Raw genomic sequence first — 144179 nt, 5'->3', positions numbered from 1 at the left:
TGCATTTTTAGACTTCTCATATTCCCAAGCACACTAGTTTGACCGTCGCAACACCTATTCTCTTCATATAACTCCTGCCAAAAAAAGTGGAGTATAACTCCCAACAGTGGCTTACCCTATTAGCTGCAATGGGCTCGATGTGAGTGATATTTTATCTGTGCAGCTGGTCTCCCTTCCGTGCAAGTACCTTGGGTTTACCCGAGAGTGGCGTTGCAGAGGCCATTTCCCCCCTCTAGGTGCCGGCGGCGGCGTCGTCCGTGTGAGGGGGCACACCCCGGAGACGCGTGCCGCCTCCTCGGACATGCCAGCACACCACCCTGCATGTATGAGGGCCCGATGCGACGCTCGGGTGGCATTGCTACCCCCCCCCCGCAGGGTCCCCCGTCCCGCCTAACCCTATAGCGTTTGACCACGGGATCTAGCCCTTTGACTTTGCACGAACGGGTTTTGACCAGTGGAACTATCCACCCGGTCGATTTAGGTCAGCCCATACGAACACTTTAGAGCAACATCCAGCCCAAACCCACAGTAAGATCCCCTCCCTGTAGACCCGACGCGTCCGTTTCCCCCCTTCAGGTGCCGACGGCGGCGCCGTCCGTGTGAGGGGGCACACCCCGGAGACGCGTGCCGCTTCTTCGGACATGCCAGCACACCACCCCGCATGTATGAGGGCATGATGCGATGGTCGGGTGGCATTGCTACCCCCCCCAGGGCCCCCGTCCCGCCTAACCCTGTAGCGTTTGACCACGGGATCTAGCCCTTTGACTTTGCACGGACGGGTTTTGACCAGTGGAACTATCCACCCGGTCGCGTTAGGTCAGCCCATACGAACACTTTAGAGCAACATCCGGGCCAAACCCACAGTAAGATCCCCTCCGTGTAGACCCGACGCGTCCGTTTCATCCTTCAGGTGCCGGCGGCTGCGCCGTCCGTGTGCGGGGGCACACCCCGGAGACGCGTGCCGCCTCTTCGGACATGCCAGCACACCACCCCGCATGTATGAGGGCCCGGTGCGATGCTCGGGTGGCATTGCTACCCCCCCACGGCCCCCGTCCCGCCTAACCCTGTAGCGTTTGACCACGGGATCTAGCCCTTTGACTTTGCACGGACGGGTTTTGACCAGTGGAACTATCCACCTGGTCGTGTTAGGTCAGCCCATACGAACACTTTAGAGCAACATCTGGGCCAAAACCACAGTAAGATCCCCTCCGTGTAGACCCGACGCGTCCGTTTCCCCCTTCAGGTGCCGGCGGCTGCGTCGTCCGTGTGAGGGGGCACACCCTGGAGACGCGTGCCGCCTCTTCGGACATGCCAGCACACCACCCCGCATGTATGAGGGCCGGGTGCGACGCTCGGGTGGCATTGCTACCCCCCCACGGCCCCCGTCCCGCCTAACCCTGTAGCGTTTGACCACGGGATCTAGCCCTTTGACTTTGCACGGACGCGTTTTGACCAGTGGAACTATCCACCCGGTCGTGTTAGGTCAGCCCATACGAACACTTTAGAGCAACATCCGGGCCAAACCCACAGTAAGATCCCCTCCCTGTAGACCCGACGCGTCCGTTTCCCCCCTTCAGGTACCGGCGGCGGCACCGTCCGTGTGAGGGGGCACACCCCGGAGACGCGTGCCGCCTCTTCGAATATGCCAGCACACCACCCCGCATGTATGAGGGCCCGGTGCGACGCTCGGGTGGCATTGCTACCCCCCCCCCCACGGCCCCCGTTCTGCCTAACCCTGTAGCGTTTGACCACGGGATCTAGCCCTTTGACTTTGCACGGACGGGTTTTGACCAGTGGAACTATCGACCCGGTCGTGTTAGGTCGGCCCATACGAACACTTTAGAGCAACATCCGGGCCAAACCCACAGTAAGATCCCCTCCGTGTAGACCCGACGCGTCCGTTTCCCCCCTCCAGGTGCCGGCGGCGGCGCCGTCCGTGTGAGGGGGCACACCCCGGAGACGCGTGCCGCCTCTTCGGACATGCCAGCACACCACCCCGCATGTATGAGGGCCCGGTGCGACGCTCGGGTGGCATTGCTACCCCCCCCCCCCCACGGCCCCCGTCCCGCCTAACCCTGTAGCGTTTGACCACGGGATCTAGCCCTTTGACTTTGCACGGACGGGTTTTGACCAGTGGAACTATCCACCCGGTCGTGGTAGGTCAGCCCATACGAACACTTTAGAGCAACATCTAGGCCAAACCCACAGTAAGATCCCCTCCGTGTAGACCCGACGCGTCCGTTTCCCCCCTTCAGGTGCTGGCGGCGGCGCCGTCCGTGTGCGGGGGCACAACCCGGAGACGCGAGCCGCCTCTAATTTGGACATGGCCCCACACCACCCCGCATGTATGAGGGGCCGGTGCGACGCTCCGGTGGTATTGCTATCCCCCAGGGCCCCCGTCTCGCCTCTTCAGACATGGCACCACACCGCCCCGCATGTATGAGGGCCCGGTTAGACGGGAGGGTGTACCTGGGGGGTAGCAATGCCGCTAGGTGTTGCTTTGGGCCCTCCTACGGTTGTGAAAGCATGGTGGCTAGCGCAGGCACCCGGCACGCAGCTCCGGGTGTGCCCCCCATCTCCGGCGTCGCTGTGGGGCACGGCGCGGTGGCAGCAACGTCCGTGAGGGGGGCAATCGATATACCATCTGGGTATGTTTTTTTTGTGTTAGACAAGGCACATTTATGTTGTGAAAAAAACAGGGAAAAGTAAATAAAAATAAGTAAAAAAATAAAAATAAATAAAAAAATAGAGATATGCCGACGGCCCTGCGCACATGGCCACGGAACGATGACGTGCCTAAGGGCGCGGATCGATGATGTGGCAACATCCATGGGCCAGACCTATGCCGACGGCCAGGCCGTCGGCATAGATTTGCCACCCCACGGACAGGCGAGCGACGCGGATCGATGACATGGCGGGTGACGCGGATCGATGACGTGGCGTCTATGCCGACGGCCGCCGTTAGCCCGTCGGCGTAGATTGACACCGTCAAAAGGCCGTCTCCGTCCGGGTAGCCGGGCCCACGAGCAATGCCGATGGCCTTCTCTATGCCGACGGCCACCGTAGGCATATTTCTATCGACGCCGACGGGTGAGCTTTGCCGACGGGGGCCGTCGGCATAGATTGATATACGCTGACGGCTTTTCTATACCGACGGCCTGGGCTGGGCCTTCGGGATAGGCCAATCTATGCCGATGGGGCCCGTCGGCATAGGTTCGGCCGTCGGCATCGCCAGTTATTCTGGTAGTGTTATATGTCACCCCATATTAGCTGATGCATGATGAGTTTGGTTGATGTTTCCTTTGTGGATGACGTAGATGTTGCATATTGTTTCTTCTAAATACACACTAAATCTTCAGTTATCTGCATGGTATGTATTCTTAGTCTACCTTGCATTGGCCAAAGAGAGTGGTTTTTTGGCGCTAGGTATGATGCCGAGACATTGAATATTTTCTGCATGCGAAGATACTTTTAGTGGTCGAGCAGCATGCAGGTTGTATGTGAATGAAGATCTCCAGAGATAAATTTGTTTTTTGATAGGTTCGGTGTGCTTGAGATTTCTTTTGGTTCCCTGTCAACTACTATGGCTGCCGCAACAAGCCATGATGGCCAGGTCCTGCCTATTTCTCAATTCTCATACTGCTGCCTCGCCTTTCTCCTCTCCACCTTCACCCGGTGGAGAATCAGTTGGGCAGATCAAACCTCCTGTCTCCTATTCCTGTTGCTGGAGACAAGAACTATTAGTCCATCGCTCCTGGCCAGCTGCTGGACGTGATGCTATCTGGCCGGAAGTAGTAGCAGACTCTCAAAGCCAATTCCATCGCATGCATGCATCAATTGAATCCACCGTTGATCATCAGGGCACTGTCCCATGCATATATAAGTTGATTCGGCAGGAAACATACCAATCTTATATCTGTAAAAAAAAAATTCTAGGAGACCACAATTCAGAGTATAATATCTGCCGGCAAACTTCTGCATGGAACTTATATTTTTATGCTAATAACGAATTATATGTGTAAGCTTTAACCTTGATTTTTTATAAGCTTTAACCTCGAATTGATTCATCACACTGTGGTTATCTGGGGCGTTTAGTTATCTCTGTGTTGCCACAAAACCAAGGTATTCTAGAAAATATAAGTACAATCGATTGTGCTCAAGGACAAGGGAGAATTAAAGTGTCACATTTAGAGCTGTATTATCAGATTGAGCCGGTGCATGATTTCTATATACAAATTTGTTTGTTCTTATATGTCCTTGGGACTTACTATTTCTATATTTTCTCTTAGGAATTTGTGAGCTCGAGTTCCAAAATTTGGAGTTCTCCTGACTTTGAACATTGCATTGGCCACAAAGTGTAGAACACAGAGGGTACTCCTCATAAGAACACCTACATGAACTTATTTCCTTTGGTAACCTGCTCTGTATGTCTTAGAAAATATATCTAGGTGCAATGATATTCACAACTTAGCAACGTTTGCAAAAGTAAAGATTCAAAAGGTAGCACACTCATGATAATGGCACATATAATCTTGCATCCATTCAAACGAAACTATAATTGCATACGAGTTTACCATTTTTCCTACAATGCATGACATCTTATAATCCATTCGAATATATTGTATCATTTCATATTTTTTTATTATTCTCAAAGTTTAATTTCTAGCCCGTGCAGCAACACGGGTTGATGACTAGTATCTAGAATTATGTTATGTTAAAGGGGCATCTAGATGCATACTGTTGTGGCTGCCATTAAATGCATGTCTTCTCAAACTATTTAAAAGGAAGTGTTGTTGCCGTGCCATTTAGGTAGTTTCAACAGATATGATGTGCTTGGCTGTTAATGTTTTAGTGTGCGCTTCTCACCTGCTGGAAAAGGCCAATTCGGGCATTGTAGCTGCTTCAGTATTTGATTTTCATATATTTTTCTTTTGCAATATCCTGTTCTAACATCTGAAGATGGAATACTTTAACAATATAATCTTCCTGACTTTCTGCAACTGATTTTTGCTGTACTCCAAAATTATATGTTTGTGTTTATTGCCTTTTTTAGTGTGTTGATATTTGAAAGGGGAACAGGGCAACGTGTTGCACTCTTGCTTTTGTTAGAGCACTATATTTTATTGTTAACCATGCTATGGTCCAAACTCCTTTTTATTCTGCTCATATGATATTGCTCATCTTTTGTTTTCTGTCCGATGCCTCCTGTATTTAGAGTAGAAATATTCTTAATTTAGTGTTTCTTGAACATGGCCAGGGCAATGGATAAAATCTACTCTGGATAGTTGACAGAGGGAGTACATGCTAAGTTGACTTTTTTCCTGCGGATTTGCTTATCGTGAAGATGCTTGCAAGGATGCAGAGGGAGCGAATCATTTGGAGAGATGGATTTGCTTATCGTGAAGATGCTTGCAAGGATGCAGAGGGAGCGAATCATTTGGAGAGATAGGATGCCACTATTTGGTGTTTTTATGCATTTTGGTTTGCTTGTAACTGTGTTTGCACTAGCTGGGGGTAAGTGACTTCAAGAAGTGTAGGTGTTTTAATTGAAGGCATGTAAAGCCATGACAATATGTATGCTCTTACAGGATGTGCTCTAATGCCGCTGGTTTATTATAAATCTTGGATTAGTAATGATGTGTAATGTTGTTGGTTTATTGCAACTATGTGTTTGTTTTAGTTGGAATTGTATGCATAGAATGGAATTTGTGGATTTTTTTTAATTCCTAATTAGTTAATAGTAGCGTGGGAAAACACCAGACGCGCTACTACTACTTCGTTAGTAGTGGCGTGGGTTTGCGTCCAGGCTACTACTAACTTTTTAGTAGTAACGTGGGAAAAAACCTGAGGCGCTAATACTATTTGATTACTAGTAGCGTGGGTTGCACCCGCGCTACTACTAAAATGTTAGTAGTAGCGTGGGTTTCACCCGCGCTACTACTAACTATTAGCTGTAGCGCGATACTAGTAGAGTGGGTATCCGCGCTGCTAGTAGCCATTTTACCCGCGCTGCTAGTAGGCTTTTTCCTAGTAGTGGATACTGATTGCAACCGACAATGCCTTCGACAAGGAGACGACGCCCAAGATCCCACCATCGTCTGTCACGATCCATGTCAACATGATTTTCGCCGACATTTGCGTCATTCCGAGCCCGTAACTGGTTGGTTTCGAGCTGATCTGCACCGAGACGACGCGCGTGCCGTCTGAATGCCTGCAGGGAACCAGCTTCCCATGGAAACCCCTCAACGCGTCGCCAGCCAGCCACGAGAAAAACCAAGAACGGATCTGGGGTGGACCAGATCCATGGCTGCCGCCGCACCCTCCATCACAAGAGAACATGCAGGTTCCCTCGGCCATGGAGGCGAGCGCTGCCATCGCATGACCAGGGGATGCCGCCCAGGCCGCTGCGCTCAGTCTCCCCTCTAGCCACGCCCTAGCTGCACCAGGTGTTCGCAGCCGCGCCCAGACGCCTAGGCTCCTTCGCTGCCAGACCCGCTGCAACCGCAACCTACGCCGGTGGTAGCGGCGGAGAGGGAGGCATTAGTGGAAATGAGCCATTGAAGGCGTTAGGGTTAGCTCCGTGGCGTTGTGTGGTGACGCAATGCGAGTGGGTACGTGACACTGGCGGAACTATGTTGAGGCCGTAGGGGGCTGCCCACCCCCCCCCCCCCAGCCTTTGACCAAACTCCGAAGAATTTTTTGGGAGGGCTTAGATGAGATTTTTTTAGCAATTTGCACCCCTAAATGCTCATGTTTTTAGCCTTGGCCCCCAGTAGTTTCTATCAAGCTCCGCCACTGGTACGTGAGGGGGTCTCCGAACCACTCCTGGTGTCCTAAAGAGATGCGAGTGACATGGTTCGACATAAGTAGATGCAACACTTCTTTAGAGATCAACTAAAAAACACTTCTTTGAAATTCATCTCATCTTGTTGGCGAAGAGGCGTTCATATTCTGGTGTTTCCCTTTGCTAATTGCAGCGACAAGGGTGCGGAGGTTAGGCCGTGAGCTTGTGACACACACTCAATCAACGATTGTTTTTCTGGTCATCCTACCTGATTATGTACAATCCCGTGGAGAAGGACGCAGACGACATCGGTGATGGACCGCAACACTGTCGGATAATCACAACGTGTTGGCATGCATGACCTCATTGCATGTGCCATAGTCTAGGTCGGTTTGTATCGCACCTACTGTGATCAATCCTGCGTTGCACAGGTGTGTTCTCGGCGAGATCGGAGAAGCGAGTTGGTGTGTGTTTCGCTTCTATCTCTGGTCGGCGGAATTGAGGCTAGCTTCCACATATGTGATCGATAGTTCTCAATCGAGTTTATGTAGGTGCATATCTCGCGGGAAAGCACCGGGTAAGATGCATCCTCGAGTTCGGGACCTGCGTCTTCAGACACGCGCGCCTCCTGCGGACAACGCAGAACTGACATTGGAGAGCACTAATCAATGCAATCTATCACTGTTGAAAAATGTGGTTCGAGATCTACCGATGCCTCCTACTCTTACACATGGCCTAGCAACTTTTTTGCAATTGGTGGATCAAAAAGTTTGAGAACTGATCTGGATTTCAAGAGCATTGCCTTACGAGATGTGGATTCCTGAGACAGTGCATGTTAGTGAGATGAGTAGGCACCGGAGAAGTGGATTTTGAGAGCGGAGGCCCTGCTTTTATAGACACTACGAGGAAGTACTAGAAGCAATCTATTTACATGTACGGGTTCTTGAGCAGCTTGCGGTCTCAATGACCCGGCACTACCTGTAGTGCTGGACCCATGTGCCACTCCAGTTATAAGGGCGGTCTCTGCGCCAAATGACAGAAGCGGTAGATGTAAAATCTCACCTACAATCATCCCATTCTTTTTTTTTCTAAAGGGATAATGGAACCTATGGCCTCTGCATCAAGTAAGGCATATTGGAACCTTTATCCTCTGCATCAATTAAAGCATACACTTCAACAAGCGAAGAACATGACAAAAGCAACTACGTCAGTAGCATTACAAAATATGAGTCCTACATCCAGAACTATGTCGACTTTTTCCACAACAACGCATGGTGCAGGGAATAAAGAGCACCACCGTAGTTGCTTTATTGCTAGTGAAACTAGGCGCCGCCACAATCACTATGCTTAGCTGCACCTGGAAGACGCGAACAAAACCACCAAATAGCCTGTTTGTGTAACTTTGGTCTGCTAGCAGCGTCTGGTAAAGAGGCACAAACATCGGCTCATTGATTTCCGTAAATACGGGCATATGCATGATTCATTCCTTTGCATAGCTCGATTGCCATCTCAGCCAAATCTTTCTAACTTCCCGGTGCCTCCAACTCATATGCATGGAAGGCAGGAAAGAATCTCATGCATCCCAATATTCAAGGAACTGGACCTTTTTTTCGTAGACCAGAAACATTAGAAGCGGGGTCAGAGATTATAAACTCATTGTGGATACTCCCTCCATTCACTATTGTAAGATGTTTTGAATATTTCAATATAGACTACATACAGACTGAAACTAGTGAACAAACACACTAAAATGTGTCTTTATACATCCGATTCACAAAATAGTTAGAACATCTTATAATAGTTCACGGAGGGAGTATGAAAGTAGGAGGTAGTGATTTTTGTGTTGTGTTCATGAGGGTGTGCGATATGCCACTTCAGTGAGTCATTCAGCTTCAAAACGCTGCAGAAGTCCACTTTGTCACCTCACATCACTCCTCCTCTTATCCACCTCCGTATTGTTTTCGTGCATTAATGATTGACCATCAGAACCAAGCGATCCGCTCCTACACCTGCATCTCCTGATTCACCGCACAAACTACGGCGATGAGCTTAAGAAGAGGTCGGCGGCTACAGGGCAGAGTGCATCGACGAGCTCCACGAGACACGCATCGGATGTCCCCGCCTACTTGATGTTGAGGCCATTGGAGATGGGTGGACCTCGAAGACGATTGTGACGAACATCGGCCTTCCTAGGCCACAACGCAACAACAGAGGTGAACACAATGCGGATCAGAAGTGATGATTAGGTAGACGAGCCGGTGCTCCCTATGCATGTGAGTTTGAGAATGAAGATGCAGGAGGGAGAGAGAGGATAACAACAGCACCAGCCTAACGCAGAGGCAATGAATCAGTAATGGTGTCGAGGCACGTTAGCGGTCGGTGCTCCTGTACGAGCAAGAGAAAGGGGATCGAACATGAGAAGGACGAGGAAGAAGACTGTCGTACGACCTATGGAACCGACAATAAATTTATATATATTTTCTGACACAAATGCCACGTCAATGTTGACTAGTTTACCAGGATTGCCACGTCGCACAAAACTACCTTTCATTCGTCCGAGGGGACTGATTTACCTGGTATTGAAAGTTGGAGGGTGTTATCTGACAGGTTTCATAGTTGAGCAATGTAAATTAAAGTAACCATAAAGTTCAATGTTGAAATATGAAATTATCTCTTTATTTTTACGGTATAATTATTTGGTTTGTGGTGGCCCCATAGAAATAGGAAAGGGGAAATTCTTCCCCGTGCAAACCCCAATTATTTCCTTGGGGTCAAGGTAAACCTGTCAGAAACATTTTTATTGGGTGCTTCAGGCTCGGAGGTAAATAAGTCCCATCAGGAGAAGTTGGTTTTTTTAACTGGAACACCTTGCATTCCATTTACGATGGACCGACCAAATCAGCAGTCCCAACTCGAGCTACATCATTTTGGAGATCCATGTGCCAGACAGTTTGGTCATTCGGAGCACACCAGCAACCATGAGAGGCCAGCACATGCGCTACCTCGCTAGTGAGTTTGGGAGAAAAGAGAACTTTGTGGTGTATAAACCCAAGACTCAACTAGAATTTTGCTTCAGGAAACAACATGCCTAGTGGTCCCCGATTGGCAGAAGGAGATTAAATTGCTTGCTGGAGAGACAGGCAATCTGTTTCGAATATGGCATGCCTCATACCTTGTTGCTCCGCCACTTTAATGGCCTGGAGAATGGCCTCAGGTTCAGGTTGCAACTCGAGGCCTGGTTACCTAACCCGCCCGCCGCCACCAGAATGACATTGCCATCAGCATCGCGAGCAATAACACCCCCATCCTCCCTTGCCAGTGGTGCGTGGTAAGAAGCATCAAGATTTAGTTTAATGAAATCTATGGGCGGAGGAGACCGCCATTGCACTATGGCAGGTCAGAGAAGTCGGGCTTCTAGTAGTGTGGATTCATTGCAGCCCACATACCCGCGTCTTGTGTGTTTGCCATTGCCACGTCGTCGATGCATAATTACATAGCATGCATCATAGTGTGCTAGCAAATATTGTAGACCTAGGTCGCCACGAGGTTGGCAAATCTTGCCACCACTTAAACAGGAGCATGATTGCAACACATGATGCGAGCAAGAAAGATTACTTCATAACCGGTGGGCAGAAATCGCTGCTGATATTTGCCCCTACCAAAGTTTCCGGATCAATCACATATATGCATGAGCCTCAAATCATTAAATTTAGATACAAACCCTACGAAACAATGCACTGGGCAAATAGAAAACATGAATGTTGGATGAGCTATGTAATCTTGTTTCTGACCGAGATGGTCTTGTCCTGCGAACATTTTGGTAGTCATGACTTACATGTACTTTACATTTAATAAAATGGTTGTGTTCATCGTATGATGCAGAGGTCGTGTTATTCATTTTGAAAAAGATGCCCACCTAAATAAAGATATCATAGGAAAATTGTGCCATCAACCCTTGACATCAAGGATGTCCTCCTGGCCATGAATCCTCAAGACTAGTTGGCTGTTTGCAACGCTAAAATCCTTGTCCGATGAGATAAAAAAATGGAGCGCAAGTTATTCATTTCCCTTCCATTTCACAAAATAGTTATTTAACTCGGGAAAATACCCCGGTGAACCTGGTGGTAGATGAACCCTATAAAAAATATCAGCGATTTTTTTAGCAACTCAGAAAAAAGTCAAAAATCATTGAAATTATTTTCGAACAAAGTTGACATATTGTTCCGCTCATGAAATAATTGACGACAAAAATCTGAGCCAACAAACAAAATTTCCCTGACAATATAGAGTGAATAGTAAACCTAGTATGTTGCTGATTTCGATTTGTCCTGGACAATACCTCGAAAGTCATTTCGCCCCCAATTTTTTGCGAGTAGGACAAGTTTGTTGCCGATAAATTTCATGATTTTTCGACCATTTTTTAAATTACCTTTTTTATAAAAAAAAATGGGTTCATATGCCCACTCGTTCCAAACGTTCCCCTCCGTTCATATGCCCACTAGTAGTATCTTATTTTATCATACAGTAATCCCCCTTTTCAATATGGTGTTCTATTTCATTGGTTGCATATGATTAACTCCTTTGTGATCATGCTGCTGTCATGGAACACTTAAAACTTGTTGATTGTAAATTTTGTAAGATGGCAAACATTTTGAACACTTGATGATGTGTACCGGGAAAACTGTATGGAGTCAAATTATGTGCATGGTGAAACATCAGAAACTTGTACCTGATTGTTGTCATGTGCAACTTGTTCTTCCAAGAATTGCATGGAATCTGTTTTGCACCAGCTTGGCAGCGTATAGAAGTTACAGTCTTAACTCTGTTTCAATGTTACTTTGTCTTCCAACATCTGTTGGCTAGTGAAGTTGAGATTCTACCTTTTCGGTAAAAGTAGGTTATTATGTGTAATGTCTTACTGATTGTACACCACCGTACAATATGGTTTTAGATCTCCTTTTCTGATGCCATTGTGGTTACAACCAATATTTAGTCACATTAGCACCACTTATGCAATAACATAGATAATAAAAGATGTCGAAGTTTTTTAGGTTACATCACAACACCACCGGAATCGCACCGCCGTCGGCATAGCCTTGATTGGCCGTCGGGACAGGCCTATGCCGATGGCCCCCGTTGGCATAGAGCCGTCGGCAAAATATCCGTCGGCATAGCCCGGGAGGCCGTCGGCATAGGCCCTATCCCGACGGTGTCCGTACATGGTGGAGGCAGTGAGAGAGGTCGCATCCGCCCTGAGCCATCTTCAATGCGGAGCGGCGTGCTCTACAGTGGCATGAATGCGGGCAGCTGGCGCAGGGCGGGAGCACGCGCGGAAGTGGAAGTGGTTTTGGTGGGCTAGGGCGGTCAGAAAGGGGCTTGGGATCGGCCCGGACTCCCGCAAACCTCCCCCACTTTTTTCTCCATTTTGTGGGAGAAATCGCGTCCGGACCGCCCCGCAGACCGATACAGACCCGCGCCGGATGGCTTCCGCGGTACCTACAGCGCGGTTCGGACGGTTCCGAGAGGTTTACTGGTCAGCCTTGAAGATGCCCTAAGATGGCAACAGCCCCTCAAGTCGATGAAATGTCTGACATTCCTGTTTTGAGTTTCCATGTATTTAACAGGTAGCCATACAAAAAAACTAAGTTTTCACTTATTATGGATAGGGAAAAAATTAAGCAACAAGCACTGCTTAATTCCGCTGAGATGCAGTACAGTGTTTGCACTCGCATCCACGAGCATCTCAATCGCCAACTGCACCAGTGCCAACGTTGGTTTGGCAATTGCGGAGACAAGCCTTGGGGTTACACGGCCTAGGGATGACAGGGTTCTGGCCAGGAATGACAGGGGTCTGCTGGCATGATGCGAGGAAGACCGATCATGCAGGACATTGCCATGATGCGAAAAGAGCATGAGGACAGCCACCATTATTTTCACGACAGCAGTCCCCCAACGCCGCCCCGATCGAGTCCGCCGCCGCCTGCCAGCCAACATTCATGACTTGTAGCCTGCCGACTAGAGTCCCATGCTGCATCAGCCGCCCCGATCGAGTCCGGCGCCGCCTGCCAGCCAACATTCATGACTTGTAGCCTGCCGACTAGAGTCCCATGCCGCATCAGCTGACGAGGCACGTGGCTGACCACAGCTTTGGGTCGAGTTCCACCAACCAACCCAGATCAGATCTGAGGGATCGACAGCTGAAGCTATTGCTGCAAGCCGGGGCACACCACTAGGCGGAGCACCCCACCACACCCGACACCGAGCAGCGCCGCGGCCGCCAAATCGGAGACTCGGCACCACTAGATCGGAGACACGCCACCGCTAGGGAGGGAGAGGAGTCGCGCCCATGGAAGGCCCCGCCGCCAGCACTACCCGGGCTTCACCCGATGGAGACCCTTGGCGGCAGCGAGGCAGAGGTGCTGGAGGAGAGGGCCAAGGGCTGGCGGTGCTAGGGTTCCCCCGAGCTGCCACTATGAGCGACGTGGGGATCTACTCTTGTCGGCTAAACTACATGTGTAAAGAAACTAGCATCACTCATAGTAAGACGGGATTGCAGAAGTTGACGGCGGCAGATCCTAGAGCGTGCACAGACTGGCCGGGCTTTAGGCCATCGGATTAGATAGTGTCTGTTATGCGTACAAAGCACATCTATATACCTGTAGGTGTGGTGACTTTGTTGGCCTAGAAGGTGGCTTGGGTTGATCCTTGTATTCATTTTGCCAGGCGATGGTGAATAATTAATAAAGATGGTTGTATGCATCATGACTGACCCTAATTTTTTTTATTTTCATTTTTATTTCCTTCATTTATCCTCTCTATGTACATATTTTACCTAACACTTAACGGAATTGTACAGATGGATATTTCTGATCCAAACCCCAAGAATCCATGCACGAGCCCTGGTGATGTCACGCCATGGCCCAGTGTGGTCCGCGCCTGCCAGAGTCTCACGCCCCCATGGGTTCCTTTTAGTCTGAGTAGCAAGCCCCACTGATTCCTGCAGAACGGCTGGGTTGGTGTCGAGCACAGTACTTGCCCAAGAACTGGCGTGCCTCGGTGGCAAAACTAGATGAGAAACACAATGTTTCATGGATCGCAAATCCGGAAAGCATCCTGCCCAGCCTTCTTGAAATTCCGAGCAGGGCCAGCTTATCTTCATAACTTTCTGATCCCTCCTACTCCTATTGCGCTGTGGACGACATTGACTACCAATTTTTGTTGAACATTTAGAGCAGATAAAGATTTGAGTGCATCGCGGTATGAGTTTTGGGTTTTGGGATAGTGCGTGTGTGAGTTTCCGAGAGACGAGTGGAGAACAAGCGGGGAAAGGGATGCTCTTTAAAGATTGAAGATGTGTGAATTCATTATAGCGGGAAGGACAAAACCCACTTGCATACGTTTGATCAATGACGACGCCGTTCTTGCTGCCTACTGTGCATGAAAATGGCTTCAATTTCTTCATTACTAACGTGAATACTAAACGAATTGTCTGCTCGAAAGGACAAACGCTACCTATATATGTGCATTATAACTTGCACACCGTTCACGATTTCATGAGCTCCATCAATTTACTACCCTAGCAAAGGAAGATAAATCAAGCAGACTACACCTCTAGCAAAGGGAGGGGGGAGGCTAGAGGACCACACCTTTATTTTTAGATGTGGTGATCACAAGCAAACATGCTAATAAGGCAACTGCCCCTCGAATCGATCAAATTTCTGACATTCCTGATTTGAGTTTCCAAGTAGGAGTATTTGACAGGTAGCCAGACAGAAAAAAAACTAAGATTTCGCATACTATCGGAGAGCAATTAAGCAACAATCACTGCTTAATTCCACTGAGATGGAGTACAGTATGTGCACCGGCATCCACCGGCATCACAATCGCCAACGGCACCGGGGCCGACGTTGGTTTGACAGTTGTGTTGACAAGCCTTGGGGTTACACGGCCCACGGATGACAGGGGTCTGCCGGCAGTCTTCAGGGATTAGCGAGCCGCCACCATTAGCCGTCGCCTGGATCATCAGATCTATATGTTCGTACCAGCATATAAAGATTGCAGAGATTTATTATGAGAAAACGACAGTGGAAAGGTCGCCATACAAAATTGATCACAAAACATGCTCCAAACGTACATACCTGAGGATAGCAGCGCAACAAGGGCAAGCGAAAATAGTAGCATCTTGTACAACGACCTCATCCTGGCTTGATGGTGGAGAGAGAGAGAGAGAGAGAGAGAGAGATAGCGTGTTTACTGGGATGTCAAGCCAATCTTTTCAGATATGCCTGGGTTCCTGCTCTGTGATTAGGGTCTTAGATGGCTTTTTATAATGGACACATAGGTGCATGCTACAAGTTTTCGACTTATTTACATAATATTAACGTTTAAACACATTAATTTAATCATGGATCTGTATCCTATAAATGTGTATGTTGATATACACCCAAAACATACAGCTCATATATATAGTAAAAAATATTTATAGTATATTTTTTGCGAGGAATATTTATATAGTATATTTACACCCAAAACCTATAGCTCATCTACTGATGGCATTATTAATTGTGCATTTATTCGTGAATTGATTGCCTTGAAGGAAAAACCAAGGATCTATTTATGGCATATTGACTGGCCGCTAAAAAAGAATATATGCACAGTTAATATAAATCTTTCCAAAGATGTGCAAATTACTTTATTCTGGAAAAATATATAAGGAGGTTGTTTTTTTGGCAAGGTAGTGAGAATCATGATTTTATTGTGATTCTACGATGTTATGATCTAAATCGATTAGATATCCATATTTTCGCGAGGTCACGATCCTACTAGTGAGCCAACGCTTTGCAATTTTACCATAGAGGATCAATCTGATCCCAACTCAAGATCCTGAATATCTTCTTGTAAGCTTCTATACTACCCTCTTGATAAATACATGATTTCTTACGAATATCTTTTATAACTCTGGATACTAATTGGCAAAAATAAATATTATACATATCAAATTTGCCATGACAATATTTGCACACTAAGAAATTCAGTTTAAAAAACATCATTGGTTGCTCATTCACGCCTCGCTTACCTCCGGCCACTGAAATGTGGGCCACCACCATGCGGACAGAGCATACGCCGGCAGAACGTACTATATTTGCACAACCGGGGCAAGTTCACTGATCGGAAAATCAGTATTTTGCAAGTGTTCGTACCAACTACATCGCTGGTGTATTTACTTATTGAGGCAATATCACCGGCAATCATACAACTTGCGCAAGATGTTCAGTTTAGTACTAAAACTTTAAAAATATAGATTTATAGTCATCTAACTTGTTGTTTGGTGCAAATACGGTGCTTTTTACATCCACCCAGCTTGCGTGGCATGCCAACATTGCGTGGCCCACATATTAGTGGGTGAGAGAAAAAAATCAAGAAAGATTTGGTGAAGTTTGGCCATTCGAGGAGCTCAAATGCGTGATGTTCGTGCAAGATTTGGTGAAGTTTGGCCATCCGAGAAGGTCGTGGCGAAAAAGAAAAAAAAATCAAATTTCGGGTATGTGAGAAACATTTGTTCATGCCGATTTTTTTTCTTGTCGCACGCTCCTTGATCGTCCAAACAATTTACACAAACATCACCCACGCACCAACACGTAGCTTTGTTTGGTTGTTTGACAGTACTCCGTCGAGCAAGAGCATCACGATTGGGGGCCGTGGAGTGGTGAAGAGGAGGTCGTGCAAAGGGCAGCCTCTTGTATTCTACCTGTAGGCGCCTAGGCCAGCGGTCCCGGACGGTGTCGTCGACCGCAGCACTCCCCAAGGTTGCTCCCGCACCAACCTCTTGTCTATTCGATGTTCGAAGTTTACTGCTAGCTTTCCTGTACATGTGATCTGGTGGTTTCCAATGGATAGAAGCCAATGTGTTCGACGAAATGCCTAAGCCCATCCGTACATTGTACAATGGCAGATTTGGATACTGTGACTCGTTGAGGTAGCTGTGGCATACTCTGCGAGAGAAACAAGGGTTGGATTTTGATGGCGGAGTGAATAGCAATTTTTGAACGAAATAGCGTTGTGCTCGCATTGGGAGGAGTATGTCAGAGGAAAATAGGGGAAATTTAGGAATTACCTGGCTCGTTTGTTGTTGTTTTGATTAAAATATTCATTATTCTTGGCTGCTTACTTCCTTCCTTGTCGTTAAGCTGTTAGTGGATGATCGGTTGATCTTTCTCCCGAAGTTCTTAGCATGGTTTTCGAGTCGCGACTCATGCGAGTCTCTCTGGGGCAGTGACTCGGAAGAAGTCGAGCCTGCGTTGTGACTAGTCGCGAGTCGACACTAAGCTGAGTCGACCATATTTTTGCGACTCATAGACTAGTCGAGCGACTCGAAATCCATGGTTCTTAGTATATGTTTGAACCCCTAATGCTTATGAGTGCTTTTTCTTCACGCATAGTGTAGCCTTTCATAAGCTTCACGCATATTTACATGTAGCCTTTCATAAGCTTGTCTGGTCCGACGTATGGACTTTGACCACCACGTATGTTTTTTCTTCCTGTGTTTCCATCTAGTTCTACAATGTATTTTTGCCATGTGATGGATGTAGGTATTTTCTTCTTAATTTCCATGCCTAGTGTAGATGTACTTTTCCATGGCTTCCCTGTGGGTTACAGGGTTAGATGATTAACGTTCTCATAATTCGAACTCCCCATTGTGGGCTTCATGTGTTCTTGTGTGTATTTTTCAGATGCAGATTTCTACATTGAGTAATCAGTGATTATCCAAAGTTTTGTCATGGATGTAATCTTATTGTTACATTTAGGGGGCCATGGTTGTTATGCTGACTCCTGATGACAAGTGGGATGGCATGGATGTAGTTTTTAACTGAAATTATAGATGTAGTTCAACCTGTTGAAGGGCATGTATTTTGCTGAATCATAACCATAATGGGCTGTGTTTTCATCTCTAGTCAATGGAGTTTATCATGATTTTCCTTCATGTCCACCATGCAGTTTCAGTGTGTGCCAAAATGTTGTTTTGCAACTTCTAGCATATCTATTTCACATCCTACAAAATTTATAAAACACAGGGATATTTTTAACCATTCCATCAAATAGAACTCACCAAGAAAGCAGAACTGTACAAGTAAGTAACCATTCTGTTTGTGGTCTTGTCAACTGTATCCATCTGTTTACTGGTAGTATCTTATCTCTGCCGTTCGTCAATGTTGGGTAATACTAGGATCGTAACATACAGATCGCCGCTGCAATGCTAACAGTACTAGAGCTTAATTAATCTTAAGAAAATTGTATGGCAAAGAACATTCAGGTGCATGATACCACTACCATGGAATAGAGAAAGCTAATTCATTGACAGTGCAGGTTTGTGAGGTGTCTGGTGCCCGGCCAAGAACTAGCAAACTTTTTTTTTTGTCCAAACAGTGTGTTTGCAGTTTTCTCCATATGCATGCATGTACTAGTGATCTCGATCGGTGAAGCGAGAAAATTAAAGGAGTTTTTATTTTTCATGACAGCAAGAATAATTTTAAGGAAGTGGAATGCCTTGTGTTTGTCTTGTTAAGCTTCGAGCAACAACTATCAACTAGTGGATGTAGTTGAGAGTTCAGAGTTTTAACCTGAACATCATTGATCTTTCTGACTTGAGTTGGATCAAAAATATGCCATAGTTCTCTTCGCCGCAAAAATATCAACAAACCCGCTGTTGCTTAAGCGTATTGCTACTGTTCTCTTTTTTTTTCAGACTCTGTTCATATTTTTCGCTCATTAACAGGTACGGGCAACAAGCTGAAAGGCAATCCTGTTTCTTCCTACTCTGGTGGCAAAGCCAATGTTTCTTTTCCATGAAAGTGTTCAAGGCAGCAGACAGTTCGATGTAAGCCCCCCACTCTCTTCAAATCTACGGACCGTTTTCCTGTTCTTTCTCCTTTAACCAGGATGTGTTTTCTTCGTCTAACTACCGATATTGTTTCGGGTGTGCTCATGGGCTGTTAATTAGGACACATAAACAGATTAACCAGGATATCACTCATCATAAGTATGCGTATTTCACTTTCTTTGAGTTCACATGTGTATACTGATCTTTCTCTACAGTAGTGTCATGGAGGCAACATATTTTCTTTCATCTTTGATCTATTTGTTGTTGCTGGATGTATAGCTAGCTCCGTTGTTAGGTATAAAAAGTAGGAAAACTTTGGTTTTCAATCGGATGAACTTTCTCATCGGCGTCGATGTTGTGATGCAGCACTCAGGTGCTGCGCTGTTGTGCGGTCCATCGGTGTCTAACGGCGCTGCAATGCATCGTTCAATTGTTCGACGCTCTGAAGCAGCGGTCGTCGTCAACTGTTGGTGCTACAACGCATCCTCGTCGGTGCTGCTATGCAACCCAGCGGTAGTTGCCAGTGCTGCGATGCAGCGTCGACGGTCGTCAGCGGTTGTCTGTGCTGCAACTCAGCCTTCCATGGTGCTGCCATGCAACACTCGATAGACTGTCAGCGGCCCGCAGTCAACAATGTTCTACATGCAATCAGTGCTGCAGAGGGGCGACGTGGTTCTTCTAGTACGGAGTCTGGGGCGTGGTGCTTCTCGCATGGGGCTGCGTTGATGCGGCGCCCAGTTTTGCGTTGACTGGATCGAACGGCTACGCTGGAAAGGATCCCACAAGTCTGGGGTGGGCTCGTGGGGTTGCTTGTTTGGCAAGTCACGGTAGGTTTTGTTCGATTTTGAGTCCAAACAAGCGCATAGTCGTCTCTTCTTCTTTGTACATATAAATAAACCGACGAGAACACGAAATCGCTGCTAGGTCAAGAAAGTCTCCGCTCTGTTTTTCCCCAACTACGGGAGAGAGTTTTGCACCGCGCGCCATGACGGACGACGGCATGGATCCCACCCAGTACTACCACAACAGGCTCGGCGCGCTCGCCGCGCAGAAGGCCGCCGGCGTCAACCCCTACCCGCACGCCTTCCAGCCCACCGTCTCCGTCGCCGACTACGTCCACAGGTACAGGGGCCTGGCCGACGGGGAGAAGCTGGTCGACGTCACCGAGTCCCTGGCCGGGAGGATCATGAGCAAGAGGACGTCGTCCTCCAGCCTCCTCTTCTACGACCTCCACCGCGGCGGCGCCAAGGTCCAGGTCATGGCAGACTCCGGGACCTCGGAGCTGGAGACTCCCGAGGAATTCTCCGCTTTCCACTCTGGCGTGAAGCTTGGCGACGTGGTCGACGTGCGTGGGTTCCCTGGTAAAAGCAACCGAGGCGAGCTCAGCATATTCCCTGCACAGTTCGTCGTGCTCTCGCCCTGCCTGCACATGCTGCCGCGGCAGCCGAATAGGCACCGGCGCGCGCCGCCGCTGCCGTGGGCGCCCGGCATGCCCAGGAACATGGAGAGCTACGCCCTCAAGGACCAGGAGACACGGTACCGCCGGCGGTACCTCGATCTCATGGTGAACCCTGAGGTGAGGTCCGTCTTCACGGCGCGAGCCAGAGTCGTCTCCTTCATCCGCAGCTTCCTTGACAAGCGTGGGTTTCTGGAGGTGGACACCCCGATGATGAACGTGGTTGCCGGTGGCGCCGCCGCGAGGCCGTTCGTCACGCACCACAACGACCTGAACATGAAGTTGTACATGCGCATCGCGCCGGAGCTCTACCTGAAGCAGCTCGTCGTCGGCGGACTGGACCGCGTGTACGAGATCAGGAGGCCTTCAGGAACGAAGGCATCGACACGACGCACAACCCCGAGTTCACGACATGCGAGTTCTACATGGCCTATGCGGATTACAACGACCTGATGGAGCTCACGGAGGAGATGCTGGGCGGCATGGTGAAGGAGCTCACGGGCGGCTACAAGGTGCAGTACCACGCCAACGGCGCCGACAAGCCGCCTATCGAGATCGATTTCACGCCTCCGTTCGCGCGAATCGACGTGATCAAGGGACTTGAGGACATGGCCGGTCTCAACATACCGGAGGAGGATCTGTCGACCCACGATGCCAACGACAACGAGTACTTGATGGAGGCTTGTGCCAGGTACGACATTACGTGCCCGCTTCCACACACGACGGCACGGCTGCTGGACAAGCTTGTCTGGCACTTCCTGGAGGAGACATGCGTGAACCCGACGTTCATCATCAACCATCCGGTGATCATGAGCCCACTCGCGAAGTCACACAGGGACGAAGCCCGGTCTGGACTGACTGAAAGGTTTGAGCTGTTCATCAACAAGCATGAGGTGTGCAACGCCTACAGGGAGCTGAATGACCCCGTCGTGCAGAGGGAGCGGTTTGAGGAGCAGCTCAGGGATCGTTAGGACGGTGACGATGAAGCGATGGCCATGGACGAAACCTTCTGCACTGCCCTTGAGTATGGCCTGCCGCCGACCGGAGGCTGGGGTCTGGGGATTGATCGCCTCACCATGTTGCTGACGGATTCCCAGAACATAAAGGAGGTCCTCCTGTTCCCGGCCATGAAGCCTCAAGACAGCTAGCTATTTGAAAAGATGGAATTCTTGTCCTATGAAAGAAACAAAAATGGAATTTAAGTTATGGACAGTAATTGCCCATTGTAAATATGGTTTCCTAGTTCTGTGCTTTACAAATAGTTAATTTCTGTACTTCGAGAAATAACAAGCAATGTTAACTAGTTCTACGTTATTTTAATGGACAGTAACTCCCATTGCCAATATGATTTTCTATTTCATTGAGTTGCTATAACTAACCTCATGTTCATGTATTATGTTTTGGTGTTTTTTCTTCTGAAAAAGAGGACAACTCCCGTCCCAGAATCCCACATACAACAAGAAGTTTCTGCTCCAAACAGTAGAGCAGAAACATTTACTGATCGCCTCACCATGTTGCTGACGGACTCCCAAAACATCAAGGAGGTCCTCCTGTTCCTGGCCATGAAGCCTCAGGATCAGTAGTAGTGTCGAAAGCTGAAATCCTTTTCCGATAATGAAAGAAGAAAAATGGAGCGCTATTTATTAAATTCTCTTCCTTTTGACAAATAGTTAATTTATGTACGTACTTTTTGAGAAATAACAAGGAAATATTTCATAGTTCTCTTGTTTTAATGTACAGTAAATCCCCATTGTCAATATGGTTTTCTGACTTATTGAGTTCCGTATAATTAACTCCTCTCTGATCATGCTGCCGCCATGGAACACTTAAAACTTCTTGATTGCTGTCATGTGCAGCTTGTTCATCCAAGAATTGTATGGAATCTTTTTTGCACCACGTTGGCATCATATAGAGTTACAGTCTAGACTGATCTGTTTCATGTTTCTTGCAACATCTGTTGGCTAGTGAAGTTCAGATTCTTCCTTTCAGTAAAAGAAGGTTCTCACGGGTATTAATGCCTTGCTGAATGTACACCACTGGTTTTAGCTCTGTTTTTTTGATTTCATTGTGCTTACAACCAATATTTAGTCACATTAGCACCATTTATGCAATAACATAGCTAATAAAAGATGTTGAAGTTTTTCAGGTTACACCACAAGCGAAAGGAGCACGCATATTTGATGGTAGGGGAATTTCTCCTTAGAACCTGACAATTCTAAAATATAAATCATATTTGAAATATGGAGCAGTTATTGCTTTTATCCTGCAATGAAATTTATTTCTATTTCTGATTTTAACTCAAATCACACAACCCCTTTCAGATATTGTAGCTATCTATATGTGAAAAAGGGTATTTTGCTGCTTCCTACATGTGCTTGGTGTGTATCCTGTCTATGCCAAGCTGTATATTATTGCAGAGATACGTTGTGTTTACATATAAATAAGACGATCACTCCACCGAGATGGAACACCACAGAACCTGCACCGTGACAATAATTAAGTACATCACAATATATTCATCATCATCATCTAACAATCATCGAATCATAAAAATCAGCATCCTATATCATCTCTTCCGCAAAAAAAATCATTATCTATCATCAACATCATCATCTATCATGTAACAATCATCATACATTTGCAACTATCATCAAAAAATCCATCATCTAACGTCATGCCCCTTGTTAAAAAAATTGCTTTTCTTGCATTTCTCACATTTGTAACTATCATCAAATCATCAATCAACTAACTATGCATCCATCCATCTAGTTACATAACTATGAACAACAACAAAATTATCAAAAAAATCTACAGAGAGGGAGGGAGGGAGCTCACCGTGGGGGAGGGCCGGCTCGGGGGGAGGGGCAGGCACGGATGACGGGCCAGAGCAGGCGGCGGAGGGGCAGGCACGAATGAAGTGGCCGCCGGGGCGGGGTCGATGGAGGTCGGGGCGGGGACGGAGGTCGGGGGAGGGAGGGCCGGATGCGCGGGTGGGTGGGGGAGACGGGGGAGGCGCGGGCGATGGCGGGTTCGGGGCGGGGCGGGGCGGCCCGGGGTTGGTGCGGCGCGGGGCGGCGGGCTCGGGGCCGGCGGTGGCGTGCTCAGGGCGGGCGGCGGAGGTGGTGGGTGGCGGCGCGGGTGTGGTTCGGGGAGGAAGGGGGAGATGGATGGCGAATGGGTGGTGGGGGCGAACCGCAAGGGGATAAGGTCGGCCCTATGCCGATGGCCTGGCCGTCGGCATAGGCCCGCCCCTTTGCCACGTCATCGATCCGTGGACATGTGCGCTGCTATGCCGACGGCTAAGCCGTCGGCATATATACTTTGCATTTTTTTTATTTTTTTGTTACGGCATTTTTTTTATTTTTTATTTTTTTGTTACGGCATGTGCTGCACCCCCCCAAAACCATTCCGGCCCAAACCACCCAAAGATACCCTCCGTGTCGGCCCGACGTGGCCGTTTCCCCCCTCCAGGACACGGCGGCAGCCACGCCCGTGAGGTCTACACGGCAGGACGGTGTCACGACCGGGTTTTTCGGGTATAAATTTCCAGAAAAAGACCGCGTGCTCATCAGCCCCAGGATTACTGTTAGCTGATGAGGCTCCAACTTGATTCAGAAATTCCAAGCAAAAATACAAAATATGTAGTACAAGACCATTCTGGCCTGTGAGTACAACAATTGGGTTTCTAGTGGTCGATGGCGGAAGCGGTTTGTGAGACATCAGTGTCTATGGGACTCCATTTCCCACAGGAACAGCTGACCCGGTTAACTCCTATCTTCGCGAAGCTGCTATCACCGTTGCTTAGGTCCCGAGGCTGTCATCGCCACGCTCCTCTCCAAGCAGAAATCTGGCCAAGACAATAGCCAGGGACAAGCCAGTGAGTACTTTGAATGTACTCGCAAACATTAAGAACACAGGTATAATATAATTGATAAACATGCACTGAAAAATTCCATGATCACATCGTCAGTCATATATAAAACATCTTTTATGCATGCAAGCAGGTTATTTTCATGCAACGTGAATAAGCAGTAATAGAGTGGGAATTAAAATGCCGCAGTCGGGCGTCTGAGCGACACCACATAAAGGGCTTTAAAAGATATGCCACAGTCGGGCGTCTGAGCGACACCACATAAAGGGCTTTAAAAGAAATGCCACAGTTGGGCGTCTGAGCGACACCACATAAAGGGCTTTAAAAGAAATGCCACAATCGGGCGTTTGAGCGACACCACATAAAGGGCTTTAAAAGAAATGCCACAGTCGGGCGTCTGAGCGACACCACATAAAGGGCTTTAAAAGAAATGCCACAGTCGGGCGTCTGAGCGACACCACATAAAGGGCTTTAAAAGAAATGCCACAGTCGGGCGTCTGAGCGACACCATATAAAGGGCTTTAAAAGAAATGCCACAGTCGGGCGTCTGAGCGACACCACATAAAGGGCTTATAAGATAAAATAATCACAATGAATATCCAGGAGGTAGAACCGTCCAGGGATACTCGATAATATAAATAATGCAACGGGTTAGTCCATCACAAAATAATAATCATGGTCCTCACAAGTAACCAGTTGGTATCCAAGTTTGTTTTAACAATATTTCACCTCCGAAGACTGACACTAAGACCAACACTTGACCCATCCCAGACTGTAATCCTTAACCATGGACACGGCTATTCGATTAGGTTTTTAATCTCTGCAGAGGGTGTACTCTTTACCCACGAGTAACGGATTCCTTTAGTCCATCGGGACTAATTCCGTCTACGGCCTTTTAGTTGAAAACACGCCTAACTTGCACACACCAGCTTAACTCATCGGTGTCTGGAATCACCCACGACACTTGTTAAGCAAAACTCTAAGTGGGGAGGCTACAACCTCGCGTAGCATGGGGTCAAATTTATATCGCGCGCTCTAAGGGGTGGCCTCCCCTCTCGGTCCTAACTAGAAACACCCATGCCCCCTGACCAGGTGGCATGCCTACCGGCTACAACCGATATCTTCCACCATGGCCTCTCTGTACGGTGTGTGCTGGAAAGGGGTTGACGACTTACTGAACCGTACCCTACCTGCGGCAGGGACAAGTGGTAGTACGAGGCAAGTATGGGGGTTACTGGAACAAGACTCTGTCTACGGTCGACTCAGGAGGTTCATAAATTCCCTACATGACATGTATTACAAAAATAATTCAACCAACATAATCACCACTCAATATACCTTACCATGCAATACCGGACATAACCGCCCCGACGGGGACCGGCGACAAGCTCACTCCTACCCAAGGCAGAGGCTTTCCCGGATTCCTTTCTGGCATGCATGCAAGGCACATGAGGATGATTACCATCACAAGTATATTCATTTCCAACAGCAAGGAAATCACTAATATGCATTCATGCAAATGATCATATTACATGAAATAACAAGTTCTCCGATATAAGGTGGTGTTATAAACGTGTCAACTAACACACCAAAAATATTATTCCGGGGTTCAGAATGCTTGCCTTTAATGGTGTGGAGAGGTGGGGGTGCTCTCCAAAATTTTTGAAAGCTTCCTTCTCTCCCAAAAATCCTATTTCCAAAAATATGCAAATAACACATATTTCAAAAACAGTACAAAAACGTTGTTTGGAAAATTTTCAAATAAATCTTAAAATAAACTAGACAATATTTGAGAGATGTAGGAAAAAGAATTAATTCATTTGGAGTTATAATTAAAAAGTTATAGCCAGTCAAAGATTTGGTCAAAATCTGTTTTTAATAAAAACAGAAAAGAAAACGTTTCGAATAAACACGTACACGTCGAAAGCGTATTTTGGAAATGCGCTTCCACTTAACCCACGTGGACCGGCGCTGGGTCACTGATGGTGGGCCCGCCTGGCCCACTGGTCAGGTTTGACCAGTCGCCCGCGTCTTCTCCCTCCTCTGCCCGAGCGGGGCGGGGCTCCGGCGAGGCTCACCGGCGAATGACGGCACCGTTTGGGGAACGGAGGCCATCGACGTGCTCAGGGGATCAAGACAGTCACTCCGGTGGTCGATATGGTCTCGGGGATGAACGGAGCTGCCGGCGGCGAGCTTCGCGGCGGATGGAGACCGTCGGGCAAGGTGATTTTTCTCCCGCGGTGTGTCCCGATCAAAATTGAGTAGTGGGAATGGTTCACGGGAGGATGAGGAAGCTCTTGGTGAAGAGAACGGAGAGGGGGAGGTACTAGAGGTGCCGGATTGGCCGGGGCGGTGGCGGCGGCAGGAGTTGCCGGAGATGAGGAAGGAGGCCTCCCCGGGTCGAATGCGAGCTAGGGGAGTGCCATTGGGGTGGCCTGAGGTTGCCTGCGTGCTCGGGGAAGCTCGGGGGCCTCCTTTTATAGCTCGTCGAGGTCGGTTCCGCGGCGGTAGATGAGGATGCCGGCGAACCGCCTCTCTGTAGCTTGTAGGGCGACGTGGAGGCGACGGGAGCTAGCCGACGAGCGAGGAGATAAGCTCCTGCGGCTCCCAGGGGCAGGTGGCGAGCCGGGGTGGCTTGGGCGGCGCTTCCCATGGCGGTGCCGGATGCGGCCGCGGGCATGCCGCCAAGTGGCTCTGACGGCGGTGCTGCAGGGCACCGGGGCCTGCTTGGCGTGTTGCCGTGAGAGGGGGAGTGCGTGGCGCGGCTCTCTGGTGCAGGAAAAAACTAGGGGCACGACGTGGCGACTCGGGCGCGGCACGTGCAATACGCGCGCCAAACGCACGCTCTGCTCGCGCTCTGGGCACGCACGGGATGTGCTCGACACAATGCCAGAGCACGCTAGAGGTCGCGGGAGAGGCTGGCGAGAAACATGGCTAGGTTAGGGATAGTGGGGCGATCAAGGGACAAGGTGGTTAGGTCAGGAGACCAAGTCCACAATGCAAATTCAAGATCATGTCAAATCTGGCCATGCTCTCCAGGTGTTTGACAAAATGCCACAGGCACCTAGGCTTTTCTTGGAGTGGCCAAATTCTCCAGATCAGGGTATCCTTAGATGCAAGAGAGAGTGGTGAGGTTATTTGGACAAAAGGAGAAACTTGCTAGTGCAAATTTTTGCAAAACTTCAATTCTGGACAGGAAATAAATGACATTATTTCATGAACCAAAAATATTCCAATGGGTGCATGCTCCTCGATTTAGGGGTTTGGTAGGGCTGTCTACAAGTAGGAGAAAGTACAAGATCATTGGAGCAAAATTAAATAGGGTTGTAGTAGAAATCACAAGGCTGGACCAGAATGGAAAAGAGGTTGATTTACTCAAAATTTTCAAATAACATCACATGGTTTTTGCATAAAGTTGAATCATATGCTACTACCAATATCCCATAATTTTGGTGGAGGCTAGAAAGAATTATTTAAATGGGTTGTAGTGCAAATTGCACTCTGGACCAGAGAAGAAAAATTGAGTGTAGAGCTCAAAAAATTTCATGAATAAAAGATATTCTTGTATAAAAGTGATTTAAAAACATCACATGACATCTCCAAATTTTGGTTGAAATTTTAAGTGAATTTATCAAATGGTTGTAGTTCAAATATGGCCATATAACCATGGAAAACCATTTTTCAAGAAAATAAAGATCAAGCAATTTAATTAAGTAATTAGTTATACTGATAAAAGAAAAGTTTTTTCTTGAGAGGTTAAACAAGTCCAATAACATATTTGAAAGGTTTTCACTTTGGGGAAAAACTCCATAATAACAAGGGGGAAAATGGTTCAAAAATCAAAAGGGAGCCCAGAAAATAAAAGTTTAATTTCCTGGCAAAATTTTAATGCAATAAAACAAGGCCAAAAGTTTGGGGTGTCACAGACGGGGGCCGTGGGGGGGTAGTAATGCCACCGGAGCGTCGCACCGGGCCCTCATACATGCGGGGTGGTGTGGTGGCATGTCCGAAGAGGCGGCACGCGTCTCCGGGGTGTGCCCCCCCTCACGGACGGCGCCGCCGCCGGCACCTGGAGGGGGGAAACGGACGCGTCGGGTCTACACGGAGGGGATCTTGCTGTGGGTCTGGCCCGGATGTTGCTCCAGAGTGTTCCTATGGGCTGACCTAACACAACCGGGTGGGGAGGTCCACTGGTCAAAGCCCGTCCGTGCAAAGTCAAAGGGCTAGATCGCATGGTCAAACGCTACAGGGTTAGGCAGGACGGGGGCACTTGGGGGGTAGCAATGCCACCGGAGCGTCGCACCGGGCCCTCATACATGCGGGGTGGTGTGGTGGCATGTCCGAAGAGGCAGGACGCGTCTCCGGTTGGCAGAGGGAGTAGGAAGGAGAGCATGACCACGATGAGCTATGTGCAAACCTGATCCATTGGCAGTGTGGATGCGGTCCCTTCCAGGGTACTTCTCCCTCACGGTGAGCAACTAGGTAGAAGAAGCTCACCGCGGTGCTGGAGGTTGCTGCGCTGTAGACGAACGTACAAGGGAATGCTCGTCCGGTGGTCTTACTTATGAAGAAGAGAAAGCGTCCAGGGACTGGAAGGGCACACACGGGCCAAAAGTTATGAAGGCAGCTGTCATTTAAGCCTGGGTTGCATTTTTAGACTTCTCATATTCCCAAGCACACTAGTTTGACCGTCGCAACACCTATTCTCTTCATATAACTCCTGCCAAAAAAAGTGGAGAGTATAACTCCCAACAGTGGCTTACCCTATTAGCTGCAATGGGCTCGATGTGAGTGATATTTTATCTGTGCAGCTGGTCTCCCTTCCGTGCAAGTACCTTGGGTTTACCCGAGAGTGGCGTTGCAGAGGCCACTTCCCCCCTCTAGGTGCCGGCGGCGGCGTCGTCCGTGTGAGGGGGCACACCCCGGAGACGCGTGCCGCCTCCTCGGACATGCCAGCACACCACCCTGCATGTATGAGGGCCCGATGCGACGCTCGGGTGGCATTGCTACCCCCCCCCCCCCCCCGCAGGGCCCCCGTCCCGCCTAACCCTGTAGCGTTTGACCACGGGATCTAGCCCTTTGACTTTGCACGAACGGGTTTTGACCAGTGGAACTATCCACCCGGTCGTGTTAGGTCAGCCCATACGAACACTTTAGAGCAACATCCAGCCAAAACCCACAGTAAGATCCCCTCCCTGTAGACCCGACGCGTCCGTTTCCCCCCTTCAGGTGCCGACGGCGGCGCCGTCCGTGTGAGGGGGCACACCCCGGAGACGCGTGCCGCTTCTTCGGACATTCCAGCACACCACCCCGCATGTATGAGGGCCCGATGCGACGGTCGGGTGGCATTGCTACCCCCCCAGGGCCCCCGTCCCGCCTAACCCTGTAGCGTTTGACCACGGGATCTAGCCCTTTGACTTTGCACGGACGGGTTTTGACCAGTGGAACTATCCACCCGGTCGCGTTAGGTCAGCCCATACGAACACTTTAGAGCAACATCCGGGCCAAACCCACAGTAAGATCCCCTCCGTGTAGACCCGACGCGTCCGTTTCATCCTTCAGGTGCCGGCGGCTGCGCCGTCCGTGTGCGGGGGCACACCCCGGAGACGCGTGCCGCCTCTTCGGACATGCCAGCACACCACCCCGCATGTATGAGGGCCCGGTGCGATGCTCGGGTGGCATTGCTACCCCCCCACGGCCCCCGTCCCGCCTAACCCTGTAGCGTTTGACCACGGGCTCTAGCCCTTTGACTTTGCACGGACGGGTTTTGACCAGTGGAACTATCCACCTGGTCGTGTTAGGTCAGCCCATACGAACACTTTAGAGCAACATCTGGGCCAAAACCACAGTAAGATCCCCTCCGTGTAGACCCGACGCGTCCGTTTCCCCCTTCAGGTGCCGGCGGTTGCGTCGTCCGTGTGAGGGGGCACACCCTGGAGACGCGTGCCGCCTCTTCGGACATGCCAGCACACCACCCCGCATGTATGAGGGCCGGGTGCGACGCTCGGGTGGCATTGCTACCCCCCACGGCCCCGTCCCGCCTAACCCTGTAGCGTTTGACCACGGGATCTAGCCCTTTGACTTTGCACGGACGCGTTTTGACCAGTGGAACTATCCACCCGGTCGTGTTAGGTCAGCCCATACGAACACTTTAGAGCAACATCCGGGCCAAACCCACAGTAAGATCCCCTCCCTGTAGACCCGACGCGTCCGTTTCCCCCCTTCAGGTGCCGGCGGCGGCACCGTCCGTGTGAGGGGGCACACCCCGGAGACGCGTGCCGCCTCTTCGAATATGCCAGCACACCACCCCGCATGTATGAGGGCCCGGTGCGACGCTCGGGTGGCATTGCTACCCCCCCCCCCCCCCACGGCCCCCGTTCTGCCTAACCCTGTAGCGTTTGACCACGGGATCTAGCCCTTTGACTTTGCACGGACGGGTTTTGACCAGTGGAACTATCCACCCGGTCGTGTTAGGTCGGCCCATACGAACACTTTAGAGCAACATCCGGGCCAAACCCACAGTAAGATCCCCTCCGTGTAGACCCGACGCGTCCGTTTCCCCCCTCCAGGTGCCGGCGGCGGCGCCGTCCGTGTGAGGGGGCACACCCCGGAGACGCGTGCCGCCTCTTCGGACATGCCAGCACACCACCCCGCATGTATGAGGGCCCGGTGCGACGCTCGGGTGGCATTGCTACCCTCCCCCCCCACGGCCCCCGTCCCGCCTAACCCTGTAGCGTTTGACCACGGGATCTAGCCCTTTGACTTTGCACGGACGGGTTTTGACCAGTGGAACTATCCACCCGGTCGTGTTAGGTCAGCCCATACGAACACTTTAGAGCAACATCTAGGCCAAACCCACAGTAAGATCCCCTCCGTGTAGACCCGACGCGTCCGTTTCCCCCCTTCAGGTGCCGACGGCGGCGCCGTCCGTGTGCGGGGGCACAACCCGGAGACGCGAGCCGCCTCTAATTTGGACATGGCCCCACACCACCCCGCATGTATGAGGGGCCGGTGCGACGCTCCGGTGGTATTGCTATCCCCCAGGGCCCCCGTCTCGCCTCTTCAGACATGGCACCACACCGCCCCGCATGTATGAGGGCCCGGTTAGACGGGAGGGTGTACCTGGGGGGTAGCAATGCCGCTAGGTGTTGCTTTGGGCCCTCCTACGGTTGTGAAAGCGTGGTGGCTAGCGCAGGCACCCGGCACGCAGCTCCGGGGTGTGCCCCCCATCTCCGGCGTCGCTGTGGGGCACGGCGCGGGGGCAGCAACGTCCGTGAGGGGGGCAATCGATATACCATCTGGGTATGTTTTTTTTGTGTTAGACAAGGCACATTTATGTTGTGAAAAAACAGGGAAAAGTAAATAAAAATAAGTAAAAAAATAAAAATAAATAAAAAAATAGAGATATGCCGACGGCCCTGCGCACATGGCCACGGATCGATGACGTGCCTAAGGGCGCGGATCGATGATGTGGCAACATCCATGGGCCAGACCTATGCCGACGGCTAGGCCGTCGGCATAGATTTGCCACCCCACGGACAGGCGAGCGACGCGGATCGATGACGTGGCGGGTGACGCGGATCGATGACGTGGCGTCTATGCCGACGGCCGCCGTTAGCCCGTCGGCGTAGATTGACACCGTCAAAAGGCCGTCTCCGTCCGGGTAGCCGGGCCCACGAGCAATGCCGACGGCCTTCTCTATGCCGACGGCCACCGTAGGCATATTTCTATCGACGCCGACGGGTGAGCTTTGCCGACGGGGGCCGTCGGCATAGATTGATATACGCTGACGGCTTTTCTATACCGACGGCCTGGGCTGGGCCTTCGGGATAGGCCAATCTATGCCGATGGGGCCCGTCGGCATAGGTTCGGCCGTCGGCATCGCCAGTTATTCTGGTAGTGTTATATGTCACCCCATATTAGCTGATGCATGATGAGTTTGGTTGATGTTTCCTTTGTGGATGACGTAGATGTTGCATATTGTTTCTTCTAAATACACACTAAATCTTCAGTTATCTGCATGGTATGTATTCTTAGTCTACCTTGCATTGGCCAAAGAGAGTGGTTTTTTGGCGCTAGGTATGATGCCGAGACATTGAATATTTTCTGCATGCGAAGATACTTTTAGTGGTCGAGCAGCATGCAGGTTGTATGTGAATGAAGATCTCCAGAGATAAATTTGTTTTTTGATAGGTTCGGTGTGCTTGAGATTTCTTTTGGTTCCCTGTCAACTACTATGGCTGCCGCAACAAGCCATGATGGCCAGGTCCTGCCTATTTCTCAATTCTCATACTGCTGCCTCGCCTTTCTCCTCTCCACCTTCACCCGGTGGAGAATCAGTTGGGCAGATCAAACCTCCTGTCTCCTATTCCTGTTGCTGGAGACAAGAACTATTAGTCCATCGCTCCTGGCCAGCTTCTGGACGTGATGCTATCTGGCCGGAAGTAGGAGCAGACTCTCAAAGCCAATTCCATCGCATGCATGCATCAATTGAATCCACCGTTGATCATCAGGGCACTGTCCCATGCATATATAAGTTGATTCGGCAGGAAACATACCAATCTTATATCTGTAAAAAAAAATTTCTAGGAGACCACAATTCAGAGTATAATATCTGCCGGCAAACTTCTGCATTGAACTTATATTTTTATGCTAATAATGAATTATATGTGTAAGCTTTAACCTTGATTTTTTATAAGCTTTAACCTCGAATTGATTCATCACACTGTGGTTATCTGGGGCGTTTAGTTATCTCTGTGTTGCCACAAAACCAAGGTATTCTAGAAAATATAAGTACAATCGATTGTGCTCAAGGACAAGGGAGAATTAAAGTGTCACATTTAGAGCTGTATTATCAGATTGAGCCGGTGCATGATTTCTATATACAAATTTGTTTGTTCTTATATGTCCTTGGGACTTACTATTTCTATATTTTCTCTTAGGAATTTGTGAGCTCGAGTTCCAAAATTTGGAGTTCTCCTGACTTTGAACATTGCATTGGCCACAAAGTGTAGAACACAGAGGGTACTCCTCATAAGAACACCTACATGAACTTATTTCCTTTGGTAACCTGCTCTGTATGTCTTAGAAAATATATCTAGGTGCAATGATATTCACAACTTAGCAACGTTTGCAAAAGTAAAGATTCAAAAGGTAGCACACTCATGATAATGACACATATAATCTTGCATCCATTCAAACGAAACTATAATTGCATACGAGTTTACCATTTTTCCTACAACGCATGACATCTTATAATCCATTCGAATATATTGTATCATTTCATATTTTTTATTATTCTCAAAGTTTAATTTCTAGCCCGTGCAGCAACACGGGTTGATGACTAGTATCTAGAATTATGTTATGTTAAAGGGGCATCTAGATGCATACTGTTGTGGCTGCCATTAAATGCATGTCTTCTCAAACTATTTAAAAGGAAGTGTTGTTGCCGTGCCATTTAGGTAGTTTCAACAGATATGATGTGCTTGGCTGTTAATGTTTTAGTGTGCGCTTCTCACCTGCTGGAAAAGGCCAATTCGGGCATTGTAGCTGCTTCAGTATTTGATTTTCATATATTTTTCTTTTGCAATATCCTGTTCTAACATCTGAAGATGGAATACTTTAACAATATAATCTTCCTGACTTTCTGCAACTGATTTTTGCTGTACTCCAAAATTATATGTTTGTGTTTATTGCCTTTTTTAGTGTGTTGATATTTGAAAGGGGAACAGGGCAACGTGTTGCACTCTTGCTTTTGTTAGAGCACTATATTTTATTGTTAACCATGCTATGGTCCAAACTCCTTTTTATTCTGCTCATATGATATTGCTCATCTTTTGTTTTCTGTCCGATGCCTCCTGTATTTAGAGTAGAAATATTCTTAATTTAGTGTTTCTTGAACATGGCCAGGGCAATGGATAAAATCTACTCTGGATAGTTGACAGAGGGAGTACATGCTAAGTTGACTTTTTTCCTGCGGATTTGCTTATCGTGAAGATGCTTGCAAGGATGCAGAGGGAGCGAATCATTTGGAGAGATGGATTTGCTTATCGTGAAGATGCTTGCAAGGATGCAGAGGGAGCGAATCATTTGGAGAGATAGGATGCCACTGTTTGGTGTTTTTATGCATTTTGGTTTGCTTGTAACTGTGTTTGCACTAGCTGGGAGTAAGTGACTTCAAGAAGTGTAGGTGTTTTAATTGAAGGCATGTAAAGCCATGACAATATGTATGCTCTTACAGGATGTGCTCTAATGCCGCTGGTTTATTATAAATCTTGGATTAGAAATGATGTGTAATGTTGTTGGTTTATTGCAACTATGTGTTTGTTTTAGTTGGAATTGTATGCATAGAATGGAATTGGTGGATTTTTTTTAATTCCTAATTAGTTAATAGTAGCGTGGGAAAACACCAGACGCGCTACTACTACTTCGTTAGTAGTGGCGTGGGTTTGCGTCCAGGCTACTACTAACTTTTTAGTAGTAACGTGGGAAAAAACCTGAGGCGCTAATACTATTTGATTACTAGTAGCGTGGGTTGCACCCGCGCTACTACTAAAATGTTAGTAGTAGCGTGGGTTTCACCCGCGCTACTACTAACTATTAGCTGTAGCGCGATACTAGTAGAGTGGGTATCCGCGCTGCTAGTAGCCATTTTACCCGCGCTGCTAGTAGGCTTTTTCCTAGTAGTGGATACTGATTGCAACCGACAATGCCTTCGACAAGGAGACGACGCCCAAGATCCCACCATCGTCTGTCACGATCCATGTCAACATGATTTTTGCCGACATTTGCGTCATTCCGAGCCCGTAACTGGTTGGTTTCGAGCTGATCTGCACCGAGACGACGCGCGTGCCGTCTGAATGCCTGCAGGGAACCAGCTTCCCATGGAAACCCCTCAACGCGTCGCCAGCCGGCCACGAGAAAAACCAAGAACGGATCTGGGGTGGACCAGATCCATGGCTGCCGCCGCACCCTCCATCACAAGAGAACATGCAGGTTCCCTCGGCCATGGAGGCGAGCGCTGCCATCGCATGACCAGGGGATGCCGCCCAGGCCGCTGCGCTCAGTCTCCCCTCTAGCCACGCCCTAGCTGCACCAGGTGTTCGCAGCCGCGCCCAGACGCCTAGGCTCCTTCGCTGCCAGACCCGCTGCAACCGCAACCTACGCCGGTGGTAGCGGCGGAGAGGGAGGCATTAGTGGAAATGAGCCATTGAAGGCGTTAGGGTTAGCTCCGTGGCGTTGTGTGGTGACGCAATGCGAGTGGGTACGTGACACTGGCGGAACTATGTTGAGGCCGTAGGGGGCTGCCCACCCCCCCCCCCCCCCCCAGCCTTTGACCAAACTCCGAAGAATTTTTTGGGAGGGCTTAGATGAGATTTTTTTAGCAATTTGCACCCCTAAATGCTCATGTTTTTAGCCTTGGCCCCCCAGTAGTTTCTATCAAGCTCCGCCACTGGTACGTGAGGGGGTCTCCGAACCACTCCTGGTGTCCTAAAGAGATGCGAGTGACATGGTTCGACATAAGTAGATGCAACACTTCTTTAGAGATCAACTAAAAAACACTTCTTTGAAATTCATCTCATCTTGTTGGCGAAGAGGCGTTCATATTCTGGTGTTTCCCTTTGCTAATTGCAGCGACAAGGGTGCGGAGGTTAGGCCGTGAGCTTGTGACACACACTCAATCAACGATTGTTTTTCTGGTCATCCTACCTGATTATGTACAATCCCGTGGAGAAGGACGCAGACGACATCGGTGATGGACTGCAACACTGTCGGATAATCACGACGTGTTGGCATGCATGACCTCATTGCATGTGCCACAGTCTAGGTCGGTTTGTATCGCACCTACTGTGATCAATCCTGCGTTGCACAGGTGTGTTCTCGGCGAGATCGGAGAAGCGAGTTGGTGTGTGTTTCGCTTCTATCTCTGGTCGGCGGAATTGAGGCTAGCTTCCACATATGTGATCGATAGTTCTCAATCGAGTTTATGTAGGTGCATATCTCGCGGGAAAGCACCGGGTAAGATGCATCCTCGAGTTCGGGACCTGCGTCTTCAGACACGCGCGCCTCCTGCGGACAACGCAGAACTGACATTGGAGAGCACTAATCAATGCAATCTATCACTGTTGAAAAATGTGGTTCGAGATCTACCGATGCCTCCTACTCTTACACATGGCCTAGCAACTTTTTTGCAATTGGTGGATCAAAAAGTTTGAGAACTGATCTGGATTTCAAGAGCATTGCCTTACGAGATGTGGATTCCTGAGACAGTGCATGTTAGTGAGATGAGTAGGCACCGGAGAAGTGGATTTTGAGAGCGGAGGCCCTGCTTTTATAGACACTACGAGGAAGTACTAGAAGCAATCTATTTACATGTACGGGTTCTTGAGCAGCTTGCGGTCTCAATGACCCGGCACTACCTGTAGTGCTGGACCCATGTGCCACTCCAGTTATAAGGGCGGTCTCTGCGCCAAATGACAGAAGCGGTAGATGTAAAATCTCACCTACAATCATCCCATTCTTTTTTTTTCTAAAGGGATAATGGAACCTATGGCCTCTGCATCAAGTAAGGCATATTGGAACCTTTATCCTCTGCATCAATTAAAGCATACACTTCAACAAGCGAAGAACATGACAAAAGCAACTACGTCAGTAGCATTACAAAATATGAGTCCTACATCCAGAACTATGTCGACTTTTTCCACAACAACGCATGGTGCAGGGAATAAAGAGCACCACCGTAGTTGCTTTATTGCTAGTGAAACTAGGCGCCGCCACAATCACTATGCTTAGCTGCACCTGGAAGACGCGAACAAAACCACCAAATAGCCTGTTTGTGTAACTTTGGTCTGCTAGCAGCGTCTGGTAAAGAGGCACAAACATCGGCTCATTGATTTCCGTAAATACGGGCATATGCATGATTCATTCCTTTGCATAGCTCGATTGCCATCTCAGCCAAATCTTTCTAACTTCCCGGTGCCTCCAACTCATATGCATGGAAGGCAGGAAAGAATCTCATGCATCCCAATATTCAAGGAACTGGACCTTTTTTTCGTAGACCAGAAACATTAGAAGCGGGGTCAGAGATTATAAACTCATTGTGGATACTCCCTCCATTCACTATTGTAAGATGTTTTGAATATTTCAATATAGACTACATACAGACTGAAACTAGTGAACAAACACACTAAAATGTGTCTTTATACATCCGATTCACAAAATAGTTAGAACATCTTATAATAGTTCACGGAGGGAGTATGAAAGTAGGAGGTAGTGATTTTTGTGTTGTGTTCATGAGGGTGTGCGATATGCCACTTCAGTGAGTCATTCAGCTTCAAAACGCTGCAGAAGTCCACTTTGTCACCTCACATCACTCCTCCTCTTATCCACCTCCGTATTGTTTTCGTGCATTAATGATTGACCATCAGAACCAAGCGATCCGCTCCTACACCTGCATCTCCTGATTCACCGCACAAACTACGGCGATGAGCTTAAGAAGAGGTCGGCGGCTACAGGGCAGAGTGCATCGACGAGCTCCACGAGACACGCATCGGATGTCCCCGCCTACTTGATGTTGAGGCCATTGGAGATGGGTGGACCTCGAAGACGATTGTGACGAACATCGGCCTTCCTAGGCCACAACGCAACAACAGAGGTGAACACAATGCGGATCAGAAGTGATGATTAGGTAGACGAGCCGGTGCTCCCTATGCATGTGAGTTTGAGAATGAAGATGCAGGAGGGAGAGAGAGGATAACAACAGCACCAGCCTAACGCAGAGGCAATGAATCAGTAATGGTGTCGAGGCACGTTAGCGGTCGGTGCTCCTGTACGAGCAAGAGAAAGGGGATCGAACATGAGAAGGACGAGGAAGAAGACTGTCGTACGACCTATGGAACCGACAATAAATTTATATATATTTTCTGACACAAATGCCACGTCAATGTTGACTAGTTTACCAGGATTGCCACGTCGCACAAAACTACCTTTCATTCGTCCGAGGGGACTGATTTACCTGGTATTGAAAGTTGGAGGGTGTTATCTGACAGGTTTCATAGTTGAGCAATGTAAATTAAAGTAACCATAAAGTTCAATGTTGAAATATGAAATTATCTCTTTATTTTTACGGTATAATTATTTGGTTTGTGGTGGCCCCATAGAAATAGGAAAGGGGAAATTCTTCCCCGTGCAAACCCCAATTATTTCCTTGGGGTCAAGGTAAACCTGTCAGAAACATTTTTATTGGGTGCTTCAGGCTCGGAGGTAAATAAGTCCCATCAGGAGAAGTTGGTTTTTTTAACTGGAACACCTTGCATTCCATTTACGATGGACCGACCAAATCAGCAGTCCCAACTCGAGCTACATCATTTTGGAGATCCATGTGCCAGACAGTTTGGTCATTCGGAGCACACCAGCAACCATGAGAGGCCAGCACATGCGCTACCTCGCTAGTGAGTTTGGGAGAAAAGAGAACTTTGTGGTGTATAAACCCAAGACTCAACTAGAATTTTGCTTCAGGAAACAACATGCCTAGTGGTCCCCGATTGGCAGAAGGAGATTAAATTGCTTGCTGGAGAGACAGGCAATCTGTTTCGAATATGGCATGCCTCATACCTTGTTGCTCCGCCACTTTAATGGCCTGGAGAATGGCCTCAGGTTCAGGTTGCAACTCGAGGCCTGGTTACCTAACCCGCCCGCCGCCACCAGAATGACATTGCCATCAGCATCGCGAGCAATAACACCCCCATCCTCCCTTGCCAGTGGTGCGTGGTAAGAAGCATCAAGATTTAGTTTAATGAAATCTATGGGCGGAGGAGACCGCCATTGCACTATGGCAGGTCAGAGAAGTCGGGCTTCTAGTAGTGTGGATTCATTGCAGCCCACATACCCGCGTCTTGTGTGTTTGCCATTGCCACGTCGTCGATGCATAATTACATAGCATGCATCATAGTGTGCTAGCAAATATTGTAGACCTAGGTCGCCACGAGGTTGGCAAATTTTGCCACCACTTAAACAGGAGCATGATTGCAACACATGATGCGAGCAAGAAAGATTACTTCATAACCGGTGGGCAGAAATCGCTGCTGATATTTGCCCCTACCAAAGTTTCCGGATCAATCACATATATGCATGAGCCTCAAATCATTAAATTTAGATACAAACCCTACGAAACAATGCACTGGGCAAATAGAAAACATGAATGTTGGATGAGCTATGTAATCTTGTTTCTGACCGAGATGGTCTTGTCCTGCGAACATTTTGGTAGTCATGACTTACATGTACTTTACATTTAATAAAATGGTTGTGTTCATCGTATGATGCAGAGGTCGTGTTATTCATTTTGAAAAAGACGCCCACCTAAATAAAGATATCATAGGAAAATTGTGCCATCAACCCTTGACATCAAGGATGTCCTCCTGGCCATGAATCCTCAAGACTAGTTGGCTGTTTGCAACGCTAAAATCCTTGTCCGATGAGATAAAAAAATGGAGCGCAAGTTATTCATTTCCCTTCCATTTCACAAAATAGTTATTTAACTCGGGAAAATACCCCGGTGAACCTGGTGGTAGATGAACCCTATAAAAAATATCAGCGATTTTTTTAGCAACTCAGAAAAAAGTCAAAAATCATTGAAATTATTTTCGAACAAACTTGACATATTGTTCCGCTCATGAAATAATTGACGACAAAAATCTGAGCCAACAAACAAAATTTCCCTGACAATATAGAGTGAATAGTAAACCTAGTATGTTGCTGATTTCGATTTGTCCTGGACAATACCTCGAAAGTCATTTCGCCCCCAATTTTTTGCGAGTAGGACAAGTTTGTTGCCGATAAATTTCATGATTTTTCGACCATTTTTTAAATTACCTTTTTTATAAAAAAAAAATGGGTTCATATGCCCACTCGTTCCAAACGTTCCCCTCCGTTCATATGCCCACTAGTAGTATCTTATTTTATCATACAGTAATCCCCCTTTTCAATATGGTGTTCTATTTCATTGGTTGCATATGATTAACTCCTTTGTGATCATGCTGCTGTCATGGAACACTTAAAACTTGTTGATTGTAAATTTTGTAAGATGGCAAACATTTTGAACACTTGATGATGTGTACCGGGAAAACTGTATGGAGTCAAATTATGTGCATGGTGAAACATCAGAAACTTGTACCTGATTGTTGTCATGTGCAACTTGTTCTTCCAAGAATTGCATGGAATCTGTTTTGCACCAGCTTGGCAGCGTATAGAAGTTACAGTCTTAACTCTGTTTCAATGTTACTTTGTCTTCCAACATCTGTTGGCTAGTGAAGTTGAGATTCTACCTTTTCGGTAAAAGTAGGTTATTATGTGTAATGTCTTACTGATTGTACACCACCGTACAATATGGTTTTAGATCTCCTTTTCTGATGCCATTGTGGTTACAACCAATATTTAGTCACATTAGCACCACTTATGCAATAACATAGATAATAAAAGATGTCGAAGTTTTTTAGGTTACATCACAACACCACCGGAATCGCACCGCCGTCGGCATAGCCTTGATTGGCCGTCGGGACAGGCCTATGCCGATGGCCCCCGTTGGCATAGAGCCGTCGGCAAAATATCCGTCGGCATAGCCCGGGAGGCCGTCGGCATAGGCCCTATCCCGACGGTGTCCGTACATGGTGGAGGCAGTGAGAGAGGTCGCATCCGCCCTGAGCCATCTTCAATGCGGAGCGGCGTGCTCTACAGTGGCATGAATGCGGGCAGCTGGCGCAGGGCGGGAGCACGCGCGGAAGTGGAAGTGGTTTTGGTGGGCTAGGGCGGTCAGAAAGGGGCTTGGGATCGGCCCGGACTCCCGCAAACCTCCCCCACTTTTTTCTCCATTTTGTGGGAGAAATCGCGTCCGGACCGCCCCGCAGACCGATACAGACCCGCGCCGGATGGCTTCCGCGGTACCTACAGCGCGGTTCGGACGGTTCCGAGAGGTTTACTGGTCAGCCTTGAAGATGCCCTAAGATGGCAACAGCCCCTCAAGTCGATGAAATGTCTGACATTCCTGTTTTGAGTTTCCATGTATTTAACAGGTAGCCATACAAAAAAACTAAGTTTTCACTTATTATGGATAGGGAAAAAATTAAGCAACAAGCACTGCTTAATTCCGCTGAGATGCAGTACAGTGTTTGCACTCGCATCCACGAGCATCTCAATCGCCAACTGCACCAGTGCCAACGTTGGTTTGGCAATTGCGGAGACAAGCCTTGGGGTTACACGGCCTAGGGATGACAGGGTTCTGGCCAGGAATGACAGGGGTCTGCTGGCATGATGCGAGGAAGACCGATCATGCAGGACATTGCCATGATGCGAAAAGAGCATGAGGACAGCCACCATTATTTTCACGACAGCAGTCCCCCAACGCCGCCCCGATCGAGTCCGCCGCCGCCTGCCAGCCAACATTCATGACTTGTAGCCTGCCGACTAGAGTCCCATGCTGCATCAGCCGCCCCGATCGAGTCCGGCGCCGCCTGCCAGCCAACATTCATGACTTGTAGCCTGCCGACTAGAGTCCCATGCCGCATCAGCTGACGAGGCACGTGGCTGACCACAGCTTTGGGTCGAGTTCCACCAACCAACCCAGATCAGATCTGAGGGATCGACAGCTGAAGCTATTGCTGCAAGCCGGGGCACACCACTAGGCGGAGCACCCCACCACACCCGACACCGAGCAGCGCCGCGGCCGCCAAATCGGAGACTCGGCACCACTAGATCGGAGACACGCCACCGCTAGGGAGGGAGAGGAGTCGCGCCCATGGAAGGCCCCGCCGCCAGCACTACCCGGGCTTCACCCGATGGAGACCCTTGGCGGCAGCGAGGCAGAGGTGCTGGAGGAGAGGGCCAAGGGCTGGCGGTGCTAGGGTTCCCCCGAGCTGCCACTATGAGCGACGTGGGGATCTACTCTTGTCGGCTAAACTACATGTGTAAAGAAACTAGCATCACTCATAGTAAGACGGGATTGCAGAAGTTGACGGCGGCAGATCCTAGAGCGTGCACAGACTGGCCGGGCTTTAGGCCATCGGATTAGATAGTGTCTGTTATGCGTACAAAGCACATCTATATACCTGTAGGTGTGGTGACTTTGTTGGCCTAGAAGGTGGCTTGGGTTGATCCTTGTATTCATTTTGCCAGGCGATGGTGAATAATTAATAAAGATGGTTGTATGCATCATGACTGACCCTAATTTTTTTCATTTTCATTTTTATTTCCTTCATTTATCCTCTCTATGTACATATTTTACCTAACACTTAACGGAATTGTACAGATGGATATTTCTGATCCAAACCCCAAGAATCCATGCACGAGCCCTGGTGATGTCACGCCATGGCCCAGTGTGGTCCGCGCCTGCCAGAGTCTCACGCCCCCATGGGTTCCTTTTAGTCTGAGTAGCAAGCCCCACTGATTCCTGCAGAACGGCTGGGTTGGTGTCGAGCACAGTACTTGCCCAAGAACTGGCGTGCCTCGGTGGCAAAACTAGATGAGAAACACAATGTTTCATGGATCGCAAATCCGGAAAGCATCCTGCCCAGCCTTCTTGAAATTCCGAGCAGGGCCAGCTTATCTTCATAACTTTCTGATCCCTCCTACTCCTATTGCGCTGTGGACGACATTGACTACCAATTTTTGTTGAACATTTAGAGCAGATAAAGATTTGAGTGCATCGCGGTATGAGTTTTGGGTTTTGGGATAGTGCGTGTGTGAGTTTCCGAGAGACGAGTGGAGAACAAGCGGGGAAAGGGATGCTCTTTAAAGATTGAAGATGTGTGAATTCATTATAGCGGGAAGGACAAAACCCACTTGCATACGTTTGATCAATGACGACGCCGTTCTTGCTGCCTACTGTGCATGAAAATGGCTTCAATTTCTTCATTACTAACGTGAATACTAAACGAATTGTCTGCTCAAAAGGACAAACGCTACCTATATATGTGCATTATAACTTGCACACCGTTCACGATTTCATGAGCTCCATCAATTTACTACGCTAGCAAAGGAAGATAAATCAAGCAGACTACACCTCTAGCAAAGGGAGGGGGGAGGCTAGAGGACCACACCTTTATTTTTAGATGTGGTGATCACAAGCAAACATGCTAATAAGGCAACTGCCCCTCGAATCGATCAAATTTCTGACATTCCTGATTTGAGTTTCCAAGTAGGAGTATTTGACAGGTAGCCAGACAGAAAAAAAACTAAGATTTCGCATACTATCGGAGAGCAATTAAGCAACAATCACTGCTTAATTCCACTGAGATGGAGTACAGTATGTGCACCGGCATCCACCGGCATCACAATCGCCAACGGCACCGGGGCCGACGTTGGTTTGACAGTTGTGTTGACAAGCCTTGGGGTTACACGGCCCACGGATGACAGGGGTCTGCCGGCAGCCTTCAGGGATTAGCGAGCCGCCACCATTAGCCGTCGCCTGGATCATCAGATCTATATGTTCGTACCAGCATATAAAGATTGCAGAGATTTATTATGAGAAAACGACAGTGGAAAGGTCGCCATACAAAATTGATCACAAAACATGCTCCAAACGTACATACCTGAGGATAGCAGCGCAACAAGGGCAAGCGAAAATAGTAGCATCTTGTACAACGACCTCATCCTGGCTTGATGGTGGAGAGAGAGAGAGAGAGAGAGAGAGAGATAGCGTGTTTACTGGGATGTCAAGCCAATCTTTTCAGATATGCCTGGGTTCCTGCTCTGTGATTAGGGTCTTAGATGGCTTTTTATAATGGACACATAGGTGCATGCTACAAGTTTTCGACTTATTTACATAATATTAACGTTTAAACACATTAATTTAATCATGGATCTGTATCCTATAAATGTGTATGTTGATATACACCCAAAACATACAGCTCATATATATAGTAAAAAATATTTATAGTATATTTTTTGCGAGGAATATTTATATAGTATATTTACACCCAAAACCTATAGCTCATCTACTGATGGCATTATTAATTGTGCATTTATTCGTGAATTGATTGCCTTGAAGGAAAAACCAAGGATCTATTTATGGCATATTGACTGGCCGCTAAAAAAGAATATATGCACAGTTAATATAAATCTTTCCAAAGATGTGCAAATTACTTTATTCTGGAAAAATATATAAGGAGGTTGTTTTTTTGGCAAGGTAGTGAGAATCATGATTTTATTGTGATTCTACGATGTTATGATCTAAATCGATTAGATATCCATATTTTCGCGAGGTCACGATCCTACTAGTGAGCCAACGCTTTGCAATTTTACCATAGAGGATCAATCTGATCCCAACTCAAGATCCTGAATATCTTCTTGTAAGCTTCTATACTACCCTCTTGATAAATACATGATTTCTTACGAATATCTTTTATAACTCTGGATACTAATTGGCAAAAATAAATATTATACATATCAAATTTGCCATGACAATATTTGCACACTAAGAAATTCAGTTTAAAAAACATCATTGGTTGCTCATTCACGCCTCGCTTACCTCCGGCCACTGAAATGTGGGCCACCACCATGCGGACAGAGCATACGCCGGCAGAACGTACTATATTTGCACAACCGGGGCAAGTTCACTGATCGGAAAATCAGTATTTTGCAAGTGTTCGTACCAACTACATCGCTGGTGTATTTACTTATTGAGGCAATATCACCGGCAATCATACAACTTGCGCAAGATGTTCAGTTTAGTACTAAAACTTTAAAAATATAGATTTATAGTCATCTAACTTGTTGTTTGGTGCAAATACGGTGCTTTTTACATCCACCCAGCTTGCGTGGCATGCCAACATTGCGTGGCCCACATATTAGTGGGTGAGAGAAAAAAATCAAGAAAGATTTGGTGAAGTTTGGCCATTCGAGGAGCTCAAATGCGTGATGTTCGTGCAAGATTTGGTGAAGTTTGGCCATCCGAGAAGGTCGTGGCAAAAAAGAAAAAAAAATCAAATTTCGGGTATGTGAGAAACATTTGTTCATGCCGATTTTTTTTCTTGTCGCACGCTCCTTGATCGTCCAAACAATTTACACAAACATCACCCACGCACCAACACGTAGCTTTGTTTGGTTGTTTGACAGTACTCCGTCGAGCAAGAGCATCACGATTGGGGGCCGTGGAGTGGTGAAGAGGAGGTCGTGCAAAGGGCAGCCTCTTGTATTCTACCTGTAGGCGCCTAGGCCAGCGGTCCCGGACGGTGTCGTCGACCGCAGCACTCCCCAAGGTTGCTCCCGCACCAACCTCTTGTCTATTCGATGTTCGAAGTTTACTGCTAGCTTTCCTGTACATGTGATCTGGTGGTTTCCAATGGATAGAAGCCAATGTGTTCGACGAAATGCCTAAGCCCATCCGTACATTGTACAATGGCAGATTTGGATACTGTGACTCGTTGAGGTAGCTGTGGCATACTCTGCGAGAGAAACAAGGGTTGGATTTTGATGGCGGAGTGAATAGCAATTTTTGAACGAAATAGCGTTGTGCTCGCATTGGGAGGAGTATGTCAGAGGAAAATAGGGGAAATTTAGGAATTACCTGGCTCGTTTGTTGTTGTTTTGATTAAAATATTCATTATTCTTGGCTGCTTACTTCCTTCCTTGTCGTTAGGCTGTTAGTGGATGATCGGTTGATCTTTCTCCCGAAGTTCTTAGCATGGTTTTCGAGTCGCGACTCATGCGAGTCTCTCTGGGGCAGTGACTCGGAAGAAGTCGAGCCTGCGTTGTGACTAGTCGCGAGTCGACACTAAGCTGAGTGGACCATATTTTTGCGACTCATAGACTAGTCGAGCGACTCGAAATCCATGGTTCTTAGTATATGTTTGAACCCCTAATGCTTATGAGTGCTTTTTCTTCACGCATAGTGTAGCCTTTCATAAGCTTCACGCATATTTACATGTAGCCTTTCATAAGCTTGTCTGGTCCGACGTATGGACTTTGACCACCACGTATGTTTTTTCTTCCTGTGTTTCCATCTAGTTCTACAATGTATTTTTGCCATGTGATGGATGTAGGTATTTTCTTCTTAATTTCCATGCCTAGTGTAGATGTACTTTTCCATGGCTTCCCTGTGGGTTACAGGGTTAGATGATTAACGTTCTCATAATTCGAACTCCCCATTGTGGGCTTCATGTGTTCTTGTGTGTATTTTTCAGATGCAGATTTCTACATTGAGTAATCAGTGATTATCCAAAGTTTTGTCATGGATGTAATCTTATTGTTACATTTAGGGGGCCATGGTTGTTATGCTGACTCCTGATGACAAGTGGGATGGCATGGATGTAGTTTTTAACTGAAATTATAGATGTAGTTCAACCTGTTGAAGGGCATGTATTTTGCTGAATCATAACCATAATGGGCTGTGTTTTCATCTCTAGTCAATGGAGTTTATCATGATTTTCCTTCATGTCCACCATGCAGTTTCAGTGTGTGCCAAAATGTTGTTTTGCAACTTCTAGCATATCTATTTCACATCCTACAAAATTTATAAAACACAGGGATATTTTTAACCATTCCATCAAATAGAACTCACCAAGAAAGCAGAACTGTACAAGTAAGTAACCATTCTGTTTGTGGTCTTGTCAATTGTATCCATCTGTTTACTGGTAGTATCTTATCTCTGCCGTTCGTCAATGTTGGGTAATACTAGGATCGTAACATACAGATCGCCGCTGCAATGCTAACAGTACTAGAGCTTAATTAATCTTAAGAAAATTGTATGGCAAAGAACATTCAGGTGCATGATACCACTACCATGGAATAGAGAAAGCTAATTCATTGACAGTGCAGGTTTGTGAGGTGTCTGGTGCCCGGCCAAGAACTAGCAAACTTTTTTTTTTGTCCAAACAGTGTGTTTGCAGTTTTCTCCATATGCATGCATGTACTAGTGATCTCGATCGGTGAAGCGAGAAAATTAAAGGAGTTTTTATTTTTCATGACAGCAAGAATAATTTTAAGGAAGTGGAATGCCTTGTGTTTGTCTTGTTAAGCTTCGAGCAACAACTATCAACTAGTGGATGTAGTTGAGAGTTCAGAGTTTTAACCTGAACATCATTGATCTTTCTGACTTGAGTTGGATCAAAAATATGCCATAGTTCTCTTCGCCGCAAAAATATCAACAAACCCGCTGTTGCTTAAGCGTATTGCTACTGTTCTCATTTTTTTTCAGACTCTGTTCATATTTTTCGCTCATTAACAGGTACGGGCAACAAGCTGAAAGGCAATCCTGTTTCTTCCTACTCTGGTGGCAAAGCCAATGTTTCTTTTCCATGAAAGTGTTCAAGGCAGCAGACAGTTCGATGTAAGCCCCCCACTCTCTTCAAATCTACGGACCTTTTTCCTGTTCTTTCTCCTTTAACCAGGATGTGTTTTCTTCGTCTAACTACCGATATTGTTTCGGGTGTGCTCATGGGCTGTTAATTAGGACACATAAACAGATTAACCAGGATATCACTCATCATAAGTATGCGTATTTCACTTTCTTTGAGTTCACATGTGTATACTGATCTTTCTCTACAGTAGTGTCATGGAGGCAACATATTTTCTTTCATCTTTGATCTATTTGTTGTTGCTGGATGTATAGCTAGCTCCGTTGTTAGGTATAAAAAGTAGGAAAACTTTGGTTTTCAATCGGATGAACTTTCTCATCGGCGTCGATGTTGTGATGCAGCACTCAGGTGCTGCGCTGTTGTGCGGTCCATCGGTGTCTAACGGCGCTGCAATGCATCGTTCAATTGTTCGACGCTCTGAAGCAGCGGTCGTCGTCAACTGTTGGTGCTACAACGCATCCTCGTCGGTGCTGCTATGCAACCCAGCGGTAGTTGCCAGTGCTGCGATGCAGCGTCGACGGTCGTCAGCGGTTGTCTGTGCTGCAACTCAGCCTTCCACGGTGCTGCCATGCAACACTCGATAGACTGTCAGCGGCCGGCAGTCAACAATGTTCTACATGCAATCAGTGCTGCAGAGGGGCGACGTGGTTCTTCTAGTACGGAGTCTGGGGCGTGGTGCTTCTCGCATGGGGCTGCGTTGATGCGGCGCCCAGTTTTGCGTTGACTGGATCGAACCGCTACGCTGGAAAGGATCCCACAAGTCTGGGGTGGGCTCGTGGGGTTGCTTGTTTGGCAAGTCACGGTAGGTTTTGTTCGATTTTGAGTCCAAACAAGCGCATAGTCGTCTCTTCTTCTTTGTACATATAAATAAACCGACGAGAACACGAAATCGCTGCTAGGTCAAGAAAGTCTCCGCTCTGTTTTTCCCCAACTACGGGAGAGAGTTTTGCACCGCGCGCCATGACGGACGACGGCATGGATCCCACCCAGTACTACCACAACAGGCTCGGCGCGCTCGCCGCGCAGAAGGCCGCCGGCGTCAACCCCTACCCGCACGCCTTCCAGCCCACCGTCTCCGTCGCCGACTACGTCCACAGGTACAGGGGTCTGGCCGACGGGGAGAAGCTGGTTGACGTCACCGAGTCCCTGGCCGGGAGGATCATGAGCAAGAGGACGTCGTCCTCCAGCCTCCTCTTCTACGACCTCCACCGCGGCGGCGCCAAGGTCCAGGTCATGGCAGACTCCGGGACCTCGGAGCTGGAGACTCCCGAGGAATTCTCCGCTTTCCACTCTGGCGTGAAGCTTGGCGACGTGGTCGACGTGCGTGGGTTCCCTGGTAAAAGCAACCGAGGCGAGCTCAGCATATTCCCTGCACAGTTCGTCGTGCTCTCGCCCTGCCTACACATGCTGCCGCGGCAGCCGAATAGGCACCGGCGCGCGCCGCCGCTGCCGTGGGCGCCCGGCATGCCCAGGAACATGGAGAGCTACGCCCTCAAGGACCAGGAGACACGGTACCGCCGGCGGTACCTCGATCTCATGGTGAACCCTGAGGTGAGGTCCGTCTTCACGGCGCGAGCCAGAGTCGTCTCCTTCATCCGCAGCTTCCTTGACAAGCGTGGGTTTCTGGAGGTGGACACCCCGATGATGAACGTGGTTGCCGGTGGCGCCGCCGCGAGGCTGTTCGTCACGCACCACAACGACCTGAACATGAAGTTGTACATGCGCATCGCGCCGGAGCTCTACCTGAAGCAGCTCGTCGTCGGCGGACTGGACGGCGTGTACGAGATCGGGAGGCCTTCAGGAACGAAGGCATCGACACGACGCACAACCCCGAGTTCACGACATGCGAGTTCTACATGGCCTATGCGGATTACAACGACCTGATGGAGCTCACGGAGGAGATGCTGGGCGGCATGGTGAAGGAGCTCACGGGCGGCTACAAGGTGCAGTACCACGCCAACGGCGCCGACAAGCCGCCTATCGAGATCGATTTCACGCCTCCGTTCGCGCGAATCGACGTGATCAAGGGACTTGAGGACATGGCCGGTCTCAACATACCGGAGGAGGATCTGTCGACCCACGATGCCAACGACAACGAGTACTTGATGGAGGCTTGTGCCAGGTACGACATTACCTGCCCGCTTCCACACACGACGGCACGGCTGCTGGACAAGCTTGTCTGGCACTTCCTGGAGGAGACATGCGTGAACCCGACGTTCATCATCAACCATCCGGTGATCATGAGCCCACTCGCGAAGTCACACAGGGACGAAGCCCGGTCTGGACTGACTGAAAGGTTTGAGCTGTTCATCAACAAGCATGAGGTGTGCAACGCCTACAGGGAGCTGAATGACCCCGACCAAATCAGCAGTCCCAACTCGAGCTACATCATTTTGGAGATCCATGTGCCAGACAGTTTGCTCATTCGGAGCACACCAGCAACCATGAGAGGCCAGCACATGCGCTACCTCGCTAGTGAGTTTGGGAGAAAAGAGAACTTTGTGGTGTATAAACCCAAGACTCAACTAGAATTTTGCTTCAGGAAACAACATGCCTAGTGGTCCCCGATTGGCAGAAGGAGATTAAATTGCTTGCTGGAGAGACAGGCAATCTGTTTCGAATATGGCATGCCTCATACCTTGTTGCTCCGCCACTTTAATGGCCTGGAGAATGGCCTCAGGTTCAGGTTGCAACTCGAGGCCTGGTTACCTAACCCGCCCGCCGCCACCAGAATGACATTGCCATCAGCATCGCGAGCAATAACACCCCCATCCTCCCTTGCCAGTGGTGCGTGGTAAGAAGCATCAAGATTTAGTTTAATGAAATCTATGGGCGGAGGAGACCGCCATTGCACTATGGCAGGTCAGAGAAGTCGGGCTTCTAGTAGTGTGGATTCGTTGCAGCCCACATACCCGCGTCTTGTGTGTTTGCCATTGCCACGTCGTCGATGCATAATTACATAGCATGCATCATAGTGTGCTAGCAAATATTGTAGACCTAGGTCGCCACGAGGTTGGCAAATTTTGCCACCACTTAAACAGGAGCATGATTGCAACACATGATGCGAGCAAGAAAGATTACTTCATAACCGGTGGGCAGAAATCGCTGCTGATATTTGCCCCTACCAAAGTTTCCGGATCAATCACATATATGCATGAGCCTCAAATCATTAAATTTAGATACAAACCCTACGAAACAATGCACTGGGCAAATAGAAAACATGAATGTTGGATGAGCTATGTAATCTTGTTTCTGACCGAGATGGTCTTGTCCTGCGAACATTTTGGTAGTCATGACTTACATGTACTTTACATTTAATAAAATGGTTGTGTTCATCGTATGATGCAGAGGTCGTGTTATTCATTTTGAAAAAGATGCCCACCTAAATAAAGATATCATAGGAAAATTGTGCCATCAACCCTTGACATCAAGGATGTCCTCCTGGCCATGAATCCTCAAGACTAGTTGGCTGTTTGCAACGCTAAAATCCTTGTCCGATGAGATAAAAAAATGGAGCGCAAGTTATTCATTTCCCTTCCATTTCACAAAATAGTTATTTAACTCGGGAAAATACCCCGGTGAACCTGGTGGTAGATGAACCCTATAAAAAATATCAGCGATTTTTTTAGCAACTCAGAAAAAAGTCAAAAATCATTGAAATTATTTTCGAACAAAGTTGACATATTGTTCCGCTCATGAAATAATTGACGACAAAAATCTGAGCCAACAAACAAAATTTCCCTGACAATATAGAGTGAATAGTAAACCTAGTATGTTGCTGATTTCGATTTGTCCTGGACAATACCTCGAAAGTCATTTCGCCCCCAATTTTTTGCGAGTAGGACAAGTTTGTTGCCGATAAATTTCATGATTTTTCGACCATTTTTTAAATTACCTTTTTTATAAAAAAAAATGGGTTCATATGCCCACTCGTTCCAAACGTTCCCCTCCGTTCATATGCCCACTAGTAGTATCTTATTTTATCATACAGTAATCCCCCTTTTCAATATGGTGTTCTATTTCATTGGTTGCATATGATTAACTCCTTTGTGATCATGCTGCTGTCATGGAACACTTAAAACTTGTTGATTGTAAATTTTGTAAGATGGCAAACATTTTGAACACTTGATGATGTGTACCGGGAAAACTGTATGGAGTCAAATTATGTGCATGGTGAAACATCAGAAACTTGTACCTGATTGTTGTCATGTGCAACTTGTTCTTCCAAGAATTGCATGGAATCTGTTTTGCACCAGCTTGGCAGCGTATAGAAGTTACAGTCTTAACTCTGTTTCAATGTTACTTTGTCTTCCAACATCTGTTGGCTAGTGAAGTTGAGATTCTACCTTTTCGGTAAAAGTAGGTTATTATGTGTAATGTCTTACTGATTGTACACCACCGTACAATATGGTTTTAGATCTCCTTTTCTGATGCCATTGTGGTTACAACCAATATTTAGTCACATTAGCACCACTTATGCAATAACATAGATAATAAAAGATGTCGAAGTTTTTTAGGTTACATCACAACACCACCGGAATCGCACCGCCGTCGGCATAGCCTTGATTGGCCGTCGGGACAGGCCTATGCCGATGGCCCCCGTTGGCATAGAGCCGTCGGCAAAATATCCGTCGGCATAGCCCGGGAGGCCGTCGGCATAGGCCCTATCCCGACGGTGTCCGTACATGGTGGAGGCAGTGAGAGAGGTCGCATCCGCCCTGAGCCATCTTCAATGCGGAGCGGCGTGCTCTACAGTGGCATGAATGCGGGCAGCTGGCGCAGGGCGGGAGCACGCGCGGAAGTGGAAGTGGTTTTGGTGGGCTAGGGCGGTCAGAAAGGGGCTTGGGATCGGCCCGGACTCCCGCAAACCTCCCCCACTTTTTTCTCCATTTTGTGGGAGAAATCGCGTCCGGACCGCCCCGCAGACCGATACAGACCCGCGCCGGATGGCTTCCGCGGTACCTACAGCGCGGTTCGGACGGTTCCGAGAGGTTTACTGGTCAGCCTTGAAGATGCCCTAAGATGGCAACAGCCCCTCAAGTCGATGAAATGTCTGACATTCCTGTTTTGAGTTTCCATGTATTTAACAGGTAGCCATACAAAAAAACTAAGTTTTCACTTATTATGGATAGGGAAAAAATTAAGCAACAAGCACTGCTTAATTCCGCTGAGATGCAGTACAGTGTTTGCACTCGCATCCACGAGCATCTCAATCGCCAACTGCACCAGTGCCAACGTTGGTTTGGCAATTGCGGAGACAAGCCTTGGGGTTACACGGCCTAGGGATGACAGGGTTCTGGCCAGGAATGACAGGGGTCTGCTGGCATGATGCGAGGAAGACCGATCATGCAGGACATTGCCATGATGCGAAAAGAGCATGAGGACAGCCACCATTATTTTCACGACAGCAGTCCCCCAACGCCGCCCCGATCGAGTCCGCCGCCGCCTGCCAGCCAACATTCATGACTTGTAGCCTGCCGACTAGAGTCCCATGCTGCATCAGCCGCCCCGATCGAGTCCGGCGCCGCCTGCCAGCCAACATTCATGACTTGTAGCCTGCCGACTAGAGTCCCATGCCGCATCAGCTGACGAGGCACGTGGCTGACCACAGCTTTGGGTCGAGTTCCACCAACCAACCCAGATCAGATCTGAGGGATCGACAGCTGAAGCTATTGCTGCAAGCCGGGGCACACCACTAGGCGGAGCACCCCACCACACCCGACACCGAGCAGCGCCGCGGCCGCCAAATCGGAGACTCGGCACCACTAGATCGGAGACACGCCACCGCTAGGGAGGGAGAGGAGTCGCGCCCATGGAAGGCCCCGCCGCCAGCACTACCCGGGCTTCACCCGATGGAGACCCTTGGCGGCAGCGAGGCAGAGGTGCTGGAGGAGAGGGCCAAGGGCTGGCGGTGCTAGGGTTCCCCCGAGCTGCCACTATGAGCGACGTGGGGATCTACTCTTGTCGGCTAAACTACATGTGTAAAGAAACTAGCATCACTCATAGTAAGACGGGATTGCAGAAGTTGACGGCGGCAGATCCTAGAGCGTGCACAGACTGGCCGGGCTTTAGGCCATCGGATTAGATAGTGTCTGTTATGCGTACAAAGCACATCTATATACCTGTAGGTGTGGTGACTTTGTTGGCCTAGAAGGTGGCTTGGGTTGATCCTTGTATTCATTTTGCCAGGCGATGGTGAATAATTAATAAAGATGGTTGTATGCATCATGACTGACCCTAATTTTTTTTATTTTCATTTTTATTTCCTTCATTTATCCTCTCTATGTACATATTTTACCTAACACTTAACGGAATTGTACAGATGGATATTTCTGATCCAAACCCCAAGAATCCATGCACGAGCCCTGGTGATGTCACGCCATGGCCCAGTGTGGTCCGCGCCTGCCAGAGTCTCACGCCCCCATGGGTTCCTTTTAGTCTGAGTAGCAAGCCCCACTGATTCCTGCAGAACGGCTGGGTTGGTGTCGAGCACAGTACTTGCCCAAGAACTGGCGTGCCTCGGTGGCAAAACTAGATGAGAAACACAATGTTTCATGGATCGCAAATCCGGAAAGCATCCTGCCCAGCCTTCTTGAAATTCCGAGCAGGGCCAGCTTATCTTCATAACTTTCTGATCCCTCCTACTCCTATTGCGCTGTGGACGACATTGACTACCAATTTTTGTTGAACATTTAGAGCAGATAAAGATTTGAGTGCATCGCGGTATGAGTTTTGGGTTTTGGGATAGTGCGTGTGTGAGTTTCCGAGAGACGAGTGGAGAACAAGCGGGGAAAGGGATGCTCTTTAAAGATTGAAGATGTGTGAATTCATTATAGCGGGAAGGACAAAACCCACTTGCATACGTTTGATCAATGACGACGCCGTTCTTGCTGCCTACTGTGCATGAAAATGGCTTCAATTTCTTCATTACTAACGTGAATACTAAACGAATTGTCTGCTCGAAAGGACAAACGCTACCTATATATGTGCATTATAACTTGCACACCGTTCACGATTTCATGAGCTCCATCAATTTACTACGCTAGCAAAGGAAGATAAATCAAGCAGACTACACCTCTAGCAAAGGGAGGGGGGAGGCTAGAGGACCACACCTTTATTTTTAGATGTGGTGATCACAAGCAAACATGCTAATAAGGCAACTGCCCCTCGAATCGATCAAATTTCTGACATTCCTGATTTGAGTTTCCAAGTAGGAGTATTTGACAGGTAGCCAGACAGAAAAAAAACTAAGATTTCGCATACTATCGGAGAGCAATTAAGCAACAATCACTGCTTAATTCCACTGAGATGGAGTACAGTATGTGCACCGGCATCCACCGGCATCACAATCGCCAACGGCACCGGGGCCGACGTTGGTTTGATAGTTGTGTTGACAAGCCTTGGGGTTACACGGCCCACGGATGACAGGGGTCTGCCGGCAGCCTTCAGGGATTAGCGAGCCGCCACCATTAGCCGTCGCCTGGATCATCAGATCTATATGTTCGTACCAGCATATAAAGATTGCAGAGATTTATTATGAGAAAACGACAGTGGAAAGGTCGCCATACAAAATTGATCACAAAACATGCTCCAAACGTACATACCTGAGGATAGCAGCGCAACAAGGGCAAGCGAAAATAGTAGCATCTTGTACAACGACCTCATCCTGGCTTGATGGTGGAGAGAGAGAGAGAGAGAGAGAGAGAGAGAGAGATAGCGTGTTTACTGGGATGTCAAGCCAATCTTTTCAGATATGCCTGGGTTCCTGCTCTGTGATTAGGGTCTTAGATGGCTTTTTATAATGGACACATAGGTGCATGCTACAAGTTTTCGACTTATTTACATAATATTAACGTTTAAACACATTAATTTAATCATGGATCTGTATCCTATAAATGTGTATGTTGATATACACCCAAAACATACAGCTCATATATATAGTAAAAAATATTTATAGTATATTTTTTGCGAGGAATATTTATATAGTATATTTACACCCAAAACCTATAGCTCATCTACTGATGGCATTATTAATTGTGCATTTATTCGTGAATTGATTGCCTTGAAGGAAAAACCAAGGATCTATTTATGGCATATTGACTGGCCGCTAAAAAAGAATATATGCACAGTTAATATAAATCTTTCCAAAGATGTGCAAATTACTTTATTCTGGAAAAATATATAAGGAGGTTGTTTTTTTGGCAAGGTAGTGAGAATCATGATTTTATTGTGATTCTACGATGTTATGATCTAAATCGATTAGATATCCATATTTTCGCGAGGTCACGATCCTACTAGTGAGCCAACGCTTTGCAATTTTACCATAGAGGATCAATCTGATCCCAACTCAAGATCCTGAATATCTTCTTGTAAGCTTCTATACTACCCTCTTGATAAATACATGATTTCTTACGAATATCTTTTATAACTCTGGATACTAATTGGCAAAAATAAATATTATACATATCAAATTTGCCATGACAATATTTGCACACTAAGAAATTCAGTTTAAAAAACATCATTGGTTGCTCATTCACGCCTCGCTTACCTCCGGCCACTGAAATGTGGGCCACCACCATGCGGACAGAGCATACGCCGGCAGAACGTACTATATTTGCACAACCGGGGCAAGTTCACTGATCGGAAAATCAGTATTTTGCAAGTGTTCGTACCAACTACATCGCTGGTGTATTTACTTATTGAGGCAATATCACCGGCAATCATACAACTTGCGCAAGATGTTCAGTTTAGTACTAAAACTTTAAAAATATAGATTTATAGTCATCTAACTTGTTGTTTGGTGCAAATACGGTGCTTTTTACATCCACCCAGCTTGCGTGGCATGCCAACATTGCGTGGCCCACATATTAGTGGGTGAGAGAAAAAAATCAAGAAAGATTTGGTGAAGTTTGGCCATTCGAGGAGCTCAAATGCGTGATGTTCGTGCAAGATTTGGTGAAGTTTGGCCATCCGAGAAGGTCGTGGCAAAAAAGAAAAAAAAATCAAATTTCGGGTATGTGAGAAACATTTGTTCATGCCGATTTTTTTTCTTGTCGCACGCTCCTTGATCGTCCAAACAATTTACACAAACATCACCCACGCACCAACACGTAGCTTTGTTTGGTTGTTTGACAGTACTCCGTCGAGCAAGAGCATCACGATTGGGGGCCGTGGAGTGGTGAAGAGGAGGTCGTGCAAAGGGCAGCCTCTTGTATTCTACCTGTAGGCGCCTAGGCCAGCGGTCCCGGACGGTGTCGTCGACCGCAGCACTCCCCAAGGTTGCTCCCGCACCAACCTCTTGTCTATTCGATGTTCGAAGTTTACTGCTAGCTTTCCTGTACATGTGATCTGGTGGTTTCCAATGGATAGAAGCCAATGTGTTCGACGAAATGCCTAAGCCCATCCGTACATTGTACAATGGCAGATTTGGATACTGTGACTCGTTGAGGTAGCTGTGGCATACTCTGCGAGAGAAACAAGGGTTGGATTTTGATGGCGGAGTGAATAGCAATTTTTGAACGAAATAGCGTTGTGCTCGCATTGGGAGGAGTATGTCAGAGGAAAATAGGGGAAATTTAGGAATTACCTGGCTCGTTTGTTGTTGTTTTGATTAAAATATTCATTATTCTTGGCTGCTTACTTCCTTCCTTGTCGTTAGGCTGTTAGTGGATGATCGGTTGATCTTTCTCCCGAAGTTCTTAGCATGGTTTTCGAGTCGCGACTCATGCGAGTCTCTCTGGGGCAGTGACTCGGAAGAAGTCGAGCCTGCGTTGTGACTAGTCGCGAGTCGACACTAAGCTGAGTCGACCATATTTTTGCGACTCATAGACTAGTCGAGCGACTCGAAATCCATGGTTCTTAGTATATGTTTGAACCCCTAATGCTTATGAGTGCTTTTTCTTCACGCATAGTGTAGCCTTTCATAAGCTTCACGCATATTTACATGTAGCCTTTCATAAGCTTGTCTGGTCCGACGTATGGACTTTGACCACCACGTATGTTTTTTCTTCCTGTGTTTCCATCTAGTTCTACAATGTATTTTTGCCATGTGATGGATGTAGGTATTTTCTTCTTAATTTCCATGCCTAGTGTAGATGTACTTTTCCATGGCTTCCCTGTGGGTTACAGGGTTAGATGATTAACGTTCTCATAATTCGAACTCCCCATTGTGGGCTTCATGTGTTCTTGTGTGTATTTTTCAGATGCAGATTTCTACATTGAGTAATCAGTGATTATCCAAAGTTTTGTCATGGATGTATTCCTATTGTTACATTTAGGGGGCCATGGTTGTTATGCTGACTCCTGATGACAAGTGGGATGGCATGGATGTAGTTTTTAACTGAAATTATAGATGTAGTTCAACCTGTTGAAGGGCATGTATTTTGCTGAATCATAACCATAATGGGCTGTGTTTTCATCTCTAGTCAATGGAGTTTATCATGATTTTCCTTCATGTCCACCATGCAGTTTCAGTGTGTGCCAAAATGTTGTTTTGCAACTTCTAGCATATCTATTTCACATCCTACAAAATTTATAAAACACAGGGATATTTTTAACCATTCCATCAAATAGAACTCACCAAGAAAGCAGAACTGTACAAGTAAGTAACCATTCTGTTTGTGGTCTTGTCAATTGTATCCATCTGTTTACTGGTAGTATCTTATCTCTGCCGTTCGTCAATGTTGGGTAATACTAGGATCGTAACATACAGATCGCCGCTGCAATGCTAACAGTACTAGAGCTTAATTAATCTTAAGAAAATTGTATGGCAAAGAACATTCAGGTGCATGATACCACTACCATGGAATAGAGAAAGCTAATTCATTGACAGTGCAGGTTTGTGAGGTGTCTGGTGCCCGGCCAAGAACTAGCAAACTTTTTTTTTGTCCAAACAGTGTGTTTGCAGTTTTCTCCATATGCATGCATGTACTAGTGATCTCGATCGGTGAAGCGAGAAAATTAAAGGAGTTTTTATTTTTCATGACAGCAAGAATAATTTTAAGGAAGTGGAATGCCTTGTGTTTGTCTTGTTAAGCTTCGAGCAACAACTATCAACTAGTGGATGTAGTTGAGAGTTCAGAGTTTTAACCTGAACATCATTGATCTTTCTGACTTGAGTTGGATAAAAAATATGCCATAGTTCTCTTCGCCGCAAAAATATCAACAAACCCGCTGTTGCTTAAGCGTATTGCTACTGTTCTCATTTTTTTTCAGACTCTGTTCATATTTTTCGCTCATTAACAGGTACGGGCAACAAGCTGAAAGGCAATCCTGTTTCTTCCTACTCTGGTGGCAAAGCCAATGTTTCTTTTCCATGGAAGTGTTCAAGGCAGCAGACAGTTCGATGTAAGCCCCCCACTCTCTTCAAATCTACGGACCTTTTTCCTGTTCTTTCTCCTTTAACCAGGATGTGTTTTCTTCGTCTAACTACCGATATTGTTTCGGGTGTGCTCATGGGCTGTTAATTAGGACACATAAACAGATTAACCAGGATATCACTCATCATAAGTATGCGTATTTCACTTTCTTTGAGTTCACATGTGTATACTGATCTTTCTCTACAGTAGTGTCATGGAGGCAACATATTTTCTTTCATCTTTGATCTATTTGTTGTTGCTGGATGTATAGCTAGCTCCGTTGTTAGGTATAAAAAGTAGGAAAACTTTGGTTTTCAATCGGATGAACTTTCTCATCGGCGTCGATGTTGTGATGCAGCACTCAGGTGCTGCGCTGTTGTGCGGTCCATCGGTGTCTAACGGCGCTGCAATGCATCGTTCAATTGTTCGACGCTCTGAAGCAGCGGTCGTCGTCAACTGTTGGTGCTACAACGCATCCTCGTCGGTGCTGCTATGCAACCCAGCGGTAGTTGCCAGTGCTGCGATGCAGCGTCGACGGTCGTCAGCGGTTGTCTGTGCTGCAACTCAGCCTTCCACGGTGCTGCCATGCAACACTCGATAGACTGTCAGCGGCCGGCAGTCAACAATGTTCTACATGCAATCAGTGCTGCAGAGGGGCGACGTGGTTCTTCTAGTACGGAGTCTGGGGCGTGGTGCTTCTCGCATGGGGCTGCGTTGATGCGGCGCCCAGTTTTGCGTTGACTGGATCGAACCGCTACGCTGGAAAGGATCCCACAAGTCTGGGGTGGGCTCGTGGGGTTGCTTGTTTGGCAAGTCACGGTAGGTTTTGTTCGATTTTGAGTCCAAACAAGCGCATAGTCGTCTCTTCTTCTTTGTACATATAAATAAACCGACGAGAACACGAAATCGCTGCTAGGTCAAGAAAGTCTCCGCTCTGTTTTTCCCCAACTACGGGAGAGAGTTTTGCACCGCGCGCCATGACGGACGACGGCATGGATCCCACCCAGTACTACCACAACAGGCTCGGCGCGCTCGCCGCGCAGAAGGCCGCCGGCGTCAACCCCTACCCGCACGCCTTCCAGCCCACCGTCTCCGTCGCCGACTACGTCCACAGGTACAGGGGTCTGGCCGACGGGGAGAAGCTGGTTGACGTCACCGAGTCCCTGGCCGGGAGGATCATGAGCAAGAGGACGTCGTCCTCCAGCCTCCTCTTCTACGACCTCCACCGCGGCGGCGCCAAGGTCCAGGTCATGGCAGACTCCGGGACCTCGGAGCTGGAGACTCCCGAGGAATTCTCCGCTTTCCACTCTGGCGTGAAGCTTGGCGACGTGGTCGACGTGCGTGGGTTCCCTGGTAAAAGCAACCGAGGCGAGCTCAGCATATTCCCTGCACAGTTCGTCGTGCTCTCGCCCTGCCTACACATGCTGCCGCGGCAGCCGAATAGGCACCGGCGCGCGCCGCCGCTGCCGTGGGCGCCCGGCATGCCCAGGAACATGGAGAGCTACGCCCTCAAGGACCAGGAGACACGGTACCGCCGGCGGTACCTCGATCTCATGGTGAACCCTGAGGTGAGGTCCGTCTTCACGGCGCGAGCCAGAGTCGTCTCCTTCATCCGCAGCTTCCTTGACAAGCGTGGGTTTCTGGAGGTGGACACCCCGATGATGAACGTGGTTGCCGGTGGCGCCGCCGCGAGGCTGTTCGTCACGCACCACAACGACCTGAACATGAAGTTGTACATGCGCATCGCGCCGGAGCTCTACCTGAAGCAGCTCGTCGTCGGCGGACTGGACGGCGTGTACGAGATCGGGAGGCCTTCAGGAACGAAGGCATCGACACGACGCACAACCCCGAGTTCACGACATGCGAGTTCTACATGGCCTATGCGGATTACAACGACCTGATGGAGCTCACGGAGGAGATGCTGGGCGGCATGGTGAAGGAGCTCACGGGCGGCTACAAGGTGCAGTACCACGCCAACGGCGCCGACAAGCCGCCTATCGAGATCGATTTCACGCCTCCGTTCGCGCGAATCGACGTGATCAAGGGACTTGAGGACATGGCCGGTCTCAACATACCGGAGGAGGATCTGTCGACCCACGATGCCAACGACAACGAGTACTTGATGGAGGCTTGTGCCAGGTACGACATTACCTGCCCGCTTCCACACACGACGGCACGGCTGCTGGACAAGCTTGTCTGGCACTTCCTGGAGGAGACATGCGTGAACCCGACGTTCATCATCAACCATCCGGTGATCATGAGCCCACTCGCGAAGTCACACAGGGACGAAGCCCGGTCTGGACTGACTGAAAGGTTTGAGCTGTTCATCAACAAGCATGAGGTGTGCAACGCCTACAGGGAGCTGAATGACCCCGACCAAATCAGCAGTCCCAACTCGAGCTACATCATTTTGGAGATCCATGTGCCAGACAGTTTGGTCATTCGGAGCACACCAGCAACCATGAGAGGCCAGCACATGCGCTACCTCGCTAGTGAGTTTGGGAGAAAAGAGAACTTTGTGGTGTATAAACCCAAGACTCAACTAGAATTTTGCTTCAGGAAACAACATGCCTAGTGGTCCCCGATTGGCAGAAGGAGATTAAATTGCTTGCTGGAGAGACAGGCAATCTGTTTCGAATATGGCATGCCTCATACCTTGTTGCTCCGCCACTTTAATGGCCTGGAGAATGGCCTCAGGTTCAGGTTGCAACTCGAGGCCTGGTTACCTAACCCGCCCGCCGCCACCAGAATGACATTGCCATCAGCATCGCGAGCAATAACACCCCCATCCTCCCTTGCCAGTGGTGCGTGGTAAGAAGCATCAAGATTTAGTTTAATGAAATCTATGGGCGGAGGAGACCGCCATTGCACTATGGCAGGTCAGAGAAGTCGGGCTTCTAGTAGTGTGGATTCGTTGCAGCCCACATACCCGCGTCTTGTGTGTTTGCCATTGCCACGTCGTCGATGCATAATTACATAGCATGCATCATAGTGTGCTAGCAAATATTGTAGACCTAGGTCGCCACGAGGTTGGCAAATTTTTCCACCACTTAAACAGGAGCATGATTGCAACACATGATGCGAGCAAGAAAGATTACTTCATAACCGGTGGGCAGAAATCGCTGCTGGTATTTGCCCCTACCAAAGTTTCCGGATCAATCACATATATGCATGAGCCTCAAATCATTAAATTTAGATACAAACCCTACAAAACAATGCACTGGGCAAATAGAAAACATGAATGTTGGATGAGCTATGTAATCTTGTTTCTGACCGAGATGGTCTTGTCCTGCGAACATTTTGGTAGTCATGACTTACATGTACTTTACATTTAATAAAATGGTTGTGTTCATCGTATGATGCAGAGGTCGTGTTATTCATTTTGAAAAAGATGCCCACCTAAATAAAGATATCATAGGAAAATTGTGCCATCAACCCTTGACATCAAGGATGTCCTCCTGGCCATGAATCCTCAAGACTAGTTGGCTGTTTGCAACGCTAAAATCCTTGTCCGATGAGATAAAAAAATGGAGCGCAAGTTATTCATTTCCCTTCCATTTCACAAAATAGTTATTTAACTCGGGAAAATACCCCGGTGAACCTGGTGGTAGATGAACCCTATAAAAAATATCAGCGATTTTTTTAGCAACTCAGAAAAAAGTCAAAAATCATTGAAATTATTTTCGAACAAAGTTGACATATTGTTCCGCTCATGAAATAATTGACGACAAAAATCTGAGCCAACAAACAAAATTTCCCTGACAATATAGAGTGAATAGTAAACCTAGTATGTTGCTGATTTCGATTTGTCCTGGACAATACCTCGAAAGTCATTTCGCCCCCAATTTTTTGCGAGTAGGACAAGTTTGTTGCCGATAAATTTCATGATTTTTCGACCATTTTTTAAATTACCTTTTTTATAAAAAAAAATGGGTTCATATGCCCACTCGTTCCAAACGTTCCCCTCCGTTCATATGCCCACTAGTAGTATCTTATTTTATCATACAGTAATCCCCCTTTTCAATATGGTGTTCTATTTCATTGGTTGCATATGATTAACTCCTTTGTGATCATGCTGCTGTCATGGAACACTTAAAACTTGTTGATTGTAAATTTTGTAAGATGGCAAACATTTTGAACACTTGATGATGTGTACCGGGAAAACTGTATGGAGTCAAATTATGTGCATGGTGAAACATCAGAAACTTGTACCTGATTGTTGTCATGTGCAACTTGTTCTTCCAAGAATTGCATGGAATCTGTTTTGCACCAGCTTGGCAGCGTATAGAAGTTACAGTCTTAACTCTGTTTCAATGTTACTTTGTCTTCCAACATCTGTTGGCTAGTGAAGTTGAGATTCTACCTTTTCGGTAAAAGTAGGTTATTATGTGTAATGTCTTACTGATTGTACACCACCGTACAATATGGTTTTAGATCTCCTTTTCTGATGCCATTGTGGTTACAACCAATATTTAGTCACATTAGCACCACTTATGCAATAACATAGATAATAAAAGATGTCGAAGTTTTTTAGGTTACATCACAACACCACCGGAATCGCACCGCCGTCGGCATAGCCTTGATTGGCCGTCGGGACAGGCCTATGCCGATGGCCCCCGTTGGCATAGAGCCGTCGGCAAAATATCCGTCGGCATAGCCCGGGAGGCCGTCGGCATAGGCCCTATCCCGACGGTGTCCGTACATGGTGGAGGCAGTGAGAGAGGTCGCATCCGCCCTGAGCCATCTTCAATGCGGAGCGGCGTGCTCTACAGTGGCATGAATGCGGGCAGCTGGCGCAGGGCGGGAGCACGCGCGGAAGTGGAAGTGGTTTTGGTGGGCTAGGGCGGTCAGAAAGGGGCTTGGGATCGGCCCGGACTCCCGCAAACCTCCCCCACTTTTTTCTCCATTTTGTGGGAGAAATCGCGTCCGGACCGCCCCGCAGACCGATACAGACCCGCGCCGGATGGCTTCCGCGGTACCTACAGCGCGGTTCGGACGGTTCCGAGAGGTTTACTGGTCAGCCTTGAAGATGCCCTAAGATGGCAACAGCCCCTCAAGTCGATGAAATGTCTGACATTCCTGTTTTGAGTTTCCATGTATTTAACAGGTAGCCATACAAAAAAACTAAGTTTTCACTTATTATGGATAGGGAAAAAATTAAGCAACAAGCACTGCTTAATTCCGCTGAGATGCAGTACAGTGTTTGCACTCGCATCCACGAGCATCTCAATCGCCAACTGCACCAGTGCCAACGTTGGTTTGGCAATTGCGGAGACAAGCCTTGGGGTTACACGGCCTAGGGATGACAGGGTTCTGGCCAGGAATGACAGGGGTCTGCTGGCATGATGCGAGGAAGACCGATCATGCAGGACATTGCCATGATGCGAAAAGAGCATGAGGACAGCCACCATTATTTTCACGACAGCAGTCCCCGAACGCCGCCCCGATCGAGTCCGCCGCCGCCTGCCAGCCAACATTCATGACTTGTAGCCTGCCGACTAGAGTCCCATGCTGCATCAGCCGCCCCGATCGAGTCCGGCGCCGCCTGCCAGCCAACATTCATGACTTGTAGCCTGCCGACTAGAGTCCCATGCCGCATCAGCTGACGAGGCACGTGGCTGACCACAGCTTTGGGTCGAGTTCCACCAACCAACCCAGATCAGATCTGAGGGATCGACAGCTGAAGCTATTTCTGCAAGCCGGGGCACACCACTAGGCGGAGCACCCCACCACACCCGACACCGAGCAGCGCCGCGGCCGCCAAATCGGAGACTCGGCGCCACTAGATCGGAGACACGCCACCGCTAGGGAGGGAGAGGAGTCGCGCCCATGGAAGGCCCCGCCGCCAGCACTACCCGGGCTTCACCCGATGGAGACCCTTGGCGGCAGCGAGGCAGAGGTGCTGGAGGAGAGGGCCAAGGGCTGGCGGTGCTAGGGTTCCCCCGAGCTGCCACTATGAGCGACGTGGGGATCTACTCTTGTCGGCTAAACTACATGTGTAAAGAAACTAGCATCACTCATAGTAAGACGGGATTGCAGAAGTTGACGGCGGCAGATCCTAGAGCGTGCACAGACTGGCCGGGCTTTAGGCCATCGGATTAGATAGTGTCTGTTATGCGTACAAAGCACATCTATATACCTGTAGGTGTGGTGACTTTGTTGGCCTAGAAGGTGGCTTGGGTTGATCCTTGTATTCATTTTGCCAGGCGATGGTGAATAATTAATAAAGATGGTTGTATGCATCATGACTGACCCTAATTTTTTTTATTTTCATTTTTATTTCCTTCATTTATCCTCTCTATGTACATATTTTACCTAACACTTAACGGAATTGTACAGATGGATATTTCTGATCCAAACCCCAAGAATCCATGCACGAGCCCTGGTGATGTCACGCCATGGCCCAGTGTGGTCCGCGCCTGCCAGAGTCTCACGCCCCCATGGGTTCCTTTTAGTCTGAGTAGCAAGCCCCACTGATTCCTGCAGAACGGCTGGGTTGGTGTCGAGCACAGTACTTGCCCAAGAACTGGCGTGCCTCGGTGGCAAAACTAGATGAGAAACACAATGTTTCATGGATCGCAAATCCGGAAAGCATCCTGCCCAGCCTTCTTGAAATTCCGAGCAGGGCCAGCTTATCTTCATAACTTTCTGATCCCTCCTACTCCTATTGCGCTGTGGACGACATTGACTACCAATTTTTGTTGAACATTTAGAGCAGATAAAGATTTGAGTGCATCGCGGTATGAGTTTTGGGTTTTGGGATAGTGCGTGTGTGAGTTTCCGAGAGACGAGTGGAGAACAAGCGGGGAAAGGGATGCTCTTTAAAGATTGAAGATGTGTGAATTCATTATAGCGGGAAGGACAAAACCCACTTGCATACGTTTGATCAATGACGACGCCGTTCTTGCTGCCTAATGTGCATGAAAATGGCTTCAATTTCTTCATTACTAACGTGAATACTAAACGAATTGTCTGCTCGAAAGGACAAACGCTACCTATATATGTGCATTATAACTTGCACACCGTTCACGATTTCATGAGCTCCATCAATTTACTACGCTAGCAAAGGAAGATAAATCAAGCAGACTACACCTCTAGCAAAGGGAGGGGGGAGGCTAGAGGACCACACCTTTATTTTTAGATGTGGTGATCACAAGCAAACATGCTAATAAGGCAACTGCCCCTCGAATCGATCAAATTTCTGACATTCCTGATTTGAGTTTCCAAGTAGGAGTATTTGACAGGTAGCCAGACAGAAAAAAAACTAAGATTTCGCATACTATCGGAGAGCAATTAAGCAACAATCACTGCTTAATTCCACTGAGATGGAGTACAGTATGTGCACCGGCATCCACCGGCATCACAATCGCCAACGGCACCGGGGCCGACGTTGGTTTGACAGTTGTGTTGACAAGCCTTGGGGTTACACGGCCCACGGATGACAGGGGTCTGCCGGCAGTCTTCAGGGATTAGCGAGCCGCCACCATTAGCCGTCGCCTGGATCATCAGATCTATATGTTCGTACCAGCATATAAAGATTGCAGAGATTTATTATGAGAAAACGACAGTGGAAAGGTCGCCATACAAAATTGATCACAAAACATGCTCCAAACGTACATACCTGAGGATAGCAGCGCAACAAGGGCAAGCGAAAATAGTAGCATCTTGTACAACGACCTCATCCTGGCTTGATGGTGGAGAGAGAGAGAGAGAGAGAGAGAGAGAGAGAGAGAGAGAGAGATAGCGTGTTTACTGGGATGTCAAGCCAATCTTTTCAGATATGCCTGGGTTCCTGCTCTGTGATTAGGGTCTTAGATGGCTTTTTATAATGGACACATAGGTGCATGCTACAAGTTTTCGACTTATTTACATAATATTAACGTTTAAACACATTAATTTAATCATGGATCTGTATCCTATAAATGTGTATGTTGATATACACCCAAAACATACAGCTCATATATATAGTAAAAAATATTTATAGTATATTTTTTGCGAGGAATATTTATATAGTATATTTACACCCAAAACCTATAGCTCATCTACTGATGGCATTATTAATTGTGCATTTATTCGTGAATTGATTGCCTTGAAGGAAAAACCAAGGATCTATTTATGGCATATTGACTGGCCGCTAAAAAAGAATATATGCACAGTTAATATAAATCTTTCCAAAGATGTGCAAATTACTTTATTCTGGAAAAATATATAAGGAGGTTGTTTTTTTGGCAAGGTAGTGAGAATCATGATTTTATTGTGATTCTACGATGTTATGATCTAAATCGATTAGATATCCATATTTTCGCGAGGTCACGATCCTACTAGTGAGCCAACGCTTTGCAATTTTACCATAGAGGATCAATCTGATCCCAACTCAAGATCCTGAATATCTTCTTGTAAGCTTCTATACTACCCTCTTGATAAATACATGATTTCTTACGAATATCTTTTATAACTCTGGATACTAATTGGCAAAAATAAATATTATACATATCAAATTTGCCATGACAATATTTGCACACTAAGAAATTCAGTTTAAAAAACATCATTGGTTGCTCATTCACGCCTCGCTTACCTCCGGCCACTGAAATGTGGGCCACCACCATGCGGACAGAGCATACGCCGGCAGAACGTACTATATTTGCACAACCGGGGCAAGTTCACTGATCGGAAAATCAGTATTTTGCAAGTGTTCGTACCAACTACATCGCTGGTGTATTTACTTATTGAGGCAATATCACCGGCAATCATACAACTTGCGCAAGATGTTCAGTTTAGTACTAAAACTTTAAAAATATAGATTTATAGTCATCTAACTTGTTGTTTGGTGCAAATACGGTGCTTTTTACATCCACCCAGCTTGCGTGGCATGCCAACATTGCGTGGCCCACATATTAGTGGGTGAGAGAAAAAAATCAAGAAAGATTTGGTGAAGTTTGGCCATTCGAGGAGCTCAAATGCGTGATGTTCGTGCAAGATTTGGTGAAGTTTGGCCATCCGAGAAGGTCGTGGCGAAAAAGAAAAAAAAATCAAATTTCGGGTATGTGAGAAACATTTGTTCATGCCGATTTTTTTTCTTGTCGCACGCTCCTTGATCGTCCAAACAATTTACACAAACATCACCCACGCACCAACACGTAGCTTTGTTTGGTTGTTTGACAGTACTCCGTCGAGCAAGAGCATCACGATTGGGGGCCGTGGAGTGGTGAAGAGGAGGTCGTGCAAAGGGCAGCCTCTTGTATTCTACCTGTAGGCGCCTAGGCCAGCGGTCCCGGACGGTGTCGTCGACCGCAGCACTCCCCAAGGTTGCTCCCGCACCAACCTCTTGTCTATTCGATGTTCGAAGTTTACTGCTAGCTTTCCTGTACATGTGATCTGGTGGTTTCCAATGGATAGAAGCCAATGTGTTCGACGAAATGCCTAAGCCCATCCGTACATTGTACAATGGCAGATTTGGATACTGTGACTCGTTGAGGTAGCTGTGGCATACTCTGCGAGAGAAACAAGGGTTGGATTTTGATGGCGGAGTGAATAGCAATTTTTGAACGAAATAGCGTTGTGCTCGCATTGGGAGGAGTATGTCAGAGGAAAATAGGGGAAATTTAGGAATTACCTGGCTCGTTTGTTGTTGTTTTGATTAAAATATTCATTATTCTTGGCTGCTTACTTCCTTCCTTGTCGTTAGGCTGTTAGTGGATGATCGGTTGATCTTTCTCCCGAAGTTCTTAGCATGGTTTTCGAGTCGCGACTCATGCGAGTCTCTCTGGGGCAGTGACTCGGAAGAAGTCGAGCCTGCGTTGTGACTAGTCGCGAGTCGACACTAAGCTGAGTCGACCATATTTTTGCGACTCATAGACTAGTCGAGCGACTCGAAATCCATGGTTCTTAGTATATGTTTGAACCCCTAATGCTTATGAGTGCTTTTTCTTCACGCATAGTGTAGCCTTTCATAAGCTTCACGCATATTTACATGTAGCCTTTCATAAGCTTGTCTGGTCCGACGTATGGACTTTGACCACCACGTATGTTTTTTCTTCCTGTGTTTCCATCTAGTTCTACAATGTATTTTTGCCATGTGATGGATGTAGGTATTTTCTTCTTAATTTCCATGCCTAGTGTAGATGTACTTTTCCATGGCTTCCCTGTGGGTTACAGGGTTAGATGATTAACGTTCTCATAATTCGAACTCCCCATTGTGGGCTTCATGTGTTCTTGTGTGTATTTTTCAGATGCAGATTTCTACATTGAGTAATCAGTGATTATCCAAAGTTTTGTCATGGATGTAATCTTATTGTTACATTTAGGGGGCCATGGTTGTTATGCTGACTCCTGATGACAAGTGGGATGGCATGGATGTAGTTTTTAACTGAAATTATAGATGTAGTTCAACCTGTTGAAGGGCATGTATTTTGCTGAATCATAACCATAATGGGCTGTGTTTTCATCTCTAGTCAATGGAGTTTATCATGATTTTCCTTCATGTCCACCATGCAGTTTCAGTGTGTGCCAAAATGTTGTTTTGCAACTTCTAGCATATCTATTTCACATCCTACAAAATTTATAAAACACAGGGATATTTTTAACCATTCCATCAAATAGAACTCACCAAGAAAGCAGAACTGTACAAGTAAGTAACCATTCTGTTTGTGGTCTTGTCAACTGTATCCATCTGTTTACTGGTAGTATCTTATCTCTGCCGTTCGTCAATGTTGGGTAATACTAGGATCGTAACATACAGATCGCCGCTGCAATGCTAACAGTACTAGAGCTTAATTAATCTTAAGAAAATTGTATGGCAAAGAACATTCAGGTGCATGATACCACTACCATGGAATAGAGAAAGCTAATTCATTGACAGTGCAGGTTTGTGAGGTGTCTGGTGCCCGGCCAAGAACTAGCAAACTTTTTTTTTGTCCAAACAGTGTGTTTGCAGTTTTCTCCATATGCATGCATGTACTAGTGATCTCGATCGGTGAAGCGAGAAAATTAAAGCAGTTTTTATTTTTCATGACAGCAAGAATAATTTTAAGGAAGTGGAATGCCTTGTGTTTGTCTTGTTAAGCTTCGAGCAACAACTATCAACTAGTGGATGTAGTTGAGAGTTCAGAGTTTTAACCTGAACATCATTGATCTTTCTGACTTGAGTTGGATCAAAAATATGCCATAGTTCTCTTCGCCGCAAAAATATCAACAAACCCGCTGTTGCTTAAGCGTATTGCTACTGTTCTCATTTTTTTTCAGACTCTGTTCATATTTTTCGCTCATTAACAGGTACGGGCAACAAGCTGAAAGGCAATCCTGTTTCTTCCTACTCTGGTGGCAAAGCCAATGTTTCTTTTCCATGAAAGTGTTCAAGGCAGCAGACAGTTCGATGTAAGCCCCCCACTCTCTTCAAATCTACGGACCGTTTTCCTGTTCTTTCTCCTTTAACCAGGATGTGTTTTCTTCGTCTAACTACCGATATTGTTTCGGGTGTGCTCATGGGCTGTTAATTAGGACACATAAACAGATTAACCAGGATATCACTCATCATAAGTATGCGTATTTCACTTTCTTTGAGTTCACATGTGTATACTGATCTTTCTCTACAGTAGTGTCATGGAGGCAACATATTTTCTTTCATCTTTGATCTATTTGTTGTTGCTGGATGTATAGCTAGCTCCGTTGTTAGGTATAAAAAGTAGGAAAACTTTGGTTTTCAATCGGATGAACTTTCTCATCGGCGTCGATGTTGTGATGCAGCACTCAGGTGCTGCGCTGTTGTGCGGTCCATCGGTGTCTAACGGCGCTGCAATGCATCGTTCAATTGTTCGACGCTCTGAAGCAGCGGTCGTCGTCAACTGTTGGTGCTACAACGCATCCTCGTCGGTGCTGCTATGCAACCCAGCGGTAGTTGCCAGTGCTGCGATGCAGCGTCGACGGTCGTCAGCGGTTGTCTGTGCTGCAACTCAGCCTTCCACGGTGCTGCCATGCAACACTCGATAGACTGTCAGCGGCCGGCAGTCAACAATGTTCTACATGCAATCAGTGCTGCAGAGGGGCGACGTGGTTCTTCTAGTACGGAGTCTGGGGCGTGGTGCTTCTCGCATGGGGCTGCGTTGATGCGGCGCCCAGTTTTGCGTTGACTGGATCGAACCGCTACGCTGGAAAGGATCCCACAAGTCTGGGGTGGGCTCGTGGGGTTGCTTGTTTGGCAAGTCACGGTAGGTTTTGTTCGATTTTGAGTCCAAACAAGCGCATAGTCGTCTCTTCTTCTTTGTACATATAAATAAACCGACGAGAACACGAAATCGCTGCTAGGTCAAGAAAGTCTCCGCTCTGTTTTTCCCCAACTACGGGAGAGAGTTTTGCACCGCGCGCCATGACGGACGACGGCATGGATCCCACCCAGTACTACCACAACAGGCTCGGCGCGCTCGCCGCGCAGAAGGCCGCCGGCGTCAACCCCTACCCGCACGCCTTCCAGCCCACCGTCTCCGTCGCCGACTACGTCCACAGGTACAGGGGCCTGGCCGACGGGGAGAAGCTGGTCGACGTCACCGAGTCCCTGGCCGGGAGGATCATGAGCAAGAGGACGTCGTCCTCCAGCCTCCTCTTCTACGACCTCCACCGCGGCGGCGCCAAGGTCCAGGTCATGGCAGACTCCGGGACCTCGGAGCTGGAGACTCCCGAGGAATTCTCCGCTTTCCACTCTGGCGTGAAGCTTGGCGACGTGGTCGACGTGCGTGGGTTCCCTGGTAAAAGCAACCGAGGCGAGCTCAGCATATTCCCTGCACAGTTCGTCGTGCTCTCGCCCTGCCTGCACATGCTGCCGCGGCAGCCGAATAGGCACCGGCGCGCGCCGCCGCTGCCGTGGGCGCCCGGCATGCCCAGGAACATGGAGAGCTACGCCCTCAAGGACCAGGAGACACGGTACCGCCGGCGGTACCTCGATCTCATGGTGAACCCTGAGGTGAGGTCCGTCTTCACGGCGCGAGCCAGAGTCGTCTCCTTCATCCGCAGCTTCCTTGACAAGCGTGGGTTTCTGGAGGTGGACACCCCGATGATGAACGTGGTTGCCGGTGGCGCCGCCGCGAGGCCGTTCGTCACGCACCACAACGACCTGAACATGAAGTTGTACATGCGCATCGCGCCGGAGCTCTACCTGAAGCAGCTCGTCGTCGGCGGACTGGACCGCGTGTACGAGATCAGGAGGCCTTCAGGAACGAAGGCATCGACACGACGCACAACCCCGAGTTCACGACATGCGAGTTCTACATGGCCTATGCGGATTACAACGACCTGATGGAGCTCACGGAGGAGATGCTGGGCGGCATGGTGAAGGAGCTCACGGGCGGCTACAAGGTGCAGTACCACGCCAACGGCGCCGACAAGCCGCCTATCGAGATCGATTTCACGCCTCCGTTCGCGCGAATCGACGTGATCAAGGGACTTGAGGACATGGCCGGTCTCAACATACCGGAGGAGGATCTGTCGACCCACGATGCCAACGACAACGAGTACTTGATGGAGGCTTGTGCCAGGTACGACATTACGTGCCCGCTTCCACACACGATGGCACGGCTGCTGGACAAGCTTGTCTGGCACTTCCTGGAGGAGACATGCGTGAACCCGACGTTCATCATCAACCATCCGGTGATCATGAGCCCACTCGCGAAGTCACACAGGGACGAAGCCCGGTCTGGACTGACTGAAAGGTTTGAGCTGTTCATCAACAAGCATGAGGTGTGCAACGCCTACAGGGAGCTGAATGACCCCGTCGTGCAGAGGGAGCGGTTTGAGGAGCAGCTCAGGGATCGTTAGGACGGTGACGATGAAGCGATGGCCATGGACGAAACCTTCTGCACTGCCCTTGAGTATGGCCTGCCGCCGACCGGAGGCTGGGGTCTGGGGATTGATCGCCTCACCATGTTGCTGACGGATTCCCAGAACATAAAGGAGGTCCTCCTGTTCCCGGCCATGAAGCCTCAAGACAGCTAGCTATTTGAAAAGATGAAATTCTTGTCCTATGAAAGAAACAAAAATGGAATTTAAGTTATGGACAGTAATTGCCCATTGTAAATATGGTTTCCTAGTTCTGTGCTTTACAAATAGTTAATTTCTGTACTTCGAGAAATAACAAGCAATGTTAACTAGTTCTACGTTATTTTAATGGACAGTAACTCCCATTGCCAATATGATTTTCTATTTCATTGAGTTGCTATAACTAACCTCATGTTCATGTATTATGTTTTGGTGTTTTTTCTTCTGAAAAAGAGGACAACTCCCGTCCCAGAATCCCACATACAACAAGAAGTTTCTGCTCCAAACAGTAGAGCAGAAACATTTACTGATCGCCTCACCATGTTGCTGACGGACTCCCAAAACATCAAGGAGGTCCTCCTGTTCCTGGCCATGAAGCCTCAGGATCAGTAGTAGTGTCGAAAGCTGAAATCCTTTTCCGATAATGAAAGAAGAAAAATGGAGCGCTATTTATTAAATTCTCTTCCTTTTGACAAATAGTTAATTTATGTACGTACTTTTTGAGAAATAACAAGGAAATATTTCATAGTTCTCTTGTTTTAATGTACAGTAAATCCCCATTGTCAATATGGTTTTCTGACTTATTGAGTTCCGTATAATTAACTCCTCTCTGATCATGCTGCCGCCATGGAACACTTAAAACTTCTTGATTGCTGTCATGTGCAGCTTGTTCATCCAAGAATTGTATGGAATCTTTTTTGCACCACGTTGGCATCATATAGAGTTACAGTCTAGACTGATCTGTTTCATGTTTCTTGCAACATCTGTTGGCTAGTGAAGTTCAGATTCTTCCTTTCAGTAAAAGAAGGTTCTCACGGGTATTAATGCCTTGCTGAATGTACACCACTGGTTTTAGCTCTGTTTTTTTGATTTCATTGTGCTTACAACCAATATTTAGTCACATTAGCACCATTTATGCAATAACATAGCTAATAAAAGATGTTGAAGTTTTTCAGGTTACACCACAAGCGAAAGGAGCACGCATATTTGATGGTAGGGGAATTTCTCCTTAGAACCTGACAATTCTAAAATATAAATCATATTTGAAATATGGAGCAGTTATTGCTTTTATCCTGCAATGAAATTTATTTCTATTTCTGATTTTAACTCAAATCACACAACCCCTTTCAGATATTGTAGCTATCTATATGTGAAAAAGGGTATTTTGCTGCTTCCTACATGTGCTTGGTGTGTATCCTGTCTATGCCAAGCTGTATATTATTGCAGAGATACGTTGTGTTTACATATAAATAAGACGATCACTCCACCGAGATGGAACACCACAGAACCTGCACCGTGACAATAATTAAGTACATCACAATATATTCATCATCATCATCTAACAATCATCGAATCATAAAAATCAGCATCCTATATCATCTCTTCCGCAAAAAAAATCATTATCTATCATCAACATCATCATCTATCATGTAACAATCATCATACATTTGCAACTATCATCAAAAAATCCATCATCTAACGTCATGCCCCTTGTTAAAAAAATTGCTTTTCTTGCATTTCTCACATTTGTAACTATCATCAAATCATCTATCAACTAACTATGCATCCATCCATCTAGTTACATAACTATGAACAACAACAAAATTATCAAAAAAATCTACAGAGAGGGAGGGAGGGAGCTCACCGTGGGGGAGGGCCGGCTCGGGGGGAGGGGCAGGCACGGATGACGGGCCAGAGCAGGCGGCGGAGGGGCAGGCACGAATGAAGTGGCCGCCGGGGCGGGGTCGATGGAGGTCGGGGCGGGGACGGAGGTCGGGGGAGGGAGGGCCGGATGCGCGGGTGGGTGGGGGAGACGGGGGAGGCGCGGGCGATGGCGGGTTCGGGGCGGGGCGGGGCGGCCCGGGGTTGGTGCGGCGCGGGGCGGCGGGCTCGGGGCCGGCGGTGGCGTGCTCAGGGCGGGCGGCGGAGGTGGTGGGTGGCGGCGCGGGTGTGGTTCGGGGAGGAAGGGGGAGATGGATGGCGAATGGGTGGTGGGGGCGAACCGCAAGGGGATAAGGTCGGCCCTATGCCGATGGCCTGGCCGTCGGCATAGGCCCGCCCCTTTGCCACGTCATCGATCCGTGGACATGTGCGCTGCTATGCCGACGGCTAAGCCGTCGCATATATACTTTGCATTTTTTTATTTTTTTGTTACGGCATTTTTTTTATTTTTTATTTTTTTGTTACGGCATGTGCTGCACCCCCCCAAAACCATTCCGGCCCAAACCACCCAAAGATACCCTCCGTGTCGGCCCGACGTGGCCGTTTCCCCCCTCCAGGACACGGCGGCAGCCACGCCCGTGAGGTCTACACGGCAGGACGGTGTCACGACCGGGTTTTTCGGGTATAAATTTCCAGAAAAAGACCGCGTGCTCATCAGCCCCAGGATTACTGTTAGCTGATGAGGCTCCAACTTGATTCAGAAATTCCAAGCAAAAATACAAAATATGTAGTACAAGACCATTCTGGCCTGTGAGTACAACAATTGGGTTTCTAGTGGTCGATGGCGGAAGCGGTTTGTGAGACATCAGTGTCTATGGGACTCCATTTCCCACAGGAACAGCTGACCCGGTTAACTCCTATCTTCGCGAAGCTGCTATCACCGTTGCTTAGGTCCCGAGGCTGTCATCGCCACGCTCCTCTCCAAGCAGAAATCTGGCCAAGACAATAGCCAGGGACAAGCCAGTGAGTACTTTGAATGTACTCGCAAACATTAAGAACACAGGTATAATATAATTGATAAACATGCACTGAAAAATTCCATGATCACATCGTCAGTCATATATAAAACATCTTTTATGCATGCAAGCAGGTTATTTTCATGCAACGTGAATAAGCAGTAATAGAGTGGGAATTAAAATGCCGCAGTCGGGCGTCTGAGCGACACCACATAAAGGGCTTTAAAAGATATGCCACAGTCGGGCGTCTGAGCGACACCACATAAAGGGCTTTAAAAGAAATGCCACAGTTGGGCGTCTGAGCGACACCACATAAAGGGCTTTAAAAGAAATGCCACAATCGGGCGTTTGAGCGACACCACATAAAGGGCTTTAAAAGAAATGCCACAGTCGGGCGTCTGAGCGACACCACATAAAGGGCTTTAAAAGAAATGCCACAGTCGGGCGTCTGAGCGACACCATATAAAGGGCTTTAAAAGAAATGCCACAGTCGGGCGTCTGAGCGACACCACATAAAGGGCTTATAAGATAAAATAATCACAATGAATATCCAGGAGGTAGAACCGTCCAGGGATACTCGATAATATAAATAATGCAACGGGTTAGTCCATCACAAAATAATAATCATGGTCCTCACAAGTAACCAGTTGGTATCCAAGTTTGTTTTAACAATATTTCACCTCCGAAGACTGACACTAAGACCAACACTTGACCCATCCCAGACTGTAATCCTTAACCATGGACACGGCTATTCGAATAGGTTTTTAATCTCTGCAGAGGGTGTACTCTTTACCCACGAGTAACGGATTCCTTTAGTCCATCGGGACTAATTCCGTCTACGGCCTTTTAGTTGAAAACACGCCTAACTTGCACACACCAGCTTAACTCATCGGTGTCTGGAATCACCCACGACACTTGTTAAGCAAAACTCTAAGTGGGGAGGCTACAACCTCGCGTAGCATGGGGTCAAATTTATATCGCGCGCTCTAAGGGGTGGCCTCCCCTCTCGGTCCTAACTAGAAACACCCATGCCCCCTGACCAGGTGGCATGCCTACCGGCTACAACCGATATCTTCCACCATGGCCTCTTTGTACGGTGTGTGCTGGAAAGGGGTTGACGACTTACTGAACCGTACCCTACCTGCGGCAGGGACAAGTGGTAGTACGAGGCAAGTATGGGGGTTACTGGAACAAGACTCTGTCTACGGTCGACTCAGGAGGTTCATAAATTCCCTACATGACATGTATTACAAAAATAATTCAACCAACATAATCACCACTCAATATACCTTACCATGCAATACCGGACATAACCGCCCCGACGGGGACCGGCGACAAGCTCACTCCTACCCAAGGCAGAGGCTTTCCCGGATTCCTTTCTGGCATGCATGCAAGGCACATGAGGATGATTACCATCACAAGTATATTCATTTCCAACAGCAAGGAAATCACTAATATGCATTCATGCAAATGATCATATTACATGAAATAACAAGTTCTCCGATATAAGGTGGTGTTATAAACGTGTCAACTAACACACCAAAAATATTATTCCGGGGTTCAGAATGCTTGCCTTTAATGGTGTGGAGAGGTGGGGGTGCTCTCCAAAATTTTTGAAAGCTTCCTTCTCTCCCAAAAATCCTATTTCCAAAAATATGCAAATAACACATATTTCAAAAACAGTACAAAAACGTTGTTTGGAAAATTTTCAAATAAATCTTAAAATAAACTAGACAATATTTGAGAGATGTAGGAAAAAGAATTAATTCATTTGGAGTTATAATTAAAAAGTTATAGCCAGTCAAAGATTTGGTCAAAATCTGTTTTTAATAAAAACAGAAAAGAAAACATTTCGAATAAACACGTACACGTCGAAAGCGTATTTTGGAAATGCGCTTCCACTTAACCCACGTGGACCGGCGCTGGGTCACTGATGGTGGGCCCGCCTGGCCCACTGGTCAGGTTTGACCAGTCGCCCGCGTCTTCTCCCTCCTCTGCCCGAGCGGGGCGGGGCTCCGGCGAGGCTCACCGGCGAATGACGGCACCGTTTGGGGAACGGAGGCCATCGACGTGCTCAGGGGATCAAGACAGTCACTCCGGTGGTCGATATGGTCTCGGGGATGAACGGAGCTGCCGGCGGCGAGCTTCGCGGCGGATGGAGACCGTCGGGCAAGGTGATTTTTCTCCCGCGGTGTGTCCCGATCAAAATTGAGTAGTGGGAATGGTTCACGGGAGGATGAGGAAGCTCTTGGTGAAGAGAACGGAGAGGGGGAGGTACTAGAGGTGCCGGATTGGCCGGGGCGGTGGCGGCGGCAGGAGTTGCCGGAGATGAGGAAGGAGGCCTCCCCGGGTCGAATGCGAGCTAGGGGAGTGCCATTGGGGTGGCCTGAGGTTGCCTGCGTGCTCGGGGAAGCTCGGGGGCCTCCTTTTATAGCTCGTCGAGGTCGGTTCCGCGGCGGTAGATGAGGATGCCGGCGAACCGCCTCTCTGTAGCTTGTAGGGCGACGTGGAGGCGACGGGAGCTAGCCGACGAGCGAGGAGATAAGCTCCTGCGGCTCCCAGGGGCAGGTGGCGAGCCGGGGTGGCTTGGGCGGCGCTTCCCATGGCGGTGCCGGATGCGGCCGCGGGCATGCCACCAAGTGGCTCTGACGGCGGTGCTGCAGGGCACCGGGGCCTGCTTGGCGTGTTGCCGTGAGAGGGGGAGTGCGTGGCGCGGCTCTCTGGTGCAGGAAAAAACTAGGGGCACGACGTGGCGACTCGGGCGCGGCACGTGCAATACGCGCGCCAAACGCACGCTCTGCTCGCGCTCTGGGCACGCACGGGATGTGCTCGACACAATGCCAGAGCACGCTAGAGGTCGCGGGAGAGGCTGGCGAGAAACATGGCTAGGTTAGGGATAGTGGGGCGATCAAGGGACAAGGTGGTTAGGTCAGGAGACCAAGTCCACAATGCAAATTCAAGATCATGTCAAATCTGGCCATGCTCTCCAGGTGTTTGACAAAATGCCACAGGCACCTAGGCTTTTCTTGGAGTGGCCAAATTCTCCAGATCAGGGTATCCTTAGATGCAAGAGAGAGTGGTGAGGTTATTTGGACAAAAGGAGAAACTTGCTAGTGCAAATTTTTGCAAAACTTCAATTCTGGACAGGAAATAAATGACATTATTTCATGAACCAAAAATATTCCAATGGGTGCATGCTCCTCGATTTAGGGGTTTGGTAGGGCTGTCTACAAGTAGGAGAAAGTACAAGATCATTGGAGCAAAATTAAATAGGGTTGTAGTAGAAATCACAAGGCTGGACCAGAATGGAAAAGAGGTTGATTTACTCAAAATTTTCAAATAACATCACATGGTTTTTGCATAAAGTTGAATCATATGCTACTACCAATATCCCATAATTTTGGTGGAGGCTAGAAAGAATTATTTAAATGGGTTGTAGTGCAAATTGCACTCTGGACCAGAGAAGAAAAATTGAGTGTAGAGCTCAAAAAATTTCATGAATAAAAGATATTCTTGTATAAAAGTGATTTAAAAACATCACATGACATCTCCAAATTTTGGTTGAAATTTTAAGTGAATTTATCAAATGGTTGTAGTTCAAATATGGCCATATAACCATGGAAAACCATTTTTCAAGAAAATAAAGATCAAGCAATTTAATTAAGTAATTAGTTATACTGATAAAAGAAAAGTTTTTTCTTGAGAGGTTAAACAAGTCCAATAACATATTTGAAAGGTTTTCACTTTGGGGAAAAACTCCATAATAACAAGGGGGAAAATGGTTCAAAAATCAAAAGGGAGCCCAGAAAATAAAAGTTTAATTTCCTGGCAAAATTTTAATGCAATAAAACAAGGCCAAAAGTTTGGGGTGTCACAGACGGGGGCCGTGGGGGGGTAGTAATGCCACCGGAGCGTCGCACCGGGCCCTCATACATGCGGGGTGGTGTGGTGGCATGTCCGAAGAGGCGGCACGCGTCTCCGGGGTGTGCCCCCCCTCACGGACGGCGCCGCCGCCGGCACCTGGAGGGGGGAAACGGACGCGTCGGGTCTACACGGAGGGGATCTTGCTGTGGGTCTGGCCCGGATGTTGCTCCAGAGTGTTCCTATGGGCTGACCTAACACAACCGGGTGGGGAGGTCCACTGGTCAAAGCCCGTCCGTGCAAAGTCAAAGGGCTAGATCGCATGGTCAAACGCTACAGGGTTAGGCGGGACGGGGGCACTTGGGGGGTAGCAATGCCACCGGAGCGTCGCACCGGGCCCTCATACATGCGGGGTGGTGTGGTGGCATGTCCGAAGAGGCAGGACGCGTCTCCGGTTGGCAGAGGGAGTAGGAAGGAGAGCATGACCACGATGAGCTATGTGCAAACCTGATCCATTGGCAGTGTGGATGCGGTCCCTTCCAGGGTACTTCTCCCTCACGGTGAGCAACTAGGTAGAAGAAGCTCACCGCGGTGCTGGAGGTTGCTGCGCTGTAGACGAACGTACAAGGGAATGCTCGTCCGGTGGTCTTACTTATGAAGAAGAGAAAGCGTCCAGGGACTGGAAGGGCACACACGGGCCAAAAGTTATGAAGGCAGCTGTCATTTAAGCCTGGGTTGCATTTTTAGACTTCTCATATTCCCAAGCACACTAGTTTGACCGTCGCAACACCTATTCTCTTCATATAACTCCTGCCAAAAAAAGTGGAGAGTATAACTCCCAACAGTGGCTTACCCTATTAGCTGCAATGGGCTCGATGTGAGTGATATTTTATCTGTGCAGCTGGTCTCCCTTCCGTGCAAGTACCTTGGGTTTACCCGAGAGTGGCGTTGCAGAGGCCACTTCCCCCCTCTAGGTGCCGGCGGCGGCGTCGTCCGTGTGAGGGGGCACACCCCGGAGACGCGTGCCGCCTCCTCGGACATGCCAGCACACCACCCTGCATGTATGAGGGCCCGATGCGACGCTCGGGTGGCATTGCTACCCCCCCACCCCCCCCCCCCCCCCCGCAGGGCCCCCGTCCCGCCTAACCCTGTAGCGTTTGACCACGGGATCTAGCCCTTTGACTTTGCACGAACGGGTTTTGACCAGTGGAACTATCCACCCGGTCGTGTTAGGTCAGCCCATACGAACACTTTAGAGCAACATCCAGCCAAAACCCACAGTAAGATCCCCTCCCTGTAGACCCGACGCGTCCGTTTCCCCCCTTCAGGTGCCGACGGCGGCGCCGTCCGTGTGAGGGGGCACACCCCGGAGACGCGTGCCGCTTCTTCGGACATTCCAGCACACCACCCCGCATGTATGAGGGCCCGATGCGACGGTCGGGTGGCATTGCTACCCCCCCAGGGCCCCCGTCCCGCCTAACCCTGTAGCGTTTGACCACGGGATCTAGCCCTTTGACTTTGCACGGACGGGTTTTGACCAGTGGAACTATCCACCCGGTCGCGTTAGGTCAGCCCATACGAACACTTTAGAGCAACATCCGGGCCAAACCCACAGTAAGATCCCCTCCGTGTAGACCCGACGCGTCCGTTTCATCCTTCAGGTGCCGGCGGCTGCGCCGTCCGTGTGCGGGGGCACACCCCGGAGACGCGTGCCGCCTCTTCGGACATGCCAGCACACCACCCCGCATGTATGAGGGCCCGGTGCGATGCTCGGGTGGCATTGCTACCCCCCCCACGGCCCCCGTCCCGCCTAACCCTGTAGCGTTTGACCACGGGCTCTAGCCCTTTGACTTTGCACGGACGGGTTTTGACCAGTGGAACTATCCACCTGGTCGTGTTAGGTCAGCCCATACGAACACTTTAGAGCAACATCTGGGCCAAAACCACAGTAAGATCCCCTCCGTGTAGACCCGACGCGTCCGTTTCCCCCTTCAGGTGCCGGCGGTTGCGTCGTCCGTGTGAGGGGGCACACCCTGGAGACGCGTGCCGCCTCTTCGGACATGCCAGCACACCACCCCGCATGTATGAGGGCCGGGTGCGACGCTCGGGTGGCATTGCTACCCCCCACGGCCCCGTCCCGCCTAACCCTGTAGCGTTTGACCACGGGATCTAGCCCTTTGACTTTGCACGGACGCGTTTTGACCAGTGGAACTATCCACCCGGTCGTGTTAGGTCAGCCCATACGAACACTTTAGAGCAACATCCGGGCCAAACCCACAGTAAGATCCCCTCCCTGTAGACCCGACGCGTCCGTTTCCCCCCTTCAGGTGCCGGCGGCGGCACCGTCCGTGTGAGGGGGCACACCCCGGAGACGCGTGCCGCCTCTTCGAATATGCCAGCACACCACCCCGCATGTATGAGGGCCCGGTGCGACGCTCGGGTGGCATTGCTACCCCCCCCCCCACGGCCCCCGTTCTGCCTAACCCTGTAGCGTTTGACCACGGGATCTAGCCCTTTGACTTTGCACGGACGGGTTTTGACCAGTGGAACTATCCACCCGGTCGTGTTAGGTCGGCCCATACGAACACTTTAGAGCAACATCCGGGCCAAACCCACAGTAAGATCCCCTCCGTGTAGACCCGACGCGTCCGTTTCCCCCCTCCAGGTGCCGGCGGCGGCGCCGTCCGTGTGAGGGGGCACACCCCGGAGACGCGTGCCGCCTCTTCGGACATGCCAGCACACCACCCCGCATGTATGAGGGCCCGGTGCGACGCTCGGGTGGCATTGCTACCCTCCCCCCCCACGGCCCCCGTCCCGCCTAACCCTGTAGCGTTTGACCACGGGATCTAGCCCTTTGACTTTGCACGGACGGGTTTTGACCAGTGGAACTATCCACCCGGTCGTGTTAGGTCAGCCCATACGAACACTTTAGAGCAACATCTAGGCCAAACCCACAGTAAGATCCCCTCCGTGTAGACCCGACGCGTCCGTTTCCCCCCTTCAGGTGCCGACGGCGGCGCCGTCCGTGTGCGGGGGCACAACCCGGAGACGCGAGCCGCCTCTAATTTGGACATGGCCCCACACCACCCCGCATGTATGAGGGGCCGGTGCGACGCTCCGGTGGTATTGCTATCCCCCAGGGCCCCCGTCTCGCCTCTTCAGACATGGCACCACACCGCCCCGCATGTATGAGGGCCCGGTTAGACGGGAGGGTGTACCTGGGGGGTAGCAATGCCGCTAGGTGTTGCTTTGGGCCCTCCTACGGTTGTGAAAGCGTGGTGGCTAGCGCAGGCACCCGGCACGCAGCTCCGGGGTGTGCCCCCCATCTCCGGCGTCGCTGTGGGGCACGGCGCGGGGGCAGCAACGTCCGTGAGGGGGGCAATCGATATACCATCTGGGTATGTTTTTTTTGTGTTAGACAAGGCACATTTATGTTGTGAAAAAACAGGGAAAAGTAAATAAAAATAAGTAAAAAAATAAAAATAAATAAAAAAATAGAGATATGCCGACGGCCCTGCGCACATGGCCACGGATCGATGACGTGCCTAAGGGCGCGGATCGATGATGTGGCAACATCCATGGGCCAGACCTATGCCGACGGCTAGGCCGTCGGCATAGATTTGCCACCCCACGGACAGGCGAGCGACGCGGATCGATGACGTGGCGGGTGACGCGGATCGATGACGTGGCGTCTATGCCGACGGCCGCCGTTAGCCCGTCGGCGTAGATTGACACCGTCAAAAGGCCGTCTCCGTCCGGGTAGCCGGGCCCACGAGCAATGCCGACGGCCTTCTCTATGCCGACGGCCACCGTAAGCATATTTCTATCGACGCCGACGGGTGAGCTTTGCCGACGGGGGCCGTCGGCATAGATTGATATACGCTGACGGCTTTTCTATACCGACGGCCTGGGCTGGGCCTTCGGGATAGGCCAATCTATGCCGATGGGGCCCGTCGGCATAGGTTCGGCCGTCGGCATCGCCAGTTATTCTGGTAGTGTTATATGTCACCCCATATTAGCTGATGCATGATGAGTTTGGTTGATGTTTCCTTTGTGGATGACGTAGATGTTGCATATTGTTTCTTCTAAATACACACTAAATCTTCAGTTATCTGCATGGTATGTATTCTTAGTCTACCTTGCATTGGCCAAAGAGAGTGGTTTTTTGGCGCTAGGTATGATGCCGAGACATTGAATATTTTCTGCATGCGAAGATACTTTTAGTGGTCGAGCAGCATGCAGGTTGTATGTGAATGAAGATCTCCAGAGATAAATTTGTTTTTTGATAGGTTCGGTGTGCTTGAGATTTCTTTTGGTTCCCTGTCAACTACTATGGCTGCCGCAACAAGCCATGATGGCCAGGTCCTGCCTATTTCTCAATTCTCATACTGCTGCCTCGCCTTTCTCCTCTCCACCTTCACCCGGTGGAGAATCAGTTGGGCAGATCAAACCTCCTGTCTCCTATTCCTGTTGCTGGAGACAAGAACTATTAGTCCATCGCTCCTGGCCAGCTTCTGGACGTGATGCTATCTGGCCGGAAGTAGGAGCAGACTCTCAAAGCCAATTCCATCGCATGCATGCATCAATTGAATCCACCGTTGATCATCAGGGCACTGTCCCATGCATATATAAGTTGATTCGGCAGGAAACATACCAATCTTATATCTGTAAAAAAAAAATTCTAGGAGACCACAATTCAGAGTATAATATCTGCCGGCAAACTTCTGCATGGAACTTATATTTTTATGCTAATAATGAATTATATGTGTAAGCTTTAACCTTGATTTTTTATAAGCTTTAACCTCGAATTGATTCATCACACTGTGGTTATCTGGGGCGTTTAGTTATCTCTGTGTTGCCACAAAACCAAGGTATTCTAGAAAATATAAGTACAATCGATTGTGCTCAAGGACAAGGGAGAATTAAAGTGTCACATTTAGAGCTGTATTATCAGATTGAGCCGGTGCATGATTTCTATATACAAATTTGTTTGTTCTTATATGTCCTTGGGACTTACTATTTCTATATTTTCTCTTAGGAATTTGTGAGCTCGAGTTCCAAAATTTGGAGTTCTCCTGACTTTGAACATTGCATTGGCCACAAAGTGTAGAACACAGAGGGTACTCCTCATAAGAACACCTACATGAACTTATTTCCTTTGGTAACCTGCTCTGTATGTCTTAGAAAATATATCTAGGTGCAATGATATTCACAACTTAGCAACGTTTGCAAAAGTAAAGATTCAAAAGGTAGCACACTCATGATAATGACACATATAATCTTGCATCCATTCAAACGAAACTATAATTGCATACGAGTTTACCATTTTTCCTACAACGCATGACATCTTATAATCCATTCGAATATATTGTATCATTTCATATTTTTTATTATTCTCAAAGTTTAATTTCTAGCCCGTGCAGCAACACGGGTTGATGACTAGTATCTAGAATTATGTTATGTTAAAGGGGCATCTAGATGCATACTGTTGTGGCTGCCATTAAATGCATGTCTTCTCAAACTATTTAAAAGGAAGTGTTGTTGCCGTGCCATTTAGGTAGTTTCAACAGATATGATGTGCTTGGCTGTTAATGTTTTAGTGTGCGCTTCTCACCTGCTGGAAAAGGCCAATTCGGGCATTGTAGCTGCTTCAGTATTTGATTTTCATATATTTTTCTTTTGCAATATCCTGTTCTAACATCTGAAGATGGAATACTTTAACAATATAATCTTCCTGACTTTCTGCAACTGATTTTTGCTGTACTCCAAAATTATATGTTTGTGTTTATTGCCTTTTTTAGTGTGTTGATATTTGAAAGGGGAACAGGGCAACGTGTTGCACTCTTGCTTTTGTTAGAGCACTATATTTTATTGTTAACCATGCTATGGTCCAAACTCCTTTTTATTCTGCTCATATGATATTGCTCATCTTTTGTTTTCTGTCCGATGCCTCCTGTATTTAGAGTAGAAATATTCTTAATTTAGTGTTTCTTGAACATGGCCAGGGCAATGGATAAAATCTACTCTGGATAGTTGACAGAGGGAGTACATGCTAAGTTGACTTTTTTCCTGCGGATTTGCTTATCGTGAAGATGCTTGCAAGGATGCAGAGGGAGCGAATCATTTGGAGAGATGGATTTGCTTATCGTGAAGATGCTTGCAAGGATGCAGAGGGAGCGAATCATTTGGAGAGATAGGATGCCACTGTTTGGTGTTTTTATGCATTTTGGTTTGCTTGTAACTGTGTTTGCACTAGCTGGGAGTAAGTGACTTCAAGAAGTGTAGGTGTTTTAATTGAAGGCATGTAAAGCCATGACAATATGTATGCTCTTACAGGATGTGCTCTAATGCCGCTGGTTTATTATAAATCTTGGATTAGAAATGATGTGTAATGTTGTTGGTTTATTGCAACTATGTGTTTGTTTTAGTTGGAATTGTATGCATAGAATGGAATTGGTGGATTTTTTTTAATTCCTAATTAGTTAATAGTAGCGTGGGAAAACACCAGACGCGCTACTACTACTTCGTTAGTAGTGGCGTGGGTTTGCGTCCAGGCTACTACTAACTTTTTAGTAGTAACGTGGGAAAAAACCTGAGGCGCTAATACTATTTGATTACTAGTAGCGTGGGTTGCACCCGCGCTACTACTAAAATGTTAGTAGTAGCGTGGGTTTCACCCGCGCTACTACTAACTATTAGCTGTAGCGCGATACTAGTAGAGTGGGTATCCGCGCTGCTAGTAGCCATTTTACCCGCGCTGCTAGTAGGCTTTTTCCTAGTAGTGGATACTGATTGCAACCGACAATGCCTTCGACAAGGAGACGACGCCCAAGATCCCACCATCGTCTGTCACGATCCCTGTCAACATGATTTTTGCCGACATTTGCGTCATTCCGAGCCCGTAACTGGTTGGTTTCGAGCTGATCTGCACCGAGACGACGCGCGTGCCGTCTGAATGCCTGCAGGGAACCAGCTTCCCATGGAAACCCCTCAACGCGTCGCCAGCCGGCCACGAGAAAAACCAAGAACGGATCTGGGGTGGACCAGATCCATGGCTGCCGCCGCACCCTCCATCACAAGAGAACATGCAGGTTCCCTCGGCCATGGAGGCGAGCGCTGCCATCGCATGACCAGGGGATGCCGCCCAGGCCGCTGCGCTCAGTCTCCCCTCTAGCCACGCCCTAGCTGCACCAGGTGTTCGCAGCCGCGCCCAGACGCCTAGGCTCCTTCGCTGCCAGACCCGCTGCAACCGCAACCTACGCCGGTGGTAGCGGCGGAGAGGGAGGCATTAGTGGAAATGAGCCATTGAAGGCGTTAGGGTTAGCTCCGTGGCGTTGTGTGGTGACGCAATGCGAGTGGGTACGTGACACTGGCGGAACTATGTTGAGGCCGTAGGGGGCTGCCCACCCCCCCCCCCCAGCCTTTGACCAAACTCCGAAGAATTTTTTGGGAGGGCTTAGATGAGATTTTTTTAGCAATTTGCACCCCTAAATGCTCATGTTTTTAGCCTTGGCCCCCCAGTAGTTTCTATCAAGCTCCGCCACTGGTATGTGAGGGGGTCTCCGAACCACTCCTGGTGTCCTAAAGAGATGCGAGTGACATGGTTCGACATAAGTAGATGCAACACTTCTTTAGAGATCAACTAAAAAACACTTCTTTGAAATTCATCTCATCTTGTTGGCGAAGAGGCGTTCATATTCTGGTGTTTCCCTTTGCTAATTGCAGCGACAAGGGTGCGGAGGTTAGGCCGTGAGCTTGTGACACACACTCAATCAACGATTGTTTTTCTGGTCATCCTACCTGATTATGTACAATCCCGTGGAGAAGGACGCAGACGACATCGGTGATGGACTGCAACACTGTCGGATAATCACGACGTGTTGGCATGCATGACCTCATTGCATGTGCCATAGTCTAGGTCGGTTTGTATCGCACCTACTGTGATCAATCCTGCGTTGCACAGGTGTGTTCTCGGCGAGATCGGAGAAGCGAGTTGGTGTGTGTTTCGCTTCTATCTCTGGTCGGCGGAATTGAGGCTAGCTTCCACATATGTGATCGATAGTTCTCAATCGAGTTTATGTAGGTGCATATCTCGCGGGAAAGCACCGGGTAAGATGCATCCTCGAGTTCGGGACCTGCGTCTTCAGACACGCGCGCCTCCTGCGGACAACGCAGAACTGACATTGGAGAGCACTAATCAATGCAATCTATCACTGTTGAAAAATGTGGTTCGAGATCTACCGATGCCTCCTACTCTTACACATGGCCTAGCAACTTTTTTGCAATTGGTGGATCAAAAAGTTTGAGAACTGATCTGGATTTCAAGAGCATTGCCTTACGAGATGTGGATTCCTGAGACAGTGCATGTTAGTGAGATGAGTAGGCACCGGAGAAGTGGATTTTGAGAGCGGAGGCCCTGCTTTTATAGACACTACGAGGAAGTACTAGAAGCAATCTATTTACATGTACGGGTTCTTGAGCAGCTTGCGGTCTCAATGACCCGGCACTACCTGTAGTGCTGGACCCATGTGCCACTCCAGTTATAAGGGCGGTCTCTGCGCCAAATGACAGAAGCGGTAGATGTAAAATCTCACCTACAATCATCCCATTCTTTTTTTTTCTAAAGGGATAATGGAACCTATGGCCTCTGCATCAAGTAAGGCATATTGGAACCTTTATCCTCTGCATCAATTAAAGCATACACTTCAACAAGCGAAGAACATGACAAAAGCAACTACGTCAGTAGCATTACAAAATATGAGTCCTACATCCAGAACTATGTCGACTTTTTCCACAACAACGCATGGTGCAGGGAATAAAGAGCACCACCGTAGTTGCTTTATTGCTAGTGAAACTAGGCGCCGCCACAATCACTATGCTTAGCTGCACCTGGAAGACGCGAACAAAACCACCAAATAGCCTGTTTGTGTAACTTTGGTCTGCTAGCAGCGTCTGGTAAAGAGGCACAAACATCGGCTCATTGATTTCCGTAAATACGGGCATATGCATGATTCATTCCTTTGCATAGCTCGATTGCCATCTCAGCCAAATCTTTCTAACTTCCCGGTGCCTCCAACTCATATGCATGGAAGGCAGGAAAGAATCTCATGCATCCCAATATTCAAGGAACTGGACCTTTTTTTCGTAGACCAGAAACATTAGAAGCGGGGTCAGAGATTATAAACTCATTGTGGATACTCCCTCCATTCACTATTGTAAGATGTTTTGAATATTTCAATATAGACTACATACAGACTGAAACTAGTGAACAAACACACTAAAATGTGTCTTTATACATCCGATTCACAAAATAGTTAGAACATCTTATAATAGTTCACGGAGGGAGTATGAAAGTAGGAGGTAGTGATTTTTGTGTTGTGTTCATGAGGGTGTGCGATATGCCACTTCAGTGAGTCATTCAGCTTCAAAACGCTGCAGAAGTCCACTTTGTCACCTCACATCACTCCTCCTCTTATCCACCTCCGTATTGTTTTCGTGCATTAATGATTGACCATCAGAACCAAGCGATCCGCTCCTACACCTGCATCTCCTGATTCACCGCACAAACTACGGCGATGAGCTTAAGAAGAGGTCGGCGGCTACAGGGCAGAGTGCATCGACGAGCTCCACGAGACACGCATCGGATGTCCCCGCCTACTTGATGTTGAGGCCATTGGAGATGGGTGGACCTCGAAGACGATTGTGACGAACATCGGCCTTCCTAGGCCACAACGCAACAACAGAGGTGAACACAATGCGGATCAGAAGTGATGATTAGGTAGACGAGCCGGTGCTCCCTATGCATGTGAGTTTGAGAATGAAGATGCAGGAGGGAGAGAGAGGATAACAACAGCACCAGCCTAACGCAGAGGCAATGAATCAGTAATGGTGTCGAGGCACGTTAGCGGTCGGTGCTCCTGTACGAGCAAGAGAAAGGGGATCGAACATGAGAAGGACGAGGAAGAAGACTGTCGTACGACCTATGGAACCGACAATAAATTTATATATATTTTCTGACACAAATGCCACGTCAATGTTGACTAGTTTACCAGGATTGCCACGTCGCACAAAACTACCTTTCATTCGTCCGAGGGGACTGATTTACCTGGTATTGAAAGTTGGAGGGTGTTATCTGACAGGTTTCATAGTTGAGCAATGTAAATTAAAGTAACCATAAAGTTCAATGTTGAAATATGAAATTATCTCTTTATTTTTACGGTATAATTATTTGGTTTGTGGTGGCCCCATAGAAATAGGAAAGGGGAAATTCTTCCCCGTGCAAACCCCAATTATTTCCTTGGGGTCAAGGTAAACCTGTCAGAAACATTTTTATTGGGTGCTTCAGGCTCGGAGGTAAATAAGTCCCATCAGGAGAAGTTGGTTTTTTTAACTGGAACACCTTGCATTCCATTTACGATGGACCGACCAAATCAGCAGTCCCAACTCGAGCTACATCATTTTGGAGATCCATGTGCCAGACAGTTTGGTCATTCGGAGCACACCAGCAACCATGAGAGGCCAGCACATGCGCTACCTCGCTAGTGAGTTTGGGAGAAAAGAGAACTTTGTGGTGTATAAACCCAAGACTCAACTAGAATTTTGCTTCAGGAAACAACATGCCTAGTGGTCCCCGATTGGCAGAAGGAGATTAAATTGCTTGCTGGAGAGACAGGCAATCTGTTTCGAATATGGCATGCCTCATACCTTGTTGCTCCGCCACTTTAATGGCCTGGAGAATGGCCTCAGGTTCAGCTTGCAACTCGAGGCCTGGTTACCTAACCCGCCCGCCGCCACCAGAATGACATTGCCATCAGCATCGCGAGCAATAACACCCCCATCCTCCCTTGCCAGTGGTGCGTGGTAAGAAGCATCAAGATTTAGTTTAATGAAATCTATGGGCGGAGGAGACCGCCATTGCACTATGGCAGGTCAGAGAAGTCGGGCTTCTGGTAGTGTGGATTCCTTGCAGCCCACATACCCGCGTCTTGTGTGTTTGCCATTGCCACGTCGTCGATGCATAATTACATAGCATGCATCATAGTGTGCTAGCAAATATTGTAGACCTAGGTCGCCACGAGGTTGGCAAATTTTGCCACCACTTAAACAGGAGCATGATTGCAACACATGATGCGAGCAAGAAAGATTACTTCATAACCGGTGGGCAGAAATCGCTGCTGATATTTGCCCCTACCAAAGTTTCCGGATCAATCACATATATGCATGAGCCTCAAATCATTAAATTTAGATACAAACCCTACGAAACAATGCACTGGGCAAATAGAAAACATGAATGTTGGATGAGCTATGTAATCTTGTTTCTGACCGAGATGGTCTTGTCCTGCGAACATTTTGGTAGTCATGACTTACATGTACTTTACATTTAATAAAATGGTTGTGTTCATCGTATGATGCAGAGGTCGTGTTATTCATTTTGAAAAAGACGCCCACCTAAATAAAGATATCATAGGAAAATTGTGCCATCAACCCTTGACATCAAGGATGTCCTCCTGGCCATGAATCCTCAAGACTAGTTGGCTGTTTGCAACGCTAAAATCCTTGTCCGATGAGATAAAAAAATGGAGCGCAAGTTATTCATTTCCCTTCCATTTCACAAAATAGTTATTTAACTCGGGAAAATACCCCGGTGAACCTGGTGGTAGATGAACCCTATAAAAAATATCAGCGATTTTTTTAGCAACTCAGAAAAAAGTCAAAAATCATTGAAATTATTTTCGAACAAACTTGACATATTGTTCCGCTCATGAAATAATTGACGACAAAAATCTGAGCCAACAAACAAAATTTCCCTGACAATATAGAGTGAATAGTAAACCTAGTATGTTGCTGATTTCGATTTGTCCTGGACAATACCTCGAAAGTCATTTCGCCCCCAATTTTTTGCGAGTAGGACAAGTTTGTTGCCGATAAATTTCATGATTTTTCGACCATTTTTTAAATTACCTTTTTTATAAAAAAAAATGGGTTCATATGCCCACTCGTTCCAAACGTTCCCCTCCGTTCATATGCCCACTAGTAGTATCTTATTTTATCATACAGTAATCCCCCTTTTCAATATGGTGTTCTATTTCATTGGTTGCATATGATTAACTCCTTTGTGATCATGCTGCTGTCATGGAACACTTAAAACTTGTTGATTGTAAATTTTGTAAGATGGCAAACATTTTGAACACTTGATGATGTGTACCGGGAAAACTGTATGGAGTCAAATTATGTGCATGGTGAAACATCAGAAACTTGTACCTGATTGTTGTCATGTGCAACTTGTTCTTCCAAGAATTGCATGGAATCTGTTTTGCACCAGCTTGGCAGCGTATAGAAGTTACAGTCTTAACTCTGTTTCAATGTTACTTTGTCTTCCAACATCTGTTGGCTAGTGAAGTTGAGATTCTACCTTTTCGGTAAAAGTAGGTTATTATGTGTAATGTCTTACTGATTGTACACCACCGTACAATATGGTTTTAGATCTCCTTTTCTGATGCCATTGTGGTTACAACCAATATTTAGTCACATTAGCACCACTTATGCAATAACATAGATAATAAAAGATGTCGAGGTTTTTTAGGTTACATCACAACACCACCGGAATCGCACCGCCGTCGGCATAGCCTTGATTGGCCGTCGGGACAGGCCTATGCCGATGGCCCCCGTGGGCATAGAGCCGTCGGCAAAATATCCGTCGGCATAGCCCGGGAGGCCGTCGGCATAGGCCCTATCCCGACGGTGTCCGTACATGGTGGAGGCAGTGAGAGAGGTCGCATCCGCCCTGAGCCATCTTCAATGCGGAGCGGCGTGCTCTACAGTGGCATGAATGCGGGCAGCTGGCGCAGGGCGGGAGCACGCGCGGAAGTGGAAGTGGTTTTGGTGGGCTAGGGCGGTCAGAAAGGGGCTTGGGATCGGCCCGGACTCCCGCAAACCTCCCCCACTTTTTTCTCCATTTTGTGGGAGAAATCGCGTCCGGACCGCCCCGCAGACCGATACAGACCCGCGCCGGATGGCTTCCGCGGTACCTACAGCGCGGTTCGGACGGTTCCGAGAGGTTTACTGGTCAGCCTTGAAGATGCCATAAGATGGCAACAGCCCCTCAAGTCGATGAAATGTCTGACATTCCTGTTTTGAGTTTACATGTATTTAACAGGTAGCCAGACAAAAAAACTAAGTTTTCACTTATTATGGATAGGGAAAAAATTAAGCAACAAGAACTGCTTAATTCCGCTGAGATGCAGTACAGTGTTTGCACTCGCATCCACGAGCATCTCAATCGCCAACTGCACCAGTGCCAACGTTGGTTTGGCAATTGCGGAGACAAGCCTTGGGGTTACACGGCCTAGGGATGACAGGGTTCTGGCCAGGAATGAAAGGGGTCTGCTGGCATGATGCGAGGAAGACCGATCATGCAGGACATTGCCATGATGCGAAAAGAGCATGAGGACAGCCACCATTATTTTCACGACAGCAGTCCCCCAACGCCGCCCCGATCGAGTCCGCCGCCGCCTGCCAGCCAACATTCATGACTTGTAGCCTGCCGACTAGAGTCCCATGCTGCATCAGCCGCCCCGATCGAGTCCGGCGCCGCCTGCCAGCCAACATTCATGACTTGTAGCCTGCCGACTAGAGTCCCGTGCCGCATCAGCTGACGAGGCACGTGGCTGACCACAGCTTTGGGTCGAGTTCCACCAACCAACCCAGATCAGATCTGAGGGATCGACAGCTGAAGCTATTGCTGCAAGCCGGGGCACACCACTAGGCGGAGCACCCCACCACACCCGACACCGAGCAGCGCCGCCGCCGCCAAATCGGAGACTCGGCACCACTAGATCGGAGACACGCCACCGCTAGGGAGGGAGAGGAGTCGCGCCCATGGAAGGCCCCGCCGCCAGCACTACCCGGGCTTCACCCGATGGAGACCCTTGGCGGCAGCGAGGCAGAGGTGCTGGAGGAGAGGGCCAAGGGCTGGCGGTGCTAGGGTTCCCCCGAGCTGCCACTATGAGCGACGTGGGGATCTACTCTTGTCGGCTAAACTACATGTGTAAAGAAACTAGCATCACTCATAGTAAGACGGGATTGCAGAAGTTGACGGCGGCAGATCCTAGAGCGTGCACAGACTGGCCGGGCTTTAGGCCATCGGATTAGATAGTGTCTGTTATGCGTACAAAGCACATCTATATACCTGTAGGTGTGGTGACTTTGTTGGCCTAGAAGGTGGCTTGGGTTGATCCTTGTATTCATTTTGCCAGGCGATGGTGAATAATTAATAAAGATGGTTGTATGCATCATGACTGACCCTAATTTTTTTTATTTTCATTTTTATTTCCTTCATTTATCCTCTCTATGTACATATTTTACCTAACACTTAACGGAATTGTACAGATGGATATTTCTGATCCAAACCCCAAGAATCCATGCACGAGCCCTGGTGATGTCACGCCATGGCCCAGTGTGGTCCGCGCCTGCCAGAGTCTCACGCCCCCATGGGTTCCTTTTAGTCTGAGTAGCAAGCCCCACTGATTCCTGCAGAACGGCTGGGTTGGTGTCGAGCACAGTACTTGCCCAAGAACTGGCGTGCCTCGGTGGCAAAACTAGATGAGAAACACAATGTTTCATGGATCGCAAATCCGGAAAGCATCCTGCCCAGCCTTCTTGAAATTCCGAGCAGGGCCAGCTTATCTTCATAACTTTCTGATCCCTCCTACTCCTATTGCGCTGTGGACGACATTGACTACCAATTTTTGTTGAACATTTAGAGCAGATAAAGATTTGAGTGCATCGCGGTATGAGTTTTGGGTTTTGGGATAGTGCGTGTGTGAGTTTCCGAGAGACGAGTGGAGAACAAGCGGGGAAAGGGATGCTCTTTAAAGATTGAAGATGTGTGAATTCATTATAGCGGGAAGGACAAAACCCACTTGCATACGTTTGATCAATGACGACGCCGTTCTTGCTGCCTACTGTGCATGAAAATGGCTTCAATTTCTTCATTACTAACGTGAATACTAAACGAATTGTCTGCTCGAAAGGACAAACGCTACCTATATATGTGCATTATAACTTGCACACCGTTCACGATTTCATGAGCTCCATCAATTTACTACGCTAGCAAAGGAAGATAAATCAAGCAGACTACACCTCTAGCAAAGGGAGGGGGGAGGCTAGAGGACCACACCTTTATTTTTAGATGTGGTGATCACAAGAAAACATGCTAATAAGGCAACTGCCCCTCGAATCGATCAAATTTCTGACATTCCTGATTTGAGTTTCCAAGTAGGAGTATTTGACAGGTAGCCAGACAGAAAAAAAACTAAGATTTCGCATACTATCGGAGAGCAATTAAGCAACAATCACTGCTTAATTCCACTGAGATGGAGTACAGTATGTGCACCGGCATCCACCGGCATCACAATCGCCAACGGCACCGGGGCCGACGTTGGTTTGACAGTTGTGTTGACAAGCCTTGGGGTTACACGGCCCACGGATGACAGGGGTCTGCCGGCAGTCTTCAGGGATTAGCGAGCCGCCACCATTAGCCGTCGCCTGGATCATCAGATCTATATGTTCGTACCAGCATATAAAGATTGCAGAGATTTATTATGAGAAAACGACAGTGGAAAGGTCGCCATACAAAATTGATCACAAAACATGCTCCAAACGTACATACCTGAGGATAGCAGCGCAACAAGGGCAAGCGAAAATAGTAGCATCTTGTACAACGACCTCATCCTGGCTTGATGGTGGAGAGAGAGAGAGAGAGAGAGAGAGAGAGAGAGAGAGAGAGAGATAGCGTGTTTACTGGGATGTCAAGCCAATCTTTTCAGATATGCCTGGGTTCCTGCTCTGTGATTAGGGTCTTAGATGGCTTTTTATAATGGACACATAGGTGCATGCTACAAGTTTTCGACTTATTTACATAATATTAACGTTTAAACACATTAATTTAATCATGGATCTGTATCCTATAAATGTGTATGTTGATATACACCCAAAACATACAGCTCATATATATAGTAAAAAATATTTATAGTATATTTTTTGCGAGGAATATTTATATAGTATATTTACACCCAAAACCTATAGCTCATCTACTGATGGCATTATTAATTGTGCATTTATTCGTGAATTGATTGCCTTGAAGGAAAAACCAAGGATCTATTTATGGCATATTGACTGGCCGCTAAAAAAGAATATATGCACAGTTAATATAAATCTTTCCAAAGATGTGCAAATTACTTTATTCTGGAAAAATATATAAGGAGGTTGTTTTTTTGGCAAGGTAGTGAGAATCATGATTTTATTGTGATTCTACGATGTTATGATCTAAATCGATTAGATATCCATATTTTCGCGAGGTCACGATCCTACTAGTGAGCCAACGCTTTGCAATTTTACCATAGAGGATCAATCTGATCCCAACTCAAGATCCTGAATATCTTCTTGTAAGCTTCTATACTACCCTCTTGATAAATACATGATTTCTTACGAATATCTTTTATAACTCTGGATACTAATTGGCAAAAATAAATATTATACATATCAAATTTGCCATGACAATATTTGCACACTAAGAAATTCAGTTTAAAAAACATCATTGGTTGCTCATTCACGCCTCGCTTACCTCCGGCCACTGAAATGTGGGCCACCACCATGCGGACAGAGCATACGCCGGCAGAACGTACTATATTTGCACAACCGGGGCAAGTTCACTGATCGGAAAATCAGTATTTTGCAAGTGTTCGTACCAACTACATCGCTGGTGTATTTACTTATTGAGGCAATATCACCGGCAATCATACAACTTGCGCAAGATGTTCAGTTTAGTACTAAAACTTTAAAAATATAGATTTATAGTCATCTAACTTGTTGTTTGGTGCAAATACGGTGCTTTTTACATCCACCCAGCTTGCGTGGCATGCCAACATTGCGTGGCCCACATATTAGTGGGTGAGAGAAAAAAATCAAGAAAGATTTGGTGAAGTTTGGCCATTCGAGGAGCTCAAATGCGTGATGTTCGTGCAAGATTTGGTGAAGTTTGGCCATCCGAGAAGGTCGTGGCAAAAAAGAAAAAAAAAATCAAATTTCGGGTATGTGAGAAACATTTGTTCATGCCGATTTTTTTTCTTGTCGCACGCTCCTTGATCGTCCAAACAATTTACACAAACATCACCCACGCACCAACACGTAGCTTTGTTTGGTTGTTTGACAGTACTCCGTCGAGCAAGAGCATCACGATTGGGGGCCGTGGAGTGGTGAAGAGGAGGTCGTGCAAAGGGCAGCCTCTTGTATTCTACCTGTAGGCGCCTAGGCCAGCGGTCCCGGACGGTGTCGTCGACCGCAGCACTCCCCAAGGTTGCTCCCGCACCAACCTCTTGTCTATTCGATGTTCGAAGTTTACTGCTAGCTTTCCTGTACATGTGATCTGGTGGTTTCCAATGGATAGAAGCCAATGTGTTCGACGAAATGCCTAAGCCCATCCGTACATTGTACAATGGCAGATTTGGATACTGTGACTCGTTGAGGTAGCTGTGGCATACTCTGCGAGAGAAACAAGGGTTGGATTTTGATGGCGGAGTGAATAGCAATTTTTGAACGAAATAGCGTTGTGCTCGCATTGGGAGGAGTATGTCAGAGGAAAATAGGGGAAATTTAGGAATTACCTGGCTCGTTTGTTGTTGTTTTGATTAAAATATTCATTATTCTTGGCTGCTTACTTCCTTCCTTGTCGTTAGGCTGTTAGTGGATGATCGGTTGATCTTTCTCCCGAAGTTCTTAGCATGGTTTTCGAGTCGCGACTCATGCGAGTCTCTCTGGGGCAGTGACTCGGAAGAAGTCGAGCCTGCGTTGTGACTAGTCGCGAGTCGACACTAAGCTGAGTGGACCATATTTTTGCGACTCATAGACTAGTCGAGCGACTCGAAATCCATGGTTCTTAGTATATGTTTGAACCCCTAATGCTTATGAGTGCTTTTTCTTCACGCATAGTGTAGCCTTTCATAAGCTTCACGCATATTTACATGTAGCCTTTCATAAGCTTGTCTGGTCCGACGTATGGACTTTGACCACCACGTATGTTTTTTCTTCCTGTGTTTCCATCTAGTTCTACAATGTATTTTTGCCATGTGATGGATGTAGGTATTTTCTTCTTAATTTCCATGCCTAGTGTAGATGTACTTTTCCATGGCTTCCCTGTGGGTTACAGGGTTAGATGATTAACGTTCTCATAATTCGAACTCCCCATTGTGGGCTTCATGTGTTCTTGTGTGTATTTTTCAGATGCAGATTTCTACATTGAGTAATCAGTGATTATCCAAAGTTTTGTCATGGATGTAATCTTATTGTTACATTTAGGGGGCCATGGTTGTTATGCTGACTCCTGATGACAAGTGGGATGGCATGGATGTAGTTTTTAACTGAAATTATAGATGTAGTTCAACCTGTTGAAGGGCATGTATTTTGCTGAATCATAACCATAATGGGCTGTGTTTTCATCTCTAGTCAATGGAGTTTATCATGATTTTCCTTCATGTCCACCATGCAGTTTCAGTGTGTGCCAAAATGTTGTTTTGCAACTTCTAGCATATCTATTTCACATCCTACAAAATTTATAAAACACAGGGATATTTTTAACCATTCCATCAAATAGAACTCACCAAGAAAGCAGAACTGTACAAGTAAGTAACCATTCTGTTTGTGGTCTTGTCAATTGTATCCATCTGTTTACTGGTAGTACCTTATCTCTGCCGTTCGTCAATGTTGGGTAATACTAGGATCGTAACATACAGATCGCCGCTGCAATGCTAACAGTACTAGAGCTTAATTAATCTTAAGAAAATTGTATGGCAAAGAACATTCAGGTGCATGATACCACTACCATGGAATAGAGAAAGCTAATTCATTGACAGTGCAGGTTTGTGAGGTGTCTGGTGCCCGGCCAAGAACTAGCAAACTTTTTTTTTTGTCCAAACAGTGTGTTTGCAGTTTTCTCCATATGCATGCATGTACTAGTGATCTCGATCGGTGAAGCGAGAAAATTAAAGGAGTTTTTATTTTTCATGACAGCAAGAATAATTTTAAGGAAGTGGAATGCCTTGTGTTTGTCTTGTTAAGCTTCGAGCAACAACTATCAACTAGTGGATGTAGTTGAGAGTTCAGAGTTTTAACCTGAACATCATTGATCTTTCTGACTTGAGTTGGATAAAAAATATGCCATAGTTCTCTTCGCCGCAAAAATATCAACAAACCCGCTGTTGCTTAAGCGTATTGCTACTGTTCTCATTTTTTTTCAGACTCTGTTCATATTTTTCGCTCATTAACAGGTACGGGCAACAAGCTGAAAGGCAATCCTGTTTCTTCCTACTCTGGTGGCAAAGCCAATGTTTCTTTTCCATGAAAGTGTTCAAGGCAGCAGACAGTTCGATGTAAGCCCCCCACTCTCTTCAAATCTACGGACCTTTTTCCTGTTCTTTCTCCTTTAACCAGGATGTGTTTTCTTCGTCTAACTACCGATATTGTTTCGGGTGTGCTCATGGGCTGTTAATTAGGACACATAAACAGATTAACCAGGATATCACTCATCATAAGTATGCGTATTTCACTTTCTTTGAGTTCACATGTGTATACTGATCTTTCTCTACAGTAGTGTCATGGAGGCAACATATTTTCTTTCATCTTTGATCTATTTGTTGTTGCTGGATGTATAGCTAGCTCCGTTGTTAGGTATAAAAAGTAGGAAAACTTTGGTTTTCAATCGGATGAACTTTCTCATCGGCGTCGATGTTGTGATGCAGCACTCAGGTGCTGCGCTGTTGTGCGGTCCATCGGTGTCTAACGGCGCTGCAATGCATCGTTCAATTGTTCGACGCTCTGAAGCAGCGGTCGTCGTCAACTGTTGGTGCTACAACGCATCCTCGTCGGTGCTGCTATGCAACCCAGCGGTAGTTGCCAGTGCTGCGATGCAGCGTCGACGGTCGTCAGCGGTTGTCTGTGCTGCAACTCAGCCTTCCACGGTGCTGCCATGCAACACTCGATAGACTGTCAGCGGCCGGCAGTCAACAATGTTCTACATGCAATCAGTGCTGCAGAGGGGCGACGTGGTTCTTCTAGTACGGAGTCTGGGGCGTGGTGCTTCTCGCATGGGGCTGCGTTGATGCGGCGCCCAGTTTTGCGTTGACTGGATCGAACGGCTACGCTGGAAAGGATCCCACAAGTCTGGGGTGGGCTCGTGGGGTTGCTTGTTTGGCAAGTCACGGTAGGTTTTGTTCGATTTTGAGTCCAAACAAGCGCATAGTCGTCTCTTCTTCTTTGTACATATAAATAAACCGACGAGAACACGAAATCGCTGCTAGGTCAAGAAAGTCTCCGCTCTGTTTTTCCCCAACTACGGGAGAGAGTTTTGCACCGCGCGCCATGACGGACGACGGCATGGATCCCACCCAGTACTACCACAACAGGCTCGGCGCGCTCGCCGCGCAGAAGGCCGCCGGCGTCAACCCCTACCCGCACGCCTTCCAGCCCACCGTCTCCGTCGCCGACTACGTCCACAGGTACAGGGGTCTGGCCGACGGGGAGAAGCTGGTTGACGTCACCGAGTCCCTGGCCGGGAGGATCATGAGCAAGAGGACGTCGTCCTCCAGCCTCCTCTTCTACGACCTCCACCGCGGCGGCGCCAAGGTCCAGGTCATGGCAGACTCCGGGACCTCGGAGCTGGAGACTCCCGAGGAATTCTCCGCTTTCCACTCTGGCGTGAAGCTTGGCGACGTGGTCGACGTGCGTGGGTTCCCTGGTAAAAGCAACCGAGGCGAGCTCAGCATATTCCCTGCACAGTTCGTCGTGCTCTCGCCCTGCCTACACATGCTGCCGCGGCAGCCGAATAGGCACCGGCGCGCGCCGCCGCTGCCGTGGGCGCCCGGCATGCCCAGGAACATGGAGAGCTACGCCCTCAAGGACCAGGAGACACGGTACCGCCGGCGGTACCTCGATCTCATGGTGAACCCTGAGATGAGGTCCGTCTTCACGGCGCGAGCCAAAGTCGTCTCCTTCATCCGCAGCTTCCTTGACAAGCGTGGGTTTCTGGAGGTGGACACCCCGATGATGAACGTGGTTGCCGGTGGCGCCGCCGCGAGGCTGTTCGTCACGCACCACAACGACCTGAACATGAAGTTGTACATGCGCATCGCGCCGGAGCTCTACCTGAAGCAGCTCGTCGTCGGCGGACTGGACGGCGTGTACGAGATCGGGAGGCCTTCAGGAACGAAGGCATCGACACGACGCACAACCCCGAGTTCACGACATGCGAGTTCTACATGGCCTATGCGGATTACAACGACCTGATGGAGCTCACGGAGGAGATGCTGGGCGGCATGGTGAAGGAGCTCACGGGCGGCTACAAGGTGCAGTACCACGCCAACGGCGCCGACAAGCCGCCTATCGAGATCGATTTCACGCCTCCGTTCGCGCGAATCGACGTGATCAAGGGACTTGAGGACATGGCCGGTCTCAACATACCGGAGGAGGATCTGTCGACCCACGATGCCAACGACAACGAGTACTTGATGGAGGCTTGTGCCAGGTACGACATTACCTGCCCGCTTCCACACACGACGGCACGGCTGCTGGACAAGCTTGTCTGGCACTTCCTGGAGGAGACATGCGTGAACCCGACGTTCATCATCAACCATCCGGTGATCATGAGCCCACTCGCGAAGTCACACAGGGACGAAGCCCGGTCTGGACTGACTGAAAGGTTTGAGCTGTTCATCAACAAGCATGAGGTGTGCAACGCCTACAGGGAGCTGAATGACCCCGACCAAATCAGCAGTCCCAACTCGAGCTACATCATTTTGGAGATCCATGTGCCAGACAGTTTGGTCATTCGGAGCACACCAGCAACCATGAGAGGCCAGCACATGCGCTACCTCGCTAGTGAGTTTGGGAGAAAAGAGAACTTTGTGGTGTATAAACCCAAGACTCAACTAGAATTTTGCTTCAGGAAACAACATGCCTAGTGGTCCCCGATTGGCAGAAGGAGATTAAATTGCTTGCTGGAGAGACAGGCAATCTGTTTCGAATATGGCATGCCTCATACCTTGTTGCTCCGCCACTTTAATGGCCTGGAGAATGGCCTCAGGTTCAGCTTGCAACTCGAGGCCTGGTTGCCTAACCCGCCCGCCGCCACCAGAATGACATTGCCATCAGCATCGCGAGCAATAACACCCCCATCCTCCCTTGCCAGTGGTGCGTGGTAAGAAGCATCAAGATTTAGTTTAATGAAATCTATGGGCGGAGGAGACCGCCATTGCACTATGGCAGGTCAGAGAAGTCGGGCTTCTAGTAGTGTGGATTCGTTGCAGCCCACATACCCGCGTCTTGTGTGTTTGCCATTGCCACCTCGTCGATGCATAATTACATAGCATGCATCATAGTGTGCTAGCAAATATTGTAGACCTAGGTCGCCACGAGGTTGGCAAATTTTGCCACCACTTAAACAGGAGCATGATTGCAACACATGATGCGAGCAAGAAAGATTACTTCATAACCGGTGGGCAGAAATCGCTGCTGATATTTGCCCCTACCAAAGTTTCCGGATCAATCACATATATGCATGAGCCTCAAATCATTAAATTTAGATACAAACCCTACGAAACAATGCACTGGGCAAATAGAAAACATGAATGTTGGATGAGCTATGTAATCTTGTTTCTGACCGAGATGGTCTTGTCCTGCGAACATTTTGGTAGTCATGACTTACATGTACTTTACATTTAATAAAATGGTTGTGTTCATCGTACGATGCAGAGGTCGTGTTATTCATTTTGAAAAAGATGCCCACCTAAATAAAGATATCGTAGGAAAATTGTGCCATCAACCCTTGACATCAAGGATGTCCTCCTGGCCATGAATCCTCAAGACTAGTTGGCTGTTTGCAACGCTAAAATCCTTGTCCGATGAGATAAAAAAATGGAGCGCAAGTTATTCATTTCCCTTCCATTTCACAAAATAGTTATTTAACTCGGGAAAATACCCCGGTGAACCTGGTGGTAGATGAACCCTATAAAAAATATCAGCGATTTTTTTAGCAACTCAGAAAAAAGTCAAAAATCATTGAAATTATTTTCGAACAAAGTTGACATATTGTTCCGCTCATGAAATAATTGACGACAAAAATCTGAGCCAACAAACAAAATTTCCCTGACAATATAGAGTGAATAGTAAACCTAGTATGTTGCTGATTTCGATTTGTCCTGGACAATACCTCGAAAGTCATTTCGCCCCCAATTTTTTGCGAGTAGGACAAGTTTGTTGCCGATAAATTTCATGATTTTTCGACCATTTTTTAAATTACCTTTTTTATAAAAAAAAATGGGTTCATATGCCCACTCGTTCCAAACGTTCCCCTCCGTTCATATGCCCACTAGTAGTATCTTATTTTATCATACAGTAATCCCCCTTTTCAATATGGTGTTCTATTTCATTGGTTGCATATGATTAACTCCTTTGTGATCATGCTGCTGTCATGGAACACTTAAAACTTGTTGATTGTAAATTTTGTAAGATGGCAAACATTTTGAACACTTGATGATGTGTACCGGGAAAACTGTATGGAGTCAAATTATGTGCATGGTGAAACATCAGAAACTTGTACCTGATTGTTGTCATGTGCAACTTGTTCTTCCAAGAATTGCATGGAATCTGTTTTGCACCAGCTTGGCAGCGTATAGAAGTTACAGTCTTAACTCTGTTTCAATGTTACTTTGTCTTCCAACATCTGTTGGCTAGTGAAGTTGAGATTCTACCTTTTCGGTAAAAGTAGGTTATTATGTGTAATGTCTTACTGATTGTACACCACCGTACAATATGGTTTTAGATCTCCTTTTCTGATGCCATTGTGGTTACAACCAATATTTAGTCACATTAGCACCACTTATGCAATAACATAGATAATAAAAGATGTCGAAGTTTTTTAGGTTACATCACAACACCACCGGAATCGCACCGCCGTCGGCATAGCCTTGATTGGCCGTCGGGACAGGCCTATGCCGATGGCCCCCGTTGGCATAGAGCCGTCGGCAAAATATCCGTCGGCATAGCCCGGGAGGCCGTCGGCATAGGCCCTATCCCGACGGTGTCCGTACATGGTGGAGGCAGTGAGAGAGGTCGCATCCGCCCTGAGCCATCTTCAATGCGGAGCGGCGTGCTCTACAGTGGCATGAATGCGGGCAGCTGGCGCAGGGCGGGAGCACGCGCGGAAGTGGAAGTGGTTTTGGTGGGCTAGGGCGGTCAGAAAGGGGCTTGGGATCGGCCCGGACTCCCGCAAACCTCCCCCACTTTTTTCTCCATTTTGTGGGAGAAATCGCGTCCGGACCGCCCCGCAGACCGATACAGACCCGCGCCGGATGGCTTCCGCGGTACCTACAGCGCGGTTCGGACGGTTCCGAGAGGTTTACTGGTCAGCCTTGAAGATGCCCTAAGATGGCAACAGCCCCTCAAGTCGATGAAATGTCTGACATTCCTGTTTTGAGTTTCCATGTATTTAACAGGTAGCCATACAAAAAAACTAAGTTTTCACTTATTATGGATAGGGAAAAAATTAAGCAACAAGCACTGCTTAATTCCGCTGAGATGCAGTACAGTGTTTGCACTCGCATCCACGAGCATCTCAATCGCCAACTGCACCAGTGCCAACGTTGGTTTGGCAATTGCGGAGACAAGCCTTGGGGTTACACGGCCTAGGGATGACAGGGTTCTGGCCAGGAATGACAGGGGTCTGCTGGCATGATGCGAGGAAGACCGATCATGCAGGACATTGCCATGATGCGAAAAGAGCATGAGGACAGCCACCATTATTTTCACGACAGCAGTCCCCCAACGCCGCCCCGATCGAGTCCGCCGCCGCCTGCCAGCCAACATTCATGACTTGTAGCCTGCCGACTAGAGTCCCATGCTGCATCAGCCGCCCCGATCGAGTCCGGCGCCGCCTGCCAGCCAACATTCATGACTTGTAGCCTGCCGACTAGAGTCCCATGCCGCATCAGCTGACGAGGCACGTGGCTGACCACAGCTTTGGGTCGAGTTCCACCAACCAACCCAGATCAGATCTGAGGGATCGACAGCTGAAGCTATTGCTGCAAGCCGGGGCACACCACTAGGCGGAGCACCCCACCACACCCGACACCGAGCAGCGCCGCGGCCGCCAAATCGGAGACTCGGCACCACTAGATCGGAGACACGCCACCGCTAGGGAGGGAGAGGAGTCGCGCCCATGGAAGGCCCCGCCGCCAGCACTACCCGGGCTTCACCCGATGGAGACCCTTGGCGGCAGCGAGGCAGAGGTGCTGGAGGAGAGGGCCAAGGGCTGGCGGTGCTAGGGTTCCCCCGAGCTGCCACTATGAGCGACGTGGGGATCTACTCTTGTCGGCTAAACTACATGTGTAAAGAAACTAGCATCACTCATAGTAAGACGGGATTGCAGAAGTTGACGGCGGCAGATCCTAGAGCGTGCACAGACTGGCCGGGCTTTAGGCCATCGGATTAGATAGTGTCTGTTATGCGTACAAAGCACATCTATATACCTGTAGGTGTGGTGACTTTGTTGGCCTAGAAGGTGGCTTGGGTTGATCCTTGTATTCATTTTGCCAGGCGATGGTGAATAATTAATAAAGATGGTTGTATGCATCATGACTGACCCTAATTTTTTTTATTTTCATTTTTATTTCCTTCATTTATCCTCTCTATGTACATATTTTACCTAACACTTAACGGAATTGTACAGATGGATATTTCTGATCCAAACCCCAAGAATCCATGCACGAGCCCTGGTGATGTCACGCCATGGCCCAGTGTGGTCCGCGCCTGCCAGAGTCTCACGCCCCCATGGGTTCCTTTTAGTCTGAGTAGCAAGCCCCACTGATTCCTGCAGAACGGCTGGGTTGGTGTCGAGCACAGTACTTGCCCAAGAACTGGCGTGCCTCGGTGGCAAAACTAGATGAGAAACACAATGTTTCATGGATCGCAAATCCGGAAAGCATCCTGCCCAGCCTTCTTGAAATTCCGAGCAGGGCCAGCTTATCTTCATAACTTTCTGATCCCTCCTACTCCTATTGCGCTGTGGACGACATTGACTACCAATTTTTGTTGAACATTTAGAGCAGATAAAGATTTGAGTGCATCGCGGTATGAGTTTTGGGTTTTGGGATAGTGCGTGTGTGAGTTTCCGAGAGACGAGTGGAGAACAAGCGGGGAAAGGGATGCTCTTTAAAGATTGAAGATGTGTGAATTCATTATAGCGGGAAGGACAAAACCCACTTGCATACGTTTGATCAATGACGACGCCGTTCTTGCTGCCTACTGTGCATGAAAATGGCTTCAATTTCTTCATTACTAACGTGAATACTAAACGAATTGTCTGCTCGAAAGGACAAACGCTACCTATATATGTGCATTATAACTTGCACACCGTTCACGATTTCATGAGCTCCATCAATTTACTACGCTAGCAAAGGAAGATAAATCAAGCAGACTACACCTCTAGCAAAGGGAGGGGGAGGCTAGAGGACCACACCTTTATTTTTAGATGTGGTGATCACAAGCAAACATGCTAATAAGGCAACTGCCCCTCGAATCGATCAAATTTCTGACATTCCTGATTTGAGTTTCCAAGTAGGAGTATTTGACAGGTAGCCAGACAGAAAAAAAACTAAGATTTCGCATACTATCGGAGAGCAATTAAGCAACAATCACTGCTTAATTCCACTGAGATGGAGTACAGTATGTGCACCGGCATCCACCGGCATCACAATCGCCAACGGCACCGGGGCCGACGTTGGTTTGACAGTTGTGTTGACAAGCCTTGGGGTTACACGGCCCACGGATGACAGGGGTCTGCCGGCAGTCTTCAGGGATTAGCGAGCCGCCACCATTAGCCGTCGCCTGGATCATCAGATCTATATGTTCGTACCAGCATATAAAGATTGCAGAGATTTATTATGAGAAAACGACAGTGGAAAGGTCGCCATACAAAATTGATCACAAAACATGCTCCAAACGTACATACCTGAGGATAGCAGCGCAACAAGGGCAAGCGAAAATAGTAGCATCTTGTACAACGACCTCATCCTGGCTTGATGGTGGAGAGAGAGAGAGAGAGAGAGAGAGATAGCGTGTTTACTGGGATGTCAAGCCAATCTTTTCAGATATGCCTGGGTTCCTGCTCTGTGATTAGGGTCTTAGATGGCTTTTTATAATGGACACATAGGTGCATGCTACAAGTTTTCGACTTATTTACATAATATTAACGTTTAAACACATTAATTTAATCATGGATCTGTATCCTATAAATGTGTATGTTGATATACACCCAAAACATACAGCTCATATATATAGTAAAAAATATTTATAGTATATTTTTTGCGAGGAATATTTATATAGTATATTTACACCCAAAACCTATAGCTCATCTACTGATGGCATTATTAATTGTGCATTTATTCGTGAATTGATTGCCTTGAAGGAAAAACCAAGGATCTATTTATGGCATATTGACTGGCCGCTAAAAAAGAATATATGCACAGTTAATATAAATCTTTCCAAAGATGTGCAAATTACTTTATTCTGGAAAAATATATAAGGAGGTTGTTTTTTTGGCAAGGTAGTGAGAATCATGATTTTATTGTGATTCTACGATGTTATGATCTAAATCGATTAGATATCCATATTTTCGCGAGGTCACGATCCTACTAGTGAGCCAACGCTTTGCAATTTTACCATAGAGGATCAATCTGATCCCAACTCAAGATCCTGAATATCTTCTTGTAAGCTTCTATACTACCCTCTTGATAAATACATGATTTCTTACGAATATCTTTTATAACTCTGGATACTAATTGGCAAAAATAAATATTATACATATCAAATTTGCCATGAAAATATTTGCACACTAAGAAATTCAGTTTAAAAAACATCATTGGTTGCTCATTCACGCCTCGCTTACCTCCGGCCACTGAAATGTGGGCCACCACCATGCGGACAGAGCATACGCCGGCAGAACGTACTATATTTGCACAACCGGGGCAAGTTCACTGATCGGAAAATCAGTATTTTGCAAGTGTTCGTACCAACTACATCGCTGGTGTATTTACTTATTGAGGCAATATCACCGGCAATCATACAACTTGCGCAAGATGTTCAGTTTAGTACTAAAACTTTAAAAATATAGATTTATAGTCATCTAACTTGTTGTTTGGTGCAAATACGGTGCTTTTTACATCCACCCAGCTTGCGTGGCATGCCAACATTGCGTGGCCCACATATTAGTGGGTGAGAGAAAAAAATCAAGAAAGATTTGGTGAAGTTTGGCCATTCGAGGAGCTCAAATGCGTGATGTTCGTGCAAGATTTGGTGAAGTTTGGCCATCCGAGAAGGTCGTGGCAAAAAAGAAAAAAAAATCAAATTTCGGGTATGTGAGAAACATTTGTTCATGCCGATTTTTTTTCTTGTCGCACGCTCCTTGATCGTCCAAACAATTTACACAAACATCACCCACGCACCAACACGTAGCTTTGTTTGGTTGTTTGACAGTACTCCGTCGAGCAAGAGCATCACGATTGGGGGCCGTGGAGTGGTGAAGAGGAGGTCGTGCAAAGGGCAGCCTCTTGTATTCTACCTGTAGGCGCCTAGGCCAGCGGTCCCGGACGGTGTCGTCGACCGCAGCACTCCCCAAGGTTGCTCCCGCACCAACCTCTTGTCTATTCGATGTTCGAAGTTTACTGCTAGCTTTCCTGTACATGTGATCTGGTGGTTTCCAATGGATAGAAGCCAATGTGTTCGACGAAATGCCTAAGCCCATCCGTACATTGTACAATGGCAGATTTGGATACTGTGACTCGTTGAGGTAGCTGTGGCATACTCTGCGAGAGAAACAAGGGTTGGATTTTGATGGCGGAGTGAATAGCAATTTTTGAACGAAATAGCGTTGTGCTCGCATTGGGAGGAGTATGTCAGAGGAAAATAGGGGAAATTTAGGAATTACCTGGCTCGTTTGTTGTTGTTTTGATTAAAATATTCATTATTCTTGGCTGCTTACTTCCTTCCTTGTCGTTAGGCTGTTAGTGGATGATCAGTTGATCTTTCTCCCGAAGTTCTTAGCATGGTTTTCGAGTCGCGACTCATGCGAGTCTCTCTGGGGCAGTGACTCGGAAGAAGTCGAGCCTGCGTTGTGACTAGTCGCGAGTCGACACTAAGCTGAGTCGACCATATTTTTGCGACTCATAGACTAGTCGAGCGACTCGAAATCCATGGTTCTTAGTATATGTTTGAACCCCTAATGCTTATGAGTGCTTTTTCTTCACGCATAGTGTAGCCTTTCATAAGCTTCACGCATATTTACATGTAGCCTTTCATAAGCTTGTCTGGTCCGACGTATGGACTTTGACCACCACGTATGTTTTTTCTTCCTGTGTTTCCATCTAGTTCTACAATGTATTTTTGCCATGTGATGGATGTAGGTATTTTCTTCTTAATTTCCATGCCTAGTGTAGATGTACTTTTCCATGGCTTCCCTGTGGGTTACAGGGTTAGATGATTAACGTTCTCATAATTCGAACTCCCCATTGTGGGCTTCATGTGTTCTTGTGTGTATTTTTCAGATGCAGATTTCTACATTGAGTAATCAGTGATTATCCAAAGTTTTGTCATGGATGTATTCCTATTGTTACATTTAGGGGGCCATGGTTGTTATGCTGACTCCTGATGACAAGTGGGATGGCATGGATGTAGTTTTTAACTGAAATTATAGATGTAGTTCAACCTGTTGAAGGGCATGTATTTTGCTGAATCATAACCATAATGGGCTGTGTTTTCATCTCTAGTCAATGGAGTTTATCATGATTTTCCTTCATGTCCACCATGCAGTTTCAGTGTGTGCCAAAATGTTGTTTTGCAACTTCTAGCATATCTATTTCACATCCTACAAAATTTATAAAACACAGGGATATTTTTAACCATTCCATCAAATAGAACTCACCAAGAAAGCAGAACTGTACAAGTAAGTAACCATTCTGTTTGTGGTCTTGTCAATTGTATCCATCTGTTTACTGGTAGTATCTTATCTCTGCCGTTCGTCAATGTTGGGTAATACTAGGATCGTAACATACAGATCGCCGCTGCAATGCTAACAGTACTAGAGCTTAATTAATCTTAAGAAAATTGTATGGCAAAGAACATTCAGGTGCATGATACCACTACCATGGAATAGAGAAAGCTAATTCATTGACAGTGCAGGTTTGTGAGGTGTCTGGTGCCCGGCCAAGAACTAGCAAACTTTTTTTTTGTCCAAACAGTGTGTTTGCAGTTTTCTCCATATGCATGCATGTACTAGTGATCTCGATCGGTGAAGCGAGAAAATTAAAGGAGTTTTTATTTTTCATGACAGCAAGAATAATTTTAAGGAAGTGGAATGCCTTGTGTTTGTCTTGTTAAGCTTCGAGCAACAACTATCAACTAGTGGATGTAGTTGAGAGTTCAGAGTTTTAACCTGAACATCATTGATCTTTCTGACTTGAGTTGGATCAAAAATATGCCATAGTTCTCTTCGCCGCAAAAATATCAACAAACCCGCTGTTGCTTAAGCGTATTGCTACTGTTCTCATTTTTTTTCAGACTCTGTTCATATTTTTCGCTCATTAACAGGTACGGGCAACAAGCTGAAAGGCAATCCTGTTTCTTCCTACTCTGGTGGCAAAGCCAATGTTTCTTTTCCATGAAAGTGTTCAAGGCAGCAGACAGTTCGATGTAAGCCCCCCACTCTCTTCAAATCTACGGACCTTTTTCCTGTTCTTTCTCCTTTAACCAGGATGTGTTTTCTTCGTCTAACTACCGATATTGTTTCGGGTGTGCTCATGGGCTGTTAATTAGGACACATAAACAGATTAACCAGGATATCACTCATCATAAGTATGCGTATTTCACTTTCTTTGAGTTCACATGTGTATACTGATCTTTCTCTACAGTAGTGTCATGGAGGCAACATATTTTCTTTCATCTTTGATCTATTTGTTGTTGCTGGATGTATAGCTAGCTCCGTTGTTAGGTATAAAAAGTAGGAAAACTTTGGTTTTCAATCGGATGAACTTTCTCATCGGCGTCGATGTTGTGATGCAGCACTCAGGTGCTGCGCTGTTGTGCGGTCCATCGGTGTCTAACGGCGCTGCAATGCATCGTTCAATTGTTCGACGCTCTGAAGCAGCGGTCGTCGTCAACTGTTGGTGCTACAACGCATCCTCGTCGGTGCTGCTATGCAACCCAGCGGTAGTTGCCAGTGCTGCGATGCAGCGTCGACGGTCGTCAGCGGTTGTCTGTGCTGCAACTCAGCCTTCCACGGTGCTGCCATGCAACACTCGATAGACTGTCAGCGGCCGGCAGTCAACAATGTTCTACATGCAATCAGTGCTGCAGAGGGGCGACGTGGTTCTTCTAGTACGGAGTCTGGGGCGTGGTGCTTCTCGCATGGGGCTGCGTTGATGCGGCGCCCAGTTTTGCGTTGACTGGATCGAACCGCTACGCTGGAAAGGATCCCACAAGTCTGGGGTGGGCTCGTGGGGTTGCTTGTTTGGCAAGTCACGGTAGGTTTTGTTCGATTTTGAGTCCAAACAAGCGCATAGTCGTCTCTTCTTCTTTGTACATATAAATAAACCGACGAGAACACGAAATCGCTGCTAGGTCAAGAAAGTCTCCGCTCTGTTTTTCCCCAACTACGGGAGAGAGTTTTGCACCGCGCGCCATGACGGACGACGGCATGGATCCCACCCAGTACTACCACAACAGGCTCGGCGCGCTCGCCGCGCAGAAGGCCGCCGGCGTCAACCCCTACCCGCACGCCTTCCAGCCCACCGTCTCCGTCGCCGACTACGTCCACAGGTACAGGGGCCTGGCCGACGGGGAGAAGCTGGTTGACGTCACCGAGTCCCTGGCCGGGAGGATCATGAGCAAGAGGACGTCGTCCTCCAGCCTCCTCTTCTACGACCTCCACCGCGGCGGCGCCAAGGTCCAGGTCATGGCAGACTCCGGGACCTCGGAGCTGGAGACTCCCGAGGAATTCTCCGCTTTCCACTCTGGCGTGAAGCTTGGCGACGTGGTCGACGTGCGTGGGTTCCCTGGTAAAAGCAACCGAGGCGAGCTCAGCATATTCCCTGCACAGTTCGTCGTGCTCTCGCCCTGCCTACACATGCTGCCGCGGCAGCCGAATAGGCACCGGCGCGCGCCGCCGCTGCCGTGGGCGCCCGGCATGCCCAGGAACATGGAGAGCTACGCCCTCAAGGACCAGGAGACACGGTACCGCCGGCGGTACCTCGATCTCATGGTGAACCCTGAGGTGAGGTCCGTCTTCACGGCGCGAGCCAGAGTCGTCTCCTTCATCCGCAGCTTCCTTGACAAGCGTGGGTTTCTGGAGGTGGACACCCCGATGATGAACGTGGTTGCCGGTGGCGCCGCCGCGAGGCTGTTCGTCACGCACCACAACGACCTGAACATGAAGTTGTACATGCGCATCGCGCCGGAGCTCTACCTGAAGCAGCTCGTCGTCGGCGGACTGGACGGCGTGTACGAGATCGGGAGGCCTTCAGGAACGAAGGCATCGACACGACGCACAACCCCGAGTTCACGACATGCGAGTTCTACATGGCCTATGCGGATTACAACGACCTGATGGAGCTCACGGAGGAGATGCTGGGCGGCATGGTGAAGGAGCTCACGGGCGGCTACAAGGTGCAGTACCACGCCAACGGCGCCGACAAGCCGCCTATCGAGATCGATTTCACGCCTCCGTTCGCGCGAATCGACGTGATCAAGGGACTTGAGGACATGGCCGGTCTCAACATACCGGAGGAGGATCTGTCGACCCACGATGCCAACGACAACGAGTACTTGATGGAGGCTTGTGCCAGGTACGACATTACCTGCCCGCTTCCACACACGACGGCACGGCTGCTGGACAAGCTTGTCTGGCACTTCCTGGAGGAGACATGCGTGAACCCGACGTTCATCATCAACCATCCGGTGATCATGAGCCCACTCGCGAAGTCACACAGGGACGAAGCCCGGTCTGGACTGACTGAAAGGTTTGAGCTGTTCATCAACAAGCATGAGGTGTGCAACGCCTACAGGGAGCTGAATGACCCCGACCAAATCAGCAGTCCCAACTCGAGCTACATCATTTTGGAGATCCATGTGCCAGACAGTTTGGTCATTCGGAGCACACCAGCAACCATGAGAGGCCAGCACATGCGCTACCTCGCTAGTGAGTTTGGGAGAAAAGAGAACTTTGTGGTGTATAAACCCAAGACTCAACTAGAATTTTGCTTCAGGAAACAACATGCCTAGTGGTCCCCGATTGGCAGAAGGAGATTAAATTGCTTGCTGGAGAGACAGGCAATCTGTTTCGAATATGGCATGCCTCATACCTTGTTGCTCCGCCACTTTAATGGCCTGGAGAATGGCCTCAGGTTCAGGTTGCAACTCGAGGCCTGGTTACCTAACCCGCCCGCCGCCACCAGAATGACATTGCCATCAGCATCGCGAGCAATAACACCCCCATCCTCCCTTGCCAGTGGTGCGTGGTAAGAAGCATCAAGATTTAGTTTAATGAAATCTATGGGCGGAGGAGACCGCCATTGCACTATGGCAGGTCAGAGAAGTCGGGCTTCTAGTAGTGTGGATTCGTTGCAGCCCACATACCCGCGTCTTGTGTGTTTGCCATTGCCACGTCGTCGATGCATAATTACATAGCATGCATCATAGTGTGCTAGCAAATATTGTAGACCTAGGTCGCCACGAGGTTGGCAAATTTTGCCACCACTTAAACAGGAGCATGATTGCAACACATGATGCGAGCAAGAAAGATTACTTCATAACCGGTGGGCAGAAATCGCTGCTGATATTTGCCCCTACCAAAGTTTCCGGATCAATCACATATATGCATGAGCCTCAAATCATTAAATTTAGATACAAACCCTACGAAACAATGCACTGGGCAAATAGAAAACATGAATGTTGGATGAGCTATGTAATCTTGTTTCTGACCGAGATGGTCTTGTCCTGCGAACATTTTGGTAGTCATGACTTACATGTACTTTACATTTAATAAAATGGTTGTGTTCATCGTATGATGCAGAGGTCGTGTTATTCATTTTGAAAAAGATGCCCACCTAAATAAAGATATCATAGGAAAATTGTGCCATCAACCCTTGACATCAAGGATGTCCTCCTGGCCATGAATCCTCAAGACTAGTTGGCTGTTTGCAACGCTAAAATCCTTGTCCGATGAGATAAAAAAATGGAGCGCAAGTTATTCATTTCCCTTCCATTTCACAAAATAGTTATTTAACTCGGGAAAATACCCCGGTGAACCTGGTGGTAGATGAACCCTATAAAAAATATCAGCGATTTTTTTAGCAACTCAGAAAAAAGTCAAAAATCATTGAAATTATTTTCGAACAAAGTTGACATATTGTTCCGCTCATGAAATAATTGACGACAAAAATCTGAGCCAACAAACAAAATTTCCCTGACAATATAGAGTGAATAGTAAACCTAGTATGTTGCTGATTTCGATTTGTCCTGGACAATACCTCGAAAGTCATTTCGCCCCCAATTTTTTGCGAGTAGGACAAGTTTGTTGCCGATAAATTTCATGATTTTTCGACCATTTTTTAAATTACCTTTTTTATAAAAAAAAATGGGTTCATATGCCCACTCGTTCCAAACGTTCCCCTCCGTTCATATGCCCACTAGTAGTATCTTATTTTATCATACAGTAATCCCCCTTTTCAATATGGTGTTCTATTTCATTGGTTGCATATGATTAACTCCTTTGTGATCATGCTGCTGTCATGGAACACTTAAAACTTGTTGATTGTAAATTTTGTAAGATGGCAAACATTTTGAACACTTGATGATGTGTACCGGGAAAACTGTATGGAGTCAAATTATGTGCATGGTGAAACATCAGAAACTTGTACCTGATTGTTGTCATGTGCAACTTGTTCTTCCAAGAATTGCATGGAATCTGTTTTGCACCAGCTTGGCAGCGTATAGAAGTTACAGTCTTAACTCTGTTTCAATGTTACTTTGTCTTCCAACATCTGTTGGCTAGTGAAGTTGAGATTCTACCTTTTCGGTAAAAGTAGGTTATTATGTGTAATGTCTTACTGATTGTACACCACCGTACAATATGGTTTTAGATCTCCTTTTCTGATGCCATTGTGGTTACAACCAATATTTAGTCACATTAGCACCACTTATGCAATAACATAGATAATAAAAGATGTCGAAGTTTTTTAGGTTACATCACAACACCACCGGAATCGCACCGCCGTCGGCATAGCCTTGATTGGCCGTCGGGACAGGCCTATGCCGATGGCCCCCGTTGGCATAGAGCCGTCGGCAAAATATCCGTCGGCATAGCCCGGGAGGCCGTCGGCATAGGCCCTATCCCGACGGTGTCCGTACATGGTGGAGGCAGTGAGAGAGGTCGCATCCGCCCTGAGCCATCTTCAATGCGGAGCGGCGTGCTCTACAGTGGCATGAATGCGGGCAGCTGGCGCAGGGCGGGAGCACGCGCGGAAGTGGAAGTGGTTTTGGTGGGCTAGGGCGGTCACAAAGGGGCTTGGGATCGGCCCGGACTCCCGCAAACCTCCCCCACTTTTTTCTCCATTTTGTGGGAGAAATCGCGTCCGGACCGCCCCGCAGACCGATACAGACCCGCGCCGGATGGCTTCCGCGGTACCTACAGCGCGGTTCGGACGGTTCCGAGAGGTTTACTGGTCAGCCTTGAAGATGCCCTAAGATGGCAACAGCCCCTCAAGTCGATGAAATGTCTGACATTCCTGTTTTGAGTTTCCATGTATTTAACAGGTAGCCATACAAAAAAACTAAGTTTTCACTTATTATGGATAGGGAAAAAATTAAGCAACAAGCACTGCTTAATTCCGCTGAGATGCAGTACAGTGTTTGCACTCGCATCCACGAGCATCTCAATCGCCAACTGCACCAGTGCCAACGTTGGTTTGGCAATTGCGGAGACAAGCCTTGGGGTTACACGGCCTAGGGATGACAGGGTTCTGGCCAGGAATGACAGGGGTCTGCTGGCATGATGCGAGGAAGACCGATCATGCAGGACATTGCCATGATGCGAAAAGAGCATGAGGACAGCCACCATTATTTTCACGACAGCAGTCCCCCAACGCCGCCCCGATCGAGTCCGCCGCCGCCTGCCAGCCAACATTCATGACTTGTAGCCTGCCGACTAGAGTCCCATGCTGCATCAGCCGCCCCGATCGAGTCCGGCGCCGCCTGCCAGCCAACATTCATGACTTGTAGCCTGCCGACTAGAGTCCCATGCCGCATCAGCTGACGAGGCACGTGGCTGACCACAGCTTTGGGTCGAGTTCCACCAACCAACCCAGATCAGATCTGAGGGATCGACAGCTGAAGCTATTGCTGCAAGCCGGGGCACACCACTAGGCGGAGCACCCCACCACACCCGACACCGAGCAGCGCCGCGGCCGCCAAATCGGAGACTCGGCACCACTAGATCGGAGACACGCCACCGCTAGGGAGGGAGAGGAGTCACGCCCATGGAAGGCCCCGCCGCCAGCACTACCCGGGCTTCACCCGATGGAGACCCTTGGCGGCAGCGAGGCAGAGGTGCTGGAGGAGAGGGCCAAGGGCTGGCGGTGCTAGGGTTCCCCCGAGCTGCCACTATGAGCGACGTGGGGATCTACTCTTGTCGGCTAAACTACATGTGTAAAGAAACTAGCATCACTCATAGTAAGACGGGATTGCAGAAGTTGACGGCGGCAGATCCTAGAGCGTGCACAGACTGGCCGGGCTTTAGGCCATCGGATTAGATAGTGTCTGTTATGCGTACAAAGCACATCTATATACCTGTAGGTGTGGTGACTTTGTTGGCCTAGAAGGTGGCTTGGGTTGATCCTTGTATTCATTTTGCCAGGCGATGGTGAATAATTAATAAAGATGGTTGTATGCATCATGACTGACCCTAATTTTTTTTATTTTCATTTTTATTTCCTTCATTTATCCTCTCTATGTACATATTTTACCTAACACTTAACGGAATTGTACAGATGGATATTTCTGATCCAAACCCCAAGAATCCATGCACGAGCCCTGGTGATGTCACGCCATGGCCCAGTGTGGTCCGCGCCTGCCAGAGTCTCACGCCCCCATGGGTTCCTTTTAGTCTGAGTAGCAAGCCCCACTGATTCCTGCAGAACGGCTGGGTTGGTGTCGAGCACAGTACTTGCCCAAGAACTGGCGTGCCTCGGTGGCAAAACTAGATGAGAAACACAATGTTTCATGGATCGCAAATCCGGAAAGCATCCTGCCCAGCCTTCTTGAAATTCCGAGCAGGGCCAGCTTATCTTCATAACTTTCTGATCCCTCCTACTCCTATTGCGCTGTGGACGACATTGACTACCAATTTTTGTTGAACATTTAGAGCAGATAAAGATTTGAGTGCATCGCGGTATGAGTTTTGGGTTTTGGGATAGTGCGTGTGTGAGTTTCCGAGAGACGAGTGGAGAACAAGCGGGGAAAGGGATGCTCTTTAAAGATTGAAGATGTGTGAATTCATTATAGCGGGAAGGACAAAACCCACTTGCATACGTTTGATCAATGACGACGCCGTTCTTGCTGCCTACTGTGCATGAAAATGGCTTCAATTTCTTCATTACTAACGTGAATACTAAACGAATTGTCTGCTCGAAAGGACAAACGCTACCTATATATGTGCATTATAACTTGCACACCGTTCACGATTTCATGAGCTCCATCAATTTACTACGCTAGCAAAGGAAGATAAATCAAGCAGACTACACCTCTAGCAAAGGGAGGGGGGAGGCTAGAGGACCACACCTTTATTTTTAGATGTGGTGATCACAAGCAAACATGCTAATAAGGCAACTGCCCCTCGAATCGATCAAATTTCTGACATTCCTGATTTGAGTTTCCAAGTAGGAGTATTTGACAGGTAGCCAGACAGAAAAAAAACTAAGATTTCGCATACTATCGGAGAGCAATTAAGCAACAATCACTGCTTAATTCCACTGAGATGGAGTACAGTATGTGCACCGGCATCCACCGGCATCACAATCGCCAACGGCACCGGGGCCGACGTTGGTTTGACAGTTGTGTTGACAAGCCTTGGGGTTACACGGCCCACGGATGACAGGGGTCTGCCGGCAGTCTTCAGGGATTAGCGAGCCGCCACCATTAGCCGTCGCCTGGATCATCAGATCTATATGTTCGTACCAGCATATAAAGATTGCAGAGATTTATTATGAGAAAACGACAGTGGAAAGGTCGCCATACAAAATTGATCACAAAACATGCTCCAAACGTACATACCTGAGGATAGCAGCGCAACAAGGGCAAGCGAAAATAGTAGCATCTTGTACAACGACCTCATCCTGGCTTGATGGTGGAGAGAGAGAGAGAGAGAGAGAGAGAGAGAGAGAGATAGCGTGTTTACTGGGATGTCAAGCCAATCTTTTCAGATATGCCTGGGTTCCTGCTCTGTGATTAGGGTCTTAGATGGCTTTTTATAATGGACACATAGGTGCATGCTACAAGTTTTCGACTTATTTACATAATATTAACGTTTAAACACATTAATTTAATCATGGATCTGTATCCTATAAATGTGTATGTTGATATACACCCAAAACATACAGCTCATATATATAGTAAAAAATATTTATAGTATATTTTTTGCGAGGAATATTTATATAGTATATTTACACCCAAAACCTATAGCTCATCTACTGATGGCATTATTAATTGTGCATTTATTCGTGAATTGATTGCCTTGAAGGAAAAACCAAGGATCTATTTATGGCATATTGACTGGCCGCTAAAAAAGAATATATGCACAGTTAATATAAATCTTTCCAAAGATGTGCAAATTACTTTATTCTGGAAAAATATATAAGGAGGTTGTTTTTTTGGCAAGGTAGTGAGAATCATGATTTTATTGTGATTCTACGATGTTATGATCTAAATCGATTAGATATCCATATTTTCGCGAGGTCACGATCCTACTAGTGAGCCAACGCTTTGCAATTTTACCATAGAGGATCAATCTGATCCCAACTCAAGATCCTGAATATCTTCTTGTAAGCTTCTATACTACCCTCTTGATAAATACATGATTTCTTACGAATATCTTTTATAACTCTGGATACTAATTGGCAAAAATAAATATTATACATATCAAATTTGCCATGACAATATTTGCACACTAAGAAATTCAGTTTAAAAAACATCATTGGTTGCTCATTCATGCCTCGCTTACCTCCGGCCACTGAAATGTGGGCCACCACCATGCGGACAGAGCATACGCCGGCAGAACGTACTATATTTGCACAACCGGGGCAAGTTCACTGATCGGAAAATCAGTATTTTGCAAGTGTTCGTACCAACTACATCGCTGGTGTATTTACTTATTGAGGCAATATCACCGGCAATCATACAACTTGCGCAAGATGTTCAGTTTAGTACTAAAACTTTAAAAATATAGATTTATAGTCATCTAACTTGTTGTTTGGTGCAAATACGGTGCTTTTTACATCCACCCAGCTTGCGTGGCATGCCAACATTGCGTGGCCCACATATTAGTGGGTGAGAGAAAAAAATCAAGAAAGATTTGGTGAAGTTTGGCCATTCGAGGAGCTCAAATGCGTGATGTTCGTGCAAGATTTGGTGAAGTTTGGCCATCCGAGAAGGTCGTGGCAAAAAAGAAAAAAAAATCAAATTTCGGGTATGTGAGAAACATTTGTTCATGCCGATTTTTTTTCTTGTCGCACGCTCCTTGATCGTCCAAACAATTTACACAAACATCACCCACGCACCAACACGTAGCTTTGTTTGGTTGTTTGACAGTACTCCGTCGAGCAAGAGCATCACGATTGGGGGCCGTGGAGTGGTGAAGAGGAGGTCGTGCAAAGGGCAGCCTCTTGTATTCTACCTGTAGGCGCCTAGGCCAGCGGTCCCGGACGGTGTCGTCGACCGCAGCACTCCCCAAGGTTGCTCCCGCACCAACCTCTTGTCTATTCGATGTTCGAAGTTTACTGCTAGCTTTCCTGTACATGTGATCTGGTGGTTTCCAATGGATAGAAGCCAATGTGTTCGACGAAATGCCTAAGCCCATCCGTACATTGTACAATGGCAGATTTGGATACTGTGACTCGTTGAGGTAGCTGTGGCATACTCTGCGAGAGAAACAAGGGTTGGATTTTGATGGCGGAGTGAATAGCAATTTTTGAACGAAATAGCGTTGTGCTCGCATTGGGAGGAGTATGTCAGAGGAAAATAGGGGAAATTTAGGAATTACCTGGCTCGTTTGTTGTTGTTTTGATTAAAATATTCATTATTCTTGGCTGCTTACTTCCTTCCTTGTCGTTAGGCTGTTAGTGGATGATCGGTTGATCTTTCTCCCGAAGTTCTTAGCATGGTTTTCGAGTCGCGACTCATGCGAGTCTCTCTGGGGCAGTGACTCGGAAGAAGTCGAGCCTGCGTTGTGACTAGTCGCGAGTCGACACTAAGCTGAGTGGACCATATTTTTGCGACTCATAGACTAGTCGAGCGACTCGAAATCCATGGTTCTTAGTATATGTTTGAACCCCTAATGCTTATGAGTGCTTTTTCTTCCCGCATAGTGTAGCCTTTCATAAGCTTCACGCATATTTACATGTAGCCTTTCATAAGCTTGTCTGGTCCGACGTATGGACTTTGACCACCACGTATGTTTTTTCTTCCTGTGTTTCCATCTAGTTCTACAATGTATTTTTGCCATGTGATGGATGTAGGTATTTTCTTCTTAATTTCCATGCCTAGTGTAGATGTACTTTTCCATGGCTTCCCTGTGGGTTACAGGGTTAGATGATTAACGTTCTCATAATTCGAACTCCCCATTGTGGGCTTCATGTGTTCTTGTGTGTATTTTTCAGATGCAGATTTCTACATTGAGTAATCAGTGATTATCCAAAGTTTTGTCATGGATGTAATCTTATTGTTACATTTAGGGGGCCATGGTTGTTATGCTGACTCCTGATGACAAGTGGGATGGCATGGATGTAGTTTTTAACTGAAATTATAGATGTAGTTCAACCTGTTGAAGGGCATGTATTTTGCTGAATCATAACCATAATGGGCTGTGTTTTCATCTCTAGTCAATGGAGTTTATCATGATTTTCCTTCATGTCCACCATGCAGTTTCAGTGTGTGCCAAAATGTTGTTTTGCAACTTCTAGCATATCTATTTCACATCCTACAAAATTTATAAAACACAGGGATATTTTTAACCATTCCATCAAATAGAACTCACCAAGAAAGCAGAACTGTACAAGTAAGTAACCATTCTGTTTGTGGTCTTGTCAATTGTATCCATCTGTTTACTGGTAGTATCTTATCTCTGCCGTTCGTCAATGTTGGGTAATACTAGGATCGTAACATACAGATCGCCGCTGCAATGCTAACAGTACTAGAGCTTAATTAATCTTAAGAAAATTGTATGGCAAAGAACATTCAGGTGCATGATACCACTACCATGGAATAGAGAAAGCTAATTCATTGACAGTGCAGGTTTGTGAGGTGTCTGGTGCCCGGCCAAGAACTAGCAAACTTTTGTTTTGTCCAAACAGTGTGTTTGCAGTTTTCTCCATATGCATGCATGTACTAGTGATCTCGATCGGTGAAGCGAGAAAATTAAAGGAGTTTTTATTTTTCATGACAGCAAGAATAATTTTAAGGAAGTGGAATGCCTTGTGTTTGTCTTGTTAAGCTTCGAGCAACAACTATCAACTAGTGGATGTAGTTGAGAGTTCAGAGTTTTAACCTGAACATCATTGATCTTTCTGACTTGAGTTGGATCAAAAATATGCCATAGTTCTCTTCGCCGCAAAAATATCAACAAACCCGCTGTTGCTTAAGCGTATTGCTACTGTTCTCATTTTTTTTCAGACTCTGTTCATATTTTTCGCTCATTAACAGGTACGGGCAACAAGCTGAAAGGCAATCCTGTTTCTTCCTACTCTGGTGGCAAAGCCAATGTTTCTTTTCCATGAAAGTGTTCAAGGCAGCAGACAGTTCGATGTAAGCCCCCCACTCTCTTCAAATCTACGGACCTTTTTCCTGTTCTTTCTCCTTTAACCAGGATGTGTTTTCTTCGTCTAACTACCGATATTGTTTCGGGTGTGCTCATGGGCTGTTAATTAGGACACATAAACAGATTAACCAGGATATCACTCATCATAAGTATGCGTATTTCACTTTCTTTGAGTTCACATGTGTATACTGATCTTTCTCTACAGTAGTGTCATGGAGGCAACATATTTTCTTTCATCTTTGATCTATTTGTTGTTGCTGGATGTATAGCTAGCTCCGTTGTTAGGTATAAAAAGTAGGAAAACTTTGGTTTTCAATCGGATGAACTTTCTCATCGGCGTCGATGTTGTGATGCAGCACTCAGGTGCTGCGCTGTTGTGCGGTCCATCGGTGTCTAACGGCGCTGCAATGCATCGTTCAATTGTTCGACGCTCTGAAGCAGCGGTCGTCGTCAACTGTTGGTGCTACAACGCATCCTCGTCGGTGCTGCTATGCAACCCAGCGGTAGTTGCCAGTGCTGCGATGCAGCGTCGACGGTCGTCAGCGGTTGTCTGTGCTGCAACTCAGCCTTCCACGGTGCTGCCATGCAACACTCGATAGACTGTCAGCGGCCGGCAGTCAACAATGTTCTACATGCAATCAGTGCTGCAGAGGGGCGACGTGGTTCTTCTAGTACGGAGTCTGGGGCGTGGTGCTTCTCACATGGGGCTGCGTTGATGCGGCGCCCAGTTTTGCGTTGACTGGATCGAACCGCTACGCTGGAAAGGATCCCACAAGTCTGGGGTGGGCTCGTGGGGTTGCTTGTTTGGCAAGTCACGGTAGGTTTTGTTCGATTTTGAGTCCAAACAAGCGCATAGTCGTCTCTTCTTCTTTGTACATATAAATAAACCGACGAGAACACGAAATCGCTGCTAGGTCAAGAAAGTCTCCGCTCTGTTTTTCCCCAACTACGGGAGAGAGTTTTGCACCGCGCGCCATGACGGACGACGGCATGGATCCCACCCAGTACTACCACAACAGGCTCGGCGCGCTCGCCGCGCAGAAGGCCGCCGGCGTCAACCCCTACCCGCACGCCTTCCAGCCCACCGTCTCCGTCGCCGACTACGTCCACAGGTACAGGGGCCTGGCCGACGGGGAGAAGCTGGTTGACGTCACCGAGTCCCTGGCCGGGAGGATCATGAGCAAGAGGACGTCGTCCTCCAGCCTCCTCTTCTACGACCTCCACCGCGGCGGCGCCAAGGTCCAGGTCATGGCAGACTCCGGGACCTCGGAGCTGGAGACTCCCGAGGAATTCTCCGCTTTCCACTCTGGCGTGAAGCTTGGCGACGTGGTCGACGTGCGTGGGTTCCCTGGTAAAAGCAACCGAGGCGAGCTCAGCATATTCCCTGCACAGTTCGTCGTGCTCTCGCCCTGCCTACACATGCTGCCGCGGCAGCCGAATAGGCACCGGCGCGCGCCGCCGCTGCCGTGGGCGCCCGGCATGCCCAGGAACATGGAGAGCTACGCCCTCAAGGACCAGGAGACACGGTACCGCCGGCGGTACCTCGATCTCATGGTGAACCCTGAGGTGAGGTCCGTCTTCACGGCGCGAGCCAGAGTCGTCTCCTTCATCCGCAGCTTCCTTGACAAGCGTGGGTTTCTGGAGGTGGACACCCCGATGATGAACGTGGTTGCCGGTGGCGCCGCCGCGAGGCTGTTCGTCACGCACCACAACGACCTGAACATGAAGTTGTACATGCGCATCGCGCCGGAGCTCTACCTGAAGCAGCTCGTCGTCGGCGGACTGGACGGCGTGTACGAGATCGGGAGGCCTTCAGGAACGAAGGCATCGACACGACGCACAACCCCGAGTTCACGACATGCGAGTTCTACATGGCCTATGCGGATTACAACGACCTGATGGAGCTCACGGAGGAGATGCTGGGCGGCATGGTGAAGGAGCTCACGGGCGGCTACAAGGTGCAGTACCACGCCAACGGCGCCGACAAGCCGCCTATCGAGATCGATTTCACGCCTCCGTTCGCGCGAATCGACGTGATCAAGGGACTTGAGGACATGGCCGGTCTCAACATACCGGAGGAGGATCTGTCGACCCACGATGCCAACGACAACGAGTACTTGATGGAGGCTTGTGCCAGGTACGACATTACCTGCCCGCTTCCACACACGACGGCACGGCTGCTGGACAAGCTTGTCTGGCACTTCCTGGAGGAGACATGCGTGAACCCGACGTTCATCATCAACCATCCGGTGATCATGAGCCCACTCGCGAAGTCACACAGGGACGAAGCCCGGTCTGGACTGACTGAAAGGTTTGAGCTGTTCATCAACAAGCATGAGGTGTGCAACGCCTACAGGGAGCTGAATGACCCCGTCGTGCAGAGGGAGCGGTTTGAGGAGCAGCTCAGGGATCGTTAGGACGGTGACGATGAAGCGATGGCCATGGACGAAACCTTCTGCACTGCCCTTGAGTATGGCCTGCCGCCGACCGGAGGCTGGGGTCTGGGGATTGATCGCCTCACCATGTTGCTGACGGATTCCCAGAACATAAAGGAGGTCCTCCTGTTCCCGGCCATGATGCCTCAAGACAGCTAGCTATTTGAAAAGATGGAATTCTTGTCCTATGAAAGAAACAAAAATGGAATTTAAGTTATGGACAGTAATTGCCCATTGTAAATATGGTTTCCTAGTTCTGTGCTTTACAAATAGTTAATTTCTGTACTTCGAGAAATAACAAGCAATGTTAACTAGTTCTACGTTATTTTAATGGACAGTAACTCCCATTGCCAATATGATTTTCTATTTCATTGAGTTGCTATAACTAACCTCATGTTCATGTATTATGTTTTGGTGTTTTTTCTTCTGAAAAAGAGGACAACTCCCGTCCCAGAATCCCACATACAACAAGAAGTTTCTGCTCCAAACAGTAGAGCAGAAACATTTACTGATCGCCTCACCATGTTGCTGACGGACTCCCAAAACATCAAGGAGGTCCTCCTGTTCCTGGCCATGAAGCCTCAGGATCAGTAGTAGTGTCGAAAGCTGAAATCCTTTTCCGATAATGAAAGAAGAAAAATGGAGCGCTATTTATTAAATTCTCTTCCTTTTGACAAATAGTTAATTTATGTACGTACTTTTTGAGAAATAACAAGGAAATATTTCATAGTTCTCTTGTTTTAATGTACAGTAAATCCCCATTGTCAATATGGTTTTCTGACTTATTGAGTTCCGTATAATTAACTCCTCTCTGATCATGCTGCCGCCATGGAACACTTAAAACTTCTTGATTGCTGTCATGTGCAGCTTGTTCATCCAAGAATTGTATGGAATCTTTTTTGCACCACGTTGGCATCATATAGAGTTACAGTCTAGACTGATCTGTTTCATGTTTCTTGCAACATCTGTTGGCTAGTGAAGTTCAGATTCTTCCTTTCAGTAAAAGAAGGTTCTCACGGGTATTAATGCCTTGCTGAATGTACACCACTGGTTTTAGCTCTGTTTTTTTGATTTCATTGTGCTTACAACCAATATTTAGTCACATTAGCACCATTTATGCAATAACATAGCTAATAAAAGATGTTGAAGTTTTTCAGGTTACACCACAAGCGAAAGGAGCACGCATATTTGATGGTAGGGGAATTTCTCCTTAGAACCTGACAATTCTAAAATATAAATCATATTTGAAATATGGAGCAGTTATTGCTTTTATCCTGCAATGAAATTTATTTCTATTTCTGATTTTAACTCAAATCACACAACCCCTTTCAGATATTGTAGCTATCTATATGTGAAAAAGGGTATTTTGCTGCTTCCTACATGTGCTTGGTGTGTATCCTGTCTATGCCAAGCTGTATATTATTGCAGAGATACGTTGTGTTTACATATAAATAAGACAACACAGTGCAAATTTACGTGTAATTGCAAATTTCAAGTGAGTGTACCCTACAATGCAAACACGATACCCTTTGGGAAGTACCTTTAAACTGAAAGAGAATGGATTTCCCGACCTAGGTAAGGAAGTTTCTTATTTCTATGTATGCCAACTGACTCAATGTTTCAACCTTGGTATTTTCGTAATAAGACTCAGACAAAATCTGGGATGAGTGAGCCATGATGTTCTTGCTATTGCTTAATATATACGTTCTACCAAGTACGAGCATGTTTGAATAATCTTTCTTATCTTCTGCTTATCTTGACCTCGCCTTTTGTCTCCACAATGATGAACATAAACCATGTGCTATGTGTTCTGCATATGAGATTCCTGAAACTGAAAACCAATTTGTAGGTTGCATCTCTCCGCAAAATATATTTTTATGATCCGTCTTGGTTTGCTAGAACAATGGGAAAATCTGAATCTCACGTCCATGGTAAATGAAAATGAACTTTGCCTGCATTTTTTCCCTATTGGTGGGAGCTTAATTTGCGAATAAACATGGGTTTTCATTTTTCCTTTTTTCTCCCTGATATGGCCAGAAGTAAGCATATGTGGACATTAAGAATCGTTGCCTTCTTTATGTGTGAAAGACATAATGTTGTCTCTAATTTCGGCAATATGCAGTTGTGCATGTACGTTATGAACTTGTGATTGTAGCTCTAGGCAGTAATGCATCACTGCTTCATGAACCTGTAAATATGTGTTATCTAGCAGATGCCCAAAACACCAAGGAGAAAACGGGGCAGCGAAGCACACAAGCACTTTAGTAAATCCGTTGATCTGCAGTAGACTTATATTAGAGTTTGCGGATGAACATGGTCAACTTGTTCTCATGTCTTCAGGTGGGAAGGGATCCGTTTATTTTTCCTGGGACTTTGATCCAACAGCACATCTTTCCTCTTGTTTCACGAAATGACATACTTTTGATTGGCAGCTAGAGAAAATAGCATACTTCTTTTTTTTTTGCTTTTTTTTCACGTCTAGGCCAACTTCTCGGATATTATAGGAGGATTTTGCCCACATCACTTACACCTGGTTGGATCAAACATTAGCTACCAAAATCCGACAGTTGCCTGACTAGAGAAAGAACAAAGTAACAACCTCGTCGTGCTTCGTCCTGGACCTGTACTACCAAAAGAAGATGAGGGGCACGCAGCCCCCATGGCGCCAAATCCCGGCTCTAATTTTTTTCACCGGGAGCACACAGGGAGGAAGCGTCCTCCCTAGCCGTCCCAAAATCCCAAGCACTGCCATCGTATCTTGCTAACTTTCTGATGCCTCCTACTCATAGCATGGTGTGTTCAAGAAAGAAAACATCTATGTGCTTCCAGCCACATTGACTACTATTTTTCTATTGAAGCTTTAGAGTTGATCCAGATTTCGTGGCATTGCTTTGGGTTTTGGAATACTGTGTTAGTGAGTGCGTGTGAGGGCCGACGAGGTTAGTGAAGAATGGAGAAGCAGCGAAAGAAAAGGCAGGTTTTAAAAGACAGAGATTGTAGAAGTACTGATAGGAGTAGCGACCGGTGTGTTGCCAAGATGGTGGTTTTAGGCATACTGATGTATTACTTTGTAAAGTCTTGATGAATAATTAATAAAATGGCTGCATGCATCGTTCAGATACAGAGGCTGGGGTATATCCTCCTTTTAAAAAAAAAAGTACTGGCATGAATGTGAGCGTTACTGTCATGTGGTACACCAACTCCAGTGACGTTGTAATAAATTATACTCCCTCTGTAAAGAAATATAAGAATGTTTAGATCACCAGTTTAGTGATGTAAACACTTTTATATTTCATTACTGCAGGAGTACTAGCAGAAAAGACAAATGTCACTTGCATATGTTGATGGATTAACTCACCGGGCCGGAGCATCTCCAGCCGTTCGCCCCCCCCCCCCCCCAGGGCGCTAAAAAAGAGCCACCTGGGGGCGAGCCGACGGTAGATTGGTCCCTGGGGGCGATCTAGCTCCCAGTCACACCCCCCCCCCCCCCCCCAAGTCGCGGCAAATTCAAACTACGTTGTTCCCGCTCACAAAAAAACGCCCGGTCCAGCGATCAGCGACCAAGTTTGGCGTACAAAAAAACGAAAGGACGCGTGGGCAACCCATCAAACGGCGGGGTCGGCCTCCGGCGTCGGCGGAGTCGGCGTTTCTCGGGCTTGACGGTGTCGGATCGGCTTCTGTGATGGGCGGCGTCGGCGCGGCTTCTGTGCTGCTGGGCGTCGTGGAGGCATCTTCGCTCGGGCTTCGCGGCGTCGTCGGCGTGGGCGTGGGACTTGGCGGCGCCGTCGATGGCAGCTGGTTCAGGATGAGGCCGTGCTCCGCTAGGTACCACGCCTTGAGCTGCTTGTCGTTGCTCTGGAGCATGTCCGCCCCGCCCATCAGAAATGCCAGGTCAGTGTTCCTCTTCTTTGCGGCGACGTTAATGCGGAGTAGGTCGAGCTTAACGGTGTTGTTCGTCATCAACACCGACCAGCGCGCCTCAGTCTTCTCTTCATGCAGGTCGGCCCGGGCCTGTGCGTCGGCGAGGCAGTGCTCGATGGACTCTTGCACTCGCGCGGTGGCCGCGTCGGCGTGCTTCCCCTTCTTGGCCCCTTTGTTACCTTCGGGGCACCCGTCGCCCGCGCCCGGCGTTGGCGCGTCCGGCTTGTAGGTCTCCTTGGCCTTGGCGAGGGTGCGCCAGACTTCCGCCCACTTCTCGCACTTCTCGATCCGTGGCTCACTGGTCCTGGCCGCCCCCTTCTTTTTCTTTCGTTTCCTTGCCGGCGCCAGCGCCGGCTCCTCCTCCTCATTCTCGTCCTCCTCCTCCTCATTCGGCTCCTCCTCACCGTAGTCGAGCTCGTCATCCATGTCGTCGTTGAGGTCTACCGTGTCATCCTGCGCAGTGAACCCGGGGACGAGGCGGTGGCGGCCGAGCCTGCCGTGATGATGTCGTCCATGTCGGCTTCGGTCGCGTCGATGTCGCCGAGGTGTGACGCGGAGGCGTGGGAGAAGGGTTTCACGCCACGATGAAGAGGGGGCGTCGGGGAGGATGCGTAGGCCGGCGGTGAGTAGTTGTACGGAGGATACTGCATGCCGGCGAAGGCGGGCGAGGGCGTCCGTTGGGCCGGGTGACCATGGGGGAAGGTGATGTTGGGGTTGAACCCATCGTGCACGTCCCCGTCGGCGTAACCCGGCGACGGCGAGCAGCCCCAGGGTTGCAGCGACGACGAGAAGCCGGCCGGAGAGCTGATGCTTTGCTGGCTCTAGGGCGCGTACTGGCCATGGACGCCGGGTGGATTCATCATCCCCATGCGAGCCGCCTCGGCTTGTTCGGCCAAGCGCTCCGCTTGATCCGCCGCCGCCGCAGCCGCGAGCGCCGCACTATCCCTTGCCTTCTTGGTGTTGGCCCTGTTCCGCCGGTCGGTGGTGATGTTGGAAATATGCCCTAGAGGCAATAATAAATTGATTATTATTATATTTCCTTGTTCATGATAATCGTTTATTATCCATGCTATAATTGTATTGATAGGAAACTCAGATACATGTGTGGATACATAGACAACACCATGTCCCTAGTGAGCCTCTAGTTGACTAGCTCGTTGATCAATAGATGGTTATGGTTTCCTAACCATGGACATTGGATGTCGTTGATAACGGGATCACATCATTAGGAGAATGATGTGATGGACAAGACCCAATCCTAAGCCTAGCACAAGATCATGTAGTTCGTATGCTAAAGCTTTTCTAATGTCAAGTATCATTTCCTTAGACCATGAGATTGTGCAACTCCCAGATACCGTAGGAATGCTTTGGGTGTACCAAACGTCACAACGTAACTGCGTGGCTATAAAGGTACATTACAGGTATCTTGGAAAGTGTCTGTTGGGTTGGCACGAATCGAGACTGGGATTTGTCACTCCGTGTAAACGGAGAGGTATCTCTGGGCCCACTCGGTAGGACATCATCATATGCGCAATGTGACCAAGGAGTTGATCACGGGATGATGTGTTACGGAACGAGTAAAGAGACTTGCCAGTAACGAGATTGAACAAGGTATCAGGATACCGACGATCGAATCTCGGGCAAGTATCTACCGCTAGACAAAGGGAATTGAATACGGGATTGATTAAGTCCTTGACATCGTGGTTCATCCGATGAGATCATCGTGGAACATGTGGGAGCCAACATGGGTATCCAGATCCCGTTGTTGGTTATTGACCGGAGAACGTCTCGGTCATGTCTGCATGTCTCCCGAACCCGTAGGGTCTACACACTTAAGGTTCGATGACGCTAGGGTTGTAAAGGAAGTTTGTATGTGGTTAACGAATGTTGTTCGGAGTCCCGGATGAGATCCCGGACGTCACGAGGAGTTCCGGAATGGTCCGGAGGTAAAGATTTATATATGGGAAGTCCTGTTTTGGTGACCGGAAGAGTTTCGGGGTTTATCGGTAACGTACCAGGACCACCGGGAGGGTCTGGGGGGTCCACCGAGTGGGACCACCAGCCCCGGGGGGCAACATGGGCTGTAGGGAGTGTTCCTTGGCCTACATGGGCCAAGGGCACCAGACCCACTAAGGCCCATGCGCCTAAGAGATGGAGAGGGGGCAAACCCTAATGGGATATGGGCCTTAGGGCCCATATTGGTGCGCCTCCCTCTCCCATCCCCTCTTGGCCGCCACCCCTTGGCCATCTAGGGCTGCCGCCCCCCTAGGGGTGGGAACCCTAGAGGGGGCGCAGCCCCTCCCCTTCCCCTATATATATGAGGCCTAGGGCTGCCCCATAACACACGTGATTCGATCTCTCGTTGGTGCAGCCCTGCATCTCTCTCTCCCTCCTCTTCTGTGGTGCTTGGCGAAGCCCTGCAGGATTGACGCGCTCCTCCATCACCACCACGCCGTTGTGCTGCTGCTGGATGGAGTCTTCCTCAACCTCTCCCTCTCTCCTTGCTGGATCAAGGCATGGGAGACGTCACCGGGCTGTACGTGTGTTGAACGCGGAGGTGCCGTGCGTTCGGCACTAGGATCATCGGTGATTTGGATCACGACGAGTACGACTCCATCAACCCCGTTCTCTTGAACGCTTCCGCTTAGCGATCTACAAGGGTATGTAGATGCACTCTTCTTCCCCTTGTTGCTGGTCTCTCCATAGATAGATCTTGGTGATACGTAGGAAAATTTTGAATTTCTGCTACGTTCCCCTACAGTGGTATCAGAGCCAGGTTTATGCGTAGTTTCTATGCACGAGTAGAACACAAAGTAGTTGTGGGCGTTGATTTTGTTCAATATGCTTGCCGTTACTAGTCTTATCTTGATTCGGCGGCATCGTAGGATGAAGCGGCCCGGACCAACCTTACACGTACTCTTACGTGAGACCGGTTCCACCGACTGACATGCACTAGTTGCATTAGGTGGCTGGCGGGTGTCTGTCTCTCCCACTTTAGTCGGATCGGATTCGATGAAAAGGGTCCTTATGAAGGGTGAATAGCAATTGGCATATCACGTTGTGGTTTTTGCGTAGGTAAGAAACGTTCTTGCTAGAAACCCATAGCAGCCACGTAAAACATGCAAACAACAATTAGAGGACGTCTAACTTGTTTTTGCAGGGTATGCTATGTGATGTGATATGGCCAAAAGGATGTGATGAATGATATATGTGATGTATGAGATTGATCATGTTCTTGTAATAGGAATCACGACTTGCATGTCGATGAGTATGACAACCGGCAGGAGCCATAGGAGTTGTCTTAATTTATTTATGACCTGCGTGTCAACATAAACATCATGTAATTACTTTACTTTATTGCTAACCGTTAGCTGTAGTAGTAGAAGTAATAGATGACGTGACAACTTCATGGAGACACGATGATGGAGATCATGATGATGGAGATCATGGTGTCATGCCAGTGACGATGATGATCATGGAGCCCCAAGATGGAGATCAAAGGAGCTATATGATATTGGCCATATCATGTCACTACTATTTGATTGCATGTGATGTTTATCATGTTTATGCATCTTGTTTGCTTATAACGACGGTAGTAAATAAGATGATCCCTTACAACAATTTCAAGAAGTGTTCTCCCCTAACTGTGCACCGTTGCGACAGTTCGTGTTTCGAAGCACCACGTGATGATCGGGTGTTAGATTCTTACGTTCACATACAACGGGTGTAAGCCAGATTTACACACGCGAAACACTTAGGGTTAACTTGACGAGCCTAGCATGTACAGACATGGCCTCGGAACACAGAAGACCGAAAGGTCGAGCATGAGTCGTATAGAAGATACGATCAACATGAAGATGTTCACCGATGTTGACTAGTTCGTCTCACGTGATGATCGGACACGGCCTAGTTGACTCGGATCATGTAATCACTTAGATGACTAGAGGGATGTCTATCTGAGTGGGAGTTCATAAGATGAACTTAATTATCCTGAACATAGTCAAAAAGATCTTTGCAAATTATGTCATAGCTCGCGCTTCAGTTCTACTGTTTAGATATGTTCCTAGAGAAAAATTAGTTGAAAGTTGATAGTAGCAATTGTGCGGACTAGGTTCGTAAACTGAGGATTGTCCTCATTGCTTCATAGAAGGCTTATGTCCTTAATGCACCGCTTAGTGTGCTGAACCTCGAACGTTGTCTGTGGATGTTGTGAACATCTGACATAAACATTTTTGATAACTACGTGATAGTTCAATTAAACAGTTTAGAGTTGAGGCACCGAAGACGTTCTTGAAACGTCGCGAAACATATGAGATGTTTTGAGGGCTGAAATTGGAATTTCAGGCTCATGCCCACGTCAAGAGGTATAAGACCTCCGACGATTTTCTTAAGCCTGCAAACTAAGGGAGAAAAGCTCAATTGTTGAGCTTGTGCTCAGATTGTCTGAGTACAACAATCACTTGAATCAAGTGGGAGTTAATCTTCCAGATGAGATAGTGATGTTTCTCCGAAGTCCTTACCACCAAGCTGCTAGAGCTTCGTGATGAACTATAATGTATCAGGGACATATATGATGATCCTTGAGATATTCGCGATGTTTGACACCGCGGAAGTAGAAATCAAGAAGGAGCATCAATTGTTGATGGTTAGTGAAGCCACTAGTTTCAAGAAGGGCAAGGGCAAGAAGGGATACTTCATGACACGGCAATTCAGCTGCTGCTCTAGTGAAGAAACCCAAGGTTGAACCCAAACCCAAGACTAAGTGCTTCTGTAATAACGGGAACAGCCGCTGGAGAAGGATTACCCTAGATACTTGGTAGATGAGAAGGCGGTCGATAGAAGTATATTGGATATACATTGTGTTGATGTGTACTTTACTAGTACTCCTAGTAGCACCAGGGTATTATATACCAGTTCGGTTGCTAAGTGTTAGTAACTCGAAATAAAAGCTGCGGAATAAACGGAGACTAGCTAAAGGTGAGCTGACGATATGTGTTGGAAGTGTTTCCAAGGTTGATATGATCAAGCATCGCACGCTCCCTCTACCATCGAGATTGGTGTTAAACCTAAATAATTGTTATTTGGTGTTTGCGTTGAGCATAGACATGATAGGATTATGTCTATCGCAATACGGTTATTCATTTAAGGAGAATAACGGTTACTCTGTTTATTTGAATAATACCTTCAATGGTCTTGCACCTAAAATGAATGGTTTATTGAATCTCCATCATAGTGATACACATGTTCATGCCAAATATATAAGATAGTAATGATAGTACCACCTACTTGTGGCACTGCCACATAAGTCATATCGGTATAAAACGCATGAAGGAACTCCATGTTGATGGATCTTTGGGCTCACTCGTTTTTGAAAAGTTTGAGACATGCGAACCATGTCTATTGGTGTATATGCATGAAGAAACTCCATGCAAATGGACCGTTTGAACTCACTTGTTTTTGAATCACTTGAGACATGCAAATCATACCACATGGGCAAGATGACTGAAAGCCTCGGTTTCAGTAAAATGGAACCAGAGAGCAACTTGCTGGAAGTAATACATTTGATGTGTGCAGTCCAATGAGTGCTGAGGCATGTAGTGGATATCGTTATGTTCTTGCTTCACAGATGATTTGAGTAGATGTAGAGTATATTTATCATGAGTCTGAATTATTGAAAGGTTCAAGTACTTTCAGGGTGAAGTTCAAAGATCGTCGTGACAAGAGGATAAAAGATCTATGATATGATCATAGAGATGAATATCTGAATTACGAGTTTGGCACAGAATTAAGACATTGTGGAAATTGTTTCACAACTAATACAGCCTGGAACACCATAGTGTGATGGTGTGTCCGAACATCATAACTGCACCCTATTGGATATGATGCATACCATGATGTCTCTTATCGATTTACCACAATAGTTTATGGGTTAAGCATTAGAGACAACCACATTCACTTTAAATAGGGCACCACGTAATTCCGATGAGATGACACCGTATGAACTATGGTTTAGAGAAACCTAAGCTATCATTTCTTAAAAAGTTTGGGGATGCGACGCTTATGTGGAAAAGTTTCAGGCCGATAAGCTCGAACCCAAAGCGGATAAATGCATCTTCATAGGACACCCAAAATAGTTGGGTATACCTCCTGTCTCAGATCCGAAAGCAATAAGGGATTGTTTCTAGAATCGGGTCCTTTCTCGAGGAAAAGTTTCTCTCGAAAGAATTGAGTGGGAGGGTGGTGGAGACTTGATGAGGTTATTGAACCGTCTCTTCAACTAGTGTGTGGCAGGGCACAGGAAGTTGTTCCTGTGGCACCTACACCAATTGAAGTGGAAGCTTATGATAGTGATCATGAAACTTCAGATCAAGTCACTACCAAACCTCGTGGGATGACAAGGATGCGCACTACTTCAGAGTGGTACGTAATCCTGTCTTGGAAGTCACGTTGCTAGACAACAATGAACCTACGAGCTATGGAGAAGCGATGGTGGGCCCGGATTCCGATAAATGGCTCGAGGCCATAAAATCCGAGAGAGGATCCATGTATGAAAACAAAGTGTAGACTTTGGCAGAACAGCTCGATGGTCATAAGGCTGTTGAGTGCAGATGGATTTTAAAAGGAAGACGGACAATGATGGTAAATGTCACCATTAAGAAAGCTCGACTTGTCGTTAAGATGTTTTCCGACAAGTTCAAGGAGTTGACTATGATGAGACTTTCTCACTCGTAGCGATGCTAAGAGTCTGTTGGAATTATATTAGCGATTACTGCATTATTTATGAAATCTTGCAGATAGGATGTCAAAACATTGTTTCCTCGATGATTTTCTTGAGGAAAGGTTGTATGTGATACAACCGTAAGGTTTTGTCAATCCTGAAAGATGCTAATAAGTATGCAAAGCTCCAACAATCCTTCTAAGGACTGGAGTAAGCATCTCGGAGTTGGAATGTATGCTTTGATGAGATGATCAAAGATTTTGGGTTTATACAAAGTTTATGAGAAACTTGTATTTCCAAAGAAGTGAGTGGGAGCACTATAGAATTTCTGATAAGTATATGTTACATATTGTTGATCAGAAATGATGTAGAATTTCTAGAAAGCATGTAGGGTTATTTGGAAAGTGTTTTTCAATGGAAAGCCTGGATTAAGCTACTTGAACATTGAGCATCAAGATCTATAAGGATAGATCAAAACGCTTAATGGTACTTTCAAATGAGCACATACCTTGACATGATCTTGAAGGTGTTCAAGATGGATCAGACAAAGAAGGAGTTCTTGCCTGAGTTGTAAGGTATGAAGTTAAGACTTAAAGCTCGACCACGGCAGAATAGAGAGAAAGGACGAAGGTCGTCCCCTATGCTTAAGACATAGGCTCGACCACGGGAGACTGTTGGAAATATGCCCTAGAGGCAATAATAAATTGATTATTATTATATTTCCTTGTTCATGATAATCGTTTATTATCCATGCTATAATTGTATTGATAGGAAACTCAGATACATGTGTGGATACATAGACAACACCATGTCCCTAGTGAGCCTCTAGTTGACTAGCCGTTGATCAATAGATGGTTATGGTTTCCTAACCATGGACATTGGATGTCGTTGATAATGGGATCACATCATTAGGAGAATGATGTGATGGACAAGACCCAATCCTAAGCCTAGCACAAGATCATGTAGTTCGTATGCTAAAGCTTTTCTAATGTCAAGTATCATTTCCTTAGACCATGAGATTGTGCAACTCCCGGATACCGTAGGAATGCTTTGGGTGTACCAAACGTCACAACGTAACTGGGTGGCTATAAAGGTACATTACAGGTATCTCCGAAAGTGTCTGTTGGGTTGGCACGAATCGAGACTGGGATATGTCACTCCGTGTAAACGGAGAGGTATCTCTGGGCCCACTCGGTAGGACATCATCATATGCGCAATGTGACCAAGGAGTTGATCACGGGATGATGTGTTACGGAACGAGTAAAGAGACTTGCCAGTAACGAGATTGAACAAGGTATCAGGATACCGATGATCGAATCTCGGGCAAGTATCGTACCGCTAGACAAAGGGAATTGAATACGGGATTGATTAAGTCCTTGACATCGTGGTTCATCTGATGAGATCATCGTGGAACATGTGGGAGCCAACATGGGTATCCAAATCCCGCTGTTGGTTATTGACCGGAGAACGTCTCGGTCATGTCTGCATGTCTCCCGAACCCGTAGGGTCTACACACTTAAGGTTCGATGACGCTAGGGTTGTAAAGGAAGTTTGTATGTGGTTACCGAATGTTGTTCGGAGTCCCGGATGAGATCCCGGACGTCACGAGGAGTTCCGGAATGGTCCGGAGGTAAAGATTTATATATGGGAAGTCCTGTTTTGGTCACCGGAAGTGTTTCGGGGTTTATCGGTAACGTACCGGGACCACCGGGAGGGTCCCGGGGGTCCACCAAGTGGGGCCACCAGCCCCGGGGGGCAACATGGGCTGTAGGGAGTGTTCCTTGGCCTACATGGGACAAGGGCACCAGCCCCACTAAGGCCCATGCGCCTAAGAGATGGAGAGGGGGCAAACCCTAATGGGATATGGGCCTTAGGGCCCATATTGGTGCGCCTCCCTCTCCCATCCCCTCTTGGCCGCCACCCCTTGGCCATCTAGGGCTGCCGCCCCCCCCCCCTAGGGGTGGGAACCCTAGAGGGGGCGCAGCCCCTCCCCTTCCCCTATATATATGAGGCCTAGGGCTGCCCCATAACACACGTGATTCGATCTCTCGTTGGTGCAGCCCTGCATCTCTCTCTCCCTCCTCTTCTGTGGTGCTTGGCGAAGCCCTGTAGGATTGCCGCGCTCCTCCATCACCACCACGCCGTTGTGCTGCTGCTGGATGGAGTCTTCCTCAACCTCTCCCTCTCTCCTTGCTGGATCAAGGCATGGGAGACGTCACCGGGCTGTACGTGTGTTGAACGCGGAGGTGCCGTGCGTTCGGCACTAGGATCATCGGTGATTTGGATCACGACGAGTACGACTCCATCAACCCCATTCTCTTGAACGCTTCCGCTTAGCGATCTACAAGGGTATGTAGATGCACTCTCCTTCCCCTCATTGCTGGTCTCTCCATAGATAGATCTTGGTGATACGTAGGAAAATTTTGAATTTCTGCTACGTTCCCCAACAGGTGACAGCCTCCCGGCGCTGAACTTCAGCGCTCTAGTGGGCGTTGGACATGCCCGGGGGCTTGAACGGCGGCGCCCTCGGTTTCCTCTGCTTCCGCTGGGCGATGACGGCGGTCGCACCGGTCGCGGCGCGGGGACCACATACTTCTTTGGCGGCATGACGGCCGGCGCGAAGGAGGAGCAGTAGGAGATTGGCGGGAGGAATGGAGAGAATTAAAGGGAAACCGGGGGGAAAGCGGGAAGAAACGATGGGAAAAGGCCCTCCTCTCGCCTACAGAACGGCCCCACGCCCCTTTTCGCTTGTGCCGGCGCCCCCCCCCCCAGCGCGCCGGCTGTTATTTCGGTCCAACCCGGCGAAAAACGGACTCCTGGGGGCGCGACTGGTCCGATTTTCGCCCGCCGACAATAAAAAATGCCTTGGGGGGGAGGGGGGCTATTGGGGGCACGGCTGGAGATGCTCTTTGACCTTGTTCAAACCAAAAATATGTATGCGCAGCCACCACCACATGTCCATTGAGCGAGGAAGTGAGCTAGACCCAAAGCAATAGTTAGACAGGTTTAGTTCGGGTATATTACTAAAAACACACTAGAGATACATCCAAGTATAAACAATAAGAAACTAGTGTTACATATTGTGGATGTAGCAAATTTTCTAAGGTCCAATTGTACCAAGTTACACAAAAAATATGGGGCTAAAAGATATTGGTCATTTGATGTAATTTAATAAACTTCTTTACATTGTATCTCTTCGACATAGTATTAGCTACGTTAGAGCATCTTGTTCCAAGAAAGAGAGATTGTTTCCTTAGAACTACATATCCTAGTTGTGGACTGCACAGGTGGAGAGTAAACTGGTCAAAACCACCACATTTGTGGCTGGGGTACTCCAAAACCACCATTTATACAAAAAATCACAAAAGACCACCACTTCTGCGTCAAGTAAATAACAAATGCATTAAACGAGCTGCCAGCCGCGACTAACCATAAAACTGACTTCCTAGGCCCACACATCAGGGTGACATGGCATGCGTATGTGAATATGATGCTGAGGTGGAGCGCGTCCCACATGTCAGCTCAATCTTCTTCCCATCTTCTTCCTCCTGCCCGAGCCCTTGCCACCCCTCCTGCTCCCAGCTGCCATGGGCAGCCCGCGCCACCGCGCGCCATGGCCATGGGAAGCCCCCTCCGCCCCACTTGCTCTCAGCCGCCATGGGCAGCAGTCGCCATCTGGCGTCATGGCCATGGGGAGCGGGCAGCAGCAGCGGCCAACAGCTGCCGCAACGGACACATGCAACAACAGTGGTAGCGGGCAGCAGCAACGGCCGCAAGTACCGAGCAGCAGTAGCGGGCGCGTACAGCAGCACCGGTAGTGGCCGCAAGCAGTAGCACAACGGCGACACAACCAAGGTCAGAGCAGCCACGGCTGACGCACACAGGGACCTGATTGCTTTTTATAAAAGAACTAATAGGGACCTGATTGCTCTCTTTTTAAAAATTACAAGGACTTGATTGCGCATTGTCCACGTAGATATTCCACGTTGGCCCGACATGTGGGTCCAACCAGTTAGTTTTGTGCTTAGTCGCAGCTTAGTCTCGAATCAGTGGAATTTGTTACTCACTTGCCGTAGAATTGGTGGTGATTTGTGATTTTTGAAAAAAGTGGTGGTTTTGAAGAAAACTTTTTTGTGAGTAGGTGGTTTTGGAGTACCCTAGCGACAAATGTGGTGGTTTTGAGCAATTTACTCACAGGTGGGAGACATTGCAAATGTTACATATTGTTGCTTGGATCTTTGCTAACTTCTTGAGTCCTCCTGCTCCTACAAGTAGAGAGGCAAGGCACAATTGCCATCCAAGTATTTTTTTGTGACAACTTAATCATCATTTTTAATTTTTCAATCAGAATGACTAGAACCAACCTAGATTTCAAATGCATATGCTTACGAGTTGTGTTTGTGGGTGTGCATGTGGATGACAAGTGGAGAATCATGTGTGCAAGGAATGACACTCCTCTCTTTTTGAAGATCGATGGAGGAGGTAGAATCAATTTGGGTGGGGCCTTGATTATTAGTGATCACATGGGCAAACAAATAGACTTGTAGTAAAAATATCCATCATATCATATTTCCAAAATATCAATGTGTGACAACACTAGTACTACACAACACTATTCCACATATCACATGTGTCCAAATAGACCATCTTTACTAACTAGCTTCACATTGTCACAGCTACCCATCTACTACTACTACTACTACTACTACTACTACATCTATAAAAACATATATGAAAACTTGCATATAACAGGACCTCTATGCATGTTCACCATTGACATTCTGAACACATCATCATCGACGTCAACGACATGAAGATTTGGCTAGTCTCACCTCGAGGTCGGAGGGGGTTGGTGACGGGGACGATGCAGGGGCAAATACTTGTTTTCTGCAGAAACAAAATATAAACAAAAACATTATTATGCTGATTTTAGGACTTAGTGAAACCATATAAGCTATCAACTAAAACCTAAAAGAATATTAAATCAAATTGTTACATATCAACTAAATCTATTAACTATGTCTAAATTGTTACTAATTCACTCTAAACCCTAAAAACTACTAACTAAATCAAAGTGTTACATATCAGCTAATCAAAATGTAGGAGGGGCTATGTGGATGGAGGAGGGGGTGGAGGGGTTGTGGATGGAGGAGGGGGACGGAAGAGGGGCTATGGAGGAAGGAGGGGTTGTGGATGGAGGAGGAGGGGCGGCTAGAGGAGGGAGGAGCAGAGGGGAGGGAGGAGGGAGGAGGAGGGGTGGCTAGAGGAGGAAGGAACAGGGGTGGGATGATGGGAGGCTAGAGAAGGGAGGAGGGAGGAGGAGGGTTACCGAGGCCAGGGGATGGCGGCGACGGCGGTGGCAGTAGGAGGAGGACGGCCGCGACGGTGAGGGAGTGAGACAGGGAGACTCGAGAACGGGCGGGACAGAGGATAAGGCTGGCTTAGCAGCAACGCGGGTAACATCACATCGCTATTGCTAAACACATTAGCTATAGCGCGGGTTCCAGTCCAGCGCTATTGCTAAGTGGGGACGGGCAGTTGGGCCCGGGCTGGCCACAATAGCAGCGCGGGCCGTGGGTCGGCGCTACTGCTAATGTGTTTAGCAGTAACGTTGGGCCGTGACCCACACTGCTGCTATGGCCAGCCCGTGGGGGCACGGCGGGGCCCGGGCTGGCCACAGTAGCAGCACGGGCCATGGGTCGGCGCTACTGCAAATGTGTTTAGCATTAACGTTGGGCCGTGACCCGCACTGCTGCTATGGCCAGCCCATGGGGGCACGGTGGGGCCCACATAGTAGTAGCACCTGTTTGTCAAGCCCGTGCTACTACTAACCGCCACCGGCAGCGCGTGATTTGCGCCGATGGTACTGCTAAATAACAGTAGTGCAGCCCATTAACACCACGCTACTGTTAATCCTCTACCTATAAGGTATTTTCTAGTAGTGTGATCATCCCACTAGGCAGAGGCGTCATTCGATATAGATGAGCTCTCTTCAGCAAGTGGCATTAGATTGGCTGCACTTGAGCCTCGCCCAATTGCTTTGAGCCTTGGCGCTCTGGTGTCTAGCTAAGATGATGTCCCTTAAAGTTGCATTTGTCTTGTCCCTAACCTCCAAGCTCTAGAGTTTTTTTTCTATTTCTATTTTTTGTTTCTTGGACTTTCGTTGATTAACTGAGAATGCAAAAACAAAAAACAAAAACTCCTAGAAATATAGAATCAAGACAGAAAGGTCATCCAGGTATTTGTGTCGCACAAATTAATCATTATTTCTAATTTGTTAATCCAAGGACTAGAACCAATCTAGATTTTCAAATGCATAGGTGTAAGAGGCAGTGGCTTAGGAGTTGTGTTTACGGATGTTGCCTGTGGCTGTGGGTCGACAAGTGTAGAATGAAGCGGGAATGGAATGAGAATCCTTGCTTTTAAAGATGGATCGTGGAGAGCTACATTTCAATGAGTATGCAAAGTGAACCGCGACCTTAGCAGGACAAGTCAAGAGCCCCCCAACCCAACACAAAAAGCATGACCAAAAATCCCTCAATCATCCAAAACTAGAGTTCACAATTAACCACACGTCTGTACAAGTAAATGTAAAAACTAACAGAACTTAACCTATCATAAATATACTGGGGCAACTATTAAACTGAAGTAAATGCAGTTAACAACGTTAATTAGACATATAACTCTTCCTCGACTTGTCAACTTGGTAGTGAAGATGGATGGAGCCTGAACACGATAGTGACATCTGTATTCAGTGTGTCTATGTGCTAACCCGGCACCAATGAGGAAGATTACAGGAGCAATACTCAAGCCCAAAATGCCTGTGAGTGCATTGGATGAACACGGAGCAAGGGCATGTATGGACTGACCTCGTGCATTGGACGGTGGTGATTTCTAAGCAGATCAAGCCGTCACAAACACATAGAACGACAGAAAAATTATGAACACATAGAGAGACACAAAGAGCTTACCTGAGAAATGCTTGATCAAAATGCAGGATCTCATCTGATCCCCCTGGACCCGTACGAAGTGACCGCACTCTTATGTCGTGCCATGGGATAAGATAGAAGTGCGGTACTTTTCCAACACAGCCCCCCTACCCTCCTGAGTGCGAGTGCGCCCTGTGAAGTTTGACGAGCACAAGCGCAGCGCGCCGCGCTATATCTCCCACCGAGGCGCACAGAACAGTGGCGAGCGATGCGAGGAGGGCAGAATGTCGGAGAGGACTGGGGAGGCGAAGAGAGTTGAATGGATTGGGAATGGGATATCTCTCTGTCCATGCATCTGCACGTCACATAGCAGTCCTCGCAGAATACATCTATTGATCTGCAGTAGACTTATATGGACTACATTAGAACTTGCGTATACACATGGTCATCTTTATTCTCATGTATTGAGGTGTCAAGGGAGCGGTTTATATATCGAGAAATTTGCACACTTTTCCTGGGACCTTTTCTTTTGTTTGACTAAACAGCAAACTATAGATTGACTGCTAGACAAAATAGCACACACAGGTCTGAAGGGAGCAGTCGCGAGACCAGAGAAAGTGGAAGTCACCAGACCAGAGAAAGAACAAATAACGCCGCCTCCTCGTCGTGCATCCTCCCAAATCCGTGCTACCAAAACAAGGCAAGTATCCAACGGCCAGAAAACGAGTGCCATGCAGGCCCCATGACACCAAATCCCCACTCTAAAATGCTTCACTCGGGCGGTAGATGGATGTTGCGCCCTCCCTGGCCTTCCCAAAATTCCAGGCACTGCCATCATATCTTGCTAACTTTTCGATGCCTCCTACTCCTACCGTGGTGTGGTTAGGAAAAATAATCTATATGCTTCCAGCAACATTGACTGCGATTTTTCTATAGAAGCTTTAGAGCTGATCCAGATTTTACCGCACTGTGATATACGTTTTGGATTTTGGGATAATGTGTTAGCCAGTGTGTGTGTGAAGGTCGGGAGGTTAGTGAAGAATGAAGAAGGCAGAGGGTGGGGTTTTATAGATAGAGGATGTAAAAGTACTGACATGTGTGTGATCTGGATTATTAGCCGCATTACCGGTGAGCTGGTACACAGGCCCCTGTTAGGTTGTAACTAAATGTAGCAGAAAGGACTAAAGTCACTTGCATATGTTGATAGATCCTGTCATGCTTCTAGTGATTTAACTCACCATGTTATAAAGTGACGACGGTCAATATATAGACCGGACGGTGGCCTTCATACCTGCAGGATCTATGGCCGCTTCAGGTAGTTCTCACCACCCCGACCCGTCTCCCCTCCAGCAGCCGCCATTGGCGGCGGCAACCCCAACCTCGCCGGTCACGCTCTCGGCACCATGTGCCATCTCTCATTCCAGGCCACAGCCCCTTCTAGTAGGCTTAGGGTGGAGAATGGAGGATGGGGGTGTATGCGGGTCTGCCACTCACACCCATCCAAGCCGGCAATGACGACAAAGTCGGCTCTGCCGGCGGGCCAACCGCCGCGCCTGACCCCCAAGCCGGCACCGCTCCCAGCTCTCCCAAATGCTTTTAATTTATTATGATAATTATTTATCACAGTGATTGCCGTGATTTTATCAATCTTTTTTGGTGCTCTTTCCTTAAACCTCCAAAAACAACACCCTAGAGAAAACAAATAAAAAATAGTAACAATACGGAGCAGTTATTTCTTTGGTCTTGCTATGAAATTTTCAACTTCTGATTCTAACTCGAAGCGCACAACCCCTTTCATGTATTTGTAGCTCTCTACATGTGAGAAAAAAAGTATTTTGCTACCTCATGTAGTTTACATATGCTTGGTTTGAATCCTATCTATACCAAGCCCTATATTATGCCCGTGAAAAGTTGTGTTCAGGTACAAACAGGACAGCTTTTGTGCAAATTTTAGTGTAATTGCAAACTTGAAGTGAGTGTACCCTACAATGCAAACATGATATCCTCTGGGAAGTACATTGAAAACGAAAAAGAATGGATTTCCCGACCTAGGTAAGTAAGTTTCTTATTTCTATGTATGCCAAATGACTAGATGTTTCAACTTTGTGTTTCGTAACAAAACTATCAAAAAATCTGGGATGAGTGAGCCATAATGTTGTTGCCATTTATTGATGTATATGTTGTATGAGCATGTTTGAATAATCTTTCTTATCTTGACCTCACTTAAGCCATGGGCAACATGTTCTCCATATGTGATTCCTAGAAATTGGAAACCAAAATATTTGTAGGTTGCAACTCACCCTTAAATCCAATTTTATGCTACCCACAAAAAAATAAATACAATTTTATGCTTCGTCTTGGTTTTCTAACAGATCCTCTGCGCGTATCGCATGCACAAGTTCTAGAATCATCCACCATCATCTTTCGTTGTCCCACCTCAAGGAGCGATCAATGCCTTCACCTTACCAAGCCATTCTGCTATAGATGCCACCACGATGCCAGACAACGCCACCATACTACGCGCTTTCATCAACACGCATCCGTCGACAAGACTCCGTTGCATCCCGTCGCTGAGAACCACCATCGTCGCTGCTGCGATGGATTCAACAGCGCTCCTCCTCTTGTCTCCTCTAGTCAGCACCTTCTCCAAAATGATGCCCCCAAAAGGAAAAATGGCCCCGAAGGCACCGCTATCGTCCGATCTGGGAAACCCAAATCTAGGATAGTGTGCAACCGACAATGCCTT

At 47.6% G+C, this 144179-nt stretch overlaps 7 long non-coding RNA genes and 7 pseudogenes across 7 annotated transcripts; 7 read left to right on the top strand and 7 right to left on the bottom strand.

Annotated features, from left to right (window-relative positions):
* Window positions 1-14467: 14467 nt before the first annotated feature.
* LOC147978145 (uncharacterized) lies at window positions 14468-15452 on the bottom strand. The gene is made up of 2 exons (XR_015599542.1): window positions 14923-15452; window positions 14468-14812 (listed from the first exon to the last, which is right to left on the bottom strand). It is a non-coding gene; the product is annotated as an uncharacterized LOC147978145 (long non-coding RNA).
* A 4195-nt stretch (window positions 15453-19647) lies between these two features.
* Window positions 19648-21266, top strand: LOC147978144 (lysine--tRNA ligase pseudogene; annotated as a pseudogene).
* Window positions 21267-43114: 21848 nt separating this feature from the next.
* On the bottom strand, window positions 43115-44099 carry LOC147978143 (uncharacterized). The gene is made up of 2 exons (XR_015599541.1): window positions 43570-44099; window positions 43115-43459 (listed from the first exon to the last, which is right to left on the bottom strand). It is a non-coding gene; the product is annotated as an uncharacterized LOC147978143 (long non-coding RNA).
* Window positions 44100-48294: 4195 nt separating this feature from the next.
* Window positions 48295-49892, top strand: LOC147978142 (lysine--tRNA ligase pseudogene; annotated as a pseudogene).
* Window positions 49893-54483: 4591 nt separating this feature from the next.
* Window positions 54484-55474, bottom strand: LOC147978141 (uncharacterized). Its single transcript, XR_015599540.1, has 2 exons — window positions 54939-55474; window positions 54484-54828 (listed from the first exon to the last, which is right to left on the bottom strand). It is a non-coding gene; the product is annotated as an uncharacterized LOC147978141 (long non-coding RNA).
* Window positions 55475-59668: 4194 nt separating this feature from the next.
* Window positions 59669-61266, top strand: LOC147978140 (lysine--tRNA ligase pseudogene; annotated as a pseudogene).
* A 4591-nt stretch (window positions 61267-65857) lies between these two features.
* Window positions 65858-66858, bottom strand: LOC147978139 (uncharacterized). The gene is made up of 2 exons (XR_015599539.1): window positions 66313-66858; window positions 65858-66202 (listed from the first exon to the last, which is right to left on the bottom strand). It is a non-coding gene; the product is annotated as an uncharacterized LOC147978139 (long non-coding RNA).
* A 4194-nt stretch (window positions 66859-71052) lies between these two features.
* Window positions 71053-72671, top strand: LOC147978138 (lysine--tRNA ligase pseudogene; annotated as a pseudogene).
* Window positions 72672-94467: 21796 nt separating this feature from the next.
* Window positions 94468-95468, bottom strand: LOC147978137 (uncharacterized). The gene is made up of 2 exons (XR_015599537.1): window positions 94923-95468; window positions 94468-94812 (listed from the first exon to the last, which is right to left on the bottom strand). It is a non-coding gene; the product is annotated as an uncharacterized LOC147978137 (long non-coding RNA).
* Window positions 95469-99664: 4196 nt separating this feature from the next.
* Window positions 99665-101262, top strand: LOC147978136 (lysine--tRNA ligase pseudogene; annotated as a pseudogene).
* Window positions 101263-105852: 4590 nt separating this feature from the next.
* Window positions 105853-106835, bottom strand: LOC147978135 (uncharacterized). The gene is made up of 2 exons (XR_015599538.1): window positions 106308-106835; window positions 105853-106197 (listed from the first exon to the last, which is right to left on the bottom strand). It is a non-coding gene; the product is annotated as an uncharacterized LOC147978135 (long non-coding RNA).
* A 4194-nt stretch (window positions 106836-111029) lies between these two features.
* LOC147978134 (lysine--tRNA ligase pseudogene) lies at window positions 111030-112627 on the top strand (annotated as a pseudogene).
* A 4591-nt stretch (window positions 112628-117218) lies between these two features.
* On the bottom strand, window positions 117219-118211 carry LOC125547752 (uncharacterized). The gene is made up of 2 exons (XR_007300750.2): window positions 117674-118211; window positions 117219-117563 (listed from the first exon to the last, which is right to left on the bottom strand). It is a non-coding gene; the product is annotated as an uncharacterized LOC125547752 (long non-coding RNA).
* A 4194-nt stretch (window positions 118212-122405) lies between these two features.
* LOC125546533 (lysine--tRNA ligase pseudogene) lies at window positions 122406-124024 on the top strand (annotated as a pseudogene).
* The last annotated feature ends 20155 nt before the right edge of the window (window positions 124025-144179 follow it).

This window comes from Triticum urartu, chromosome 3A (assembly GCF_056163025.1).
Source record: "Triticum urartu cultivar PI428250 chromosome 3A, HENAU_Tu73, whole genome shotgun sequence".
In the NCBI taxonomy this organism is placed as follows: Eukaryota; Viridiplantae; Streptophyta; class Magnoliopsida; order Poales; family Poaceae; genus Triticum; species Triticum urartu.
This window is presented reverse-complemented; position numbering and strand designations above follow the sequence as displayed.